This window comes from Syngnathus floridae, chromosome 11 (assembly GCF_059516105.1).
Source record: "Syngnathus floridae isolate MCC-2025c chromosome 11, RoL_Sflo_1.0, whole genome shotgun sequence".
Classification (NCBI taxonomy): Eukaryota; Metazoa; Chordata; class Actinopteri; order Syngnathiformes; family Syngnathidae; genus Syngnathus; species Syngnathus floridae.
The window spans coordinates 11,296,670-11,412,065 of NC_142423.1; the positions used below are offsets into that span (position 1 = coordinate 11,296,670).

The 115,396-nt window shown below is 42.9% G+C and overlaps 3 protein-coding genes and 2 long non-coding RNA genes across 8 annotated transcripts; 4 read left to right on the top strand and 1 right to left on the bottom strand.

The window, feature by feature from the left end:
• Window positions 1–3,338: 3,338 nt before the first annotated feature.
• On the top strand, window positions 3,339–24,106 carry lrig1 (leucine-rich repeats and immunoglobulin-like domains 1). Its single transcript, XM_088389316.1, has 18 exons — window positions 3,339–4,345; window positions 10,119–10,190; window positions 10,739–10,813; window positions 13,056–13,193; window positions 13,397–13,540; window positions 14,003–14,146; window positions 14,254–14,397; window positions 15,196–15,339; window positions 16,648–16,728; window positions 17,598–17,669; window positions 18,173–18,244; window positions 18,334–18,497; window positions 18,592–18,933; window positions 19,411–19,692; window positions 20,710–21,144; window positions 21,308–21,442; window positions 22,088–22,324; window positions 22,629–24,106. The coding sequence occupies exons 1-18, from the start codon at window positions 4,143–4,145 to the stop codon at window positions 22,808–22,810; spliced, it is 3,066 nt and encodes a 1,021-aa protein (XP_088245442.1). The 5' UTR covers window positions 3,339–4,142; the 3' UTR covers window positions 22,811–24,106.
• Window positions 24,107–25,730: 1,624 nt separating this feature from the next.
• On the bottom strand, window positions 25,731–45,455 carry slc25a26 (solute carrier family 25 member 26). Of its 2 annotated transcripts, XR_015861213.1 has the most exons (11): window positions 45,288–45,455; window positions 44,238–44,394; window positions 43,513–43,631; window positions 40,226–40,330; window positions 40,100–40,147; window positions 32,222–32,266; window positions 30,301–30,370; window positions 29,382–29,446; window positions 28,427–28,500; window positions 26,396–26,825; window positions 25,731–26,307 (listed from the first exon to the last, which is right to left on the bottom strand). XR_015861213.1 is itself a non-coding variant. In XM_088389110.1 (10 exons), exons 1-10 carry the CDS (start codon window positions 45,318–45,320, stop codon window positions 26,726–26,728), a joined length of 816 nt encoding a protein of 271 aa, XP_088245236.1. In that variant the 5' UTR covers window positions 45,321–45,455; the 3' UTR covers window positions 25,731–26,725. The 2 variants fall into 2 exon arrangements, 1 of the variants encoding a protein (XP_088245236.1); XM_088389110.1 differs by having other exon boundaries at window positions 25,731–26,825.
• LOC148391082 (uncharacterized) lies at window positions 26,373–43,893 on the top strand. Of its 2 annotated transcripts, XR_015861215.1 has the most exons (9): window positions 26,373–27,495; window positions 27,574–27,714; window positions 28,350–28,429; window positions 28,586–28,675; window positions 31,671–31,848; window positions 32,947–33,064; window positions 37,530–37,670; window positions 37,833–37,989; window positions 43,413–43,893. It is a non-coding gene; the product is annotated as an uncharacterized LOC148391082 (long non-coding RNA). The 2 variants fall into 2 exon arrangements; XR_015861214.1 differs by lacking the exons at window positions 31,671–31,848; window positions 32,947–33,064; window positions 37,530–37,670; window positions 37,833–37,989; window positions 43,413–43,893 and adding an exon at window positions 29,877–30,090 and having other exon boundaries at window positions 26,375–27,495.
• A 5,107-nt stretch (window positions 45,456–50,562) lies between the features above and the next one.
• Window positions 50,563–66,646, top strand: LOC148391083 (uncharacterized). 2 transcript variants are annotated; one of them, XM_088389109.1, is made up of 17 exons: window positions 50,563–50,722; window positions 51,988–52,041; window positions 53,028–53,143; window positions 53,386–54,358; window positions 54,914–55,301; window positions 55,579–55,929; window positions 56,793–57,015; window positions 58,812–59,343; window positions 59,427–59,586; window positions 59,682–59,798; window positions 59,874–60,029; window positions 60,247–60,403; window positions 60,653–61,118; window positions 61,218–61,362; window positions 61,453–61,542; window positions 61,629–61,824; window positions 62,002–66,646. In XM_088389109.1, the coding sequence occupies exons 3-17, from the start codon at window positions 53,062–53,064 to the stop codon at window positions 66,192–66,194; spliced, it is 8,229 nt and encodes a 2,742-aa protein (XP_088245235.1). In that variant the 5' UTR covers window positions 50,563–50,722; window positions 51,988–52,041; window positions 53,028–53,061; the 3' UTR covers window positions 66,195–66,646. The 2 variants fall into 2 exon arrangements, with proteins under 2 accessions (XP_088245235.1, XP_088245234.1); XM_088389108.1 differs by having other exon boundaries at window positions 60,653–61,117; window positions 61,214–61,362.
• A 4,112-nt stretch (window positions 66,647–70,758) lies between these two features.
• LOC148391084 (uncharacterized) lies at window positions 70,759–103,231 on the top strand. Its single transcript, XR_015861365.1, has 4 exons — window positions 70,759–70,920; window positions 71,656–71,739; window positions 100,802–100,966; window positions 103,033–103,231. It is a non-coding gene; the product is annotated as an uncharacterized LOC148391084 (long non-coding RNA).
• The last annotated feature ends 12,165 nt before the right edge of the window (window positions 103,232–115,396 follow it).

The window sequence follows — 115,396 nt, forward strand, 5'->3', positions numbered from 1 at the left end:
CTTCAATTAAATGGAATTTTCCACCACTGGCCTGTGGTGTCTTTGAAGGTCTTAATTGAATTTGAACCAGCGAGCCACTGTGAGTTAGCTGGCTAATTACATCTTCGGTGTGGATGTGCTGGGACTGTGGTGTAAACCAACCGTGTAATTCATCGTAGAAATATTTTGCTGAAGTTAACTGTTGAATACATTCGGAAATAGAGAGGCTGGAAGAACGGGTGAACGATTAGTCATTTTCTCGTCAACGCGACTCCCACGACAAAGACGGTGTGAGATCCTTTGGTGGTTCGAATGCAGTAAAAACAGAGAAACAAAGCGTGCTGGCAGACAAAACGGTGTTTGGCTGCAACAGATGTACAACACAGAGGTCACCTTTCAGAGAGCCAAACGAGCACATTCCTCTCCTTACATGGAACGAAAACAGTTCCAGGCCATCGCTTCTTTTATGAAATATTCTATTCACAAGGCTTATTAAAACAAACACGTTGCCCGTCTGCGTACGGCCTCGCCGCTTCGTCGTTGTCAGCGCGGTGTTGACACAAGTAAACACCTGCTGAAAAGACGTGGAAACCAACCGCCATTTTGCTCATACTTTCAACAATGCATACCTTGGTTGCGGCTTAAACTGTTAGCATAACACACTGGGCGAACACCTCTACCCACGCCCACCACGTGACAGAACAGGTCAGGTTGGGGATGTGGAATGGCGTGTCTCTCATCGCTTGCCACCGGGCCACCGAGATTACGTGTGGAACCAATGACAGAAAGTTGGCACGGGAAAGCGCTCCTCATTAGACAAACACGGAGAAGAAGCTCCTCATGGTTATGAAAGACGGAAAATGACAAAATGATGAGAAAGAGAAACGCCGTGTTTAAACACCTGCAAATGTTGCCGAGGTGTCAAACAGCTGTCATGTCTTCGAGTGCTTTTTTGTGTCCTGATCCTTTTTTGTTTTTCTAGTATCCTTCATTGTACTTTTCGCTTCATCTGTATTGCAGCTTAGCAGCGAGCGCGCTATTGACACACAGCCTTTCTGCTTTCTATTAGCAAAAGCATCTCCACACTCCCGCAACAGCCGTTAGCCATCCAGTCCCAGTATGGCCAGTTGGCGGCCTTTCACGCCTCTCCATTTTATAGCTGATGAATCGCTGCAGCAGATGCTTTGTTATCTTTGAAGATTCCAGAAAGACAAGCATGATGAATCCCCCATAGGCCGCGCACATCCATCAACCATTCGCCAGACATCACGATGGCCCCAAAAATGCGTGCACCTGAGTCGCACGCGGTTTTCTGTGCCAGCTTTCCACTGGAGACTTGCCTGCGTTCAAGAACAGTATGTCCATCCCAGCTATGAAAACAACACTATGGTTGGTGTCAAAAACTGCCATACAGAAAATGGAAATCTGGTGTGGTCGTTAAGTTTTTTTCTCGGGGCATTGTCACGGAAGCCTCACGTGCACTCCACTCATCCGTCACAATTTCACACAGCGGTGCAAAAGCCGGCGGAGTCTTCCAGTGAAAAGGAACCAGTTATGGTAGCAGATGTCGTTAATGCATTCCTTTCCATGTCAATTCTTTGCAGAGCTCATGGAGGTCATAAATCTGCAACAATCACTTCAAGACGGTGCCGTGTCTAAGGTTTAAGGCAAATAAGTCATAAGGTTGTATGACGCTTCTCAATTTTGCAATGAATTTAAAGCCGACGTTAGAAAATGAACACCTTTTGCATCTCGTGTATTTGCGGTATGTCACATTGCAGAGATTTACAGTTGGACTATTGGTCAAATTTTTAACCTAGTGGCCTGTTAGATTAGTCAATAGAGTGCTATTAAAAGCAAATCACACAAATATTTCCTTTAAAATAGATCCCAAAGCACCTGATCCATCTGTTGTAGGCGCGTCAGAATATTGTGGCAAGCATATTTGGGGCAAGCGGGGTTGGCGACCACATCACTTGTTGCGTGCAAAATACAGAAGCAGAAGACAAGCTTTTTTTTTTTTTTAAATCGTTGGTGTTTATTTTAATACTCAAACATGAGAAATGCATAAATCATCACTTGTTTCCACACTGTTTTTAATATCAAGTATGCTTGTGAAATACACTGTAATTCGTTTTGGCTGCAGGCTTTGACGTGTCTGAAAACAGCTGTGACTACAGCCTTAAATTAACTATTTTAGACTGAAAAATAGTTGAGTTTCAAAATACCGTTTAGTGAATTTATTGACACTTTTCATAACATTAAATGAATTTAATTCATGATGTAACCGTGATGTCCCGTTTCACATTGCTGAAATGGCTCCCTGACACTTGTAGAGAGATGGAGGCCTCACCTGCAATGTGAAACCTGCTTTTATTTCTTGGAAAAGAAACAAGAAACCAAACCACTGAAGTGCCTGCAGTGCTGCAGGTGCGAATATCTGCCTGTAAGCATGATTAATAGTAATGAAATGTGGGACTTCTCCCAATACGGAACAATCACCCATTCCTTGACGTCATCAGTCAACAAACGCAACATGTCAATGCCTGGTAAGTTATGTAAAAAATATTCGTAGGTAAGGAGTCTAATGGAAAATTTATTTATTGCCTATGTGCATTACTGAGATGAAATGATGTACGATCGTGACGATTTGAGAATTGAAAATTATGTTTGTTGATCAAATTGAAATCTTAATTGATTTTAGATACTTGCTAAATGACATTTAGCTAGCTGTTGTCTGTTTGGTCAAGCGGCATTCGCTCACTGAGCTGTGATTGGCCAAAGTAACTGTGATGTCATTTTTAATCGACGGCAAGCGGCAAAATGGCCGCCGCCCTGAGACCGATAAAAATGGATGGATTTTGCGGGTTAATTCATCGTCCACGCACGCAATTTAGCCCTGCTGAGGCGCATAGATCAAATTATTATAAAGAAAACGCATTTTAATTGGTTTCATTGATTGGAAAATTAGATTCCCCAAATCTGCTGTGTTAGTGCTCGTTTGAGAACTTATTTCCTTGACGGTCACCTCAAATGAAAACATAATGACATTTTAAACCGGTTTTGTGATTATGGCTTGTTGTAAAGCGATTAGTTGGGCTGTCTCCGGCGCTGGCGGCCCCTTTAAGAAAGAGCGAGAGTTAGCGAGAGGAGGCGGTGTTTGAGGTTTCACACCCCGGAGTGGGAAACTTGGGCGGGTCTTGACACCGCTGACTGACAGCGGCTCACAACGCCGCAAGTCGGCCGTACACGGTGAACGCAAAAGAACCAATCAGGGTAAGGTGTTTGAGCTACGTCATTTACAAACAACCAATTACAGCGAGCCGAAGGTGGCTCTGGAATCACTGTTGTGCTTCCAACGTGGGACTACACTAACCTACCAGAAAAAAAAAAGGAAAAGTAAGCCAGAGGACAAAACTCATGGTGGCGGTGCACGGTCAAAAGGAGCGGGACTCTTCTTTTTCTATTACTCGGACTATTTAGTTTTTGTGATTACAGTCTGCAAATAATAAACCCCCGACCGGGTCTCTATCGGAGTTTGGGGATCTTTTCAAAGTTGGACTGGAAGTTGGATTGAAGCAGTCGGGACTGAGATTTGAACGCTATGCTTCGCTCGGCTTGCTACCAACGCTGGAGTTATTTTACTGTGGAAAAAGTTTGGGGCTCAACTTTACTGTGCAGGGGACAGTAAACTACATGCACATTAAGTTCATTGTTAAAGCGACGTTAACTTTGCAACTTGCGGGCTTGCTATTGGCATGTTTCTAGTGAACCGGGCGCACTGTGCCCTTTAAACGTCTTTTTTTTTTGGTTGGACGTTTGCAAACATGTCACTCAAGTTGATGGGCACGCAGAAAATGTAGCGTTAAATGTTGCATCAATGCGTAGCAATCATGAAATTGAGTGGGAATTGACTTTTTTTTAATGACCAAACTGAATCACATAAGATTCAAAGCGCGCCTCGGACATCGAGGAAAAAGTTAAACCTCTGTCCTCAATGACTTTTTCCTGTTTTATCACCTACCTTTTGGCTATCGCGTACAATTCAGAAGAAACTTTGAACATGATTTAAAGTGCATCAATTTTTTACAAGGCTGCACGAATATTCCAGTTTGCGGGTTCTGGAGAACTCAGCCGCGGCGCTCTTAGTAACTGGATACAAAATGGCGGCGTCCTCGGGACGTTTTGGATCTCCCTCTCTTTGTGTTTTTTATTTATTTTTGTCACTCGAACTTTTGATCAGTCATGGATTGACATCCGAGTTGCAGTGTGCACAGAACTGTACCTGCAATGGAGATTCAGTGGACTGCAGTAACTTGGAGCTGGCAGCTCCGCCTGTTGATGTGCCTGTCAGGACGATTTCCTTGTAAGTGAATCACTTAATTATTACATGAAGCCCCTTAATCACTCTGTAAATATTTGATTATAACTTGAATTGCTACTGTCTGTCTGAGACTTCAAAAGTTTACATTTTGTTCCTCATGGTTTCTGGCTATTTTTGCATAAAGCTGCATGATAAATTGAGGTTTCGCCTGCAGCAAAGCACCTGTCAGCTAAGTCTCACTCATTAACCATCAAGACAAATTTGCAAAGTCTGCTGCAACCTTTTGTTTTGTCAAGATGAATGTATCCTGTTAATTGTGCAAGAGGCCAAGGCTGCCAGGCCCAATGTCGTACCATATTTAGCACTGCTGGATGAATTGTCCATTGCATCATCTCACGATGCTCTTTTATATGTGCTTAAAGTGAACACGCGTCTAATAATGGCTGTAAGAATCGGGATGTACAGTTTTTTTATTGTTGTTCCACTGGGTCAGAACTTGACGTGACTTCACTTGGCAACTGGAGTATTACGATGGTCAGTGGATCTCCACCACCTTTGATTGCTGGCGAATTGTGTTCACGCCCACAACGGCGCAAACAGGTTTTTAACTAACACCAAGCTGAATGCTTCTTCGAAAATACTAAAACCCAGTTCAGCAGACAATACTTACTCGGCACGGACATGTCTTCTCACAAATGGCAATTCTTAAAAAGCACTGCCAGTCAAGTGCAGCACTGCATGTGTTTATTGATCATGTTTGCAAACACCATCCTGGTTGCCCTGGTAGAAGGTGTGTAACTTCTGTTGAGCTAGCGTCGTATCATAACACCTCCAGTTGCGTCATGTAAAATAACTCTACTGATCCAGCATGATCTCTTGAAATTTTGTTATCTCGGGTGAAACAAGCTTTACAACTTTTAAATGATTGTTTTCAACCACGAGGCTACATACTTCTCTGCTTGGGCTCGTCGGTTTTTGGCAGGCAACTCTAAGAGCAACTCTGTTCCTGTAAGGCGTTGACTGCGTCTCGATTACGCTAACTAACCACAAAATGGTCAGGATTTCATGAAAGAAGCCATTTTTATTTACCTAAACATAATTCCTGCAAAATTACGACAGTTTATTTGTAACATAGTTAAAAAGAGCTTTTAATATTATTACAATAATTAAGTCAAATTACTGTTCGAGTTGGCGTTTCAGTAATGAACACGTAAGAGCAAACATGGTACAGTGAGTTACATAAGCAGTCTAGATCATCTTTTGCCATCCTGATTTTAGGTGGTTCTTTACAAGAAAGTGGATATATTATATATAAGAATGATGAAACATGATGGTTCACCCTTTGAATCCATCCGAGTCGTCTTTGTCATTTGAAGTCATCCAAAGAAGCTCTCCTTGCTCTCTCAGTGCCTCATCTTATTTTCAGCCACAGTAATGTGCATAAAAAGCACTTTGCCCACCGGGCACTGGGATTAATGGTATTTTTTAAAGTAAAAAAAGAAAAAGCATGTGCATTATTTGTTTTGACTGTTATTCCATGATGGGCTAGCGGATATACAGTTTCTGTCTCACTCGGACGCATTTCTCACAATAAAATGTGCTTTATTTAGGACACAAACCGCATTTTATTGTACTTTCCCTACGACACACAAGGAAATTCTGGTGCCAAGCCAGCGGAAGCCAACTACTGAATGATCCTCTTTGTACCTCAGCATTTCCCAAGTGGTTTTCCAAGTTCCCTAATATACTTGGCACGCTCTGCTGCTGCTTGTCCCCAAAACTGACAGAGGAGACTTATTGGTAAATAGTCGCCCTCAGGAAACGGATTTGCGTCGGCGGTTTCCCGGTTGACGACTGGCCGATCACACGGCCTCCGGGAATCTGAGGGTGCTAGTCGGGAGGACTGTGGTGGCGTTTTTCTTTTTTTCCAGCCTCCCTCATGCGATTGTTTTGTCAACATTGCGGTTCGCCGCCGATCCCGCCTTCAGGCTGGATCCACTCGCGCCGCCGTGCGCTACTTGACCGCCACTTTGTCCGAAATGGCTTTAGTCCCATCCCATTACGTGCTTATTAGTTATCTCGCCGCATTTGCTGTCAAGATCAACAGACTGGACAACAGCTAAATGGAGACACGCTCGATGAACGTTCGGGCGGCCGCGTAGCAACAACAGCGGCTCTCGGTGGGTTTACAACACTTGTGGTTTCACAGCAATTTCACACTAGGCCGCATTGTAATCCCGCGGGATTGAGAGTGAGTTTGTTTATTGCCATAGTTTTCCCTTGCTGTGTGCCTTGCGTGTTCCCTGGCAGATATTTTCAAGTCACAGTTTGACCATCACGCCGGGTTTTGGCTGATGTTATGTTTGGCCCTGATTTTCATCAGCTGTTCTTCCCTTTGGGTTTTCATCAGAGGTTATTGGCATGAAGTTCGAGGTGTAGAACAAATATGTAGAACATCTCCTTGGTAGAGCTCGCGTTAAAAGATAATAGCTTGGTCATGCTGTGCCTCTGGCTACTGCTGACCCTTTCGCCCAAATTTCTTTTGTTTGCAAAGCGTTGTCTGTGTGCCAAAGCACATGGCCCCAAGATGTGGCTCGACATCCTGCCCGGGAAAACCGAAGAACTCGCCCTCCCAGTCGGAGTGGCCGCAAAGGCTGGAGGAACTCTTTTGCTGCGTTGTGTGTGGGCGAGGAGCATTATGTGTAACAGGTTCCTGCTATGTATTTCAAAACAGGCACCTCATTTTGGCTTCAGGGTCATTATTTTTGCTTGAAAGTGAAGGATCTCCTCATCATTTTGGTCGTGAATGAAATGTTTCTGTGGATTTATGACTCCAATTAACTGTCACCATCATTTGTTACGTCAATGAAGACGAATGAGCCTGTCTGAGAAGAATCTATGCAGGACGACATTACCTTCACTTGCGTGTTAGGGGATCAGAAGCAAATTGTTTCTTTCTTGAAGGAGCAGCCTCACTATCATCCATAAAACCTTGCAAATGAGCTTCAGGTGGAGCTTCTTCTCCTGGTGTGGTCTTTTGTGGTCTTCTTTGCAGTTCTCACAATGTTTCTCTCGTCAACAGCAGCAGTTTTGTTTTTTTTTTCCTTTACTGTACTCGCTCAACAAGTGTTACAGTAAAGGACATTAGAAATAATTGAATTGGCTGCGGCCAATGTGCAAGTGGTTCAAATTGATTTTCCATCTTTGCTTGGCTTCACAATTGCTCCTTTTCCCACTAATAGACCGCACTGTGATTTTCGTGTAGGTCACACAACGACAACTAATGTGGTGAAACCCACGTTAAGTTGAACTTAGCACACAACAGCAAGGTCAAAAAGCGACTTCACGTTTCTCGACTTTTGATAACCTCGCGATATTACAAACATTTACTTCATCGCTTTAACTGACACGTAAAATGGTATCCAGGAGCTGCTGCTAGTTTCTGTGTACACCCAGACGGCAGTTGCCCGGCTATAAAGCAGACCCTGATGACAGTGTGTTTGTGTGCGTGTGTTTGCATGCACGTAGGTGTGTGTGTCTCTCTGACACACAGGTTATTATTTGATGAGTTTTACGATGCTATGAAACCGACCACATTTAAGGGCGTTTGTGTCCCCGTGGGGCTGAAAGAGCCTCGTCACTGACATCACTTAACGCTCTGGATGAGCAAAGTTCATACAGCATTAATGGACAATAGGAACAGGAAAGAATCATGATGATGTATCGCTGTATGTTCTGACTTACATCATGTCATGTTATGACATCATCTTTACGCTCTGGTCCCTCAGCAGCCATACATAGCGCAGCAGTTTTTGAAGAAAAGCTTTTTAATCTGTTTTTGTATGTCAAGGCGCAGCTGATGAACTCCATGTTTCTTCAGTTTCGCTTTGTCAGACCGGCCTTCCTTATTTTACTCCGAGAAAGATTTCTCGGTCGGCAAGTTTGACGCTAATGTCTTCGATTAGCCGCATATCCTTCCGGCGATCGGGCCACTTAAAATGACAAATTCTGACCTACACTCTGAGGTGAAGTGGACTATAACTAACCACCCGCACAAGTTATGAGTCACAAGTAATAACTTCAAGTTGTCGTTTGGCAGACTTATTGGTTTTGACTCCAAAGGTATTGAGTCAAAATCAATAAGCAGTTTTTTTTTTAGTGTCCACAGGAGTTTGTGGATGTGATTACAACAATATGCAGGGCGTTCTCTGTACATCCTTTCCCAGCTGGTTGTAAGGAACAACACGCCATCTTGTTTTGTCCCCCGTCAATCAATCCCAAATGACTTGGAGGCATCTGTTCTGTGCACTGCAAATTCTTTCAGATGCAATTGCTGGGCCACTATCTGGAAAGCATTAACCACTCTTAGTAGTCCCACTTGGATGAGGGAAGGAGGGAGATAAACTCCTGTTATCACCGTATTCTCATACAGTAGGTGTTAAAATGCCACCCATCTTATCTGATCGGCAGGAAAATAAATCGGGCTGAATGAAGCGAAGATAAATACACTTGTTGAGCGTATGCCGCAGTTGGCTGGAAAAAAAAAAGGCCGCATGCGGGCGTGCATGCAAACAAAGGAATGCTTTTGTTTGTTTGCCGCGACCTCTCGCACCCGTGTCGCACTTTTGCCACATTTTGCCTGCGAGGCTGTGTTTTCCCAAAGCATTCCTCGAAGGCAGCGGCAATGAAAGTTGCCGTATCGTTTTTTTGTTTTTCTTTTTACACTCAGCGTTGCCTTAACAAGGTAAATTGCCTCCTGTTGCAGAGGATGACAATTTAGTGATCTAGACCACAAAGGGAGGTGGCCCATTAAACGATCATAAACCAGACACACATGTACAACTCCCTGTCAGGCCTGCGCCCGGAGGGCAGACACATGCTCGGCTATTACCTCGTCACCCTCTCGAAGAAGGAGAAAGACACGTGGAGGGAAGTGGTCATTATCTGCAATCAAGCCCGGGAGACATAAAAGGAAAATGCGTCGAAGGGAAAAAAAAAAAAAAGACTTGCAGTTAAATAGTCGTAAAAAAATAATCGTATTATTGGACATGAACTGTCTTTTGTCGGGGCAATGACTCTTAATTTTGATCCGAAATGAGTCACGAGCGATCATGAATAACGGTAGCTTTGCCGTTTTCCTCGTGAGGCAGGAATGGAGGAATGTGGCGCATCAGGTAAAAGTGTCCGCGAACAAGAACTCATTTCTCAGCAGGCCTGCGAAACATTCCTAGTCGCTCTCTCACGTCTGGACAAACGGATGGAGGTGGGAGGGGGTAGGGGGGGTGTAGACTGGGATCTGCAGATTCCCTTTGTCGGGTAAACGCCAGCAGCAAACACAAACTCTCACTGTCCGATCCTCTGCCAACGGGCGGCGGCGGCGGGCCAGCAAAGTAGGAGGTGTGCGAGACATACCATAAGTTGGCCTTGTTTATGCCTGACGTTAATTTGATGAATTTGGCATGGGACACCGTCTGTGAAATGCAGATGTTTGCCCTTCAATGCTCCCCCCTCCTCCTCCTCCCCCTCCCACGTTGTCTGAGGTAACTCAATTGCTGAACAAGTCTCTCATCCTCTGTAAATCGAGTGCCGGCTATTAAATCTAAGTGCAGATTGATTGTGCAGACGAATGGCCTGTTAGTTTTGTTTGTGGAGCGAGCAAGCAGAGAGAGTTCCTTCATTGATAGTATTGATTCCGTCCTACTTGTAGTCATCCGGATGATTTTACACTTTGTTTTCACTTTGAATTAGCTTGCCGGCCGCACATTATTCACACTGCGAATTCATTATCACCGCCTTTTCTTTTTTTTTTTTCCAGAAATCTTGGCCGCAGCAAGCTGACTGACATCAACACCGAGGTGTTTTCCAACCTATCAAATTTACGAGAGTTGTGAGTATTCATCCACACCAAACATTCACTGTGTATATATTTCGGAAACTGTTTCACCGGCACTTCTTAAAATGTCTGCCAGGTCAGCACAAACAAGGTTCAGGTAACCTGCTTATCGTAGTCCTGCTAAAAAAAATGGGAACATTAGTATTTAGGACGCCATAGCTTTATTTGTTCCCACACACGCAATCGGGACTTCTTTTTGCGGCACGGCCTCGTCAATTTGGTAGCATCGACACTTGGTCGCAACTTCCTCGTAGGTGTTACCTTGAGCCAAGCCCGATTGAGAATAAGTGGTGGTTTGCTATATTAAGCCTCTTCTCCACCACCTGATATTGTAGCCAACACTGGCCTTGTCAATAATTTATACGGCGAGGAAAGGACTTGGCTCGCTTTCACTCAACACAAAACACACAGAAAAGCTTAGCCGCACTCGTGACATCATCAGGCCAACCAATTCTGTTACACTTTTTCTTGTGTCAATTATAATTAGATTTTTAAAGTAGTCTCCATAACCATCTGCTGACTGTGCGTTGGTGACTTTTCAGGCGGCTGGACCACAACGAGCTGACCTCCATACCGGATTTAGGATCGGCGGCTTCAACGATTGTCGCACTCTACCTGTGAGTAGACAGCGCTGCTTGCTGCCAGAATGATCTGCCTCTTGGTATTCTTAGGCTACTGGCCTCTTTGAAATGCTCTTGAAATAGTCTCCTGACATCTGTCAAGGATGCAAATGCTTTTACGTGTCACTTTTAGAACAGTGGCACTAGCGTTACAATGTTACAGTATCATAAAAAATAAAAAATAAATCACTAACTAGATTTCCATTTGAGCTCGTTGGGTATCATTCTAAGATTTAAGAGTATAATCCTATTAGGCAGACATTTGTGTCACGTAAGCTCAACGTTTTCTCCGAGTCGTGAAACCGGGCCTGCGGGGACTGCCCGCATTGGCATCTCACTGGAGATTTATTGCCTTATTTGGGAGGGAGGGAGGTAGGGAGAGCGTACGTATGTGCCAATGCTTGTCCGTGTTAAAAGCAGGAACTCTGCAGACAATATTTCAAATATAAATTTAGTCTATAGAAAGTCAAAGCCTGAAAACTGGACCAACGTTGCCAACTTGATCTAGATTCAATCTAACTCCTACTAGTTCTTGAAATGTTCAGAAAGGTTTATCTCATCCATTTCATTTTCTCGACACCTTGCTGGAGTGCAGGCCGCCCGCCTGAAAACCTGCAGCTGCTGTCATCTTTCGGTTTTAGTGCTGAGGATTGCAAGAGTGGCACCTTAGCCTGGTGTGCTCAGAAGTCATCCCGAAGCCTTTTTGCGGTCAGAGTCTTTCTGCTTTTCCTCACGACAGAAAACCTCTATTCGCTCCAAGCATGGAAGTAACGCCCCTCCAAATAACCAGGGGGGCTTTTTTTGGCCTGACTTGAAGCCTGTTGCCAGGGAAGAGCCCGCGGGGGCTGACAGGAGAAGAGGCGAGAGGGAGGGTCCAGTATTTACAAAGCCACACAGCTGAAGTGAAGGCCCACCGAAGCACTTGCAGCTGCAGCTGTCCGTCACGTAGCTTACAGTAAAACGGGTGACGGCAAGCCGGGGGAGGAAGGGATGGGGGGGGTGACATCACCGTTTGGCGCAAGAGAAATAGTTCACCAATAAAGGACATTGTCCGAGGGTCATGTTAGAAAACAGAAGTTTAAAAAGAGAAATGAAAGTGGACAGTAAGAACATAAGGATGGCGCAACAAAGCATAAAAATGGTGTTGTTGTCACTGACGCAACTGCACTTGTCCACTCCACACATCGCCCTCCATGTCAACTTCAAAGCGAGGTTCGAATACCGTTGGGAGGGAGGAGGTCATGCATACTTTGTCTCTTTTTGAACGGACCTACTAATTGCCTTCATAGCGCTGGAAACGGTCTTACCAGGGTAAATGACCGATGCATCAAAAGAAGTGTCAAAAAGGAACCGGGCTCGTGCTAATCAGATGCTCGATGGACCACGTTATTGAGATTTTGGAATTAAGTACAGTAGATAAATCTCCCGGACTTCAAAAGCCGAGCAGCAGCGATTCATCAACGTTGTCATCAACAGTATGATAAAGATGGCCGCCAGTGTCGAGCAGTCAAGCTTTCATAAACGCCGCCATTGTCCGTCCCAACTTCAAACACGCCGGGCGCTCTGTCTCTCTCGCACAGCTGGATCCTCGAGCGTGGGAGGGAGCGAGTTTGGGTGGGGGCCGGCCGTGGTGGTGGAACTGGAAGGAGCGAGAGAGGTCAATCTCTTCCACCAGTCTGAGGCTGATCTGTTTTTCCCAGCAGAGGTCACCAGCTGTTGACCCTTGCTCACTTCTTAACTATCCCCTATTTTTCTCCTCCCCCATTCTTTTCCCTCAAAGTAGCCACTGTGTGTTACTCTGTTTTGTTGTTTGTGCGCTCGCACGGTTCGGCCTGAAGCATTATGGCCCGTGTTTATTCAGGTGGGCACTGCGGCGTGACCCCCTCATGCCCCCCCCCCCCCAACCAATAAATGAGCATGTGTGTGTCCATTTGCTAGCTGAAGGCTAGAAAGGAAGGAGGCACTGACCGACCTTGTTTTGACAGTGTTAGAACACCTGCTCTCTTTTGCTTTCTTTGGCTCTTTGGACACAAACGACCCTGGGAATGAAACCAGTCGGTCGCAAAATATGGCGGAAGCTTGATTGAGTATGAAGATGGGTTCAATTAGAGTCTCCCCTCTGGCTTTCCTGTGTCGAGGTCAAATGCCAATAAGACAGATTTGAAACACTGCTTATGCAACCAAACGTCAGGCATATTTTTGTTTGTTCAGTAAAATATCTCTTTTTGCTCTTCCTCAGACATCATAACAAAATCCGCAGTATTGACGGCGCACGAATCCGAAACTTGGTTTCCTTGGAAACCTTGGACCTGAGCAATAATGACATCACCGAGCTACGAGGACACTCCTTCCCCGCAGGCCTCCGGATTAGAGATTTGTAAGTATCGGTTCAGACGTTAAACTACTCATTAAATGCAGTTACACAATGAATTCCGTTAAGAGCACTTAATGTTTTTTCAAGCCTTTGATGTCGATAGGAAATTCTCAGTTCTTCCATTTGCACAAGCATAACATCGTGCAACCTCACCCGAAAGAAGAAATGTGTGTAGTGAGTGTGCAGCTGTGTTTGGGCGTCCTCAGGTACCTCAGCAGCAACAAGATCAGCACATTAGAGCCTGGAGCGCTGGACCGTCTCGGCTCCACTCTCCAGGTCCTGAGATTGAGCCGAAACCGTGTCAGTCAGATTCCCGTCAGGGCATTCCAGCTCCCGAGGCTTACCCAGCTGTGAGTACTTTTGAATTTACATCGGGGTGAAAATGTGGGTCAAACGCAACCGAGTTGTATGAACAAAGATTTATTGGCTTCTTCCAAGTTCCCCAAGTGGTTTCTTCATTCTCCGTCCTAGCTTAGCCGAACTTCCTTTTACTTTGTCTCACCGAAGTTGGACGCTGTGTACACAACAAGTATTGATTGTCTACGCCTCTGACTGGAAGAGTAAAAGCGCTTTTGGAATGGAAGTCTAACCTGTTTTGACTTTATCAGGTTCTACAGGTGTTTTTTTTGTCGGCCAGCCAATTGTGTGACGTCAAATTAAACAGAAACAAATAGGCCAGGTTGTTTATTTCCTCCTTTGAGGGCAATTATTTTTCCTTCTTAATTGCTGATGTGATGAAACAGTTTTTATGGGGTTTTATAAATAGTTCATAACCTTTTGGCATGATTTGTGTTCTTCTGTCCAACCCGCAGCGAACTGAACAGGAACCGCATCCGCCAGGTGGAAGGTTTGACTTTCCAGGGTCTTTCCAGCTTGGAGGTGCTGAAGCTCCAAAGAAACAGCATCAACAAGCTGACTGATGGTGCTTTCTGGGATCTTGCCAAGATGAAAGTCCTGTACGTATCTCTGACAATGACTTCTTATTTCTGAAATGTACGATTCGATATTTCATGGCGGCGTTCTGTTGTCATGATTGATATCTGATTGATTGTTTGTAATCCAGACACTTGGAGTACAACAGCCTGAGCGAGGTGAACAGCGGCTCCTTGTATGGTCTGACGTCCCTTCAGCAGCTCTTCCTCAGTAACAACTCAATAACCCGCATCAATCCTGACGGTTGGAAGTTCTGCCAGAAACTGAGGGAATTGTGAGTGCCACCTCCGACTCAAAATTTGTTGATATATAATTATTCCATATCTACATCCATTTTATCTTCAGCAATATGATCTTTCAAGGGTTAAACGCCGCAGAGCTTGTACACTCAATATGCTCTAGGAAGGATAATCCTGTTTATCCCATAATTAGACCTGAGCTCAATAGCTTTAGAACTGTTCCTTTGCTGTTTTGTGTGTCTTTTTCTTCATCCCTTGAGCGTATGCCATCTTGCGCTCGCCGTGTTGTGGTAATTACACCGACGGATCACATTTGCCCGCCATTGTCAAGTGAAGGACAAGGTATTAGCTGAGAGCCTTCCTCCTTTTCTGTTGACATGAGTGTCATTTCACTGCTATAAAATGCTTTACTCAGCTGAGGCGTTACTAACTGCGAGGTGGACCGGCTTTGCGTGTTTGTCCATGTGTAACAGTTAGACAAGATTACCAGTTAGATGTAAGTTTACCGTTCATATCTGAGCGCCATATCCTGTAAACATGTCTATGAATGATAGATTGCCTCCTGGCTGTCCTCGTTTTAGTGGTCCTGTGGCTTTTTTTTTATTTTATTTTTTTATCAGGCGCTCTGCATATATGAGCAAGAGGGGAGCTGTAGGAAGTCACAGGACGAAGACTCACTTTTGATGACTATTAGTCATTTCCATTTGAAATTTACCGTAAATAAGTGTATAGTATCCAAAATCAGTCTTAAAAAAACATGTTTTTCTTCCTCACTGCTATGCCTCGCTTGTCCTAGTCGCTGTGTGTGTCTCACCCGCATTTTCTCTCTCCAGGAATCTGTCGTACAACAACCTGACGCGTCTGGATGAAGGCAGTCTGGCTGTGCTGGGGGATCTCCACACCCTCCGTCTGGGACACAACGCAATAAGCCACATCGCCGAGGGAGCCTTCAGAGGCCTCCGGGCTGTACGCATCCTGTAAGTCTACACCCCCCCCCTCCTCATCTGCCATTAGCAAGTCAAAATCACTCCTGAGATGTGCCGCAGGGGAGTAGTGAAAGCCGAGATGTTGTCATATTTGATTAGCTCTTTGAATATGCCATGCTGATTTGAGGTCTTTGGTGTTTGCATATTCAAAGTTTGATCACATAGGCTTTTATTTTTTTAGGGACAAATTGTTCCGTGTTCAATTTTGTCACAGTTTCTGTGGCAACTTTCTGATCTTTCTTGCTTTGTTCCTTTTGGTTTTGTTTTGCTCCGAAAAGAGTCACTTTGCTACCTTCGAAACTCACGCAACAAGTTCCTTTTTTTTGCAAAATATTCAACCTGTTGGGAAAAAAAAAGAGAACATTAGTACGTAAAAGACGAAAGCCTGGTGAGTGCACTGTGGGTGGCAGAGCCAGGTAGTGTTGTGCCCTCACAGCCTCTCGCTGCACACTTTTTATTTTCATGAACACACACTTTATCTGTTCCCTCATCCTCCCCGTTCATCCCGGCACTCTTGTGTCTTTGAGGCAGACCTAATTTAATCAGCCGAGGGGAGAACAGCCATAGACCGAGCCCGAAAGTTAGCCGGGGGAGCTTTAATTGGTCCCGCTTTGCTGGCTGAGCTGGCACGCCACCCGAGCCTGCGGCGGGGTGTGAAAGCTCCAAACAAGCCTGCATGGTCCCCTTATTCGGACACGGGGGTTGTTGGCCCATCGCGCCGCCCCCACCTTGCTCTTGAACGCCCCAACCCAACACCCACCACCACCACTGGCCTTGCTTTAACAAGCCAACAACCATTCACATCCAGCCAGCCAGAAAGAGTTGGAAATTGGCAGCTCCAGTTTGGCAGCCAGTGGGGGATGAAAAGAACGAGGGTGGGGAGGGGGGGGTTCTGCAAAGCATGGGAAGGAGCAGTATTATGTTATTGTGAAGACCGTGATGGGTGGGTGTGGTTGGCCAGCAACCTCAAAGGTCTTGAGTTTGAAAAATGACTTACTACACTAGTGTTTGTTCCCTTCCTAGACAGCTGGCCTTGACTGTATTGTGTGAAAAAGCAAGTGAAAAACATTCAACAAGTGTTAAGGAACTTTCTTTCAGTAAATCTATTCAATCTTTGCCCGGCCATTGCTAAGCTTGCTCTGTAACCCATGAAGACTTTTGGCCCGAGAGTAGAGCAGCAGAGAGGCTTCTAAGGCCAGGTGCAACCCATGACGAAGACTCGGCTTTGCCAAGACAGCACCGAACCTGTCATCCTTCCGACATTTTCATCCTAACCCTCTTTTCTCTCCTTCTCTGCAGGGAGCTGGACCATAATGACATCTCAGGCACAATAGAAGATACCAACGGGGCCTTCTCGGGATTGGACAGCCTCAGCAAGCTGTGAGTCTCTAATTCTTGTTTTCCCCTTTTAAATTGGGCTCTCCCATTTTCACCATGAACCCCAAATAGTTTTCAAATTGGCACGTAGTTCAATGTGACAAGTCGTCAAGTCTCCCGGGATGGAGAGTTGGTGCTGGCCTTTGAGTAGTAATTCCTAGTAATCAAGCCACAGGATGAAAAGACGATGTCCAGCCAAGATGGTTCTCAGTGTGTGCGCCGCTAAAGGAGAAAGAGGAAGAGAAAGGGTCTTTTCTTCACACTGGCGGGGGTTCGCTCCCCAATAGGCTTAGTTCCATTTCTTCTCCGTGCTTGCGCTCGACCTGCCCCCGCTTTCACGCTCTCTGTTGTTGGGAGCTGAGAGAGGGTGAAATTGAAGGCCGCATTCAGTCATCAAAATCAAACGCCTCACACGCCCCCGAACCCTGACCCCTACGTCTTTTGTCAAGTGTGGGCCCGAGCGGCTCGATGCATCCCAAGCCTGCTTAGCTGAGCCGTGGGAGGGAGAAGATGCAAAAAATAAAAAGAGAGGGAGAAAAATAGTTGGCGGCACATCAAAGTGTACACACAGGCGTGCTTTCAATTATTCTTAACGTAAATTGCATGAATGACAAAGTAGAAGATCCAATGGAGGAAAGGACGTGGAAAGCAGCAGCTGGCTGAGCTTCTCATGTAGTAGCTTAAATATCGTCACAAACTCCGTCGGGTCATTGCTAATATCATTCCACGCAAACACAATTTCACACACTCACTCTTTCACCTTTTGGCTAATCTCTAGACAGTTCAGATTTCCGCATTTTCGATCCCCCGCCGCTTATCAGATTCAGCCTTGCTAATTGTGCTCCACTCTTCTCCACATCCATCATGGTCAGAACGCTTTTTGGAAACAAGATCAAGTCCGTGGCAAAGAAAGCCTTCGCTGGACTTGACACCCTGGAACACCTGTGAGTATTCTACAATGGGGGGGGGGGTCACATTGTCTGAGAAGGGGGTGAAATGAATAGCTGGTGAGGAGATGCTGATTTCAGTATGTAGCAAGGGGGGGGGTGTCAAATTGGTTTCCCCTTAGAGGGCCATCATGACTGTAAAATCACATAATTGTAATATTATTGCCTGATCATGTTATAGATACTAATTTGGAATGTAGAAGCCATTGAAAAAACTTTCAACTTGGTTCACTGGGTTTGCTTTAGTGGTTTGACACCAGTGATGTAAAGGCCGAAGCCACGGCAAGCGCCCAGCTGCCTCTTTCTCGCTAGCCCAGCACAACTTCAACTATGACCTTTTGGCTTCCTGCCGCCGACCAGGAACAAAGCTGTAGAACATGTGTCGCATTCTACCAGAGGATTGCAAATTCCCCTAAGCTTTTTCACAACCAGGCATACACACCTGGATTTGGTTGTATGTATCTGAGGACGTTTGTTGACTTGCTGCCGCACCCCCGCAGGAACTTGGGTGACAATGCAATCCGCTCCATCCAGCCCGATGCCTTAAGCAAGATGAAGAACCTCAAAACTCTGTGAGCACTCACCACATCATCCAACCCACATTTTACCTGGACACGTTACGTCCCAAATTGATTTTCAGGTGTTTGCTTCTTCTCCGCAGTCTCATCCAGAGCGACAGCTTCTTGTGCGACTGCCAGCTCCGCTGGCTGCCTGAGTGGTTGGTGGCCCGCGGAATGCAGAGCGGCGTTAACGCCACGTGTGCCCACCCTGAGGCTCTCAAGGGTACCAGTGTATATCAGGCTCCATCCAGCAGTTTTTTGTGCGGTGAGTAATGTGTGTGTGTGTTTGTTCTTCAATAGCTTTCATTTAAATTCCGTACTTACTTTGACGTTTCCCGTCCCCTTCTGTCATCATTTAGATGATGTTCCCAAACCCCAGATCAGCGTCCACCCAGAAACCACAGTGGCGGTCCTCGGCAGCAACGTGCGCCTCACCTGCACGGCCGCCAGCAGCAGCTCGTCACCCGTGACCTTCACGTGGCGCAAGGACCAGGAGCTGCTTCGACACGCCGAGACGGAGAACTACGCCCACGTGCGCCCTCGCCCTCAAGACGGGACGGGCGGAGGCAGCGGCGTGAAGGAGTACACCACGATCCTCCACCTGCGCCATGTCACCTTTGCGCACGAGGGCCGCTACCAGTGCATCATCGCCAACCATTTTGGCTCCACGTACTCAAGCAAGGCCCGTCTCATCGTCAACGGTAGGCTTTGTTCGTATAAATGGAATTGCCAGAAAATCGATGACACAGCAGTATTTCTTTTTTTTGTATTGCTGTTGAAAAAAACAAAACAGGGCTGTGCAGCGAAATCACGGCCATCAGTTATCTGTTAACATGTGCGTGATTACATCACTTCCGCCAAATAAAACGTCTGTTGACATTGCGCTTATCTGCCTTTCAATTGTTCCACTTGACAGAGGCGCAATTGAGTCCGGTAGCCATGCGGGAGTTTCTCCTCTTTCAGCCGAACAAAAGTCTCCACTCTCTTTTGCCGTTCGTAACAAATTGATTTGACTCCATGACAGAAGCCATTTCTCTACCGCTCTGCCCCTCGGCCTTCTCGTCACGTTTGTGACAGAATTATTCTTCGGTTTGTCATCTTTGGTGTCATGCCTATGAAAGCTTGCAGAAGTATGATTCCGCCTGCGTCCATTTTAATCCAAGTTTTTGGGTCTGCAGTGCTGCCATCTTTTGTGAAGACGCCCAGGGACAGCACCATCAGAACGGGCCACACGGCGAGGCTGGAGTGCGCCGCCGAGGGCCACCCGGCGCCGCAGATCGCCTGGCAGAAGGACGGCGGCACGGATTTCCCCGCCGCCCGGGAGCGGCGGATGCACGTCATGCCCGACGACGACGTGTTCTTCATCATGGACGTCAAGCCCGAAGACATGGGCGTGTACAGCTGCACGGCCAAAAACACGGCGGGAACTGTGTCCGCCAACGCCACGCTCACCGTGCTAGGTAGCGTTCGCTTCTGCTCATTTTGGCCCAGCGTTGATGCTTTTCCCACAACTCCAAAGGAACACGCTTGTAAATAACTCGGCTCTCGTGTGGGAAGCTGTAGAATGGCCAGCTTTATATTTTTCCTTTCCTCAGCAGCTGTGGCCTTGCTGTGCGGGTCGGGGGCCAAAGGTCAGCGTTGAGGGTCAAAGGGGATTGTTGGGGGAGCGAGCGCGACTCACAGAGGGATGTTTGTTAGACATTCCCAAACAACCCCCACCGTTACACCTCCACTCTCTGTGGGAGCGACCGACACACGTTATTGGTCGCTCTGTCTTGTTGGTTCAGACCGAACCGAGCTGACTAAGATCATCTTTGTCTTCTCTTGTCGGGAATGGAAAGAATAAACCGTTTTCATCGGGTTGCCCTTAAACGAGCTCTGGGTGGCGGTACTTGAGACTGGGGCGACTGAGGACTAAGCCACTCGACAAACAGGAAAAATAGAAGCGAGCAGCCTCGTGCTGATCAACTGAATCTGTGAAGGAGCGGCGGGGGTGGGCACGGAGGGGGGTTCGGGCGGCCTTCGAGGGGCCCCTGTCTGGAAAATCCTCTCGGTGAGAAAAATGGAAGCCCGAGACGAGCCTGGAAAGGAGGAGCGTGTTCGTTGGGGGGAGTGGAGAGAGTGAGAGAAGATTGATAGGAGAGAGACGGAACACTGAAGTGGGTTAAGTGAGATCTCTTTATCTGTGTATGTCCTGCTGTGAGGGGAAGTTCTCAGTATGCGAGATGCACACACACACACGCACACTGGTCAATGTGTTGCCGCAGAAACACTTGAATTATTCTTCTCTAGAGGCTTTTGTCCCTGGAGAAATCCTCTAAGTGAAAATGTTTCCTTACCTTAAGATGTTTCATGATGTTCACAGATGTCAAGGAAAACTGTTCGACCGCAGCCAAGACGTATATATTTTTTTAGATACTCTGAATTCTAACCTAGTTTGTGCGATCGCTCAGACGATATTCCCTTTGGCCTTGCAGAAACCCCCCACTTGGCGCAGGACCTCGAAGATCGCAACGTGGTCGTAGGAGACACGGTGGCGCTGCAGTGCAAGGCGCTAGGCAGCCCTCCGCCCCGCATCACGTGGCTGCACGACGACCGGCCTCTCCGCCCCTCCGACCGCCATCACTTCACCCCCGGCAACCAGCTGCTGGTCATCGGCGCGGCGACGCCGGAGGACGCCGGCCGCTACACCTGCCTCATGTCCAACACGCTGGGCACGGAGCGCGCTCACAGCCAGCTGCTGGTCACTCAGCGCCGTGGGCCCTGCGCCGCCGCGCCCGGCATAAGCACGGTCACCATAGGCATCATGGTCATCGCCGTGGTGACGAGTATTGTGGTCACCTCCCTGGTGTGGGTGTGCATCATCTACCAGACGAGGAAGAAGAGCGAGGATTGCAGTGTCACCAACACGGGTTAGTCTTCTTCAGCAACACGTGACTTAGTTCAAAACAATCCTCATGAATGTGGTTTGACCTGTTAACCAGACGTAAACTCGAGGGCAACTGTGTTTTTGTTTTTTGCGGCCGCTTGTCGGAAAACTTTTTTCTCTAATTCTTGCAACTCGCTCACCTCCAGATGAGACTATCGTTCCTCCCGACGTGCCGAGCTACCTGTCCTCTCAGGGAACGTTGTCGGAGCGCCAGGACGTTTGCATCCGCGTTGAGGCCGCCAGCGGACCTCAGCCCAACGGACACCTGGTCGACTCAACAGGTAGCTTCTAACCTCCATCTCAGATTGGCTAATCCCGCTTTTTAGTTTATGTTGCAATCCGACAGCCTGAATTTTCTGCCAGCTGCGGGCACAATTAATTTGCATCTTATTGCAGCAACTGCTGTAAAAATAGAAAGAATTAAAAAGGTAGCATGCAAATGCCTTTGTGTCGCCTCAGCTTTGATTGAGTCCAATTATGTGCACATTTCCTCATACCTGATTATTTCGCCATGTTTATTTTTTTTGGGCTACAATCGGCTTATGCCTTTGAATGTGGTGTTTAGTGCCGAGCCTGAACTTTTGCTGCCTTTTTTCCGTAGTCTAAACAAGGCATTTCATTTGATAGTAGAAAACACTTTTTGTAGATTGTTGTCAGTGGAAACATTAGCTGGCCTATTTAGTATGCTTACGTCATTTCGCTTCTTTCAGTCCCTTGCTGAAAGGGCAACAAACTCACTCTTTCGATCAGAAATATTTGCTAGTTTACTATTTTTGTGATAAAGTCCGATTATATTGGCATTTAAACAAGCAATTTTAGTTATTATTATTTTGAAAATGACCAATATCAAAATGAACCGGTCTATACTGTGTGTATTTGCTACACTCCATCCACAAACATTTGATTTATTTTAAAATGTGCCGCAGGATTCGATGGTCCGGTCCTGTGCACGGATTGCATGGAGAGCAGCGAGCTCTACTCCAAAGACCCGGATTACCAAGTGCACGGCTTTGCCCCGGGTGGGCTCAGCGAGTATCACCAGCAAGCCGCCCCTCCGCCCTATTCGCACTGTTCCTCGGCGGATCGCGTGGCGCCCCTCTGCAACGGGATTCGAAAGGACGCTCAAGGATTTCCAAACAACGTGAATCCGCACGACAGAGAAGGTAAATCAAACATGCCCGCTGGAATTTCAAATTGCATGTGGAGGCAAATACTGCGTCTCGGCTAGTCACTGTTGATTGATTAGCGAAGACCAGCGCTTACAATGTAACAATGTTGCATGCCCCGAGCCATGAGTGTGCGGGCGCTGCTGCCAAGCTCTTAATTACCCGCCTCAACATGTCTGGCTGATTATTGAATTGCTCCAGCGAGACTCAGACGCAGCCCGCAGGCCACGCTTCGCTTAGCGCCGCTGGACGACACCACGCAAGCAAATCTCATATTTGCGTTTCTTGTCTTCCTTCCCAGCGAGCAGATCGGAAGGAACACCGGCCGCATACACGTCGCAGGAAGATACTTTCCACCCTCCGGTAAAACTGGTGAGCCGAGGACATGTTGACAATGACTGTGAGCCTGAGCTCAGACAGACTCTGCTGTCCAACGGGCACGCCGTAAGAGCCTCGCCCCCCCTGAGGAGAAGCATCGATTAGCGGTGGATTCACTCTAGCTGCATGGACCTGTTTTTGTTTTCTTTCTTTGCACTGGGAAATGAACTGCTACCTCATATCGAGGCCAAGCGCTCCCGAGCCGCGTGGATCTTGGAGCGCCGAGGGGGGGAAATCCGGAGTTTGAAGGCGGAGCTTGTGTGGGTGGCGTCCCATCTGAGCGTATGTGCTGTACATAGTTTAAAAACCTTCTGTTGGGAGGTGACCACTAAGAATTTTAGCTCCAAAAAATGTGACTTGCTTTTGAAGCAAACAGTGCAGTGAAAATGGATTTGCCCTCTTCTTGAAATCATTTCCCCATATTATTGTTTGTTGGATGATCTGAAACATTAAAGTGGGGAGACAATGCAAAGTAAGAATTTCAGCGGAGGCCTCGCCAAAACATTTTCACGGCACTGTAAATGTCGGCAACCGTGTACAGTACGTGAACGTGCAGGGACATCAGACTGTACATAAGAGTTTTCTTATATATCTTTTACAAAAGAGTATTTGGATTTATGTGCATGACAAAGGAGTGATAGTATTTTTATTCAAAAGACAGGTAAAAAAAAAAAAAAAGCCCTTTTTAAGCTTTTACCAACAGTCAGCTGTGGTGCCTTATTGCATGGTCAAAGTGTCATAATAGCAAACTGTATGTGAACTTTTCCCGAAAGACACTGGTACACGATTGCAAGCGAAACACTTGATTGCACTTGAATGTTTGCTTTTCTCTCAAGCGATCCCACCGGTCACAGCCAAATGCTTATTACTACTTTCATCATTCGTGGATGTTGTATGAAGGACAAGCGTTTGGTGTCAATGATGTCAGTGGTGGACGGGGTTACCATGCCAACAAAAGCACTTGTTTGCTCCCTTGGTAGAGGCAGCGGCAATGCAGTTTTTTTTTTTCCTCAAACAAAGAAGCTTTGCGTCTTGACTTGAGGTCATCGGCGGCTCCAAAAGCTGAAGTTATAGATTGTCATTCGAACTGACGTTCAGCTGTGTAGCCTATTAATAATAATAATAAAAAAAAAAAAGGTCGAAGGTCGCTGCTGTTGTATTGTTACTGCTGTAAAGTGAATCCGCAAGTGACGGACAGCATCACTGCAGCGTTAAGGCAAATGCAAGTTGCACCCTTTATCTGAACTGTGACCCTGTCGGGGTCAATGAAAAGGGACAAACAACCTGAGGGAGTTCAACTTTTAATTTATTAAAACACATTGAATGTCTGCGTTTAAAAAAAAAAATGCTAAAGGGACTGCCATGGTATTGAGGTGTCTAATAAAATCCCATTTGGCTTTACAGACTCGCTTTTCTAAACAGAATCAAGGTGTGTTTTGTTTTGAGTCACACGGCCGACAGCCGACTTGGCGTTTAGCACAGATCACATGTCCTGCTGGTTATGGAGGAGTCATCAATTCAAATGAAGCGTGCACAGCAGACATGGAACCAAAGACCTTGATCTTCAAAGCGCACACACACATGGAGAGACATGCATACGTAGCTGATTTTCCCAACAGGAATGTCTCCTGAAGCTCCAAAGACAGCAGGCATTTTTGCCCTTATGCGGGCTGTTTAAAATATTAGCCACGGAGTCAGAGCCGACTGAGGGTCACTCAACGTGCGTTCCAGATCGAAGCGGCCCAGACGGCAGCCTTGACCGAACACGCACCGACCATTTTTGTCCAACAACCTGGTGACAAGCGACTTGACAAACAATCCCACCTGTGTGGCATCTGTTTCCCGTATACGCCCCTCAACTGGATTAATCACGTTTTCAACAGACTGGCCAATGGAGAAGATTGCTCAAACAAAACAAGTAAAGGAACAAATCGACCACAGGCTGTCCAGTATTGAATTGCAAGCAGATGTAAAAATTACAAGACATTGTGACCGTTTTGAATGAGCAATATAGAGAACCCCCGGTTGCTCAGTCACTGAATGAGGTATTCAGTGTAAAGCATTTTGATTGGTGGAAAAACCTTACATGTAACCAATTCATATTACAGGTCACAGGTGTCAAGCTCTAGTCCTCTGGGCCGCGTTCCAACATGTTTTCCAAGTGACCCTCGTTAAGCGCACCTGCGTGAAAAGTTTTAGCCACTTTCACGTTCAAAAGGAGCTAAAACTTTTCACGCACCTGCACTTAACGAAGGAATCACTCGGACACTCCATTAGGTACACCGCCACTTTCAATAACAGGCCACTTTATTAGGGAAATATCATGGTCAAAGGTTACAGGAGTCAAGCTCTGGTCCTCTGGGCCGCGTTCCAACATGTTTTCCAAGTGACCCTCGTTAAGCGCACCTGCGTGAAAAGTTTTAGCCACTTTCACGTTCAAAAGGAGCTAAAACTTTTCACGCACCTGCACTTAACGAGGGAATCACTCGGACACTCCATTAGGTACACCGCCATTTTTAAGTGTACCTAATAACAGGCCACTTTATTAGGGAAATATCATGGTTCAAGGTCTCAGGTGTCAAGCTCTAGTCCTCGGGGCCGCATTCCAACATGTTGGGCTCCTGCAGAACGTGAAAATGACCAAAATCTTTTCACGCAGGTGTGTTTAACGAGGGTAACTTGGAAACCATATTGGAACGCGGCCCCTCGAGGACTAGAGGTCGACACCCCTGGTTTAAGTGAAAAGTGCCACACCCACCCTCACTTTCTGATTGGCTGGTTGATCTGTGACGTCACAAGGACACTCCATTAGGTACACCGCCATTTTCAGGCGTACCTATTAACTTTATGCATTTTGTACGTGTCAAGAATGTGTATTTGACTATTTGCTCTTTATTTTGGGGGACACCAACACATATTACACAACATAAAACACATATACATATTGTCATATAAAGCAGATAACCAAATGTCAGATTTTTGCTTTCATGCCCAAAAAAATAAAAACAAGGAATAAAACACCAGACAAGTTTTAACATAAATGTTTATTAAAATAAAAATAATAATAAAAGTACATTTCAATCCAGCAATCTAATGTGAAATTGCAGTAGATATATTGGATAACAATATTTAGGCGTGTATATGCATACACGTTATTTAAAAACTACTGTGTTATAAAATAAAGATTACCCAAAAAGAAGCATAATCTCCCCAGTGTTGCATAACGGCGCATCCTTTCATACAATAAAGTTAGTCGTTACTTTGGAGAAAACGAGCAGAAAAGTGGTGTTTCAGTGTGTGGTTCTTTCTTTCCTTGGCAAATTGTTTATCTATATTCTGGCTCATGTTCATTCACTGAATTGTTCACGCAAGGAGCCTCAACACGTTCACTGACCCGTTGATGCACGGTAAGGCAGTTCAGTCAGGAATCACTCACTCACTGACTCGTTCACTCACAGATCCGTACAGTAAGTGAACGAGAATTACAATCACGACTTGTTCGTGAACGGGAAGTTACGTTATTTTTTTCTTCGTTGTTTTACGGCGAGGTGGCACCAGCTTCAATGGGCATTAGCGACACCTACTGGTTGAAGTCATATGAACTGAAAAAAGAACGAATCACTTTCGGAAGTGGTTCGTTCCCTCTCGTTCACTTAAAAAGTCGTTCTTTTGAACGAATCGTTCACTCACGAGCCAACACCAGTCCACGTCATAGGTAGGCAACTCCGGTTTGCATGTTTTCTGTCTCCCTGGTGTAACACCCCTGATTCAAACGATCAGGAATGTTATGAAGCTTCTGCAAACCTCCCTAAATATCTAACAATGTGAATCAAGTGTGTTGCAATACAGAGGCACAAAAAACATGCACAAGCTCTCGAGGACGAGAGTTGCTTACCCGTGTATTAAAGGAAGGCCTTCAGGATGTAACAGTAAGTAACCACCGATTGTGCGTAACACACGATTTTTTGCTGACAACAGTTCTTTGGAATGAGCCGTCAGCTACGTGACGTTCACTGACGCTTACGACAGCAAAGTCCGGCGAGTTTTCTCGTAGGCTCCCAGGAAAATAAAGCCGCCCATGCTGATGAAGGTCATCCTCGGTATGCTGCCTGCAAACAGCCTGCGGACAAAGGCAATTTTAGACGAGGTGCTGCGACTATTAGCCATAAAATGCTACTCCCTGCTCAAGAGAGAGAGGGAAAGAGAGCGAGAGATTCCGAGCGAGATAGACATAGAGATAGATAGCGACATAGAGTTCGAGCTAGATAGCGACATAGATAGCGAGATAGAAGTCGAAATAGATGGCGAGATAGATAGCGACATAGAGCTAGATAGCGAAGTAGAAATTGAATTTGACAGCGACGTAGAAATAGATAGCGAGGACGAGATAGAGGGCGATCTCGAGCTAGATATAGAGATAGAATTAGAGATAAATGTAGAAATAGAGATAGATATAGAGCTAGATATGGAGACAGAGATGGATTTAGATGTAAATATAGACAGATGTAGACAAAGATATAAATATGGATAGAGTGGCTTACAGCTGTTTTATGGATTAGGGTCCAGCCCCCGCCCTCCAATTCATGACCTTACCCTTCCTTTAAGTTTTGTTGGCCAAACGACCCTACAACTCATTTTGACATAACTCGCAGACTGAGATTTCCCCATCCTTTTCCATGAATTGTCTTTACGACAGTCCAAATCTTCAGTCGGGGATTTGAGGAGATGGCAAATTTCACCCATGCATGGTGATGATTTATTGACCTTCACGTAAAATCCAGAGAATGCAGGTAAACAAGCAAAGAGTGTCAGATTTCACTCATTTGTGATGGCTGGTTTTGGCTAATTTCTTGTTTCATCTCATCTAGCATTACGTTTTGTGTCTGGTACGATGCCCACCCGTGGACTTGAGACGTCAGATCTGAGGCCGGAGCTGAAACATTTCCCTCCGCTCCCCCGCGTACCCTGACTCATGTTGACGTCGCAATCGGACCGGCTGCTATGCTCTGGTATTTCCCCACTGTCAGCCAAATCATCTCTCTTGAGGAAAGAGTCTAAAGATAGCTTTATGCTTTTACCCAAGCATAGAAGAACTGGGGGTATTTTCAAAAAGACAAAATCCCCAATCTGCTCGTGTGGGCGTATTTTTGTGCCAAAATGCAAAGAAAGAATTGTCTTTTGAACTTTTCCTTGTGAACTGTGAAAGCTGCCTAGTCGAAGAAGTTGTCAGTTTGGCTGCGTCACGCCGCTCGCTCCCTCCCCGCCTGAGGTCTGCGGGGCACGCTGCACACATGGAAGCGCTTTGGAGCTCGGCTTCACCGCAATTGGGCCCATTAACGTAATTGGCGCTTTAAAGCCTCAGCAATTTGTACAGGCCATGCCCGAGCGCGAGCGGCAGGCCTTTGGCCCCGCGCTACGACGGCACCCCCTTCATTTTCTCATTATGGCTTGGTTTCCCTCAAAAATAAAACCGCCTTTGCAAAACAATTGCTTTTTTTTTTTTTTTTTTCCAACTACAACTACCGTCATCAATACGACACGTCCAAGACATGGCAGAAAAAACTTTTCCGCATCTCCAGCTGTGGTTGTATATATTTGCCTCCCTCCACATTGTCTGTTTTGTCTTGTAACTTTTTTACATGAGGAATGAGGTCATGCCAGAAAAGGAGCCAGGCTAAAGATGTCGTGGAAGGTCTTCAAGCTCAGCCTCTGCACACTCACCCGGTAAGCCCTTGCCGCTTCCACACATCACAAAGCACCAGTGGGATATTGCCGCTCGCCGTGGTTGAGCCGGCCTAGGACAGACAGACAGCGGGAATGAGACACACAATAGAGGTGTGATGAGGGATAAAAAGGTCTGCTTAACTTCCTGCTTTGCAGAAACAAGAGAAAGAAAGAGAGAGTTTAATCTTCAGATGAGCTTCCTTCAGCCACCGTCCACTTGACCCTTTGCTCCTCATGGACAGCCAGGTGAGAACTCCCGACAAACAGCCAGACAAGCAGTTAGAGTCCTGCTCAGCCATTTGCCCAGCCAAACACACACAGACACACACACAAACCTACAGTCTAGTGCTCCTTATTTACACAATAAGGCTTAGCCGGCCGGAGAGTTTTGCATCCATCTCAGTAAGGTAACGCACACCCGCAGAACGAGGGTCAAGTCAGTGCACATGGCAAAGAGACACAAAGTCAGTGTGTGTGTGTGTGTGGCTGACTGAGCATGAAAGCAACAGTGGGAAGCGTCTGCGGCGAATCCTGTCAAGTAGATCTGCTTGAAGGAAAAGGTAGACTCCCATCCACGTGACATGAACGTTTGCGGCCGTGACAAGGGGCACATCGTGTCAATGCGACAGTGTGTCGCGAGAGTTCCCGCGGGGACATTCATGTGTGTTTCTGATGAGAGGATGTCCCATGAGGAGTTAACATGCAGAACCTTCTGGTTCGCCTCTCGGAGACAAGCGGCCTTGAGATGGAAACTCTCTTGACGCGGTCCGCCCCCGCAAACATGTCTGCCCAGCACGGTGCACGGTCCAGATGGGATGACAGATGTGTGTGTTTCTTCAGTGTCCCGGTTCTACCTCATTCCGTTCGCAGCCTGCGAGGCATCACCTGACAGGCTTGTTTAAAAAGGGCCTTGTGTGCGTATGCAAGAGAGAGCAGAGAGACGTTTGCATACCTTGGCGAGCATAATCCTCGTCTTTGCCACGTCAAGAGGATTGGTCACGAGCGCGGCCACCGCACCTACAGCCAAACACAAATATGAGGTCAGAGCCACATTAAAGGCGAACTGTCAAACCGACATACGTTGGGGTAAAATATAAAAGCAGCCATAAACGGTGAAGCGTCGTCATGGCGTTCATCGGGTGATAATATGATCCATCTGGGAGCTCCTCTGTTAGGCTACAAACACACACACATTTTGAATCCATCTGACTCATTCCTCCCTCGAGCAATACTCGCTGACACCTAATCAGGTGATGACCTGAGATGTGTGAGCGTTGTGCGTAGTAGTTGTAGCGGTGGTCGTACTAGTGATGGTGATTGATTCTATTTTATCTTCGTTGGCTTCCCTGCAACTCCTCTGCCTTCCTCGACAATGGCGCACCTGTCAAATGGGAAATGGTTGAAGGCTGTAATGCCACCTCCAAATGTTTTTCTATCTCTTGGACAGGTTTTGTCTGTTCCATGTCATTGCACCCTGACGGACTCATAGTCTGGTGCTCAGGAGGTCGCACAGCTGCAGGGACCCATTCCCCAGAACCGGCTCCTCTCATCTCCCCTGATACTCATCCAGGCTGAGACGAGACCATAAAGTCTGATGTGGTTGCTGTTCATTGGCTGACATTTTCCCTACTGACAAAAAAAAAAAATCCAATTTAATGCTGTTCAGTCTGGAATTGTTTTTTTCTATTCTCCCTTCATTTGTCTCTCCGCCAACCTCTTCAGTGGATTCGCTGTGTGAGTGAGGCTGAGCTTCACCAGCTGAACGAACCCCCCCCCCCCCCACAAGGCTGGTCTACATTGGCCTTTTCACCTTATCCAACCATGGCTCCCCTTCCACCTTTCCCCAAAACAGCACCCATAATCCGTCGCACCTGCAAAAGCTCCGCACAGCGCAGCTTGCCAAGAGTGGAGCGTGTGACCTCGTCGCTGTGACCACTGAGTCTGCAAGAGAGAGCAAAGTCAAAAGAGTTGATGAGAAAGGATAATAAAAGAGGAGAAGAGACGGGAAATGGGAGGAAAGGGGGAGGGCCAAAGAGGGGAGCATTTTGTTGCTTGCTCCGGTCAATGTAGGATAGTAAGAGAAGCAGGAGCGATTGAGGTCATAGTTCCCAGATGCACCCAGAAAGAGAAGGCCTTTGACAGCGGGAGACAAAGACACAATTGTGGCTACCAAAATGCAACTGTCAGAAATCAGGACACACACCGAGATACGCACACACATCGCCTGTGCAAATTAGCCGAACCATTAGCCCCCCCTTAACATTGACGGAATGTTTGACGGTCCCCTTCCCGTGCCCCCTGAGACATGATGTCACCCCAACAAAACGCAAGAAACCGCTTTTAATGTGTCCGGAGCCATGCAATTAAAGGGGGAGACAGGCCGAAGGCGCGGGCCAGGGAACACATTAAAACATTTAATTCTAAAAGAAAAGCCAAGGCGAGACGGGCACGGGTGGATTTGCAGAACACTTGTTATGAATTGTGAGCAATGATAATGGTGGGTGAAGAACCCATTAAACCGAGATGGGACGATCCATCTTTTCGCTGCCACTAAGGGTTACTCGGCTGTAAATATGTTACTGTGTATTAATCACTGGGCACTATTATTGTAAATGATGATACGAAGAGATAGGACAGATGCAATAATAAAAAAGGGGGTATTTTAAATGGCAATAAAAATTGCTCGCATTATTTCTATTTTAAGTAAAAGACAATTTGTAATTTTAGTGTTGAAGCAAAGTCAATGCACAATTTGACTTTGCGGGCCACATATGATGTTGTAATCCAGGGGTCCCCAACCCCCGGTCCGCGGACCGGTACCGGGCTACCAAGCCGCACAAAAAAAAATAAAAATATATTTCTTTTTAATCGACGATCAATTAATTCAGGTCAAGACGCTCGTCCCAGTCACGTGACATATTTCTCCAGTCGACCCCGCAAAGCTAGCAAAAATGAGTAAGAATTTATTTTGAAAAATATTTTTAAAAATTGGCCATTCTCTCCCAATTACATCCGCCGGTTCAGGTCAAGACGCTCGTCTCGGTCACGTGACATGTGTCACCTCAGTCGAGCCAGGTAAGCCTAGCAAAAATGAGCAAGAAAGAGAGATGTTTGGAAAGCTTCTTCGGAAAGGGAAAAAAGCCCAATGAGGAGACGGAAGAAGAAGAGGCTACGACTTCTAAGAAAAGGAAAGCTGCATTTAAAAGAAAGTCCGACTTCAAATCTGGATTTTTCGCCACAGGTGACTGACCTGTCAAGCAAGCCCACTCTGCAGAATATGTGGCTAACGAGGCAATGAAGCCTTCAAAAGTGCTTGGGCACATGGAAACCAATCATCCTGTATTAAAAGACAAACTCTCCGATTACGCCGGCTCGACTCTGAGAAACAAGCTCAGTGCTCCCACCAATTCAACGTCATGGTGAGTTTTATTTTCATGTCGTTTATACTTGCTTTTATGCCAGTCGTACCATTTTATTTCATCGTATTTATATATTTATTATAAATATATTATTTATTTATATAAATGTATTATGTATTTATATAAATGTATTGTGTATTATATAAATGTATTATATATTTATATAAATGTATTATTTATTTCTATAAATGTATTATGTATTTATATAAATGTATTATTTATTTATATAAATGTATTATGTATTTATATAAATATATTATTAATTTATGTAAAGGCCGGTCCGCAAAAATATTTCTGACACGTAACCGGTCCGTGGCGCAAAAAAAAAGGTTGGGGACCACTGTTGTAGACCAACCAAGTATGTATAACGTACCTTTAAATATTCCCAAAGTGGAAACTGCACCAGAGAAAACGGAATCTGAAAAACACAATATTGGAATCGTTAACTTTGATTTCATGCATGGCGGCGGGGAGGGGGGTCAAGGAAGACCAAGTTAAAATAAAGTGACACTGATCTTTGCTGCTGTTAGTGTTTGATCGCAGCAACTAGGGCATCATTCAACCATCTGCGCTTCTCGTTCCGATCTGTTTCATCACACATCTACACAACTGTGTTTATGACATTTCATGAGCTAATTAAACACTTGGTCCAAAGCGAGTTGACCTCATCTAAACAGTCAATCTGGACATAGTCAAACTCAGCACGTATCTCCAACATCTGCTCTCAGAGCGCGGAGAGAGAAATTGCCAAGCGCTTTGCAAATCATTTACAACTAATTGGAGATTTATTTGGACTTGACAAAGTTTGTTGCTGAATTGGGATTTTACAGGCGTAATTAGTTGCTCCTAATAGGGCTGTTTCTGCACGACGAGAGCCAGACTGAAGTGAGTTCAGGAGCAGGTCGCTAACAGTTTAGTGAGTTTACTGAGCTCTGCAAGAACATCTCCACTCAGTAAAACAAATGTCTGTCGAGAGGAAGAGTTAAGAGAGTTTCGTGTGTTTCTTTACACAGCTCATTTCTATCAACTTTGTGACTGCATAGCAAGAACCATAAAATTTGTAGTGTCTGTGGCTGACTGCTCCTCTGTCCTCTCCAGGCAGACAGAAGAAAATCCAGTCCCTCTGTGGAGATGATCTGCAATCTTATTAAATGTAGGTCCAGCCAGGACAATACGAGGAATGAGAGCTCCCCCCCTGTTTTCCAGCTGTGAGCAGGTGAGAGTGTTCTTTTCCAAAGAATAAAAGCACCCCTGTCTTTTATTAGCAGTCCAAAGAGTTTTGCAACATTCCCAAGCCAAGGAGACAGATAGACTTTGGCGATGACATGCCGAAAGTGGAATTTGAATGCAAAATTGTTTTTGATTATATAGCAGCCTTCTAATACAAATTCTGAGATCAATATTAATGATAAGAACGGACAGATGGCTTCTGCAGTGGATTTGAAAAAAATTATCCGCACCATATGCATGCTGGTAAAAGGCTGAAACAACTCCCATAGTCGTCTTTTGTTTGACCGAGATGAACATTTTAAAATTTCAGACCCCACCGATCCGTAACAGACATGGCTCAAATTCTGGACTGGCTCCAAATCCTCCGTACTGGCTTGGCACAGACTACAATCAAAACAGATAATCTCTTAAAGTAGTGCAATTATATGGAGTTGAGTCTATTCTGGCAAAAATCCTGTCAAAATAAGGCTCTGCATCTTGGCTACATAGTGAAAACTTTGTTCCAGGAGCTCAGCGGCATCTGCTCTCAAAGCCCTCAAACATCTGTGTTATCCGGCTGGCCCGCAGGGAGACGATTGCACGGCTGGGAAACAAAACGATTTCCCCGCATACATACCTGCCATATGGCTAGCTTATATATTTTTTTTGCATGCCAATATCATTGCACTTGATTATTTTTCACCTGTTGCGGGCATGAGACGTTCTCGCCGACACATTTTGCGGCTGATGGATTGTGACAGCGCCACTTGCTCTCCCTGTCAAGTTCTATATACTATTCATACGGAGATGTGGACTGCGTCACTCTGCTAATACAACTCCAGCTTGTGTGTTTGTGTGTACAAAGTATCGTCGCCAAATGTATTAGCGGGGACTTTATTAGTATTCCGAGAGGCTTCGGCCTGTCACAGGTCCTTAGGCGCTCGGCGGAGGGCAGAAAAACACATGTCAAAATATATTCCGCATGAGCCTGATTGGAGGACAAGCCAGTTGGCTGCAATTTGACAAACGACTTTTAATAGGTCAGACTGCCGCTTGTGCATACTGATGAGGTTTTGAAAAGAGAGCAAGGCAAGATGATGGATGTTGAGACAGAAACAAGAAGGCAAATGGATGAGTAGCGGCGGCCATGCCAACCGAGAAATGGTATTAGTCTTCTTTCTGCAAATATCTCATCCTCATATTTTTTTTGAAGCGATAAAACTTCTTCTACTAGTTGCTACCTCCTAAAAATAAATCAACATGCTGTTGGCGTATCGTCACAATTGTATCATATTAAACAATCCGACAGTATCGAGCCAAAAAATCATAGAAAGATGTAATCCCCTAAAAATTTGACAGTGACGATGACCAGTCACCTTGTACCTAAGCAAAGAAAGTCAAACCTTGAAAAGAAATCAGGAACAAGTATGTGCTGAGTCTGTTCCACACTTGCCACCAGATGTGGAGCAAATGATTCATGAGCTGGAGAATGCAGCTGGATCCCATGTTAGTACTTGATACCCAATGACCACTGCAAATCCATCTGTCAAAATGTCCCAAAGCCCTTGGATTTGGAATCCACTGCAAGAGTTATGGAGCATTAAGAATTTCAGATGCAATTTATAAAACGAGCGAATAAAATTGGATTGGAAACAATCTCGGGTTGATCAGGAATTAAGATAACGCTTGTGCTGGTGCAGCACATTTAGGTGCATTAAGTCGTTTTCCAATTGCATCACACTCTACTTTTTCCAAAATCGGAGCCCTTATTTTATCCGATCCAAATTTTTCTTCACAGAGGGATAAACTCCATCTGAGAATTCGGACAAAAATGTTTGTAAAGCAACGTATAATGTCATAATGATTGCTAGTGATTAACATGAACTGAGTGTAACAAAATAATCCTTCTCAAATACTGATGGCTATCTACGAAAAATTTATAATACAAATAAAATTTACAATACTCAAATGTGTAGAAACAAGTTGCGTTAGGATGATTTTTGTTTCCTAATAAAAAATCCAGATGGTAGTCGGATGGGGAAGCGATCAGCAGTGGCCATTGTCATAAAGTCAAATGAAAGTGGGTCAAGAGAAGACCACAAGTCCTCATTTATCTGCTAATATGACATGATCGATTCTCTTAAGGAAGGATGAACTGTCAGACAGATCGACATATAACCAAGAAAAATGTTACAATATTTTCAAGTGAATATAAGTTTCAAAAATTGCATAATGTTAAAACATAGTTATCAGTTGTTGAGTGATTGCTGGCTGTAGGTGACATTGATTGGGCTCTTCGATTCGGATTGTGTGTGTAGACAATTTGTGTTTACTTTCATTTTACAGGAGTGTTAGTCTACTTGAATATTGTGTTATCATTTTGAAAGTAAGAGTGGGAGTGAAATCTCGTCAATGAAACATTGAGTAGATGCAGTAACAATAAAAAGGGCGACTTTGGAAATGTAATTAAGCTTCATCGAATAAAAGAACTCAGGTTAGCCACCTCTCACTTTCCAAATTTGTACAGTGTAAGGAGTGTTCACCCTAGACGAGAGCGATTGGCAATCACTCATCTGAGCCTTTCCAGATCCCCTGTGCTGCACAAACTAGATAGAACGTGTCTGACTGCACTTGCTGAAGAATTCCACCTGACAGTTTTGAATGCCAAATGCTCGACTCCATGCGTGTGCGCGTATTTAACAAACCAAACCGGAGAAATTTAAGCAAGGCATCTCCCACAAGCCAATCAAACAACTGTCCCCTGTCGCCTCAAGCTGCTTCATCCTCGCAAATGTCAGTGTGGGTGCAGTTTTCATAACAAATGAGGACATGTTTTGAGGGAAACGAGGAGACAAGGGAGCTAATTAAAGTCGAGTAAAGCATGTTAAGGAATTTGGAAGGCCGCGTGCATGTGGCGATTTGCTAGACAAGATTTTAGACTCACTAAAAGGAAGTCTAAATTGTGGTACAGGAGGTGTTTTTGGTGGATTTGATGCAGGCGGATAGATTTGGTGCTGCATGTGTGTGTGGGGGGGGCAGAGTTAGACTGCGCTTTGTATTGGACTTGTGTGAGTATGAAATTAGGGCCCAGTGTGTGTGTGCGTGCATGAGTGTGAACTCTGAATGTGTCTGAATAAACATGCCTCTTGATTAATGATTCTTCCTTCACAAATAAGTGAGACGAACACATTAATAACATGGCATCACGCCAATGTAGCCTCGGCCAAGACTCAATCAACAGATGTTAGTGTGTAATTGAGACACCGGCGCTCCTAAAACGACAGGTCGAAACTGACTTGACCAGCAGCATGGATAAGAGAGCCGAAGATGAGCGAGGCGATTCGACGGAGATTCAAATCAGCCCGTTGATTTTTCTTGACTTGATCCTTTTAGCACAGCAGACGAGGGGGCAAATTTAAAAAGCAAAGGTGTCTCCATTCCCAACAGTCCAAAACCAGTAAAACCAGTTGCAGGAACAGTTGTTGGCTGTGGTTTTGGTGTTTATCATCTTAAAGATTTATAATATTTTGAATATTAACTGTCCATGCAAAACTGTGCCCCTGAGAATATTTGCATGCAGTTGGGTGGGCTATTTCTCAAAGTTTCCGGCCTTCATAGGAACACTTGTGTTTGTGTCGTTTCTGATTGTACTGTATTGAGAGGACCAAGAAACAATTATACCGTATTATGATTTTAAAGCTAAAACGATAAATATAGTGATAGCTTTATATTTTGCAGACATATGTAGATTTAAAATTGCAACAAAACTACAGATAATTCCCTATAGTCAAAGTCCAACTGAGCCTGTTCCAGGAAAGGGAAATGAATGGCTTTGAACTGCTAACCTTGGCTGGTGTTGAGACAGATAATGCTCCTGCTGCAACTGACACTTAAGATCACTTTCGTGCATTGGACATTAAGCAGTGACATCACAGCGTGCCCCTTGACTTTCAGGCATTTTGTTCCAGATGCTGCTGGGTCGTTAGCGCCCCTGCGACCAAGATGATGGCTGAGGGAGAGGTAGAAAAAAAAAAAAAAGCGAGAGGGGCCGGGCTTCTGTTAGCAGAGGTGGGGACAAAACAGAGGGACACGTTGGGTTGCCAGGGCAGGTGCAGTTTTTCAGGAGGAATAACACAAAGTGCAGGACAACCCTTCATGTACACACCAAACTAAAATCCTAATTTTATTAATAAATTCATTAAAAGTCTTTCCCTAGCCTTGTGTTGTAAAAAAAACAAAAAACAATCTCTTTAGTCAAATGCTCCACTGCAGTACGTTGTATTAGGTTACTTGTCTGCTAAACTCAAGTAGAACAGGCATACTTTTCAAGCGTTATTTTTGCTGTCGAGGGAATTTTGGATCACCTTCAATCTGCTCGGCTGGCACTAAATTCCAAACGATAAGGGCATATTCCTCAAACTCATTTCCTTTGACATGACATCCAATCCACTCTCGTTTCACTTTCCTCCTAGCCTCCACCTACCACAACTCGACACGATTAAAACCACATGCCAGAGGTTTTTCTGGATGGATTGACGCAAGCAAAGTTGCGGGAAGAAAATCAAGCCACACTTAATGAAAACATGGCCTCAATGTTCATGTCATGTGGACAGGTGGGTGGCAAAAACAACCACAAGTGACCCTCCGCATCAGAAAATGCCAGCTCCTACAACGTGGTAGCAACTCTGAAGACACAGACACCTGCTTTACAAATAATATCCAGAAATGATGAATTGAGCTTGACATAAGTGTGTCTGTATGTGTGTGATCCATAGGCCTCAGGGGCAAAGCCTTCAAATGCCTTATCCAGAAGAGTCATGGGCTCTTCCAGAGTCAAGTCGGCACCATGCAGAGCACACATGTGCAGGCCTGACAGCGCAGCAGCAGATCTCTGTGCATCTGCCAGCAAAAGCAGCCTGACACTGAAAACTGGTAAACTCTTTTTACTTTTTCCCGATGAGTCTCATCTAATGACGTATCTCAATGTGTGTGGACGTGGGAGAATGGCAGATGCATCTTTAGCGTCAGACAACCACATTTGGTCAGGTCACGTCAAGGGCCTTATCACCCAAAAGTCAACAAGTCATTTAAGGCTTCTCTCAAAGAGCAAATACTAGATGAGGCAACACAGTAGCTAATCTGAATTGTCTTGCTGCGTCTAATAACTTGAATAGTGTGCAGTGAGTGCGCTCAATAGTCAATCAACTGGGGCTCAAGGTGCCTCAGACTGTCACTTTCACTTACGGCCACCGTCATTATACCCACGAAACCGATAAAATATCTAATAGCTCATCTCCGACTCATTACGCCGTTTCAAATTGGTGCAGTTTACATCAAATTGAACGTCACCTTACAGAGCTTTAGATGGAACGCTGACGGCGTGGAGTCAGTGTAGTGGCTGATATTCCAAACTCAAGTGTGATGAGGTGATGGAGCGATAAGAGGGGGGGAAGTGGAGCCAAGAGAAAATCTGATCTCCACTTTCGGCAAGAATGAGATTAGCCTGCCACCTTGTGGTACAACAAGGCCATGCAAAACATTTTGTTTTGTTTTTAGCAGTACTATCCCAAAAACAAGTCAATCAATTTTCATAAAAGTCTGTGGTTGTCTCTTGTTTAGGGTTAGGGTTTGTGTTAGGCTTAGGCTTGCTTTTGCTGTGCTGAGGCTTAGGGTTAGGCTTGCTCTTGCTGTGGTTAGGGTTAGGGTTAGGGTTTGTGTTAGGCTTAGGCTTGCTTTTGCTGTGCTGAGGCTTAGGGTTAGGCTTGCTCTTGCTGTGGTTAGGGTTAGGGTTTGTGTTAGGCTTAGGCTTGCTTTTGCTGTGCTGAGGCTTAGGGTTAGGCTTGCTCTTGCTGTGCTTAGGGTTAAGGTTAGGGTTTGTGTTAGGCTTAGGCTTGCTTTTGCTGTGCTGAGGCTTAGGGTTAGGCTTGCTCTTGCTGTGCTTAGGGTTAGGGTTTGTGTTAGGCTTAGGCTTGCTTTTGCTGTGCTGAGGCTTAGGGTTAGGCTTGCTCTTTTTTTTGTGGTTACAAACTCAACCCAGATGTGACAATTTGCCAAAAATGACATATTATGGATTTACGGCTTTTCAACTGTCTTGTATACAAGCAGTTGTTTCTTTTGAACAACCGCATAAATCACAGTCATGCGTCTATTTCTGATAAAGTGCCTGAGAGCGAGATGCTCTGCATAATTGACACGATAACAAACAATCCCATCCCCATCCTCGTGCTCGACCCGCTTGCATCGCCCCCTAATGTGCTATCATGCCCATCAGGAATGTCTTCTGAAGGCTATGAAATGGATACACAGCACAGGTAGGACCCCAATTAGTCGGCGGGCCAGAGAGGAGAGCGGCACGCCACAGCTCATAAACAAACTTATCTTGACAGAGTCGCTTGGCCAAAGCAGGGAGATAGGCGGCTTGTGAAGGGGGCAAAGAGAAAACGGATTACCTTCCCGACAAGCGTCAAAGCCAATCACGGCACGGGATCCTTTGCTGTTGCCGCGCCACGTATCCCCGCTGCCAACGCCGCGATTCATCTGCCCGTGTTAGTATGCACGCAGGTCGTGCGGCGGGCTACAAATGTATTCATTTATTCTGAGTCCCTGCGAGAAATCACAGTGTCTTGTTGTCCTTTTCTCCCCCCCCAGCTGTCCAGATGGAATTTGCGTGAATAACATCAGTTTAGTGAGGCAGAAAATAAGTACAGGCTCGCACGGCGGAGGGGACGAGATTACGCCCTCTCCCACCTCCACACACCCAAAAACAAAAAAAACAAACAAACAAACAAAAGAAGACAGAAGTGTCACCTTCATATACTTCTGTGTGTCTCTGAACCTTCCCGTATTTGCTCCCAGAGTAGAAATCAACTTTGATATTTGACTATCGTTTTTAGACTCAAGAAAATCAAACAACTACGGTTGTCAGATGAAATTATTTTTCATTGTTTTGCTGTTATGATGCAAAGTACTTCATAAAAAGAGTCCTTAGTTTGATAAACATTGGTACTAAACATAACGAATGAGAAAAGAGACTTAATCGTACCTCTCTGAGGACTGTACTGCTAAAGCCTCTGTACAAGCCTCGGACACCCTGACAGGAAAGAATACAAATGTGACAACACTGAATGGCTGACAAAAAAAAAAAAAAGAGGTGCCTCTATCGTTGTACCTCTTCCTTGAGTACGACCACAAGCATTTGGTATGTGCTCAATGACTTCGACACTTGCGTCCTTTGCTTAACCACCTCTGCGGGCACTCGGATCAGACACGCCACCTACAAGATAGGAGAAAAAGAAATTTTAGGGAAACTTTCCCCACTGTGCTCCAGTCAAAGGAGAAGTTACAACTTCTTTACTGCCATAGTTCAAACAATTAACATGGGAGAACAAACAGCAGACATGTCACCTGAATGCCAGGTCAAAAGGTCACCAGGCGTACTGTGTCTGTATCCAAGCTTGCGCTGCCATCAAAATTGGAACACCCACGAAGACGTTACCCTCGGTTCCAACACATCGACCATATGTCGAAAGCAAAAGCTAGACGTGACTATTCCAGCTTCACGAGTCCCATCTCCCCAAAAGGGCTGGCAAAGCTGCCCACCTGGCGACTCGACTTAACCCATCGGTGGCTCCAGCTAGTCCAACAGATGTCAGAGTGCCACTGTCACTCTCGCCACTACACAGAGGAAAGCGTGAGCGAGCAGTTGCAATAAAAAAAGAATTGTGACTCTTCTCACTTCCTTATTTAGCTTCAAGCTCGAACAAAAGTTTGAGGAGATGTCCCCCCCACATTTGCAATCCCTACAGCTGTTAGAGGACTCCAGTCACAGACAAAAGGGTGACTTGGGAACAAGTCTGTGATTATAGGGAAGACGTGACATGATGAGAGTGCAAGCACAATCAACAGCTAAAGCGTGACAAGTGGCTCAAATCGAAATGTAATTCATTTATTGTTTGCTGAGTGCGTCTTTGGATACCATCATGGGAACTTGACTTTAGTGGCAGACTCCCAATCTCTGGTCAGTTGTTGAGTAATTTTAAGCATGGAGCAATAGCACCACCAAGTGGTTAAATACCCACATGCCAGCCCTTATTATGTCAGCCGCGGTCATCTTTATTTTACCCCAAGTAACCGTTTATAATACAGTGCATGACATGTTTTTCCTAAAACGATCTTTCAAAGAATCAAAGTAAGGAGGCTTAATAGAAATAAAGTGTCCCTGACAAGTCATTGCTGATTAAATTGGACTGCAGTTGAGATATCTTTTCTTCTCCTGTCACTGCAAAGGTGAATTCAGAAATTGGATCGATCAATTCAAACAGATTAGGGACACTTTTCATTTGGAAATTGTTTGGGTAGATTATGTAATATACTAAAACCAATCTTAGATCAGTGAAAACGAATGTTAACGTGACAGGCAAACTGCTGCAACAAATGGGAAATTATCAAAACTTTTCCCTCTGTCTGCAAATATGATTAGGATATAAAATTATGCATATTCAATTAAATACAAACAATACATGACAGTTTATGTATATTCAATTAAATACAAACAAGGCAGAATAAACATGTGGAACTTATTTGCGTGAAAACTTAACTAGTTTTCTGCCGTTTAAAAAAATTCATTTGGGCATTATGATGATCTCTCTGAACCTCATCCATTAAAACCTTAAAAGATGAAGTAATGGGGAAAAAAAAGATGGGTGGAGAGGCTGGAGTAAAACAGGTCATGCAGAAAAAAGCAAGTTATGAGGACACGGGATGTCTCCCAACTTTGAAACAACAGCCAATAAATCAACAGAGCGCAGCGCTGCGCTTCGAGGCAGGCATGGATTATTTCTCAGTGCCAACTTCAAGTAGCTGCCAGTTTTACCATCTTTGACTCCCCACTAGATTTTCCCGTACACCCTCCCACGGATGTGAGGTAAGAGAAAGGGTACGGCGGGGCGGGTAGAGCGGCGAAAGAAGGCTGCTGCCGCCCGCCTTTGACAAATGAGCTTTCACACCAGACGTCGAGCGAATGGGAATGAAGATAAATCTGATCTAATGGCTGGATAACAGCCTGCTCGAGCCTGACAGCCACCATCATCTTACACATTCTTTATGGGAGCGTCACCAAGATGCTGCAGCTTGGGTGGTGTGTGTGCAGGTGTGTCGCAATGACTTTTGTTTACATGTCAGCCCTTCCTTCACACAGCCTAATATGGAAATAATTATTACAGTTATGACAAAGATTTCAGACATTAAAGAATTTTGAACGTAATGGTAACCAATTACTTGCTCAAGCCATAAATGAGCAAACAAATGCTCCATTAGATAGTAGTAGAACGTACAATCAACTTGTGTCGCCACCTATTGACAACAAAATAAAAAAATATTTACATAGTATGTCATTTGAATTATATTATAAAAACAAAACGTATTTAACTTACTGTAAAAATAGAACACTAAAACTAATATAAGATTTATCCAGCAGTGTGCTTTAAATATTTTGAATTTAGATTTCAGGATGCATTACTTACTCAAAGAAACTTTAGTCAAACAAAACGGATCATTTGCCTCACACTAAGTTGCTCCACTAACATTTTAATGACTGCTTTCATCACATCCACACCAGCCCAAGCTCACAACAGACCAATAATGAAGACTCAAGAGACAATATGTGCTTGCGATTGCATCATCGCGCCAACATTTAGACCTCGGATACGACTTAGCGCTAAGGTAGCCTTTTCGCGGCCAAGCCCGAAGATTACTCTTTTGAAGCGCACGCATGCGGAAAGCCGACTCAAGCGGGCTACTGAAACTGCTCTGCTCCACATTTCCATCTTTGATGTGCTCAAATCCAGAACAGCGGGAAATGGGTGAACGCTAGTAACAAACTCGGCCTCACCTTTCACACTTATCTGGCTTTAGCCACGAACAAAGAGTTGAAACCAAGTGCAATTTTTTTTTTTAGGGGATCATCCACTCCTGCAGTGATGTCTCTGTTATAATGATCGTTGCGACTGAATTTGCACTAATGTGAAAGTCGACGGCGCGAGACTCCGCAGGGACGCAGACCCGCGGGGAATATAAGCCAGTTTCATAAACATGCAAAACTTGGGGAAATTACATCCATCGAAAAGCCATGAATACAGAAAGCCTCGTGGCGTGGGATCGCAGGGGGGCATCCCCTTTTTCTGTACCCCCTATCCCTCTACTTCTATGCTTTATGCCAATATGAATACCCGTGGCCCACTGAGCATGACTGTGAGAGTATAGGTAGAGGAAATTACACTGCTCTTAGCTTTCAGTCACTGGAGAAACCGGGGCCAGCATGGTGAATTAACTAATGAGATCGTTTTTTTTTTATCCAGCAGGGGAAGTAAATACGGGGATGGCCCGAGAAAGAGCCACCCAGCTGGACCTCGAAGGCAGAGAGGAACGAACTGCATGGACAAATACAGCAGCGCTTACCGTCTCACCCAGGGAGGCCGCCAGCATGTGAGTGACTGAAGCCACCGATGGGTCTTTTAGCATTCCGCTGGAACCAAGGAAGGACTTTGTGTAGTCGTAGGTGACAAAAAAGGCAGCGGCTGAAAGCAAGCAAAGCGGCCAAGTGGTTAAACCTAATATTATTTAATTTGCCTCTCTAGCAGTGACTGAGCTCACCGGTGGTTGTGTGGGTTGCATTTGCAAAATCACAAAACACAGGAACTGCTAGCGGCTATGTTCAGTTAGTTGTATACAGCATCAGGGAATCCTTTTTTGTTTCATATTTAAAATTCCAGAATTTTTTTTCTTTCAATATTTCTATTACTTTGAGGTATTTAGGGGTTTTCAATGCATTTCAATGGGCGTGTCAATTGCATTAGCTAGCTATGAGATAGCAAAAATCCAATTCCTATTGACTCTACTGTTTATCCTTTTATTTTGTGGCTGAGGTATTCACTCTCGTTTTTTTCCCCAACCTCCGTGGATAATAACAGAATGCTAAAAAGACGACTTCACTTAATGACCAGAGGTGGCAAATCAACCACTCGACCGGCAGGTAAACAAGCTCATTTACCTCCTGTTTTAAGTACATGCACCTTTGGCTAAAGCCAAACTTTGGTTTTTACTTTCAGCACCTGGATTTGCCGCCTCCTGCATAAGACAACAGAACAACACAGTGCTCGCTGCAATCACCATCACAGTCTTACCACTCGGAAATGAGCCGAGAGCAGCAGATGGGACCCCTGCATAGATGCCCCTGAAGCCCCCGGCCCTGTAGAAGCCTTGCTGGCTCTGCAGTCTGGTCTTAATGGTGTCCAGTGGGAAAAGGGTGAGGTCCACACACATGCCAGCACACCCTCCAGCCTGGGGAACATAATAAGCACTGTTAAAGCTATAGTGCCTTTTCTATTTTTTATTTATTTAATTTTTTTTTTGCTTAAACAGTTTGCTTGTACGGAGCATCATAAATTTTACCTGTCTCTTCCTCTTCTAATATAAAACACAAAAACTAATAAACAATCTAAGCATGTAAATGTTGTAATACAATGATAATAACTTAAAGACAAACTGCTGTGTTGTGTCTAGAGTTGAGATGTAATACTTTTATTTTATTTTAGCAAGATATGCTTCACCTTGCAACAGGAGGAAAATTTATCACTAACACCGCAAAAATCCTATGAAGATAAAAAAATGATTAAAAAAAAGTTGTTAGTCTGATGACCTGTTAAATAGAGTGTGCAAAAACCGCACTTGCCGTGCAGGGCCGCAGGGTGAGGAGTGTCTTGTTATAATTAGACAGGATCACACCCTCAAAACCCACTTGAAAAATAAACACCTTGATAAGTATTTTTAAAATTCACAATATGTTGCTTTAAGTAACTGATATTTGAGACAAAACACAAAAAGTGCTAACATGGTAATAATAATAATAATAATAATAATAATAATAAGTGCAGTATAAATATTCATTAATTTATTCATCTTCCAAACCACTTATCTCCATTATCTCCATAGTAAGTGTGGCGGACGTGCGCCACCGAGCCGCCCTGTTGTTGTGATAAAAATAATCCCTAAAATGTTCTTTCAATCATAATTGATACAGTTCCTTGAGAGAGATACAGAGCCTGTCGATATGCATGGAAATTAAACCGCTGTAAAATAATTTCTGTCTTCTTCCGGTCATTGAAACTTCCAGTCTCCACTAAGACTCGTTCATTTCAATACTGTAAAAATAAAAAGTACAGTGCAATTCATACCACGAGGGACGCGATGAATTCTCGGCTCTCCATGATACGCTTTCAATGCTTCCGATCGCTCGCCTGACAGGTGCCACTAAACTATGCTTGTGTTTGGCAGGGGACGAATGAAAAACACGCCCGTTCAGGGCGCCGCCATGTTGACTTCCGTGTTGTGGTGACGTCACAGTCACATGACACCAACAACAACGACAGGAGGTCAGTCTCCCCGGATGCAGTACATTCAAGGACCAGTAAGTGTATTTTGAATCCAAGTGTTTATTTTATAATCTTGTAAAATATTCATTTTAAATCATCTAGATGAGCATTATATTTTTGATCGTTACATTATGCAAAATCTTGGGATAAAATATAACGAGTGTATGTTTGCATTCACGTTGAATTTTAACTATACATAAGAATAGTTGCAACATTGTTATCCTACAAGTTTATCAGGATCCACTTGTTCTTGTTTGTGTCTGCATAATTTGTACCTTTCTCTTGCCAATTAGCGGACGTTACTTTTTAATATATACTTACGCACTACATTGTTTTCAATGAGAGGGCAGCTGTGTTGCTTTGTAAGTAACCTTGGCAATTGTTTTCAATGAGAGGTCTGTGTCTCAATTGGTTGGTTGCCTTGTCAAGAAATTGAGATTAACCGTGTCCTCTTTGTGGTCTGATAGCGTGACTCATGAAGGGGCTCTGAGCTGCTTTAAATTGTACCCCAGATTAATGATTAAATAATACTGAGTCCTTGACCAAATAAAAAAATAATAATGTGCTTATATGACTTACTTTAGCTCACTTTTTTTTTTTTTTACCAGTCCAGAAATTCAGGTTTCACATATATTTGTGATGCTGTGGCGTAAATGTTTTGTTTTCCAGTGACATACCAACTCGGTTATTTATGGGCTACTGTCAGTCAGGTAGTGTCTCCTATTAGAGAGGAGCAGGCAAGGGGCCGCCACCTTCTTGTTCAGCCCGGACCCAATGATGTCTGGGATGAGTGCGCCCAGTTTGAAACGCTGTGCCCATCATCTATCTTGTTGAAGCGGGTCTCGGAGGGATCCCTTCGAATGTGAGCCTCAGCTGGACTTGGACTTGGATGCTGTCTCATTCTCCTGATGTATATTAAGCCCGAGGAAGGCTAGACAGCTTCACTTACGTTCTCCTTCTCACCTTTTTGTTTTTATAAAGCAGTGAGTGGGACCTGGTTGGTGTATGGATTAGTTTAGACTTTCTATCCTCAATTATTATTCATTATTATACCAAGTCATAGAATTTGAGAGTGCTTAATAAATAATTAATTGGTTCTACATAGTTTGATTGGTTAATATTTTTTGTAGTTTCTAGATAGGATAAGTATTTGTTTTAGTGCTGTGTTTCCCCTTATATCCACACAATTAGTCAGGTATGGCAATAATAGAGTGGATTATGTTTATTGTCGTGTCATAGTTGAAGATCAGCTCACACTTGAGGACCAATAGAGGTCATCTGGAATGGTCATTGACTTTCAGCTGCAACTGTAACTCTAAAATTGAATTCAAAGGCTGTCTGCCCAATAGAAGGTGTGTTGTGTTACCCTGTGTAAGGTTAATAAGAAGCACTCGGAATTTGTGCAGATTTGCGAAGAGCACCATTGATCTCGACCCAGTCAGAGTATGATCTCTGAGATGAAAAGGGATGAATGAGAGGGGAACTGATTCACTGTCAGCCACAAGTCAGCAAAGGGCAATTCTAGCCCGCAGGCCATCTTTGAAAAACTGAAGGGTAAAGCATGTAGGATTAAGCCACAACGTGGGGAGGGAGAAACCCAAGCAGCCAAAAACTCAAAGCGTCATTGTGGTAACAGAGCGCGGGTTAACAGTTTGCTTCTTCTTTTTTTATTTTTGGCAAACATGGCAGTGTCTGTGAGGATAAACTCTTGAGTCAAAAGTTTAAAAGACTTGCACAGGTGAGAGAGTGCATATAGTGGTCTTTTATTTTCTATGGGAAGAAAAATGATATACCCATGACTAAATACGACGTGCTTGGCCGAAATATATTGTGCCGTTGTGGGAGCTGAAAATGCTCACACACTAACATAGCAAGACTTGAAATCTTTCTCGTTGAGTCTCGAGTTTCTGAAGAAATGCCTGTGAATTATATATTAAAATTAGATCAATTTTTTTATCTTCTTTACATATACCAGCGAGCACCATCTGCGATGACAGTTCAGAAAAGCGCACATCTTGATTCTGACAAAGTGATATTATTCATGAGAGAGTGCGGGCGAGCCGTGTGGCCAACTAAACTGTTACTCATTAGGCAGTCTTAACATTTGCATCATTAGGCCAGCACAACAGCAGGAGTGGTCAGAGATGCAGCGAAGCGCCTTTCAAATAAAATCTTTTGTTTTTTTGCCTTCAGGATGATGCGCTACAAGGCTTCCTGACAAGGAGCGAGACCAGAAGGGAGCAGCGAGAAGATTCTCAAACGGAAGAGAGCGGAAGGTGACAGCGAGAATGGGGTAAAGGAGAAGAGAAAGGTTAGAAAGAAAGATGAGAATAAAACAACATTCATTATAAATTCACTGAATCGACAAGATGTCACACCGCCGTGCTTGTCCGCGGAGCACACAAACCCCCGACACGGAACAACTGTGCCTCCATAACGCCACCCAAAACTTGAATTATTCACCTTTGCTTGCATTTAACCTCTATAGTATATGAGCGACCTATAAAACCTAGCTAACATCCTGTCATAATCCTGTCTTCCCATTCTTTTTTTTCACCCCCCCCCAAAGAATTTAACTGCTAGGCCATCAGTGAAATATGAGCTGCCTGTAGCATATTGATCCTACGCTGCAAAGATGGATTGATCACAGACAAGACAAAGCAATGGTGACGCATTCTTGTTCTGCTGCAGAAGCGGCGCCAGTGGCTCGGGTGCTTGTTATTGATTCCTGAGATGAATTCGGCTGTGATGCAAACACTTGGATTTGGTGCTCTGTGCTATTGCGTTTTCACATCAACCAGGTGAGCTTAGGGAAGGCCTGTCACCCACACCTTTGTCTTCCCATCCATCTAGTCTCTGCGCCACTTTTTAGGGTCGCGAGTGTGCCCGGGGCCTATCTCAGCTGGCTTCGGGCAAGAAGCATGGTACACTTGGTCGTCAGCCAGTCGTAGACCTTTGACTAGCAATATGGATTTTAACGGCCTGGAAATTATTTGTATGTATAATTAAACACGGTTTGTGTTTATCAAATTAGAATTGTGCCCAACCAATTGTCACACCTTTGTCTTCAACAAGGATTAAAAACTCAACTGTCACATGGGACAGCCTGCAAAAAACAAAATTCTCCATAGCCACATTTATTGCGTTTGGACTACACAACCATCACACGCAAAGAAAGCAAGACAAAAGCGACACATCCACTAAACATTCACATATTTATGAATGAAATACACAAATGTGTTTTTTGATAGAATGTTGTGATGATAGGATGAGGAAAAAAAAGCACAAAAGTTTTATGGTCCCCCAGGACATCACTGAGCAAAAACTTAGTCTGTGGCACACCATGTCTAATTTTTGTTACGAGATCAGTGAACAAGTAGTTTCATCTTTGCGGCCAGACATTCTTTTCTGGAGATGGATCAATAGCACTGGTTCCCCGTTTCTCTCAAAATGAGAACTCTTAAGTGGCTTTTGTGAAAAAAAGCGGATTTCTAGGTGGGGGGATCGATTTACGCCATGCACATTTAATAGAAAAGGAGGAGCAGGGTAGGAGTCCCTTGGATGTGTGTTTTTGAGCATGCATGTATATATGTGAACCCTTGGAGGCCGCCCCCCCCCCCTCCCCCAACCTTCTCTGTAGTTCAATGAAGACTGAGAAGCTCCATCACAGTAAAATATGCACAAACATGCTCGGCAATCTTGTCCTATCTGCTCGGAACGTGGCACTTAATAGAAATATGGATCTGTTCTCGTATGGTCTGTGGCACATTGACATTTGATTTCATGAGCCGATACAGTGGCCCCGATCCGTCTGCGTGACACATTGACACTTTGGTGATGCTTTGAGTCACAGGAGAACTCTTGACAAATTGTCAACATGTAAGTGGGAAATGTTTGAACACTGCTGGGAATAAAGTGTTCATAAGATTGACCAGAGCAGGGGAAAAGAACACGCTTCCCTCAATGTTCACCTTTGGTTGAAATCGGAAAACTTTTGAGCGTGACCCAAACTGTGATCGTGATCCACTCCACGCCCTGCGATAGACAATGAATATGAGTCTGAAACACAAATGTTACATCAGATTGTCCTCTGCTTGCGAATGATGACCTTTCAAATAGCAAAGAGTGAGAGCACTGAGGGAGAAGCTAACCTTTAAATTTTAAATAACATCTGGATAACGAAGGCGATTTTGCTGCAGTGTCACAGTGCCACCTTGCGGTGAAATGGTGCAGCACACTAATACGCTATGGAGCAAGGGTTTCCCAACCTTTTTATGTCTTGTATATCCCGAAAAATGGAGCTCCCATCAATAAGTCCCCTTTGCAATGTGCTCGGCGCTCGCAGGTTAGAAAACTAGGTTAGGAAATACTACTATAGCTTAGTGTTGTTAATTTGTATGTTTAAGATAATTCTGTGTAAAAACCAGTTTGTTCACCGGAGGTTAGGAAATACTACTGGAGCGTTATCTTGTATGTTTAAGATAATTCTTTGTAAAAAACAGTTGGTTCACTGGAGCTGAATGTGCATGAGGCATCTTTTTAGAAATCATAATGTACAACTCCATTAGCTCTGCATGCATAATTGATATATTTCACATTTGTGAGCTGTCAGGTCATACATATACTCGCATTCGTATTCAGCATATGGCAATGTTTCCATCAAGTACCTCGTCAAAGAAAGCCTTTTGGGACTGGCGTATTTGACTTGTGTGATAATAACCAATTAATGTGCTAATTTCAGAATTCATCTCTTCAATAATTGCTGCCATCAATATCAGATGAACTGAGAGTGTTGCCCTTGTTTGCAGAAACATAGCTAGGGATTTTGATTATGCTCTGCATGGTTATGAATGATTACATCAGAATTACAACAAATACACAATGCAAGGGAGTGTTTCAGGAAATAAAACGCACACAATAGCCAAAACCTTGCGCAACGCATTCATAACACAAGCAAAATTAAGTCTTTAAGAGTAAAATAAAAAACGTTTTGGTGATCTTAATTTACTAATTAATAAACCACATTCCATCACGCAGAAAAAATACCAAACGCGTGTTTGTGAGCATTTACACTCCCACTCCGGGCCAGTGGGGAGCGGTAGTGAGTTAGGGCAACGCGCGCCCTGTCGATGCTCAGGTCAGCCATCTGGCGCAGTCAGCTAGCTTCAGCAGTATTTGGGAAAATGGAGGCACGACCGAAGAATGAACGAGGACACATTCGTATCTCTGCCGTGTAGGTGGGTAGAAGATTGAGGGTTTTTAGTCGCTTTCTGTGGATATTTGTGGGATGCATCCGATTCTTTAACTGACCCGCTAGTTGTAGTTGCAGGATTTTCTTTAAGTCGACGCCTACTGCAGGAACGGAGGTTGAGGTTAAACGTGCTTGCTTCTTCTTGCCAAACAACTCGCATGTGACCGCTATGTAGGTTTTGGTGACAAACGAGCGTTGTTCTCCACGAAATAAAAAAAAACTTATTTAAGTCGTATATGCCGATCTAAATGGCTCTTAAGGCAATTTATCGAACTCGCTAGCCAGGTAGCCGAGGCTCGCGGTAAGTGGCCGTTTTCGAAAATGATTTGTTGAAATTTAATATTAAATTACATTACTACAATTAAAACTGCAATCAAGTGGAACTAAAAAAATACGGAGATTCGAATTTTGCTTTTACTTTTCGGCGATCTGCCCAGCTCGGTTCGTTTATGCAATAAACAACGCGGTGTCGTGTTAGCTAAGGCGGTTAGCAAATGAGGCTTTGCGGCCATTACATGTTGATGTGCAGCCACACGCATGACCCTGTTGCGCCGATCTCCGCAAAGACTGAATTACATTCGAAAGTGTTTGACATTTTACGTGATCAAACTTGTGCTACGCCATTAATTGATCAGGCCTTGGATTGCATTTGTTCAGGGCCGCGTATTGCCCCGTTCTTGACGTAATAACGTAACGTCATCAGCTAGCATAGCACTGCAGCTAACCACTTTCTCGACATGTTTACACAGTAAAATGTCGCCATTGTCTCTTTTAACGTGTCCATAATTACGATACTTAAATTGTGCATTAGTAGCTACATTTGAGCTTGTCTTTCCAATTTGCGAACATCGCGCCCAGTCACGTGGCACGGTGCTGCGCCACAGGCGCCCTTTCGGTGGTCATCAACCTCACCATCAATTTTTTTTATAGTGGAGGAAATTACTGCACGAGGATACCTTATAACCTGCGCAATATATTTTATGTTGCTAAAGGACTGTTCGACGCTATGCTATTGAATCGATTGTTTGTGGATGACCAAAAATACAGGATTTATTGGAATCAATTAGCACATTGTGTTCAAGTCCACTGTAGTTGGAAAAGGTTGGAAATGCCTTCACATTATTTGAATCTTAACAGTGATTGCTGTGTACAAAAATTTTGTTGATGCCTTTTGACACGTAAGAAACTGAAATGATCATTTATTTGCTCGTGAGGTGCATCCTAAGTTGCATGTTTTTCTTCTTCTGGCAGATCTTCAAATCCTGATTGTAGTTGTGAAGCCTTTGTTTTGTTGAGGAATTGCAGGTACATTTTTCACAATATTAGTTAATTTTCTTTCTTCAGACTTTAAACCTTAACCAAGGCACAATTACATACTTTTGAGTTTAGGAGTGAAATATATTAAAAATGAATTGAACTGTTCAACTTTCATTTGATTTTCTTGCAGTGCAAGCAATATTTTTAGAAACACTTCCCATTTGATTTGTTCTGCAGCTGATGTATTCTTATACATCCTTTTAATTTTTGCATTAGGCAATCTGTTTAAAAGATGAGTAATAAAGGATCCGTGCCACTTATGTTACACTCAAGTGGCCGACATACATTTTCCACAGCTTCTTACATGGTTTTGTATATATTGCAGCTAATAAAATAAAACTGTAGCATTTTACCAATTTCTTTAATTTTCCCATTTTTAACAAATAGAAGTGTAATTCTTTGACATATAGGAATCACCGGGGTTCCTGTGCTTCCATAAAAGTAAATAAGTCCATAAGCCTAAACGCTAGGCCTTAATTGGTATTAAAATCCAATCAACATTTTTTAACACATAATAATTCGGATTCTATTTTTGTAAATAGCATCCAATCTACTAATGAATTATAATTCTTTATTAAAAAAAAAAAACAGAATGACTTGTGGTAACAGCAGGTAACCGCAACACCTTTGAATAACGTGACAATGGGAAGTTGAGCTTGTATTTTGTTTCAACTGAAATTCAAATGTCTTAAATTTATCCTGCCTTAAGCTGTAGGAACCCTGTTATACTTTTCAAGGCTTACAATGGTTTGCATGATGATAACGTTTTTGAAACGAGCCCCCCCATCCCCTATTTTTGTTTTTTTTTTACAAAGTTTTCCATTTAAAATCCTCTGTTGTTGATTTGTATTTTACAAGTTGGACAAACTTGAAGCAAATTCTCAAATTCATTCCCCATTTTCCGATGAGTAGAGAACTGCATTTACCCCCTTTGCACTTCATTAGTGACTCTGTTGTGCTCTTCTCCTAACTAGTGATTCAGTTTCAAAGTAGTGATTGACTCCACCCATGGAGGAGAATGTGAGCCCTGAGCTCTCTCTAGCTCATGAGCCAGAACAGAGCCAAGACCATATGGATAGCTGCTCTCAAGGTACCTTGAATGAGCTTGTTTTTCCCTTAACGAAGGCCGGGCATATCTTCCTTGCATTGGGTAATAGTGTGGTGGGATTTTGTAATAACCCTAAACAGCTTTAAATGGGTGGAAATTAAAAGCACACAAGGAAAAAAAAAATCTAGTTGAGCACTGAACAGTAGATTAAGTATTTTCAAGTTTCTTCTTTAAAACGTTCTGAAGCTTAATTTTCACATTAGCCTTCTGTGATGTGTCTACAGGTGATGGGGAAGAGCGACTCAGCAAGCCAACGCAAACCATCCTGACAGAAAGCGAAGAAGTGACAGAGGAGCCAATAGAGAAAGCGGACAAATCTTCCAAAGCCAACAACGAATTGAAGAAAACGTGGACATTCCGTCGCTCCACTGTTGCTCAAAGAGAGATGCCAGTGGAAGCAGCACCCGACAACCACGAGAGCCGCTATCCTGTTCGCCGAAGCGGCAGACAGTCCAAACGTACCGACAAACTGGAGGAATTTCTCTCCACCACGAAAAGAGTGCTACGAAAGAGCGCGCCGCCGTCCCTGGAAGGCGGGGATCCTCCTTCGCAAACCCCGACCGATGCGGAAACCGCCTCTGAGGCCAGCTTCGACGGGAACGCAGACACCAAGACGGCGGAAGACAAGCCCGAGCCGTCCGAAAGGAGAACCCGAAGTAGGACGAGGGAGCAGACTCGACGGGCGTCTCAGCGCGGCAGGTGGACACGCCAATCCCAAAGCGCCACGGTCAAAGATGAAGAAAGCTCAGAGAATGAAGACAGCGAAGATGGCGCCGAGCCGCAGGACAAAGATGCCGAGCAATCTGGAAAAGGGGCCAAAATAGAAGACACGAATGCTGATAAGGAACACCAGCCTGGCTTGGATATGCAGACAAAGGAAGAGCAAAAGAAGAAAAACGTTAAAGGGGAAGATCAAGAGGAGAATGACGACGACGATGAGGAGACCACAGAAAAAGGCGGCTTGCTGGTAAAGCGCGGGCCAATTCGAACATACGTGAATAAAAAGCGGGCGGCAAGTTCAAATAGTACGTCTGCCAAGGGACAGACTCCCACGCAAGCTGTCGGCAAGACAGGGAAGCCTCGGGAACAGGAGGACAGCGATGACGGTTCCTCTTCCTCATCTTCCAGCACTGATTCTGACGAAGGATACGACCCCAATGCACTGTATTGCATCTGTCGCCAGAAACACAACAAAAGGTTTGTTTTGAACGCTTCACTGGGTGGCACATTTCAAAAATAGCGAAACTTTAACCTTCCCCGGTTGTTTTCAAATCCCCCCTGCTTATTTGTGTGTGTTTTTCCTCCCGATATTGTTCATGGCAGTTGTGAGGAGGTAGTGTCAATTATATGCGGGTTTAGCTATTTGCAGTTGCCATGATCCCCAGTGAGAACATGTTTTAAATCCTACATTCTTTCCTCATTTCCCCAAACTGAACATGCGTAATAATTTGAATAGATGGGCGAGGAAACCTTTTGTTAAATTTAACATCGCTGGTGTCCGGCTAACGCCTTCTATGTCCAAACTTGGGCAATTTAATTTTTGCTCTCAAATCACTTCTTCCACTTATCGGGTGTGTTGCGGAGGATCAGCTCATGTAGGGAAGCCATATTGTCCAGCTTGGCGGCCATCTAGAGGTGTTCCTAGACAACCTGGGAGACATTCATACACGATTTGCTTTTTGACAGTTCGTGAGGATTAATAATGAGGGGATTCCGACTCGGTTGCCATTACAAATGTCCATTCCTCACTAGGTTCATGATCTGCTGTGACCGCTGCGAGGAGTGGTTCCATGGAGACTGTGTGGGCATAACAGAGGCTCGGGGCCGTCTGATGGAGAGAAATGGCGAGGATTACGTTTGCCCCAACTGCACGGCTAAAAAAAGCCATGTGATCAGGCCTGCCACCTCCACGCTGTCCCTGAGCATAGACCTCAAGACCAAAGCTTGTGCTTTACCTCTACCTGCTGCTGGTGGCGCTTTTGGTGACGTGGGTTCCATGACAAGATCGGTGGCGCAGGCACAACTGCCGTCAACATCTGCCGGCAGTGACGAGAAAGGAGTGGAGGACATCGGGATCAAAGGCAGGATCGAGAAAGCCACGAATCCAACAGGGAAAAAGAAGATAAAAATCTTTCAGCCGGTAGGTCATCACTAATAATTTGACTTTTTTTTTTTTTTAATGAGATAATCAAGGCGTTAAAAGTTTACATCTTGGTTCTTATCTGACTTAACAGAATGAAAGTATATAAATATTCGCTGTGTGGTTGCTCACGTTGCATACTTTTAAAAGGCTAATAATTTATGCTATAAATAATGGTTAGGATGGGAATACTGTCCAATTCTGAATGATATTTTCAAGCTGGCCGCATCTCAATCACCTTGCTTATTATTAGCTATTGTGTACTCGTTTGGAGCAGACGGTACAGCAGGCAACGCCACCAAACATGGGCCAGAAGGGGGCGCCTGTGTCAGAAAAGCCAGCGTGCCCCACAGCAGAGCCAAAAGCACCAACAGAGATGGAGCAGGAGAAAGTGGCTTCAAACGTGGAGGTGAAAACGACCGACACGGAAGAGGCCGGAAAGTCAGCGGCAGCGGAGGACGTGTCGCTTCCCAAATGCATCGGTCCCGGCTGCGAGAGCAACGCCCAGCCGGACTCTGTGTACTGCGGAAACGACTGCATCCTGAGACACGCTGCCGCGACTGTGAAGTCGTTCGCCGAAGTCAAAGAGCCTCAGAGCAAAGATCAGAAATCCAGCCCTGCGTCAAAGGTAATTTGGACTATCTTAAGTTGTGAAACGATGTCAAGTACAGTTTCCTGCAATCAAATACATTTAGAACCAAGTTGACTTTGCTCTAGCAAGCAGACACACCGTTGACTTGTCTTCAAAGGATGAATGAATGAATGCCCTTTATTGTCATTTTACAAAGCAATTGTATAATGGAATTCACCAAGATGGCAGCTTCACTTCAAAGTCTATTCTACCGGCACACTTTTCTTATGATTGTGCGTGTGTGTGAACGGCAAAGTTTATCCACGCAGAACGTTGACGTGACATGATTGTACTGGTGTAGTTTTCTTATCTTTGTTGTCTCTGTTTTGGTATTTAAAAACAAATGCCTTGAACGTCAAGACTTTATGATGGAGGATGTGCTTTGATCATAAAAAAAAAAAAAAAACAGTGCGGAATCTTAAAGCAGTTTTGTGTGCATGGTAAACTGTAACGTTTCCACATTGATTATCAACACTGGATCTTCGGGAATGAAATGAAGTTTTGGTCCTTGCTTCGATCATGCGAGCAAAGGAACACACTGCTAGCATAGACTGCATTTTGCAATCAATACAGATCAAACGGATCCCTGTCCGATTGTCTTGCAGTTGCAAGTTGCTAATCAGCGCTACTAAATGGCGACAGGAGTTATTGACGTGCGATTGGATTTCTCGAAATATTTGCAATTTATAGAAGGGCTGGCCTAGTTGATCAATTTATCATGATAATGCAATCAAACCTGAAAATAGTGTTTTGGCAAACTGCCTTGTATTGACTTTATAAATGCACAGTGGCGAACAAGAGCAAGCTGTTGAGGTGCTGTCCTGAACCTGCCTTAATGGGTTTCTCTTTAATCCGTCCAGAGGGAAGCCACCAGACAGACGAGGGCCCAGAAGGACAGCGGCGAGGACTCTGGGAGCGACGGAGGAGATGACGACGACGCTCCGGATGAGGATGATGAAGACGCGCACGCTGTGGAGCAGCCGCCGCCTCCCGCCACTGCGTCATGGTGCAGCGACCATAATTACATTGCAGTACCACCAGAAAAGACTACACCCATATCAACAACAGTTTTAAACACAAAGTGTATGTATCTCTTTGAGGGTCTTCTTGTTAAACTAGTTCCGTGGCTTGCCGATAGTGGTTTCTATCATGCTAGCGTAACCTAAAGCAGGACATTGCTGAAGTTTCTGTTAGATGTAATCATGACTCATTCATAAGTGTGATTTTTCATGACGTGTGCCTCTGGGTGGAGCTGCTGAAAAGGTAAGTGTGTGATCTGCCTTAGTGGTGCATTTCAACAGAAGCGCTGCAAAGATTCTCGCCATCGGAATCGGCGAGACGCTGTCGAGGTGATGTCAGTAGCTTCTAAGGAATGGCCAGCTTTGCAAAATCGACCCCCGCTATTAAGGTCAGGGGATTCCTAATATGGGCGGGTGCATTCATGCATCAAGCAGTGACCGTCGTCGTCCTGCTGAATTGCCTTTTGGCGGATTGGACATCTGTTGATCCGGTTGTTAGCAAAATGAGCCTTTTTTTTTTTTTGCCTATGCTGCAGAATCTTTCAAAAAAAGCAATATGGGGATAGCCCTGTATTGTAACGTCAGACACAAATTTGACATTTTATGGCTCAGGTTGTTTTCGATAGAATAGGTACGTGCGTAGGCTCGTTTTAAGTCTCTGCTACTTTGGGTCATCACTCCAGCAGGTAATTTACCCAGCAGGTACATCTTGTAACGGCATCACCCCCAACGCCCCGCAGACTATTATGATAGTCTGTAATATGATATATTAAACTGGTAACGAACTTGATCTACTGTCCCCCAGGTTAACGTGGCGGTTTTTTGTTTTTTTTAAATTCTCGAGCTCATTCAATATGATGCATCTTTTATAGAGGGAAACTGTCTTAAAATAAAAGATGATGTGACAGACAGATTTTTGAATCCCTTCATTGATTGATTCTCTGAGCAGTGTCAGCTTGCTATCTGGATATGTTAAAGGTCTACGACATAAGCATTTTCGTGTGAAAAGGCACTGGAGGTCGAGATTGTGCAGACCATGGTCCACATGGCGAGCAGGTGAAACAGAAATCTACCAGGTGTTCCTTTCCCGAATGGCGTAACGAAAGAAGAGAGGCCTGAGAGAAGTTCAGAGGTCATACTGGAAGAATGAAGCTGTGATATACCTGCACGCGAGGTTTCAACCAGTGGTCGTCACAGTGAATAATTTGACACAATGGAACTGTTGACACCTAAGTGTGGTTGCTTTCATGTCCTCTGTTGACAACTTTATTGCATGAGCATTTAGACATTGTAAAGTCAACTGTCACATGAGGAAGTTGTGTGTGTTGACCACTGGTTTACTTGGCTTTTGTTTTTCGTGTACTGCAAGCTTGACCATGTTGATCAATTGCATTTATACAATCAGGATTGAACTGAGCTCATCAAAGATTTGATCTTTGTATCGCAAGTTTTTCATTTGAACATTCTGCAGGGGTCTGTCCTTAAACTCTTTGGAACATATTGGATGTAATATAGCTTTAGTTCATTTTAAATAGTAAATGCTGATAGTTATGCCTGAGTACTAATCACAAGGTTACTTTTAAAAAGTCTTTGGATGAACTGATCATGCAAGAACCAATGCTGCCCCCTCTTGAGATTGTTCATTCTGTCAGAATTTCTTTGATAGGATATTTATAGCTGCATGTTTTTATAATTATTTAAATTTACATCACTGTAGCAAAGTCCCATCGGCTGAACTTGTATGTTTTATGAGTGCTCCGAGCTGTGCAAAAATTCAATGACCCCAATTATTTGTCAGTATTGTGATTGGCAGCAAATTTTAAAGTGTTTGGTGTTTTTCTTTTTTCTTTTATTTTGCAGCCCCTCCCAAAGAAGAGAAACAGTCAAAGAAACAGGTCCCGGCTCACGTTAAACCCTCTTCTGATTCCAAGACCTCCAAAGTGAAGAAGACCATGACCACTCGGGCGTCCAAGGTGTCTCCAAAGGGCAAGAGGTCGTCCTCTCAGTCCAGCAGCTCGAAAGCAACCAAGAGGTCCGCGACTCCGCCCAGTAAAGCCGCGTCAAAGTCCAAGAAATCGCGAACGACAAGCACGCCGCCTCAGTCACCGTACCCTCCTGGGCCGATCCACGTCACGGGAGCGCTAAGAGTCACCAAAACCAACTTTACCATTCCAAAGAAGCAGCCTCAACAAAAAGACTCTCCATCCCATCATCAATCATCATCGTCGTCAAGAGTCCCATCATCTTCGGCGTCTTCAGCTCCCTCCAGCCATTCTTCATCCCAAAGGTCTCATCATGCCACCTCATCCTCGTCATCCTCGATCCCACCGCCCGCCAACCACCAGATGAGACAGAACATCCGTCGCTCCCTGACCGACATCCTTTACAAGAGGTGAGTGTCCTTCAAATGATTGTATTCCTACTTAGTAGAGCATGTTTTGAGGGAGAACACCTCCGTTGCACTTTTCCTGCCAGGGTGAGTGACAGCGATGATCTGACAATGACGGAGAGCGAGGTGGCGAGGCTTGCCGTTGCCATCGAGAAGGAGATGTTTAACATCTGCCTCAGCACAGATAGCAAGTACAAAAACAAGTACCGCTCACTCATGTTCAACCTCAAGGACCCCAAAAACAAAGTGAGTCAACAGGATTATCAAACTTATTAAAATATTTTTTTTTATACTCTTTTGACTTTGAATGGAGATCTTAAATGAATGGTGTGTGTGTTCAGGGCTTGTTCTACAAGGTAATTCGAGGTGATCTTAGCCCTTTCCGACTGGTGAGGCTGAGCGCAGAAGATATGGTTTCCAAGGAGATATCGGAGTGGAAGAAGCCTGACCCCTCCCAGGTAAATGTTAGTGAGTGACATGGAGTGGCCTTTTGATGATGAGATGTTTTTAACATTACACGTACTTACCCGCAGAGCCAGTCCTCAAGTGGAAGGGGCCATTCAGGTCATTCCAAAACAAGCAGTAGGCACGACTCTCACAAAGTGGATGCGGAGGATGCCCCGCCCCCTTCCGATGCCGATGTATGTATTCCTGCCACAGCTTCGTCCTCTCGCATGGCTTCTGCTGTCGTAAGTGGTGGCACACTATCTTCCTACTATTTTCACACCTTTACTTCACTTTTGCAAGTTAATACATTAGTTTGGGTAGTAGCGCTCTTCAACTTTTCAGTCGTCTTCTCAACTTCAAAGCCTTCATCTTACTTGCATCTACTTTGCATTTAATTGAGGGAGTCCAAAAGGTTGTCCTGGTGTAGGATTTGACATCCATCTTATTGTATTCCCTCAGGACCAAGATGAGCCCAGCGTCACTGCTTCAGCTGCACCTCAGTCTTCTGCGACTGAGGGCGGTGGTAGTATGCCAGATATTTTCAGTGCCATGCTCAAAGACACAACGTTGGAACACAGGACTCATTTGTTTGACCTCAACTGTAAAATATGCACAGGTAAATGAGACGGGGCCATTTGGATCATCTGTTTTCCTGTGTTCTGTATCTTGAGCAAATAATCTTTGTCTCTATTGATGACTGTACGGTTGGAAAACAGGAAGTAACGAGTTCAATATACTGTAATATATATTATATTTATAATACTTTTTGTTTACATTGTAGTATTATAGCAATCATTGCAGTAAGTTACATCCCTTTTGTAAGACATTACTACCACCATCTAAGGTCTTTCTCCTTTCCACATAGGTCAAAAGACAGAAGATGAGATTGCATCCAAAAAATCCAAATCCACGAGGAAGTCCGACCAACCCAGACAAGAGATGCATTCAGCCAGCGCCGGCGGCCAACCGCAAGCGGCCACGGTCTACCAACAGCTCATCCCACCGCCATACCAGCCCGGCATAGAACCGGCCGTCGTCGTCGAGCCGCAGCCACAACTTTACCAAGAGGACCCTAACAGTATGGCCCCGGCTATGCAGGCCATCGCCCCCGCTGTTTCCTCTGTCAGCATCTCACGAAGAGACCCGCGCATGGCCAGGCATGGCTCCGGCGTTACGGTCACTTACACTCCTTCAGAAAAACCCACAAACACCATGGCAGAGCCACTCCCGGCTCCTGTCATTGCTCCTTTGGATGTTGCCACCAAAGCAACCCTTCCGATGCCCCCTGCTCCTCCACCCTTGTTGGCTTTGTCAAAACCATCCAGAACAAGGTACATACTTTATTGACATGATCTCAGAAAGAGACTTTTTTTTTTTTTTTTTATTAAATACTAACATGGATTTTTTTTCAATTTTCTTTTTCCCTGTAGTTCTGAGCCTCCTCCTGAGGGGGAGACTGCAATCTTCCTCCATGGTCAAGAGAGGATTTGGAAAGGCTTCATCAACATGCAGTCTGTGGCCAAGTTTGTAACCAAAGCTTACTTGGTTTCAGGCTCTTTTGAGTACCTAAAAGAGGTAAGTAAACGTCTCTAGTCATGTTGCGAGTGAATTTGTGTGCAGGTTTTAAAAAATTGCAACTCTTCATGTCTAATCAATATTACGCAGGATTTGCCAGACACCATTCATGTTGGAGGACGCATCTCTCCAAACACAGTGTGGGACTATGTTGGGAAATTGAAAACATCGTTGTCCAAGGTTGGTTTTTAAAAAGGCTTTATTATGATGTTTTTTTTTCTCTCCTTCATTCAGAATATTGATCTTGCCCCTATTTCTGATCACAGGAGCTGTGTTTGATCCGATTCCAGCCAGCCACAGAGGAAGAGGAAGTAGCTTACGTGTCTCTCTTCTGTTACTTCAGCAGCAGGAAAAGATTTGGTGTGGTAGCAAACAGTAACCGGAGGATCAAAGATCTCTATCTGATTCCTTTGGCCTCAAAGGACCCACTCCCCTCCAAACTTTTACCATTTGATGGACCAGGTATGCTTTTTAAGGAAGAATCAACTGGACTCTTGTTTGTGTCTCAGCTGTCTGACATAAATGGAACGGAACAGCTGACTACATAAAATGATTTAGTCTTAAACGACAGTCTAACGTCTTAAACTTCTAGATATTGGAGTCTTACATTTTTTAATTCACTCCTTTGTTATTTTGCAGGACTTGAGCCAGCCCGGCCCAACCTTCTACTGGGCCTCTTGATCTGCCAGAAGGATAGAAAGCGTCCCGGTGTTCCATTGGAAAGTGATGAGAAACGATCTAAGATACAAATCAAAGAGATCGATGAGACTGGTCTTCCAAAGCCACCTCTCTCAGTCAAAGTGGATCGAAGCACACGCCAAAGTTTGGACATTCCTTTCAGTACTACTCCCCCAGGTTCTCCTCCTGTCAGCTCCTCCGGGACCCCAAATGTTGCTGTGGCCACCCCATCTGTCTTTTCTCTTTTGTCAACCGTTAAAGCACCTGCCACGTCCTCTGTCACGGGTGTGGAGTCTCCATCCTCATCCAGCTCTATCCCTGCTCCTGCAGCAACCGCTACTCCTCTCCAGACCATCCTCAACACTCTGTTTGGGAAGAAAAAGCAAGACTCTGAAGCTTCCAACTCACCATCTGATCAGGGTGCAGAATCTTCCATCCCGCACTCTACAATGATAGATCCAATCGTGCAACAGTTTGCACAGACAAAAGACAAACAGGTTGAGGAGGATGAAGATGACCGACCTTATGACCCTGAGGAAGAGTATAACCCAAGTATGGGTTACAGTGTGCCTATTAAACCCATTGAGGTCGTAAATAAACCTGACGTTGTACAGAGCGAAGGTGACGACATTGCATACGACCCTGAAGATGACTCAATATTTGATGAAGTCCAAACTACTGTAGCAGATGAAACTGGAAAGTCTTCATGTGATGATGTAACCGACCCGGAAAAGATCCTGGCAAGCCTTAAACAGAAAGGAAAGCTGACACTCCCAAAACAGGAAGACAAACATGTGCCGGCCACGGACTTGGCCGGGGCTTCACAAGCATCCCCAGCCATTTTGGGCGGTAGTCAGTTAATGCAGCTTGGTAAAAAAGTGGAAGAGCTTGTGAAATCGGCCACACCCACCATCAACCAGAGCAGAGATCCTCGCCAGAGCCGGGAATCTCGCCAGGGGGCGGGCATCACGACAAAAACAACAGATGAGCTGCTTGATAAAGAGGAGTTGTCTTCCAATGACTCTTCTACACCTCAGCAGTCAGTTCAAGAGCCACAGGTGGCTTCTGTTGCTCAGCTTCCCGACTCCTCCCAAGACCCGGAGAAGCCATTACCAATGGAGGAAGAGAAATCTGAGACATTGCCCTTCATGGAGACTTCAAAAGAAGAGGTGTCCATTCCTTTATTAGGAGAGACTTTGGAACCTGATCTGGAGTATGACTATCTTCAAGACAATGAAGAGAAAATGAAAGCAGAGCAAGATGAGAGCGTGCAGGCTGAAACCGAGGTAGACAAGTATAGTATTTGGCCAAATGCTGCAAGTATTTTAAAAGGTAAAGAGGATTCAGAATACAATGACAATAGCCAAGACGCGGCAATTTGTAGCTCCTACAATGAGCCACCAAAGTCCTCGACGATTACTTCGGCGATTCCGGTCCTCGGTGACACTCATTCTCATTATCCGCGACATCACAGGGCAACATCAGACTTTGATGACGATTATAGATCACAAAGTGACATCCCCCGACCATCTACTTATCTCCAATCTCAACCAATGCACGGACAGAATCCCATGATGAGGCCTCCATCAATGTCAGTACCACCACCCATACAAGGCATCTCTTCAATGTCTGCGCCACAGTCTGTGCAAGGACCCCCACCAGCTATCCACGGTCCTCCTCCAGTACTTGGTCCTCCAGTACTCGGTCCTCCAATCCAAGCTGACAGCAGCCATCCATACGGCCTCCCTCCGAGTTTCCCCCCCTATCAAAACCAATGGACACGCCCCCAACTACCACCTCCACAGCAGCCGCTCTCCAGACCACCTCCTCAGAACCTTTTACCACCTAGAGTAACACCACCACTTTACCCACCAATTGGCCAGAGAGGTCCTCCACCTCAAATGTTTGATCCTCTTCTCCGCCCTCAGCATAGTGCACAACAAGGCCCTCCTCCAGGCTTTCCCCTCCCACCTACGTTTGATGGACAGAATCAGCTACCTCCTCCACGATTTGCTGGTCCACCTCCACCATTTAATTTTCCTGGAAACAGAGGTCCTCCTCCACCTTTCACAGCACCACCACCGGGACATTTTGATAACAGGCTTCCTCCCCCTTCCATCTTCTCAGGGCCAAGGGGTCCCCTACCATCTCAATATGGTGATCCAAGTCCAATTCAAATGCAACCTCCAATGGGAGACCAAAGCCGTGGCCCCAGGGACCACTATAGTAAAGATAGTCACTCATTCACACATGCGGACCAACATCTCAGTCATCCTCCCAATATTTTCAAAGACAGCCCGGCGACCGCCTACCGGGGTCTTCCACCTAGTCAGTATGATGACTCACGTGGCCCGCATTCTATTGTGGAGATCAATCCACAAAATAAGTTTGGAGTTCCCAGGCCACACTCGCCACCACATCGAGGAGGTCTTGATGAGCATATAGCTCTTCGTCAGGAGAATAGGAACAAGTTTGGAGGTCCCAGGCCACACTCGCCACCACATCGAGGAGGTCTGGATGAGCACCTAGCTCTTCGTCAGGAGAATAGGAACAAGTTTGGGGTTCACAGGTTACACTCACCCCCACATCGGGGAGCTTTGGATGAGCACACACCTCTTTCTCCTCTTCAGGAGAATAGAAACAAGTTTGGGGTCGCCAGGCTCCATTCGCCACCGCATCGAGGAGCTTTGAATGAGCACATGGCTCTTCCTCCACTTCAGGAAAACCGAGCAATGAGAGATCAGACTCAGCCTTTTGGTGGCTCTGAACGATACCGCTTTGATAGGTTTTCAGATGAGGCAAGAAGGTTTTCTGATGAGACAAGACCTGTTCGCCACAGTGGCCCTCTGCTACCGACCCCCACCGAGGCTCCTATTGCTCCTCCGAGTCACATAGGAGGTCACAGTCCAGATATACGGCGAGAGGACTTCTGGCGCCGACATTCCCCTGATGGCATGAGGAGAACCAACACCAACCGAGAGGGCTCAGAACCGCAAAGCACGGAACCCTTCGGTCACTTTGAAGTGGGGCTCCGAGAACAAGTTTCTGCTCCCGCTCAGTCATTAGAAGAAAGACTTAAGGAGCTCTCTGGTGACTGCAGAAGAGACAGAGACCGCGACAACCCTTCCTCCGCGAGGTCCTTGTGGGAGAGGAATCAGGGCAAGCGGTGGAGCAGAGAACGAGAATGGGAGAGAAGCAGAGAGCGCGACACCGATCGTGAATCCAGCAGAGAACGGGATCGCAGCAAGGGAAAAGAGAGCGAGAAAAATAAAGAGGCAGAGGTGGAGCGACACAAGGATGAAGACACAGACAAGAGGAGAGACCGTGACAGAGAAAGAGAAAAGGACAGAGTCAAGGACAGGGACACAGACAGAAGGGATTATGATCGCGAAAGAGGACGAAATCGCGATAAAGAGCGAGACCGAGACCGTGAGCGAGACAGGAGACGCGACAGGTCCCGAAGTAGAGACCGGGATCGAGGGAAAGACCGAGGGAGAGACAGAGACAAAGAAAAGGACAGTGACAGAGACAAGGACAGGGAGAGGGACAGAGAAAAAGATCGGGACAGAGAAAAAGATCGGGACAGAGGCAGAGACAAAGATAGAGATGGAGAGAAAGAGCGAGACAAAGATCCAGATAGAGAAAGAGAGAAAGACAGAGACGGAGACAAAGATAGAGACAAAGACCGTGACCGGGAAAGAGAGAAGGATAGAAGTCGAGAAAAAGACAGATCCCGTGACAGAGACCGGGAGAAAGACAGAGACCGGGAAAAAGACAGAGACCGGGAAAAAGACAGAGACCGGGAAAAAGACAGAGACCGGGAAAAAGACAGAGACCGGGAAAAAGACAGAGACCGGGACCGGGAGAAGGACCGGGAGAAGGACCGGGACCGGGAGAAAGACCGAGACCGCGAGAAAGACCGAGACCGCGAGAAAGATCGAGACCGGGAGAAAGACCGAGACCGGGAGAAAGACCGAGACCGGGAAAAAGACAGAAGCCGGGAAAAAGACCGAGATAAAGACCGTGAAAGAGACCGTGGCAGGGACCGCCGAGAAACAAGTAGAACCCGGGAAAGGAGAGAAGATAAAAATAGCAAACATGAAAAATCCAAGGAGAAAGAAAAGACTTCGGTAAATGAGAAAAACTCTTCCTAGTGTATTGCAACTCCATGAATTAAGAGACAATTTCTAACCACTGAGAATCCTTGTTGTGAATGACAATGGCAGTGTTTCATTTCTATAGATTCCAGCGTTTGTATTTTCTGTCCTGATTTGTTAGAAATTTACCAAACATAACTGAACAACATTTTAAGTTACTTGTTTTCGCCGTGTGGAAAGTCACTACTCAGTCAACCCCAGTTTAAGTAAGAATTGTGTCAAATACACAACAAATGTAAATATGATTGTATTTGTGTACATAATGATGTTTTTAATACTTTTCTAAGTAGACAAAATAAAAGCCATATACTCTGGATGGATCAGCGGAAAGAAAACTGCTTAGAACCGTGGCTACTAAACAGAATGAGAAATGGTTCCATTTATCTACAGTACAGTACCAGTACCTAATCAATCATTTGTTTCAACTCAATTAAACATTTTTGATCACATGGATTTGCCTTTGTTATTTTTAACTCTGTTAATGTTTGTGATGCTTATGTTTTGATGAGCATGCGTCAACTAATCTATTATCAAATTATGAGTGGCATTAAAGTTAAGATCATGCACACACCTTTTGGTTTGGTTTAGAGTTCCTCTTAACAGATTTTGCTTTGCAAGGAACTTTTCTTTCACGAAGCTGAGGTATTACCACATTTAAATGGTACATTTCAGACCTGTTTAAGCACCTAAGTGCATCACGCACATTAAAATTCCACTCCACAAGGCAACAATGCATTTTGTAAAGCGGAATAAAAGCTCAGCATGCAGCTAGAATGCTGCTCTGATGTGAACCCAATTAGTTGAAAATCCATCTGCGACTGAAAACTTCAGTGAGCCCCCTCGAATAACATGCACAGCCACCATCTTTCAAGTCTCTTGAAATGGAAGTTTTTCAGGTAGGATACAATTATCGATACTATACTAGCCTGATGCATGATGCGTAGTCTTAAATGCAGCACTACAATGCGTAGCTGATGTTCACATATTCTTTTTCAGATATGCACCAGTCACTTGCTATGGCGAGACTTCCATTACCGCTTTTTACCACTAGAGGGCAGCATTGTTGTGGCCAAGATTCGTGCAAGGTGGATGGGGCGCATCAGGATGCTGGTACACAACAGGTGAAACAAACATACTTGTGGATTATTTAACATTATATTATTATGATATACTATGTAAATATATAAAGGAATGTCCATATTTAAAGCCTTTATCCTCAATATGGTCGCATAAATAAAGAAAAAAAAGTATCCATCCATAATGATGCACCACTTGAAATCATAACAACGCATATTCGTATCATATTAAAACCTCCCCGATAGCGTCAATCAAGTCGACACATTTTAGAAACAGAATTTTTATAATAACTAATTAGATTACTACCACAAGGTTTTAATGATCAGTTTTCAGTCCTTGGCCATCAACTATGTTGTTTATGCTATGACCATCCATAAAAATAATTTCATATTATTACAGTAGACTACAAACAGAAAAAAAAATCACATTAATGAGATTGCTTATCTATGAGAAAATGACAATTATGTTGTGTATACCCCTAGACTTCTTCCACTATTATGGAGTGGAGTTTTAATGAATGCAATTGTGCCTGTTTTTCTTCTTTTTGCTTCCTGTTTTGTTGTGACAAAGGTCCTAAAAATGTCAAAACAAGTGCTGACCAAGCATCACACAGTACTTGAGTTGCCAGCCATTAATGCACAGAGTAAAATTGGTCATATACAATCAGCACATAGACTCCCACTGCAATAAGCAATGTCCATTAAATAAGAACTGGGAAAAAAAATGCACAAGAATCTTTAACTGATAACTGCATTTGCAGCATTGCAGCAACCTACATGTTCATTCTCGAATGCGCCGCCATCATGCATGGCTGAGCGGGTGAGTGAATAATTGATTAGTTAGTTAGATATTTCTTTTTGTGAACACATTCAGTCATTACTGTCCACTGCTGAAGGGCCTTTCATGTGCCGTCACACAGCCAGCGCAAATGCAAGATTCAATTAGAAGCAGGCAGTCGGTTCAAACAGAGGCCAACACGTACTTTGGAAAGGCTAACTATCATTGACCTGCCAGTAAAATGGATAAGGAGGCTTGTAATAGAAGCAACGGGAATGCCTAGTCATTTTGTAGTTGACAATTTAAATCAAGCTCGCCTGAAAATTTTATCACCACTTTTTTTTTTTTAATTCAGATGAATCAAACAAGATCGAATCGAGATTTTCTGAACAGCATTGGGAATATGGGACCTAATCAGAAAGGTAATTGCTCATTACTTTTCATTTTCAGCCAGTTTGCTGCAGATTGAAAAGGCTGTTCGCTCTCTGCGCTTGTCCTACTTTGCGTCAGACAAAATGCCCTGCTTGAATAATTGCGCTTTGAGAGTTGGGCGCACTCATTGAACCAGGCGCCGCCACTTTAATGGCGAATGACAATGAGACAATTTGGGATGTTGCTTACTTACAACAAGCCACAAACAAGTCACTTCATATTAGCCGGCTAGCCTCTTCATGCACTCCTAAATCGTGGATGTGAGGTTGACTGAGGACTACAAATGTGGTGTGAAAATGAGTGTGAATGGGTGTCTGTCTGTCACACTTAGTCATGTGACCAAGTTCCACCTTTCTGTGACCCCGAATAGATTTAAAAAAAAAAAATTGATTGGAGATGAATATTCTGCAGACGACGTTTGATCGGATTGATTGAAGACTGACATCGTTGTTACCCATTTCCTCCTCATGATTTTCTCGACAAGATATCTATCCCCTTTTGTACACAGCCTTGAGTGGAAGAAGCGGTGCTGAATCGGAGCAAGGAGTGTCAGAAAGAAAGGTGGAAGAGGTTGCGTTTCCTGTTCTCCTTGGCTCGTATATCTGTGGCCGTGAGGCAAGGCTGTGGCCGGTGGCAGATTAACGACTGTGAAGGTGTCTTCATTGGATGCACGGGCTCCTCTGGTAAACGGCAAGCCGTAAAAAGTGTGACAGTAAGGAGTAAAGTGGGACTGGCAAGGAGGGAAAAAAAAAGAAGCAAGTATTAAATGAATGGTTCACATGAGCAAACGGCAAAAGATGTTAAAGTTGAGGATGAGGCATTATAAAGAACAATGTCACCATGAGATGAGGCTGTCTGTGTTGTACAAAATGTATCATCCCCCACTGGGAGAGCGCTGTTTCACAACGTTGCCTTTGAATACGAATGAATGAGATAAGGCCATGGAGCAAAACACAAACACAAGGCCATCAATTCTCCTGGATGAGAAATCCATCCTAAAAAAAAAATCGTCATATGTACTGTCCAGAAAAAAAAAAAGAAACGGGAACAAATAGTTCCCAGTGGAGAAATGAAACCCAATTTATTCATAGTCCTTCAGCTCAGTACTGTGAAGATTGACAACCGAGTGATTTGCCGCAACTGTTAATCTTCTAAAATGAGCAAGTAGTCAGATCTTTGCTCCAGCACCCACACTAAATAATTCACTACTTTGCGCTTCAGTTTCATTTCATTTACAACTTTGTACCCCCTTGTCAGCTATAAGGATTCCAGTCATTGTCATTGTATCATGTACCACTTTGTTCTGCTCTGCTCAAAGCCTGCACTGCAAAAAACTGAAAGAAAAGAAAAAGAAAGCTCCTCTTGTGCCTTTTAAAGACACTGACAAGTACTGCATGCAACACAACAGGAAAAATAAATGAATATACATATATGTATACACGTATACACTCTTTCATATTGAACAATCGCCTTAATGTTTTCCGCAACACTATTTTCGCCAATAAATATTTATTTATTCATTTATTTATCATTCTTTGATATATATAATAATTTTTCTATTCTGTTGAGTGTCTTTGCTGGTCTGCTGAGCAGGAAGCAGACGTTTCCATCAGCAGAGCGCCGCCTGGTATTCATCATGAAAGGTCTAAGCGAAAGCTTATGCTCATCAGCATCTGCTTGGTATGCCAACGATGCGAACATCCTCTTCATCATGCCCACGCTGTTTTTTTCCTCATTGGCATACGGGCTCGCGACTCACTTGTTAGGTACACAAAAAATAAAACTACTGCGGCGTAATCAGGACTCCCTTCGTTTTAGATAATTACATTCGGATTGTACCCAAAGTGTTTGAATGAGGTGTTTACCCAATCTCAGTTGATTGATACAAATATTGAAATAAAATTCAGCATGAATCTCAGCATTGTTATTATTAGTGATATTGCTGCAACATCACAATTAAAACAACACCTGTATCACAACAATTCAATGGGTGATGTTCTGATTTGCTTCTGAGTTACTATAGTGGCACTTTTGGGGGTAAAAATCTTTCATTCGAGCATGTGCCACAAATGTCTTCACATTTTCTTCACAAGTAATGAATGGTTTGGTTGACATATTTCTGCTTCATGTGCCACATGCACAGATCAGCACCCTGAGTATAATGTAGTGACTTAAAAAAAAAAGTGCCAACTCAGTGATGAATAATTCCGACTGAGAATTGCACTCTGTCGAGCTGTCAAAAGATGTAATACCAATGTTAACCATAGAATGGCAGCGTCTCCAACTCGGAAGTAGTTTGGAAATGTCGCGGCTGGCCACATCAACGCAAATCAGTGCACAAACAAATGCGGTTTTGTATTTGCAAAGTGCATGATGATTAAATAATTTCGTGTCCTCTAAAAACATGGAGATGTTCAGCACAATCCAGTTTGCTCAGGTCAGTGAGTTCTTGCACAAAATGTTGGTTTTATGTTCAGACGTTTTGAGTGATCTTTGAATGGGAGTTTTTTTTTTTTTTTTATGCAACAGAGCCCATGAACCCTACCCCTTGTTTTACAATACATAATTTGTTGCGTAAATTATGCGTAAATTATTACCTGCAAAACTAGTGTCAAGAAAAGTCAAGAACCACCATAAATCTGAGGATAGAGCTCATGCACTCTGCATTTCATACTATATGAAAACACTGCTGAATCAATATTAATTTGTGCTCCAACCTTCAAATACTGCATATATGTTTTTCAACTTTGGTCCAATGCAAAGCACCAAAAGTGTCAAATATACAATCGATCAACATGGCAAAGAAAATACACAAAAAGGAAATATTGCATTCAAATTCAGGAGGGAACTTTTCAGTTTCTGTTGATTATAGCGACGTCATGTGGACAAAGGCGGTAGTGTTTTGCCTAAAGTTGACCACATTTTTGGGAAATCCTGAGCTACTGCTTGCCTGCATTTGAACTGCACCGTGTGTGGGCAACCATTTTGAAGATGATATTTTCTGGGGTATAACACCCGCAATCTTTACTCTGTTTTGTTTCCGTGAGCCTGCTGTCACATGGGAACTGGTGAGCCTACATACATTTCATTCGAGCGTTATTTTTTTTCCTGCATTTCTATGCCTCCTTGCAGAATCCCTAACCCTCAAGGGAATTGTGTTCTTTTTTGACAGCAAACTTGGGAGAATGTCTGATTATAGCTACATACAAGTCAGACGACTTGAGGGCTCAGCCTGCAAATACCCCTGAAAATCCAGGTAAGAACTGAACCTAGTATTTTTACAGACAACCCATAAACACAAAATGTCTGCATATGTGGGAGTAAATTTTTATTTGGAACTGTTATTCTGTGGTTTGAAATTCTGAATTCTATCATCTTGATTTCTTGGAACTAGAGGCGGGTACCGGTGCCAATCCTAGCTTTATTTTAAGGTATCAGGACTTGCGACAGAGGTCGATACCAGTATCAGTTGTCCTCTTATGTCCAGCTGTTTTATCATAAGGAACTATGCAGTAGAAATTAGAAGAGTAGAAAATTACCAAGATTTTCAGAAAATATTGGGATACATCGGTCTTTTTGTAAAATGATCCTTTGGTATCGGTGACTTCTTAATAATCAGTACTTGTACTGATATGGGTCTGGAAAAAAAGTACTCAAACATCCCTGCTTAAAGCCAAACTATAAAACTTCAAATATGGCAGTAGACTTGAGTGAAGTTTTTATTATAAGGCTCCAAGATGCTGCGTGAATGTTTTATCACTTCAATGTGAAGAAAAGCGGCTTTAAGGTTCACCGCGATAGCCAGGGTTAGAATGAGAATTGCAGATTACGTTCTTGAATAATTCAAGAACAGGTATGTGAATGGCACTTCGTGTATTTACCTGAATATGCTCCAGGGACTCAATGAAGCCTTGAATGTCAGGGGGAGAAATCGCATTTGATAAGAGCTCTTTTGGTATTCCGCAATTGCAATATGCCCTTGCAGATATTGTGTAGAGGCGACAAATTCCTTAATTGATAAACATTTGAACGCTTGTAGAAGTCATAAAGAATTGCTTCTAAAGAGACGTAAAGGACCTTGCTCTTGCTTCCTTCAAAAGCTCTCTTTGTGGCTGTGATGGGATTAATTAGCTGCGGGCGAGTATCCAAACATGATTTCACTCAGGGTCAGAGCTGAAGAAGTGATCTAAAGAACAAAATGGAAAATGTGAGTGATGATTAATTTGCAGACACAAGTGAGCGCACAATGTATACCTCGAATAGCCGCAATACATTTCAGAATAACTACTAAAGCTGGAAACTGGAATTGATGGCGGTGAATAGATGAACTCATAGTATTGAACAAATTCTTGGAACTGTTTGTGAAAAGTGTCAAATTTGTGAATATACCAGCAGAGAAAGTAAAACACATTTCCTTATCACACAATAATAATTCAAAATGTAGAAATTGACAAAAAAAACACTGGCTGAAGCAAATATTCATTAATTATATACAGCACTGAAGCCGATTGTACCATTGCAAAAAAGAGATGCACAACACCAAGAGCGAGAAACATGGCGGCTGTTTAAATCAGTGGGCAAAAGGTGATTTTTGTAACTGCAGATTGATGCGTGTGTGTGTGTGTGTGCGAGAATGTGTCCTGCCTGAAGCCAACTTGGCTCCGTGGGGCTATGTATCCCTTGGAGAGGTGATTAAACAAAGAACTAGGAGGCCTACGTCTGTCTCTGTTGGAGTCAAGCTGAATCCGCGTGTTCCTGTGGCGCTTCACGTGACCCCCACGCGACCCCCACGCGGGCCCACACACTCAAATGAAAACGAAGGGACTGACTACAGCACAAAGGAAAACACGGGAAGAAAAAAAAAAGACAAATGCATCAAGTCCACCCCCCCTCTTTCTCCAATTGGAATATATTTATATTCATATTCCGACTTGTGTCTCCTTACTATCAATGGACAATCTTCCAAGGTCTGCTCCTTTGGTTTCCAGTGGAAGGTCATCTGGTCAGTTTTTTTTTCTGCCAGGCTCCAGATTTTGAGCTGATGAAAAACAATAGTTCTTGTGAGGACACGGTCTGTCTCAACCCCCCCTTGAATGAAAACCTCGCTCTCACCTTTTGAAAACAAGTCACGACTCGTGTGAAGGCAGCTCGCTTTTCGTTGCACTTTGAAGTTAGTTGTTCTATCGTTTCACCTCCCGTAATTGTGATGCACTCGATGGCGTCTGCTACCCAAAGATAGTACGGCAATTCTTTTTTTTCTACCCGCAAAGGAATGTTGACAGTCATTACAATAATTAGCTTTTGGTTTTGTTTTTGCAATCAGACGACAAGTGGACGTGTTTCTCCGCTAATTGTTTTTTGATTTCCGAGATGAGGCGTATGTTTGTTTGTTGGTCCAGCTGTCAGATGCAGGCCCTTGAAAACTTGAACTTGATGTGTTCACATTAAAAGCCCCATTAAAGTGAGATTCAAACTTCAAACCGCACACTTTGCACAAAACACATTCTAGACTGTCAATGACGGCTATTTATTTATATGTGTAGATTTTTAATTGGGGGGGATATACTACTGATAAGCATCTTTCCTGAAAAATTGGGGAACAAATAATGTGAAGGCTAACAATGTGTAATTGTGTAAATTCTTGTTAGTGTTCCCAAGGCGAGGCCATTCGCATAAGCCGCATTCATTTTGTCATCGCAATAAAACTTGTTTTAAAGGCAGCAACTAAATGCTGCTTTTGAAGTCTGCAAAATTGATGAGAAAAGACATTTCTAAATCATTTCAAAATGAGTTGAATGAAAAGCTGAAGATCTCGCTCATCAAACAAAGGCAGCTCAAGGCTGACTGAAGTAGGGACTTGTGTTAAGATGATTATTTATATTCTTGTGCACATGACCCCCCAAATATAACACACGTAAACATTTATTTTATTGGCTTCCTTTGAAAATGACAGCACTCGGTTTGAAATTAGATGGATCAAAGTCATAAATTTAACATTATAAAACAGTATGGTTATTGATGTGTTTGGAGAACAACATTGGAAACCACAAAAAAAAAAACATCTGGATTTTGAAACTGGTTGGGGGAGAGATTCTAGTCTCCTTCCTTCGCACAGTCAAGTTGCCCTGGAGCACATTTTGACATCTCTCCCTCCCTGCATGTGATGTGCAAAATGTGTGTGTGTGTGTGTGTGTGTATAATGCATCCAACACAATATACCCAGCAGAGTGAAAAATTAATTTCTCCAAGGACTGAAATAACATAATACATGCAAAACAGTGCTTGCTTGGGGACACTGTATAAAAGGTAAAGAAAAACAGAAAACAGTGATCTGCAAATCCTTTTCAACCTAGATTCAATTGTATACACAATAAAAGACATTCAGGTGAATCTTCATTTATTACTGCTATTATTTTCCATCCAGATTCTTATCAGCAAATCCAAGCCTCTGTAATGCTATGAAAGCTTCTCGTCCCCCGTAGTTGTGCTTTCCAAAAGCTAAATGTCCACAGTCAGCCTTAAATAAAGTGCTGACAATTTCCGAGCAAATACACATAAGCACACACTCACAAAGAAGTGCAAAGTAAGCTCTAATATGAAATAAGAACAGCGGGTCTCATGGTGGCAGCTTCCAAAACATTATTTTGTATTGGACATTCATCTAAAAAAAAAAAACTTCCAATAACAACATGCCTGCAAACAACAGCAGGAGTGTGCATGGCTGTCATCTTTAAATTCCTTGTGGCCACACAAGGATAGATGACTGCTATACGCTCCCCCCCTCCCTTTTTTCTTTTTTTTTTAATATTCTGATGGTAAATAGCCTCAAAAAGAAGCCCCGCTGTGATTTGCTGTTTCTGATGCTGCAATGCAAGTTGCAGAGTGAACAACAACCCCAAAGTGATGATGCCACTCGCATTTATTCCAAAAAGAGCTTCACATTGTCTTTCATTTCGCAAAGCGCTGTTTCACGCAGCGGCCCGCCGAGCGTCGTGCAAAATCATATGGGCTCTTAATTTTCTCTCCTTCTTCCCGGCCGCCGCTTGTCTGGTGATGAAGTGGCTCGGTACGGCTCATTGGACGAACAGGCGCGACACTTGTGAAAACAGTCTCGGAAATTACGAGAAGGAAGTGAGTTTAGGAAATGAACACCAACGTGGCCTCCTAAATGTTCACGTGTGCTACAAACACATTTCAGGATTTTAAGTGACACTTCTAAACATACACACAGTCACCTGAATACATAATTAATATATATATATACACTATGCATATATTTTAGCAAGTTTTTAAGTTTTTTTTTACTGTTCGTCTTCTCTAGCTTCACTTTTGTGAACTCTACAATATATACCATTCGTAGCACCTCCAAAACGTATATCTTGATTTCTGTCAATCAATACAGCAGTAACACGATTTATATAATTGGAATTAAATGAAGAATGACACAATGACCAAATCAATACAAATATAATCCTAAATGGATCCAAACAAAATGAAAGATCCGGTGGTGTCTTCTTGTTGTCATCTCTAATAAAACACTATTGGTTGGTGCAGTCAAATGTTTTTTGGTCATTAAAAGCAACTGTCTCTCAAATATAAAAAAAAAATTAGATTTTTATGAGTGAGCTGCTAAAATTAATTCCCACCAACAAGGGTAACATTTTACGTCCAAAGAATGATGGCTGTAAAAAAAAAAACATGAGACAATTCCTTCAGTGGCAACACCACTTAAAGGCTCCAAAAACTCCAAATTGAAGACTGAGCTCAAGATAACAGGCTGCCGGCGAGGCAAAAAGCTTCCGGCTTTGTTTTTGAACTATTTGCTTTACTCATAGCGGCAGTTAAAGCGAGGTTATGCCCACTTTAATTATGCATGCCGCATTTTAATTAATGCGGTGCTTTGTCTTTGCTGGAATGTTTTTCTATTTTGGCTCCACAGTGCATCCTTATCTACTTGTGTGCAAATGGAGTTATGAAAAAGCGTGTAATGTGTAAACACAAGAGCGCCTATTGAGACAATACTTCTAAATGTGTCCTCTGGGAAACTTGTGCTGCAATATGAAAAGGGAGAATATGAATATAAACATGATGAAAGCTTTAAAGATTATATTTTTTACTGATCTGGTAATGATAAGCTTGAAAGGCCAATGCCACTTTTCGCTTACCTTATATGTCAAAATTAATTATAGGACAAAAGTAAGGCGTTATGGAACTTGCTCCACAATTTCAAAATTGTTTCATGTGCTTAAAGTTGCGCAAATCACTGCACCCGAATCTGCAAATGCATATTGTAAAATCGTATTCGCCTTCTCAATCGGTCTCATTTAGATGATGTCTGACGACACAATTTCACAGTCCACTGATTTATCTCATCACTTTTTTCTTTTTGCACAAATGATATTAAAAGTGCATTATGTCCTCAGATTTTCCAAGCAGAGCATTTGTTTGTACTCTCGTGTTTATCGTTCCGGGAGTACACTGAAGGCGCATCGGTCATTGTCAGACTTTTTCAGTTTAGCCATCAAAATGTTTTCTTTTATCGGCCTCACGAGTTGCAGTTAATCCATCAAATGTATTGCTCTCGCTGCCTCAAATATTTACCGATTTGAGTGAAATTGGGACTCGGTGACAGTCACGGCGGGACAAGAGGGAAAGACCGAGTGCTTCTCCTCGACTCCTTCTCATCTTGGCGCGGCGGTTGAACGTTTGAACGAGGAGTGTCGAGGCCCAAACCTTCGGGGGTATCTTTGAGATTAAAGTGCCCTCGATCGCGTGCTCTCACATCACATTCAATATTATCAAGTGGGGATTTCATTTACTGGCTCGGAAAAACGGGAGGGTCGCGGGGAAGAACTGTCGAGAAGCCTTTGTAGGACCTGAAAGCAGTTGAAGTCTCTGAGGTGGAGAGCCTGCCGTTTGCTGCAAGACGGCATACCAAGATGCACAAAACTGAATATGTGTCGTGGCTTGTATTAATCATTTCCTCTTTTTTGGCAAATACGCATTGCGACGCAGATGGCAGAAAGAAATTGTACCCATGAGCGCGTTCATGCTATTGCACCGCCGTATGGACTTTGAAATATGAATGCGGATTGACTAAGAAAAATGGGCAACCTATTTTCCGACAGCTCAGCAGCAAAGTGGCTTCTTAAAGGAGACGTATTTCTATGTTTAAGGCACCCTCATAGGCACCAAGCAAAAAAAAAATATTTGGGTCCACTCATTCTCACCCAGCTCTCCTTGATTTGACCCCTGCTCAGATATACTTTGCTGTTCAAAGGTTTGGGGTCACCCAGACAATTTAGTGTTGTTCACGAAAACTATCATAATTGCACAAGGATTTTCAAGGTTTTTCTTTCTTTCTTTCGTGCATTCCTGATTACTAAAATGATTAAAAACTGAGATTTTATTTGACAAATTAGGACATTTGTAAGTGACCTCAAACGTCATGGTTTAAGTGCCAGGAACATTTTCGAACGTCCTCTATTCAATGCCAACATTTTGTTGTCTTTTCCTCAACTTTATGTTGTTATGAGTGGAGCTGGCCTCTTGTAGCAACGTTGGGAAAAATTAACTCAATAAACTGTTTGTGGCACCTTTTAATACATTTCAAGTTGATTCTTCAGTTGTGTTGGTGTCGAATATCGCTGGCTCCAACTTCTGTTCTTCTCAGTCACATAAATGAAAAGCTCGCAGCCAAAGGGCCTGCCCACTAATGATACACTCTCTTAATTAGATAAAGCAGCTCTTGCTAATTTGCAGTCTGCCTCACGAGTACAGTAGATTGAGGCGAGCGAATGGATCCTCGGTGCCAAAACGGCAATTTTGTCAGGATGTGGCTTTCTGGACAGGAAATAACACAACTTTGTCGCACACAATAATAATACATTGCAAGAATGAGAAATGCTTGCATGCATGTTGTGTGGAGGACAGTTACATATTAATCACGATCCCTCGTCATAATACCCTTAGAACCATAAATAATTGCCGCTCCTCGTTGGGGCAGTTGCAATGTGGTGCGTTTCATAATTTGGGATGCCTGATGATGATGATGTGTGAGTGCATTTGTGTGTTCGAGTCCTTAGCAGAAAAGTGTCATCATCGTCTGCAATGCACTCTGCCAGCTGAGGATTATGACTAATTTAGGAAACAACCAAAACACTTGTAAGAAAATGTCCCTCTGATGATTTGACGGCTTAAGTTATTAAAATGTAATAAGGCACCGCGTGTACGATTTTCAAGTGTTGGGCCATTGACTTCGTGTCACTGATTATTTAAGGGAATAGAAATGTACCTATTCATTCATCCATTTTCTTAATAGCGTAACGCGGATTTTCTTATGTTAAATCAGTTGGGCAGTAATGGAAAGTGCTTAATGTGCTTTTCAAGGGAAAATGAAACAGAATAGCAAAGCAAACAGCCCCCGACATATGCTGCCGACTCGTTAGAATCAAATTGCATCCTTGCTCTAAATGTCAAGACTTGAAATTTTAAAGTTGTTTCAATTTGAATGAATGAATGAATTTTATTTGTTTCAAACGTGTAAACTATACATCATCAATCAAATGAAGACAAATAAAATAAAAAGCAAAAACAAGGTGAATATATATATAAAGTATAAATACTAGGTATAAACAGAAAATAATCGACTGCACAAAAACTTTAATTACTTTGAGCCCGAAAAATCCAAATTGTATTGTTTAAAAATACAAATTGCATTCTTTTACAGTATATTTCAGTACACAAAAAACCCTCAAAATATCAAGGCAACAACCAATGAGAGAGAATTTATTTTCCAAAGCCACACAAGACGGCCTCATTTCTAAGATGGACAAATCACCGATTATTTGTCCTGCACGAATGAACTGTACACAACGCCCACTCTGTGCTTTGTCCTTTCAAATAGAAATAGCCTGTTCGGAAAGTGCAATTGATAGAAAAGCAACACGTGTTGCGAAAGGTCTTGACCTCAGCACTAGTCCACCTCCAAACAAATGTCACCACGGTTGGTTCTTCCTTGAATGATGATGAAGATAATCACAAGGAAAGGTCTCTCGAGTGACATTTTTGAAACCGCTTGTTATTGCCGCACACGATTGAATTATTGCTGTAAAGATCCGCAAGCAGATGTCGGCAATGTTGACAATGTGTCACACTTGCAGGCGCTAGGTAACACAACAATAAGAAGGAAAGAGCGGGAAGATAATTGGTGACATCGGTAAGGAACCTCGGCGAGCGTTGATGTCGGGCTGTCCGCAAAAGGATCATAAATGTGTTTAGAGTTTGGCGGGAGAACGACTCCTTTAGGATCCATTTGAAGATCGGCGTTAACATACTGCTGCTACTTTAAACAACATCAATCACATTTAGCGAGGCCCCGGAGAGACGTGTCCTTTATGATGCACTTGTGAATTGATTACTCACTCAGGATTTAGTTGCTCTGCTTTTTTAGAAATTCCGTACCCCTCTCTCTCTCTCTCTCTCTCTCTCTCTCTCTCTCTCTCGCTCTCTCCTGTTTAGGATCATGTGTAAACATTCATTTTTGTGTAAATGATAAAATACTAATGACACGTTTCATGCCGGTGGGTGTGATGACTTCTCCAACATTTGGATGATCAGCTGTAATGAGACAGTTCTGCCGTGACTTGGTTTACATCAGTGCGTCCACATGTCCACCTGGACACTGAAGCAAAAACGTCCACATTCATTTTTATTTTGACACTCTTATTTTTTTAATTAAGTATAAATTGATTTTCGTAGGGCCACCATCATCCATGCCTTGTTGGACTATAATGAATTTTTTTTTTAACCTCTCTTTATGACAAATTTTCAATTAATATGATGAGAATGTTAGTATTCTTTATGTGCGTATCAAATCTTCCAATGACATTTATAATTACCCATTTGTCATATTCCACATAACAAAAGGCATGCACAGTACACCGAGACACCTACTAAAATTACGTTCACACTCCCGGCGCTAAATCTGTCCAATGACTGTCATCTTATCAAATTTAGGTTTTATCGCTGAGCTCTGTAGCAGTTTTTCTTGCTGAGGAAGGGAGAGAAAAAATTCTTACTATATCAGCTTCATATCACATTTAAAGTAGACGTGTTTTCATATTCAACAAAATCTAGGCTTGATGAATTCCTAAAACGTTTTCCCTTCTTCAATTCCATATCGTAGACATATTGCAGAATTTTGTCTGGATGAAGTATCCTTTTAGTTAGAACATTGTATTGCAAAAATAATCATAGTCTTACATACCTAATTACCATAATCTTAATCTAATTGTGTCTCAGTAGCTGCTTAGTTATTCATAGCAAAGAGTGGATGTTATGTTTTTAATGTTTTATGTTTAAACACGTGTCTAATCTGCTCGTATAACAATAGCTAATGAAGCTTTACCCTGCTAATAGCAAAAAGGAAGGAAGGAAGGAAGAGTACTCTTTAGGGAAACATCGACTGAGCGGTAAATTTGACATTTTGTTTGATGCAAGTCTTCTAATTATCATCTCTGTTTGGCTTTGAAGCCACATTTCCTTGTGAACAGTTTTGGAATCCCTAGCGAACCGACCGTTTTGTTGCCATATCGCTCCAGCTTTGTTCGCCTCTTATTGGCAATGATGTCAATCCTGCCAGGGAAATATGCAACACAGATTGGAGAGAATAATCAAGTTTACTATTTTAGATTCTAAACTTTCTTGGAGGCGCTAGGGAGGGCGAGCGCTGAGGTTATCAATAGGCCTTGAGAAAGGTTCAGAACCAGAGCGGTGAAATCCAGAACCGAGAAAGCTTGCCAGTGAGGATGAGGTATGAGGTCGCAAAAAAAAAAACCAACAACAAAAAAGTCAAGCTGCAAAATATTCACCTCGGCAGAGCTGAGCAAGAGAAGAAATGTCGAAGGCAGGGGAATGATTGATTGCTGACAGCCGCTGGCCCGACTCCCACACTCCAGACTCGGCTTCTGAAATTAAACCCACACATTGGAAGAGAGCAAGTAAAGGTCCAGACTAGAAGAGTGTAGTAAAAAGTGTAATTACAGGGTTAGCTGAAAAGTAGCGCCATGCGGTTTGCTCTCAAAGGTGGCGCTGATCATAAATCAGAACCTTGTTTGCTTTCCACTCAAATTTGACCGGATCTTTTCGATGTGGCAAATGAGTCTTGGTAGCCAACGTTGACCTCTGCCTCATTCAATAACTGCGATGCATTCGAAGCTGCCCTAATGCACAGGTGGCGGCGCTTGCTTCGTAACACCGATGATCTTAAAGGGCTGTCTGTTTTTCCGAGCGATCACTTATCTAATTGACGTTCAAGGACGCGTCATAGTGCAAACTTCCACGGAGGGCATGTGAACAGCTTCTTCCCCACCGACATCAAGGCGTTCCGTCATACTTTTTGAAGTCAAATAAACAGTCACAAATGAATAATTGATTTTATATATGCATTATTTGGGGTGAAGGACTCTGGAATATGCATGTCTGGAGTTCTTCAAAGACATACTCGATGCATAAGTAATGTTTTACACTTTCAAGTGTAAAGTCCCTATTTTGCCTCAGGTGCTCGATTTTCTCTGTTTGCATCGGCGGACTTTTCTCCACAAACACAATAATTTAAAGCAAACTCGAAGGAGGGGAGGAAAGAATACGGGCTACGCTCACTATTTGTGATTTATTGGTCATTTTATTAGCTACTTCTGTCGACGGTACTTTTCGTGCATGATAATAGTAAGAGCATAGCACTTGCTTTGCTCCGCTGGGGTCATGTGGAGTTATTCCACGCCAGTGGCATCATGTGCTTACGTAATATCTTTCAGGCTGCTAAGGCAGTCACTAGCTATGGGATGGTCATAATGGAAATGTAATTCTGTCGGAGAGATTAGATTCAGACCACTTGACCCTGCGGCAAAGCTTAGCTCTCCTCTTTGCACATCTGTGTGGACATTAATTGGCTCCAGTGGTTCCAGGGGGTCTTTCTTAGAATTGGACTCAGCTGAAGGGAAATGTTGTGAGGTCTCCTATAAATCAATGTCAGGCTTCTGGGGAAATTTGTAGGAGGCTATCAAGTGCATAATGACAGGCACAAGAGTGATTGTACGGTCGGTTTAAAAGGCCAAGCTTTTGAGGCCAATCACAAAACCTGTTATGGGATTAACCAAAAATGTGCCCAGATAAAAATCCACAGTATGGCCTGGGTTCTACAACCAGGGGCTTCGATTGGCCAAAAATCAAATCTGCTCTGTTCACTCCCTCAACGGTGCAAACGCCCCTTTCGAAATTCCAACACTTCACTCTGGGCCCAACGAAGGTCTTCCTACCACCTATCCTGAACATATCCTAGCGTACCGTGGCTGAAAGGCAGACTTTAACCCGGATTAGTCGGCAGTCCATCACAGGGAGCACGTAGAGCGTCAAGCACTTCCATTCACACCTCAGTGGCTGAGTGGGAATCGATATCACACAGGTTTCTCAAAAGTAAGCCATGTGCACTAATACGTTATTAGTGAAGCCATCTGACAAAAAACAACAATACTCTGTTCCTGATGACGTTAGATCATGTTTACATTTTGTGATCTCTTTTCTTAAAAAGTAACCATTGGTCAAAAGTGATTAATAATGCAACCAAATATGAATAAACTGAGGACTGTGCCTAAAAACAACATTTTATTTCATATCAATCTGCTATTTTAATTCTTACTTCAGAGTGTGGTGAGAGTAGGAAGACTATAAACAAACATGAGATGATTATTCTTTTTTTTTTGACATTGCATGATTAGAACGTTATCTCGAGATATGACACGCAGCGCCACTCAAATTACTACTATCTACTTAAAGAAAATATATATCTGATGATATTGGTGTAGGAGAGATAGAATACATTAAAGGCAGAAGTAACAATCTATTTTTACTTGTACTTTTTTTACAGTTGCCATAATGTGCATCAATGATGGAATTGCTCCACCACAACAATCTATTTTTACTTGTACTTTTTTTTACAGTTGCCATAATGTGCATCAATGATGGAATTGCTCCACCACAAAGTGAATCGGTTGTTTTATAGATGTGACATGCGAATGGATAACACATCGTGAGACTGAGTACAGGAGTATATTATGGTATTGATGTTTCCGCTCAACGCTTATATACGCTGTGGATTTATTTTGAGTGCTAAGAGACTTTCCTGCCTTCCTCACCTCCCTTATGCAGTTCGTTGTGTCCTGGGACTGATTTACAAATCAAACACTGAAGGTAAAGAGCAGAGTTATACATGGTAAAAGGCTGGAAAATCAATGCCAAGTACCTAAGAGCACAATGACATGTGAGTGTGTGCGTGCCTGCGTGTGTCTTGGGACTCCTGAACAAATGCTGCTGATTGGCCCGACTTGGGTCACATCCAGTTGGCGCCATTCCGCTGGGAGTAAGTCGTGCGATACACTTAATTATTTTTCTTACAGCGGAGTAGAGATCCGGTCAACCTGAGCCCTGAAGAATATTTAACAGTTGAATGGATGACACAAGCAAGGGGGGGGGGGGGTTAGGGTTAAATATAAAGTTATTAAAATGTACTATGCAGCTCTGAGGTACAAACATTTGTTCATCCTATCTATTGTTTGGATCGCTTCATGAAGTCGGACAGATTCTGATAAACAATGCGATGATGCCCAGATGAGTATTCCCACGATTGCCCTAATGGGGGTCAGGCTGCAAGGCCAATCAGCTCTGATCCCTCTCAGAAAGAACTAGCAAGAGCAGAAGAAGACAACTTATATCCTGCCGTCTTTTGGTGTCGAAATAAGATACTCGGTATGCATCTCGAGGATTCGCTTTGATTTTGTCTTATATCAGCAATTAACGGTGAAGCGGCTGATAGTGATGAAGCCAAAGTTAATTAACACGTTCACACTTGGAGTACGACCGTTACGCAACATCGGTTCAGCTCCGACTGTCGTCTGCTTTGGGCTTGGGTTTCTTTACCCTTCAGTGATAATAGAAGCAGGCAAAAAGCAGAGTAGAAATCAATGAGGAGAGATTTACCATTAAAAGGCCCCTTGTGGCTGAATTGGGGTAACACACACAAAGAGATGAAATTACTGCGCTCAGTACCGCAAGAGCTCCAATTCCACTGCATCGTTTGTTGAGGTCACTTGGAATTAAGTAGGCCAAACGACTAATGAGCGTGTTCAAGTGTAAAATTCGGGAATATGATCAAAGAGAGCAAAAGCGAGATGATGACTCGTGATAATTAATTAACATTTTTCCAGGGACCCTGGGCAATTAATACAAATAAATAAAAGTAAGGGTTATCCCACCATCGCGTTTGTAAAAGTGATTCAAGTCATTAAAAAATATAGCAATGCAATGTTTGGTACTAACTGCAAGGTATGTTTTTTTTTCTACTGGCTTAGTTTGCAATTAGTTTTTGATGACCTTGATTTGACCAACTTTGAAACGTTCCCGCAAATAAAAAGATAATTAAGTCTTTATGTTGTCTGGATTTTGGACCACCGAGGCCCTTGGTGAAAGCTTTAGCTTTTATATTGTCACTTGATCGTGGGGACACCGAAAATGGCAGACGTGAGACAGGACCTGCGGTTTTGCAAAGGAGGGCATCCATTACCCATATGGCTTAGCCTGTACGGGATTGTAGGCGGCTTGTGGAGCCCAGCTGACACTGGATGATCGAGAGGCAGGGCACATCCATGACAGATCAATAAGACCGGGCGGATGGGGGGGTCTGCTCTCCTCATTTTAGAAACTTAATATGACACTAACTCGGTGACATTCACATGGTTACAAGGTTGCAGCTTACTAGCTGAGAGCTGCCTGCAGGCTTTGTTTCCTTTCAGTTTTGGTGCACATACTCAAGGATGACAACATTTTTGGGACAGAAAGATTTCAACATCAGCATTTTTTTAGGTGTTTCCTTCCTCTTAATACAAAACGTATCAAAATTTGCAAATATTAAAAAGATATTTACACTGTTAAATAAAAAGCAAAATAAATAAAAGCTGAGGACATTTCAAGGCAAGTTGGTAGCATTTCAAGTTGGGTAGATCAACTGAATATTTTAAGTTTTGCTCAATGTGGAAATTGGTTTTCCTTTATTTTCAGAGAATAAAAAAAAGTTTTCAGAGCCAATTATCTTTTGTATTGTCCCCCCAAATTAAAACATTTTAGCAAATTATTTTGGAACAAACAAATTCCTCGCTTTGTTGTGCTAACTGACATTGCTGTTTCAATTCAATTGAGTATTTTAGTCCCACAAAAATACAAGTCGTGTTTTTTTTTTGGTTTTTTTTGACTGTATGAATGTTTCATCTGTGGTTCCATTCCAAGGCTGTCTGAGTGATTATTTTCTCACAAGTGTCCTTTACCTAAGACATGGGTGGTAATATCAGGTCTAACAGCAACACATTTTTTAAGTATCATAATCCAAGAGATTCCTGAGCAGCACGAGTAAGGCCAGCGAGAGAACAAAATCGAGAGAGAGTGAATCCTGGAGGAAGGATCTTATAGCCAACAAATCCGGATGTCTCCACTTTAAGTAGGGAACTAAAATGAAAGAAGTGAAGAAGGGAGGATACCCCCTCGGGCCGGGCTCCATCACGCTCTTATCACCACCAGCAGCCCGTGGCCGGAGGGCACCAAACAAATAGCAAATGGGTCGTTTCCAGACAACAACGAGCGGCACAGATGACAAGCGGCGCTTAGCCCTCGGATGCTTAAATCACCCTCGAGCGCTTCTACAAATTGTCTGTGATCCACCAACTAGATTCCATGTTGTATTGTTTTAAGATGTTGTTTGTAATTAGGAGGACACAAAACGGTGGCATTTCGCTGGACTGTAGTTTTCTGTCATAAGAGAAAACACTGTTGAAGAAGAAAGCAACATAATGCCTTTTCAGAGAGCCCCATGTCTTATTTTGATAGTAGACATGATGTGGTTTTCTTTGTATTACGCTCAGTAGCAGCATCTAAGCTTTGTTCCATTGATGTCTTGTGATTGAATCCAAAATCTAAAAATCATTTTCACATAGTCACTGCTTTGTACAAAACACGGCCGAGTAGTTTTATGCCTGCGGGTCACGTATGGAATTGAGCAACAACAGTAAGGCTTGCTTTGAATCGGGATGCAACAGCCGTTTTTCGGAGTCTTGGCCGTTTTGTTGGCGGAGATTATAGGTTTGCAATGAGGATTGGTTGTGAGGGAAACGGGAAGCTTTCACTTTTTTTTGCCGTTGCGCTCTCAGCCACTTCAATCCCCCCTGGGATAGGAGTCCAAACTGATCCTGCTGATCTCAGTCTGAGCCACTTTGTATCCCTCATACAAAGCCTGGACCTTTTTACTGCGTAACATTTGCTTTTAGCCAATGTACTCACCAAATGGACAAGTCTACCCGCCAGAATCAAGACAGTAGGTAGGCTATTGAGGAGCATCAGTAAATACAGCCATTAATACATACAAATATTTCTAACAAATAAATAGTTTGCGCCGTTGTGGGTGTGAATACAGACCATTTGATTGGAAGTAGATTTCTCGGTTCTGTATCATCCACTTCTGTATAGTATTCAGGAATTATTTATCCTAGGCTGGTCAAAATTACGATATAAGGTCGTATTGAGCCTCTGAGGATTTTTAAATCAGGACCTGGCACTCAACTTTGGGAAGGAATATGCTAATGTTTGATTTAAAATATATACGGATTTCTAAGGAAACAAACAGTTTAAGATATTCAAAGGAGAAGCAAAGAGAACAAAAGAATTGTAAAACAATGCACAGGATTTGTTTGTGTTGTGTTGCCATCGTGCATTTAATCAAGTGGGCACTTTCAGAGCCAGGGTCTTGGAACTCAGAGTTTGAGCAGTTTTTATGAATGCATTTAACCTTCATGCATCGGTAAATTCAGTATTGTATGGAAATATCATTGATTTATATAGAAAATGAAATCTATATGGTCACAAAGTAAGCAGTGGACATCACGATTTGGGGTTTATTTTAAGTGTGGGGGGGGGATGGATTATATTTCTTTATGATACCAGCACGAGAGCATTTTCAGCCTGTGTCCTTGCAATGATGACATGACCAATTTGAAACGCATCTGTCCAATTACACCTGACAACCCCGAGATAATTAATTCACTTCCCCCTGGCTTCCGTTGGACCACTATCGATTTCAGCAGTTTAGCAGCCTGTAGAAGTACTTTGTCAGTCCCAGCATATGGACAATAATATATTAACATTCAACACAAGATATATTGTGCAGAATCACATTAGGAACATGCTAGTAACTTTGAAAACTACTGGAATTGTCACATCAATAGACGCCGTTGTTTCAGTGAATAAAAACAATATTTCGTCATTGCTTTCAACAAACCGCAACGCACTTGTACTTGCTGACTGATGAAGACAAAGCAGATCGAGGATTTCATCACTGGAGTGCCCTTCTGCACAGAATAGCTCTCTGCAAGCAACTCCACTGAAAATCAATTTGCATCCCTCATGATGAGCTGTGGACGATTCCCACGGATATGTTTAGTCGTTCTCGTCAAATGAGATTACAAAATACCGTCGCAAATTCATTTCTTGACGCATGTGAAGTGCCGTATGTTGAAGTGGTCAGGGTACACCGAGTTTTTTCTGCGAACGGATGGAAATAAACATTTTCATTGCCCCCGCACGTCATTCAATGATGTATGATGCGTCCTTGAGAAATTGTTCCACTGGCTGCCTTTCCATTCTTGCTAGGAATGAGACATCTTGAGATATTTTACCTTCAAAGCCAACATATGAACGATCAAAAATCACACCCCGTGTCAAGTCAAGTCGCACGTCGTCAAAAGAGTTAAGCCGACTCAACGACCCCTTCTCTGATAAATGCTTTACGGCCATGCAGTTGAGTGATGCTCTACCCGTTTTCTCGACTTGGAAGTAATCCGAAGTCTCATTTTGGTGTAAAACTGCAGCGCTACTGGTCATGCACCCAGTGCATGTTCCTACCCCCCAAGTCAGAAAATGATTTTCTGTTCGTCAAACGACCCCAGCTGTATGCAAACTAAACAGATACCACAAATCCATCAGAGTTGGAGCTCCTCCAGATTATGGCGCAAAACCGCCAGGGAGAACCGGGAGAGGGCCACAGATCAAGTCCTACTTCATTGGACACAAATTTCAAATCACTCCGAGTGATATACTTAGCCGCAGGGCCGGTCCAGAGGCCACTGTAATGAGATTCCTACAGCTTCAACCAGCCAGCTACATCCCCAAACTGACTTACTCATCTCATTTATTTCCCAAATGCCCTGAAGTTCCAATCTTCATGATAGATAATATGAGGAAGGTATAACGTGTTTGTGAACAGTCGAGTGGGCGTCCAAAAAAAAAAATTAGAAAACATTCAGTGCACCACACAAGCTAGAAGTTAGCTGCAGTTTTTTTTCCATATTGATTACAGCATGATGGTTTGTTTTTTTACTGTCTTCATTATTAATTCATTGTTTTAACTGCGTTTTTTGGTATGCTTTATTTTTTGCTCCACTTTGTATGCAGCTGTGGTTGTTTAAAAATGTTTTTTAAATACACGAGTTGAGATATGGTTCTAATAAGAAGCATGGCAAATACATCAAAAAAGCTTAAAGCTTTATTTGTGACAAGTTCAAAAAAATTTTGGTTCATTCAATGTTAAAAAAATAATTGACCAATTGTGTTAAATTCGGACATTGATGAAATAATTGGTTTGGTTCACCTTATATTACTTTACATGAACTAAAAAAAATTCACGTTGCACTAAATGAATTAGTGACCTGAGTCAAAGCGCCTAAATAAATAGTTTTAATTTTTCCAGTGTAGCTGTAAAGATGTCTCATGTATGTAGTGTTGAATTTGATTTGAATGTTGTCAAATACGCGTTTCCGTCTGAATGTGTGTGTGTGTGTTTGCACGCAAGCATGCGGCACGTGTGTGTGATTACCGAGACCTGCTGAGAGCACCCAAATGCACCCAGAGGGGTGGCAGGGGACAGCTGGCAGCGATGGACGAGAGCAGAGGCTGCCAAGCGACGTTAGTCACAGCCATTACTCACGCACTGTGCGCTGGCACACACAAAAGCGACTTCGCCCCTGACGTCCACATCGCACAAAATTCTCATTAACAATTTCATGGAAAGAAAGGATGGGGGAGCAATTAGAGATGGGCTCAAGATGCTTTAGAGAAAGAGATGAAGGATCATCATCATCAGTACCATAATCATCAGTCCTTGGCACAGTTACAGACATTTCGGTGACTTCCCGCGGGTCTTGCCTAAAATAACAAAACGCTAGTAAACTCCTTCTCATCTATTCAGTCTGAGAAGTGTTTCCGAGGTTCCGCCCGGTCTCTTCCACCTTTCTACGCTTGCAAGGACAAACTCGTCCAAAGTAGTGATGATCCCCGCGCACCAAGTTGTGATCTAGGCCAGGCCTTCATCTTCCACTTTTAGAAGGCTGCTAATGAAGTCACAAACAGGCTGACCCTGTGGGACACACACGCCAACTCTGCTACAAAGATGGAGGCAAACTTGAGGACTAATTGGGAGCACCCATATTTCCAGTGTAATTGCACTTATCCGGGGAGTCACCTTCGAGGGTCATTAAAAACCCCGAGATTAATTGACCCCAGTGTTACCCGGTGAAACATAGCGAAGAGCCTCGTTTCATGTTTTGGGGGGATTTTGACGCGCTCGCTTGCGAGAGACACCGTTTGCTTAATCTCGCCTCCGCTCTGACTAACAAATGCCGGCGGTCGTTTTCTTTTTATAGAATTCTCCGTGATCATCATTTTGCAGGCCTACTCCCACCAGCCCACTCTAATGGGTCAGAGGCAGCGTTTTAAGAGTGTGATGCGGTAATGGCAATGCTTTTAGCTTGCTCATGTGCAAGGGAATATGGGAATAACAAGCAGCACAACATGGAAGCAAATATTTGGTGTGGGCTGTAAATTATGACCGTGAGGCAGCTTGTTGCGGTGAGTAACACTGATAAACACCGTGTGACTTTCCCAATATGCCAGAGCGGGGTTGATCATGAAAGTCAATGTACGGGGGTGGGTGAGGTGGGGGGAGCTAGTGGGGGCCATATCATGTGGCTTTGCTGCTTTTAAAGCTCATGTTTGCTTTCAAGGTCATATTGTCACCGCACGAAATGGCCGCGTTTCTACGACCTTGCTGTTCCATGTCTGAGGCGGTATGTGGAAGCTCATAAGTTTGGTTCAAGGCTTCCAGTCTTAAGTCTTTAGTCAATGTCAAAAGTTTGGCAAGATCAGCTATTCAGCCATGATGACTCAGCAGGTCGGCTTGCTCTCCTGAGATGCAGGTTAGCGTGTATATAGTCGACGCTGGAACACACATTAGCCCAAATGTAAGTTAGTGTTCTGACAAAATGGTTCATTTTTGGGGAAGCCCTGTCAGACCTTTACCTCCTAATGAAACCATTGTGTTTATTGTTTTTGAATCATCCAAGTATATTACAACTGGAATTTAAGTCCGACTTGTGATGAAAAATTTTTCCCGCATCACTTGTGGTATTGTTTGACATCGCCATTTGCGGTTCATTAATTTTTCTTTGTAAAACAAAATTGGCTTTGTTGTTTTGTTTGATGACATGCTGAATCGATGAATGCAAGCGGGATAGAATTTTGCAGACACGGTCAATTCGGACGGACCAATCAATTCATGCTTAAAACAAAACAAAAACATGCATACAGAATAGAAACAAAAAGTGATCAATCTTGTTTGTTCATTTTTTATGCAATTACCTGCTGGGTGAATGAATGGAGGACTTCTCTAGTGGTGGAGTTCTTTTTTTTGTGTGTCTCTGCTGTTTGCTTGAGCAAAGAGCAGAATTAGTCTAGTGTCTCTGCACTTGGAGGAAGAGATGGAGTTTGATGGGCTTGACCTTTCATTTGCGTGTGCCTCCATGCATGGCTCACCAGCCTCGGAACAATGTGTGTGCGCAAACAATATGTTCGTGAAGGCACTGTAATCGTTCAAATTGAGTAAGAGGGACGAGGTTAAAAACAAACAAAAAAACAAGTCGAGGAAGGGAAAAAGCTAGAAAGGTCATCATTGTGCTCTTCAGCTGTGTGCGGCAGGTAAAACCTGTTGGCCATACTTTTGAATACTGTTTGACAGTGAGAGTGGAACACTGGCTGAAGCAAAATGTCAACATGATAAAGCTAACCTTTACAAGCAATCTTTGCTTTAAGTGAGCTTGTGTCCCAGAATTAATAATCAGATATATCAAATTGTTTTAGAATAATTAATTGGCAAAGGTTTGTCATATCGTCCCACCGCGGGGGTCTATAAATCCTGAGCTGGTGGCTAATATATTCGCCGAGGCGTGCTCGTGTGAGACGCCTGCAGGGGAGGAGGAGGGCTTTTTATTGGCAGTGAGGATGCTGCTTGTTAAACAAGCCTCATCAAAGCTCGGCGGGTGCCAGGCTCATGTGAAAGAGAGATCAATCTGTCCGACCTGTGTCAAGTCTTTGATAGATGAAGCGAGAGAGAGGGAGGAGCCATCATCATATACCTCGGAGACGAACGAAGCCCTCTGGCTGCCGCTCAGACAGCTCGGATATGCCGCACGAATCTCAGCAAAGCTGTCAGCCACCAGGACTGCCTTGAAGAAAAAAGTTGATTATGTTGGCCAAACTCTGCATCCTTGATTATTGTGACAGTCAGAGGTCATGATGTGGATACAACCGAGTCCCAGAAGGCTTTTGTTTATTTCCCAGTTGTGTTTAGAGAATGGTACCAAAAAAAAACCAACAATGTTATTTTCTATGCAGGCACAAGATTCAATAAGACTCACTGTCCAATGTCCTCTTCCGCATTTTGCTTTACCGATTGATAAATGACTTTCAAAATTAATCTTTATTCATGAAATATTTCATGATTTTCAACGACCCAACGTACCGTTTAATACAATTTCAAGATTTAAAAGAAGCTTTGTCTTAATTGCTTCCTGAGCGGTGAACGTCCCCCCACCCATTGGTTTGTAGTCCAAAATCTATGCATGGCTTAATGAGCGCTCGTAATGCTGCACAGTAGAGGGCAAAGATTGATGGTTTTCATTGAGATAAAGGTAACCTCATCAAATTACTGTTCATAAAACATTATTCATTAGGTCAGTGATAAAGCTCCTACCAGTTTGTCATCCATGGACAAGCTTCTTAGACTCATGCATCCTTTGCTCTTCATTTATTTATTTTTCAGCATTAAAGGAAATTTATAACATTTCAGATTCTTTACAATGTCGATAAATTCCAACTGACAGTTTAAACGCATATTTGTCTTTATTTTTCGCAAAAAAATAATTAAATGCAGGAGCTTTCTGCATTCTCACTGCACAGGTATCGGGTTTGTGAAAATGTGAACACGAAGGTGAAATGAAAAATTCACAAGGGTTCTTACCAATTACTGTATTGCTAGCTCTGGTGAGCAAATAAGTTTTGAAGCATGCCTAGACTGTTCTTGCCGCTGTTGATGACTTGCAAGCATCCTGCTGTGCTCGTGCTTGTGTGCTCATTGAGCTTGCTCCATTGTGTGTCAGATCAAAGTTGGTGCCAGCTTGTCTTTATGGGCTATGTTTGCCAGATAATAGTGTGTTTTTTTGTACTCTGCGGAGCAACCCAACATTTAAAATCAGGATTCTTCAAAGTGTCGCAAGTGTTTCATATACGAGACTTGACTTGTTGATCGGTGAAAGCAGCTTGCTCGGCCAGTGCTGTGTTTAAAGAATTGTCCAATAGTTAACGATTCTGATAGCTTCTGGTAGATTGTGCTTTAAAGGATCTAATCTGATTATGATTTTATATCAGCACAGGCCGCTTTGGGGCTTTCTTGGAGTGTTTCTGAAACTCAAACAAATTGCACGTGAATAATTAATACCATATATGCAGATGTGAAGACCATCTAGAATCATCAGCATTGTATTTGGCAAAAAAATATATACATGTATCATTAAATCATGGCAGAATAATTCAAGGAAAGTGTTGTAGGTTCAACAGTTAATGTGATACAGTTTTGTAAAATTTTCGGTGATTTATTTCACAAAAACCTTGCCGTGAGCAATATTGTTCAAATGAGCCCAGAGAGATACATTTTATTAACTGTGCTTTAAATGTTAACCAAGGCTACATGTAGCCCATAATTTAAGTATAAATGTAAATTTGAAACTTGTTTTTTTGCCTTCACAGAATGTAGTCAAAACACCAGCGAGGGTGGAGATCAGGGTCTAGTAAATCTAAGCATTAGTAGAAACTAATGAAGCTAATTTCTTCCCTCTGTAAAAGTATAAAATTGGGGCATGTTATAGAGCCAGCATGGATGAAGAAGCAAATGCAGGTGTTACATCATCAATGAACTGAATATAACTGAACACTGACCTTCGCCGTTCTTTTGTTGTCTGACTAAGGGCATGTTTGATGGTAAAATTAAAAGGTCACCATCTCAAGGCCAGATCATTTCTTGCAGCTGACAAAGCCATCAATTAATAGAGGTGATGGAGATGACTGTGAGTCAAGTCCAAAAGAGATGAAAAACATCAAATGTGAAAAGATGAACACGTTCACCTTTTATCACACAATTACAGCTTTGAAGAAAGGTATTTTCCTTGAAAGAAAGTCAACGCGGCACGATCACTGAAACCCGCTATATAAAGTTGAATTTCCAAGTGACTGATATGAATTCAAATGGCAAATGGCAAGTAATTTTATGGTTGGCGTGACAATTTCTCAGAGGAGACAGACAGCCTCTTGGGCTATATTGTTGATCTCTCTATCTTTCTATATCTGTATACGTCTATATGTGTGTGTATATTTATGCATATACCGTATTTTCCGCACTATAAGGCGCACCGGATTATAAGGCGCACCTTCATCGAATGGCCCATTTTAAAACTTTGTCCATATATAAGGTGCACCGGATTATAAGGCGCACTGTCGGCTTTTGAGAAAATTGGAGGTTTTTAGGTGTGCTTTATAGTGCGAAAAATACGGTATGTATATATGTATACGTTTGTGTATATATGTGTGTGTGTGTATATAGCTTTTGAGAAGTTACGTGCAACAAAACCCTCCAGTGGATAGGCAATGAATCAATTGTGTTGCTGCTGAATCCCCTGCTGTAACTTGAGTTCCGACAGCTGTAATAAGTTAAAAGCAGACTGTCAAAAACTTATCGCCACCTCTTGGGATGACAATGGGGATATAAATAAAGGCAACAGAGCATCGATAGAAAAAAATAACGATAATGCACCAAACACGGATGCTGGCTCGTCATAGGGAAAATGAATGATCTTATGCTTCTTGACTGTTTGCTTTGTCTTACATCATACATTATCCTAACACAAAAGGCAGGAACCGTGCTTGATATGATCGAAATAAAAAAAAGGATTTGCCTGAAAACTATTAAAGGTTAAAATATAAAATCTCAGCTCTACCCTGGGATCCTCTCTGCACTCAAGTGACACCGGGGATGATGGCTCGGCTGTCATCGGCGCTGGCCGAGCCTTCCCGGCCCCTGCAGGACATTCTGACAGCACTGTGCAGCGACACACTTGTACACACGCACGCTCTGTGAAGGAAAGAGTTGCCTGCTTCTTCCTGTCTGCAGCTGTCAGAAAAGTACAACTCGAACACTTGATAGTTTATGTACGGACACTCGTTTGTGTTTTTATTTGGTGTCATGTGGTTCCTGAACAAATGTCTTCTCAAGATTGCTTGAGAAGTGTGTTTGCAGCTAATGATGACTTTTACGCTATTGAGATTTGTCGGCAGCTAATTCAGTCAGGGGAATTTGCAATATTCTTAATCTTGCCCAGAACGAGCCTCCGTGTTTGGCTCATCCTAGATGCTATGATTCATTGTCTCCTTTGAATAGATTACAAGATAAATCCAAAGCAACGGAGCTACAGGAAGTGATGTCCCGAGCGATAAGACATAGAGCTTCATCATTTGTGGCCATCTTTACAAATGACTTACTTCCATTTTTTTTTTTTGTTTTCGCTTTCTGCTTTCTTTCCTACCGCACCTCTTATCTCGCAAGTATAATTAAAGTCACAAAGGAGTATTTTATGCTGGACATATAAACCTATTCAAAATGGAATTAAAGATGTTATCACATAAACTGAAATAATAAAAACGCTGTGGGGAATTACAATCACAATCAGCAGGCTCCACTCTCAGCTTTTCTCATCCCGAATTAAAATGAGACAAGTCCTTGAAATGTGAATATTACAAAATAAAAACATCTAGCCAAGCAACTTTTTCTTTTCGGAGTGCCGCAGCTGCTGCATTTGCAACTTTCTTTTGTGCTTTCTGTCCTTTTCCTGAACAGTTTATCCGAATCACAGGAAGTGATTTAGTTCACTGAGATGCAAAAGCAAAGCAACCTGTGTAAGTGCATGCCAGGCCCGTGAGGCTCCATTTTATTTAACATCCAGCCTTCCACACAATCAGATCATCCTCCTATTTTTCCTGCTGGGTCGCGGTAACCCCCAAACTTTTTCCATGACCTTATTGCAAGCCTGCAACGACAATAAACTCAAAAAGGGAACGAGTGGGAGGCAGTGTGCTTATCTATGACGCACATCTCATCAAATAAGCCGCATCACTATTTCAGTGAGGCTAAAATTGGACTTGTGTTTGCTGTAAGGAAGTCATGGCTGTATTATCGAAAATTGGATTAGAAATATTCAATGCTAGAATGAGCTTCTAAAATATTAATACCTAAAACATAAAGTAGTCTTCACAGTTAAGTATCTTATTCTGGTAATACTCGCTCCATAATCATCAACTGGGTTGTCACGCTTCAATTTATGGACGACTTGGAGATGCAGCCTAATATGAAATAGAACGTCCACTTAGTTTCCCGGTTGCAGTCTTATCCCTCTTGGCGGCAATCTGCATGCTCTTTGTCTTTGGGCCTGCGTATTTCCTCAACACTAACAGTGTGATTAAAAACTCATTTCAGCAGTAATTCCATCGTTAAGCACCTTGCCTTGTCCCGAGTTAGATTCTCATAATCCTCCCAGTGACGAACGCCTCTGCTTTGCCGAGGCCATTCCAACCTGCCAGTGCAACAAATGTTTTAATTAAAGGAGGAAAAAGTGAGCTCGGGTAGTTAGACATGCTTAATTGAGGTTGAGAGATGGGGCCTTTCAATGTCGGCGGAAAACAAACAGAGACAAAGCTCGGTTCAATATAATGGGGAAAGAGCAAGATGGCTGAGATTTAGTTAGACAAAGAGCTCCCACTTGCATCTGCGGGGGGGACACTCCTAGCGTCAGGGACATCAAATAACGTGCGGCGCTCTGGCAACATTAAATATTCAAGGATACCTCTTTGAGCTTGCACTCAAATATTCTTTGAATATAAGTTTGTCACCTTTGGTTTAATAACAGGAGATTTGTTTACACCGTCGTGTCAGGCTTCTACCACCCGCTTGAGCGTAGAGTCTTAAAAGAAACCTGCATTTGGTTCCGGGATCTCACCTGTCGGATGAAAACAGCTTTAAAGATGGAATAATTGAAGTAATGCGCTACGTTCGTAACGTTATTACGTCATCATTGAAGTGACTTCAAACTCTCCCACTGGAATCGCACTGAATGTGCACAATAGCATCAAAATGAAAGCGACTTGCATCCCTTCCTTGCTGCCTGCTCTCCATTTCTTGTGTTGTTATGATGAAATGATGAAAAAAAGGGGGTTGGTGTCATCAGTCATGGCGATAGCATCAGACTGAACATGAATATGTTTTGGTTCAATGACATATTGATTAAATCTCAGCTACCCAGAGGCAGTGACATGGTTGTCATCAGTTCGTATTGTTTTGTTTATTCATAAAGCAAACGCCCGTGGTCACTGATTAATTATTTTATCGATGACAAGGCTCCGAAGCTAACAGAAATAATGTATGCTAGTCATCGACAATATGAGGAAATATTCAGGCGCTGGAAGTATTGGGCGTGTACTGGATGTATGGATATTGATTGACAAATCATTGGGCGAATTTTTGTTTCAGCACATCTTTTATTCCAACTAGTATTACCTGCCTTCATGAGACTAAACCACAAATGTTCATATTCTGCAATTTGTGTGGTTCTGGTCACAAATGGATTGTGTTGCTTCTGGAATGGAGTCGGCCATTACTCATGAATCCTGTTGACATGGCACTTGACGTGTCCAATTTACCCAAATGCCTACTTTGGATCAGTGCAGAATTCAGTGACCTTTGCTGTATCAAAAAACTTTTAATTTAAGAATACATTCTGGTCACCCACTGACTCCTATGTGAAGTCGGGATGTGGAAGCAAACTGCTGAGCTCAGCCTCTTGAAATGCAATATCGAACGTGTACATAACCTCAGTCAGGAGAGTAAAAGGGCTCAGGTTCAACGTGGTAACGACGCTTCGAGACACACGGCAACGGCAGACATTATACGCCGAGTAATTGGCATACAGAGGTTCCGTTTGTGGAATGCTGACGTGGAGGAATCAGACCACGGTCAATATTATCTCAAGAGCTGGATGTCTCGATAGCACCAGAGTGAATATGGAGCTTCATTCACTACTTACACGTCTTTGTCTTATCCGTTATGAAGGTTTTTTTTACTTGCTGGAGCTTTTTGGATTATATTTTGAACATCTATTAAAAGGGGGGAATTTTATCAGAATTTCTCTTCTTGAGAAAATTTTTTCAACAAAATGGTTTGCCACATCACTGTAGCCTGCTTGCTTTCCATGACTACGAATACAACGTTGTAGCATGAAAAATAGCCTGGTAGCAGGAAATGGAATCCGCCTTGTTAAATTACCCCTTTCGAAAGTATACTGCAATAAATCAGTGTGCCTCAGAAAACTGGAGCAGTTGACTAAACTCGAATCTGTGAGGTCCAGCTTAGACAAAATATGGTAAGCTATACTCAATGCTGAATAAGGGCAATAAATCAAAGGAGATGGATGCTGCTTTTTGTTTGTACCGTACACAGTGAAAGACTAAATACCTCCAAATATAATTCTTCTTGCTCCCTGTTACATTCTAGATACGCATACACATGAGTTGAGTGCCTTTAACAACGGCGAGGCTGACGGATGGTCAAAACTGTTTCTGCCGCAACGGGGACGCATCCATCAACACAAATGCTGAGTTAGGGTGTTTACATACCGAAAACAAGGCGCCTGCCAACCCGCAGAGAAGGGGGGAAAAAAACCTTTCCATCAGTGATAATGATCCATAGCTATTCAGAGAGGCAGGAAGCAGACAAGTCTAGCTTTAACAGTAAGTGAATGAATTTTCTTCAAGCTCCAGAGAGTCATTCACTGGCAGGACAAGTTGACCTCCTCCAAGATAAATGTGCGTGTGTGCATAATGCTGTGCAACATTAGACGGTGTTTTTTTTTTTGTTATTATTTTTTGTAGGAAGGACTTTTAAATTACTAGATGGTTTATGAACTTGCTGTGTTTGCCCTTGGTTTAATTCCATCGATGCATTATTGGTCAGTGTAAATATGAAGGTTTACTCACTCACTCACTCACTCACTCACTCACTCACTCACTCACTCACTCACTCACTCACTCACTCACTCACTCACTCACTCACTCACTCACTCACTCACTCACTCAGAGTCATTAGTAAATCCAGACAGCATATTTTCAGACTGTGCCATCTTGCTGCTTTATGACAGGTCGCAACTGAAATACATTTTTAGGCATTCATAGGGGAAGTCAAGTCAAATTTTAAAAACATATTTTATGCACCTCCGTTTGTTTCAACATGACATTCTGATTTTTGCAATATGAATTAAGCAGCAGGAGCCACTTGCTTTCATCCATCTGAGAGGGTGGCCATCTTGCCACTTGTTGACTGAAAATAACATCACAACCGTGCAGATAATGCCAGTCACAGCTCGCCCGCTTAAAGTCACCATTACCAACTGAGTGACCAAAATTGGCTGTAAAAGATCCATATAATCCTCACTCAACCTAATTTCATAACCCACCATGAAGCCCACATGCACACATTGGATGTCAGAGCTTGCTGGGAGCGCCCGGTAAGGTGAGGAGCTGTCAGTGCGACAAATAATAGCAGCCCGTTGGACCATTAGTCTTGCCCATTAGGCCTGTTATGATTGTTGTCTATCTGGGCCACACATCTCCAGTCACAGTCGCAGTTTGACCCAGGGCGCTCCCACCCAAACAGGGACAGGGCCGACTGACACTTAATGACTTTTCACATGCCCACCTGGGACTCCCACATTCCCCTTGTGTGCCGTTTGATCTGTAATGGTCACCATCCAGACTGAGAATTGAAGTGTTCACCTAAGGCTAAAAAGAAAAAAAAAAAAAAATGAAGGATTGTAAAAAGTCATTTCAGCAAAGAGAATATTAAGTGAATGCATGAGCGCCCTCAGAGACAAAATGTAATACATAAGCAATGGGAGTCAAAATATGTAAAATCGTCATCTGTTATTGCAAACCGTTGGCAAATGGAATCATGTGACAATATATTTGAAATAAAAACAGTCACGTTTTGAACTTCCTGCCAGAGGAAGAAATCAGTAACAAAATAGTTTCAAGACAAAAGTCACATTGTCGTGGATGCACTTTGTACTGTCCTGATTTTTTATATATATATATATATATATATATATATATATATATATATATATATATATATATATATATATATATATATATATATATATATATATATATATATATATGTTTATCACGGTTTACCTCCTCGCCTCTGTCAAAACAAAATCATCTTTAGCATGACACCTAAAAACCCAATTTCAGCTAAATCCTGTTCACAGATCCACTAACACACCAATCCTCTCATCTGCTTTGAGGGTGACACATACTCAATACACTCTTGGCTGGAGAAACAAATGGCGAATTTGGACGGGGTCCACGAGGCCTACAACCTGACAATTATTCCGATTAAGACTAATCGGAACAAGGGAACAAGGGAGCTCACGATCAAAATATTGAAAGTTTCATGCACTGCAAGCTCTTTTGCATCTGTTTTCTGCAATTGATTATTTTCATACTCATGTAATTTTATCTCCGCATCTTTAATATTGTTAATGACTCTTAAAAACTGACAAATGAATACAAAGGTTTTCAATTGAATAAAATGAAAAACACAATAATGAACTAATGTTTTGCGGGTGACTTTTTGAAACCGCAGCAAGGTTAGAATCATTTTGACTTAAATCTGACTATTCATGTTACAAATGCTGACATTTTTCAGGTCTGATCATTTGTACCATTCCTTCCAGGATGAACATAGTGCCCAGGGGCAACAGTTGTTTGGATGTGGGCCATCCCCGTGTTTACTTGACTGCCCTGAAGGGAACCGATCCATTGAGGGCATGCGGGCGCCTGTTGGGCCGCAAGTGCACTGAAACATATCACCCAAACTCACTCCCTGCAGACAAAAACCGGTAGGTTGCCATTTCTTGCTTTATATTAGGGGCGGGGCAATTGGCATATCTTCCATGAAAAATGGTGTCTTGGCAATCGTCCACTACTAACATACCAGCATCGACAAGACAATCCTTCTGTTTGTTAGCTCCATCTGTCTACTCATTAACGTTATAAAAATGTATCTGCCTCTCATCTGACATATTCACATAACCTAAATGTCAGTCTGAGTTAGTTAATCAGTAATCACCATCCTGCTTTTGATGCTAAAAATGCCTCATTCATGTCAGATCGCAGTGTTGACCGACCTCGTACCTATTTCAAAGGCGTGCAAAAAATAGCAGTGACGCACACACACACTGCCCACTGCTGTCAGGCTTGATACCATACTAATATTTATTTCAGTTGAAAGGTCACAAATGGCGTACAGTATATTTTATTGTCAATCGCAAGACGATGCTTCATGCACGTTGGCAGTAAGACAGTGATCTACTGAAACTACGGCCTATAATGTTCTTAAAGTGAGTGATAATTGGTGGTGAGGCAGTTATTGTTGTTTTCGCCCATCTTGGTGCGAAGCGTTAATTGGAGTGAAGGTAACTATAATTATAGAACGTTATCACAAACACTTCAAATGTAAGTAACAAATTACATGAGAGTCTGACATATTTATCCTGTATAATTCTATATCCGGTGAATACTGCATGGCATAATTTCAAAACTTTTGTTTTCCCCCCAGGGCTTCTTTTTAATTATGGCTCAAAGGTCTCTTAACATATTTTGAAAAGAGCACAGTGCTTCGGTTTTCCCAAAGCCTTCACAAGTTTGCAGATGGTTGTGGATCATTTCGTCTGTTTTAAGTTTGCAAAACTTTGTTCCACCCACTCTCTGCTTCCCCAGCTGGAAAGGATAAAAACAAACAAACAAACAAAAAACATATTCAAGCATTTATTTGAAAGCGTCACCATGGTGTTAATTGTATGCCTTCTGCCACCTGATGCTCACTAATCTTTCTGAACACTGTTTATTTATTTTACTCATCTTGCTCTTCCTAAATTTCTCTTTCTCTCAGAAATCATCAAAATAGGCAAGGTTCACCCTACTAAAAGAAAACTGCAATTGCTTTTCTGGAGTTTTTCAAGTGGTTCAAATTTTCTTTATTCTTTCAAAGGCAGAGAATTGTCACCTTTAAACATTGCAGCCATGTTGGCAGTCCATTTTTTTTATCGTGACATATTACCTGTGCATCATTAAAAAGTCTTTCTCGGCCTGGTAGATCTTCAAATGGGTGTGGAAATGCAATTGATAAGTAATTAAGACGATCAAAGATGATGAAAAGAAAGTGTTTACAAAGAGATTCAAGGACTCATATTGGCGCTTTCAAATCATATGACAAAGCTCAACCTTTAACACTTGCTTCCCTTTCATGTGTGAAGAGCTGACCGTTGGAAGGAAATGATGGACGACTGCTTAATATGTAAACACATCTGAGTGTTGCAAGTTCTTTCTTTTATTCAATCGCATGAATATTTAAAAGCTTCTTTCCACACCAGTCCCAAATACTGTTTGGAGAAACAAATAAATGAATAACCAGTGCCTGCATTTAAATTTATCTGTCATTGAAAGGAGTATGAAGAGGCTTCATTTTCTCCCACATCAATGATAGCGATCCATCTTAACTTGAATTTCCAATGCGAGGACAATTTCTACTTCTTGAAGGGATCTCTTTGTTATGGAGAAACATTTTAAAAGACAGTATGCTAAAAATGTTTTTGTTTCCGCAGTCCATTTATAAATGGAAACATTCACCAGTACGTTATATCCGATGTGGCAGCTGTCAGTCGAATTAAGATGACATATTATCTCCTTAAAGGGGCCCTGAGGTCTTTGCTTGTAAACAATTTATTTCACACTAGTTTACCTTGACTGTCACTTTGCAAAATGCACATCTTGTATTTCCTCCACGATGGAAAATACTTTCTCTCTTTTTTTGCCTTGCTTGTTTTTGATTCATAATCAGTGACTTTTTCTGTACTGGCAAATAGCAATTATCATCATCGTAATTGCGGACTTGGTATGGTTACAGGAATCATCTATCAGCCAGGAGACTTTTGCATACCGCTTCTGGCCGGCTAAAGATGCGTTTAGATTATTAATCGGATTACGGGGAAGCGGTGCCCCCAGCTGACTTGACCTTCACGCCAGCGACGATAAATAAAACGGCCTCAAGGCCCCGACTCCATTGTGTTGTTGATTACCAGGTAGCTTCCTGTTAGCCTCCAGTATACCAGGCAGAACCTGAACCCCACTCATTGCGCTGGCTCCTCGCTCGCTGAGATATTTTATCTTCAGATCCTACTTTTTTAGTCCACCAAAACACTTTGACACTAACGCCATACTAGACAGGCTTTTCGGAGCCCTGTTAAAGAGACATTTACACTTCAAAAAAGGAGGAAGTTGTCATTACAGAATCTCTCAACATTATAGGAACAGGGGTTTATCTACTAAATAAACTTTGACACTCTGACAAACGTCCTAGACAGGCTCTTCGGAGCCTTGTTAAAGAGACGTTTACAATTCAAAAAAGAGGAAGTTGTCATTACAAAATCGCTCAACATTATAGTATCAGGGGTTTATCTACTGTTGCATGTTGTTTGAGATGTCCGTTGTTGAGCCAGGAAAGATGTGGAGTAAAAGTTGGTTCTTTAATGGCAAGATCTTGGGTTGTTAAAAAATGTTAGTGTACATATGTTTTTGCTAGTGTACAGATGTTCTTGTTTTTGGCCATATGTTGTTGTTATTGTGCATATGTTGTTTTGTGTTATTCACTAAGAAATGTAATTGATATACAGACACATTGTCATTTAACCACAACCACCCCCGCCTTCCTCCAAAAAAAAAAAAAAAAAAATCCCCCCCCCCGGCGTCCTCGAAATTACGAGAAGGTATCCTCTTTTTCAGCAAACCAAATCTGGTCACCCTAAATAATGTGCTTAGTTCCAGTGTGCAATTAGCATACGGCAAATGAATGTGGCTGTATTTCACTTATTTGCTAATTCTATGCCAAAAAATAAAAATAAAAAAATCACTCCTGTTATTTTCAGTCTTGTTTCTCAGCTCAGCCTGTGATTGACCTTTCTATGTATTTTCGTAGAGTTAAAAAAGGGAAAAAATGTGGGTGTCTTGTTAGAGTTACAGTAAGCATAGGGCACCAATTGAGTTGCATTTCTCATATATTACGTGCCTTGTGAGCAGCCTGTTTAAGTTCCGTCCCCAACTGCTTGACGATGTGTCATATTTTGGAGGAATACATTTATTTTAATGCAGTCTGCCGGTCACACTCAGTGCCTCTTTGTGCACAGTTAAACATCAAGTGACACATCATACCGCAGAGTCAGAGCGAGAGAGTCGCTCTATTTTGCTGATATTGGATTTCATTTTGTGATCTTGATTTTAACAAGGTCAATAACAAAATCTGAATGAAAGAAACAGTCATGTTTTTCATTTCCATATGTTGGCTTCCACATCAGCTGCAGCTTCGAAGTAAACTTTGCAGAAGGATTCACTGTGTGGGTGGCAAGACATTCCAAGGCTACAGCTTTGTTTACCTGAAAGGATGTTTCCTGAAAGATGTTTATTTGATTACAGCATATCTCGTTAATGTGGGCCATATGCTCCTATTTGCTATTATGATTTAATGATTCATATCAATAGATACACTATTGATTTTTCTTCTTTGCCTGCTCCTGGACAAGGGGGAATTTCTCGAGCTGTGACAAGGGGGGATTCGGTTGCACTGAATTTAATTAGGTAGTTTCACGTCAGCATAGATATCCTGAAATTCAGACCAGCTTGATATCCTTGTGTGGCCTCCTTTTCTTCTCTGATTTCTTCTCTTCAGAGACAGATGCATTACTGCGGAGAATCTCTGATCTTGCTTCCTAGCTCTGGCAAACAGATATTAGCACATTGTAAAAAACAACAACAATATAAATAACAAAAACTTTTATGTTCAAACTCTAAACCAGTCATTTAGGTTAGAACTATTTTTAAATATAAATTATTGCCATTTGCTGAGTTGTTTGCAGTTATATTATGATGATGGAGGACAACACAAGGAACAATTATTTCTGTAAACTCATATTTTTATTTTATGGAAAATGCGGGAAAGGCAATATTCACCTCAGCAAAATTTAAAATGATTTGTTAGATTGCCCAATACAAAATTATCTTGGTTGAGTGCCTTGACATTTTGAGTTTGAGATTGAAAAGCTCCACACTTACATTTGTATAGCGAAAAAAAAATCGCTTCCTCAAATACTTATTTTGTCGATATAATTAACTTGATGCATGCATCCTTTTTTATATAAATAATTGATTTCAATAAGGCAGTAAATCTATGACCTCAACAAAGGCTGTTGCTCACTCAACTTAGGTCAATGCATACAGAAACCTTCAATTATAGCCTCTATATCGGGAGTACGCATGAATCATTACTCAATTGGCAGTTGATTGAATTTACGTCCATATTTGATTGAATTTGTGTTCTTTTTAGAAGGAAGCGTGGTTATTATTACCATAAGTCATCGCTGATTAGCAATTTTTGCAACGTGAAAGAGTCCATAATCACATGACCATAACATATTTCTCTTGTGTGATTGATTAGATCAGTTCCATAGACAGATATGCATAAGGTAGAGCGGGTATCACATTTTGAAACATATTTCCATATACACAATAGGTGCACAACAACCTGATTGGACATCATTAATCATGTAGGAAATGGCCCCGTTGCAGAATACAATATGAATGCTCACGAGCCGGAAAGTATTTTTGTGTCTGGTTTCCAAACAATATTTTTGCAACTCTTCCTGCAAATGATCACACTCCTAATTGACGGTTTCATATGACAAAACATTCCGTTATTGGTGCTAATGAACAGACGTTCATGTTTACAGCGGGGAGTAGATGTTGGAAGTGCAGATATAAACATCTCGCCGGAATGTGTTCTCTGCCTGCTGAATTGAGACATTCACCTCTCGTGTTCTGCCTGCGTGATGAGAAGTGACACGTGAACTTCCTTCCTGTCAAGTGTGTTGGATGTATTCGTCTGACAGGTCCTGAGCTTTACTTTGCACTCGAAATCCCCTCCCCTTTCACACCACACAGGTCAGGGATTCATGCGTGTGCATGTACCAGGCGGGGGGGCTGGGAAGGCGCTGGAGCGAGTATCGAGAGAGAAGCTGTCTTCCCTTTCAGTCAAGCTGTTGTCAGGTCTTCTGGGGATAAGAACTCCGACAGTGTGTCCCCTACCTCACCTTGCACTGATCTGGGCCTGATATCCACTTTCATTCATAGTACAAATGTGTGGAGTGAGTGTGAGTGGCCACTCGAGTGGAGCAACTTTGTCCTTTTCCACCAAGTGCTTCTGCGAGGAGAGCACGAGTGTCTATGTGTATACTCCCCCCCTTTCCCCTACTCTATGTTGCCCTGTTTAATATGATCTCCAGCACACAAGGCTGACTTGAGAATTAATGCTGTCAGAATACAACATGTCAGAATTTCACACTTTCTTTCCTCTAGTGACCAGAATTGCTTTTTCTAACAGAGGGGAGATTCTTGAACCTCACCCGCGAAAAGCACAAGTGAATTCTAACACGGTGGTAGCAATGTGATGGTCTGGGGCTGCTTTGTTACTTCGGAACCTGGACTACTTGCTGTGATCAATGGAGCGATTAATTCTGCTTTCTACAAACTGCCATCGGTTTTTGCCGTCAAGCTCAAGCAGGACAAAAGCACCAAACATAATAGCTGGTCCACCTCTGAATGACTAGAATGGCAAAGTGTCAGTTTAGAGCAAAAATAAATACATTTTCATCACTGCTCCAATGTGATAGGAGACTATTTGTCACCTTTCAGAAAGCTAATTGTTAGCTTTCTGATTATTGCAGTGTCACGGCTTTTTCTGCTCAGCACTTAACCAGCTGAAGTTTCCCGCAGATCTATTACAACAGTTCAAATATTATTATTATACCGTCAAGCAAAAACCCTTTTCATTTATATTGACACACAAGAGTGCTGAGACTGCGAGAGCCAAAAGACTGATGAAGAAAATTATTCGTACCCTTTCATTAAAGGCTAAAAAAAAAAATAACCCCAACAACAGTCAACACTTGTCAAATAACTTGAGAGTGGCGAAAATGGAACTTTACAAATTGTATATTGACAAGCCGCAAAACTTTGGACAACTGTGAGGGGCTTTTTTTGACATCTCTGAAGCTTACAGCTAAAAGAACATTGCACTTTCTGTGAAATATGGAGACGATCCATTATGTTCAGGGAACTGAACATTTGTTCATTTGACATATTGTTGCTTTGTATGACGTATTGAGTATTTTTTTATTTTGCTACTGTACTTCCGTGATACTCTTTGTGGTTATCTTAGGCAAAATACTTGATGTAGATCTTGGATAGAATTAGATTTTACAATCAATCGTAACATAGTGGCTGCAGGCCAATGTATTTCACGTTTTTTATCCCAAATGTTCACATTCCATCCATCAAAAGAACCTGACTGCGCAGTTGATGATTTACAGAATCCACTACACCGTCGTTTGCATAATCAAGGTTAATCGCACTTTTCAATGACACAAACATAAAATTTGTCATCTCTTGCCAGAAGATTCTTTGTGTTCATCAAAGCTCAGAACACTTTAAGCCACAACTTTGGCATGAAGCCAACAACATACTGTCCGCCAAACCTGATGCTTTCAAAGTCCGTATCATCTGCTTTGCGTGTTTTCTGGAAACACACTTCAAGAAGCAAGCAGCCTCATTTTGACCTGGAATAGATTTGCACATACGAGTTCAGCTGTCATGTAACAGCCTGTCCATGTATGAGGCCCCGCCTACCTGTCCCATCCTAAGCTTCTGCATGACAGGCAGCAAACCAGTCCTGACAGGGTCCCCGGCAGTGTCACGGGCTGACCGTGCAGACCACTCACTACCTGTCTTCATTCATTTCCTCTTTTCTGCTCTCGCGACCTGATCCAAAGAGCTTGCAACCTCGCATGTCTGCACCTTCCGCTCTCCTGAAGAATCACAGACACTGCTCAAACATGCCATTCTGATTTTTTCTTCAGTGTACACAATGGCTTGGTGAGGGAGGTGTATCAACATTCATCCTTGAGAAACTACTCGGCTATTTATTTACACACATGTAGTGTAGTCCTTTCGTTGAAATCCAGGATGGGGCCTCACCAACTAATCTCCGGCCGTCTCAACTCCAGTTAAAAAAATGGTTGCTGTGTGTAAACACAAACAAATCATGCGTGTGACTCGCTGATTGGGCAACCCGAAAATTCCATTTCCAAATGTTGTTTGGATTTTCAGTGTTGATATACGTTTTACCCGCAAGGTTATCTTACATGCTTCTTCTGGTTTTGTTTGTACAAGCAAACAAACAAACAAAACAAACATTTATGTGAGGCACTGCCGCATAATCTGAAAGCCTAAATGAAATCAAGTCCCCACAAGGATAGAAATGCCCGCTAGGCACAAAATGTATATGCCATGTATACTTCATTAACATTGACTTGGGTCATCATAATCACGAGTGAAAAAGAGAAATGATGGTGTATTTTCAGAGCAGATAAGAAATCCCAGTTGCCTCATTTGTTTCGGTGAGTGACGGTTAAATGGCGCTAAATCAGCCCTAATATGATGTTTGATCTTCCTAACCCGTAGCGCATAATGGTCTCCTTGAATATGTGAGCTTGTCCATTGAGGCAGCATGATGAAAGTATCGTAACATCTCTCGGCAGCTGAAAGGAACATGCGTGGCCCTGAGCGTGATGGATTTGCAGCAGTTTCTCAAGAGAGGCACAGTATTCACTTGAGCCCCCAAAGCACTGCCCAGAGGAGTCCCTCGTGAGTACAAATTTTGTGTCCATGTTTCAGGAATATTTTGAAAGCGTTGCTCCCTTGCTCACACTTCAAAACTTCGAAGGACCCTGGGGAGGCAATTTTTGTACGGCATCCTCCAAAATCAAAATTGTTGCTTTGCAGAATTTTGCCTGAGAAATGGTTCTCAAGAGTGAGGCCTTGAGGAAATGAAGATGACCCGGCTAATGGAAGAACTCATTTGATTCTTTCTGGGTAATTAGTCGAATTAGTCAATCCCCTCTTCTCTGAAGTGACCCCGTGTCGGGGTGAGCGTTTGATGTGCAGAGAATCTCTGAAGCAATTATTAACCACCAGGGTCGTACCTGTTGACGTTAATGTTGTGTTTATCCCAAACTCATGGGATGGAACGGACCAATTTAAAGCTTAAGTTAAAGCTTAAAGAATAGCTATCGCCGGCTGGGAATATACAGTCGACAATATAATTTTTATGTGCAAATTTTAAGCAGGCAGGAGGGCCTGAGCAGAGATTTGAAAATGGAACCTCAGAAGTGCGAGTCAGATGTGTAATGAAGAGGCTACTTTCTGCCAACCTAGTCATTTTTATTCTTATTTACATTTTATGAAGTCAAAAGTAGCAATAACGTTTTATCAAAGACAGACAACCACGTGTTGATACAAGCTCAAACTTTCGAGCCATATTTTTGTGTTTAATTAGAACTGCTGCAATTGATTCCACCTCATGGCGTACTGCAAAGGGAATAAACGAACCTCTATGAATGTGAAAACTCCAGGCAGCAGTTTGTGGTTATCCCGATAGTATCATTCCAAAAGCTTGTAAAACTTGCCCATTCGTCACATTTTTGAATTTCCCCTCCGGGGATCAATAAAGGCTTGCTTTATGTCCTTTTGCCGTTTACTCTGTATACTGTATATCTCCAATGGAGTGTCCGTTAACGCGAAGCTTTCCAAGTCATGAATCCGATGATAACCTTCAACATCTTTCCATATGATGTGTGATCGTGCATGCTCTGTTCACTTAACCTACTTTGTCCCCTTAATATCTAAATCCCGATTTCACCCTTGGCTGCCTAGCAGCAGGTTAGACCAGCACGGACGGACGCCTCTGCCTTTTTGCGCTTGACTGGACATTAAAATCAGCACTATAGCCGATTTCCCCTCTGCTTTCTTCTTTCCTCTTAGTCTTGAGCTTGCTTGTTTTTGTGTGTGCTCGTAGGCCATTAACAAGGTGTGTGTTACGGCTGCCTGGAGCGTGCTGTTGCTTAAACATGAACGTTATTATCGTTGTTAATTATGTCACCCCACCTTTTAATAATAATGGTCTTGAATCTCCACAGTCAGCTAGTGCTTATTTATTTTTGCACAAACAAATGCGCAATTACGCTTTTTAACACTGTGTAGTGGACCTGTATGATTTATTTTTTTTAATCAAATCAGTTGGTTATTATTAATATGATACAAAAGCTTTCCTTTCACAGTTGTTCATACACATCACTGCTTCTCTCGCTCCATCTTTCCAAGTGGATATTTAACCTTGGCGAGGCTCAGGGAGCAGATGGTTGGCCCTCATGTGTGTCTGGCGTCATCCACAGATAATGAAGTGATGTTTCTATAAACACCTGACAATGGGTCAAACCGGACTCAATTTGGACAGGACCAGTTGTGGCTGTAGGAGTGTTCGTTGTGGGGACAGTTGCAATGAACGAAATGAAATCAAGTCAGTTTTCAAAGAGAGGTTGCGCAATGCCGTTGGGCGGAGGGTTAAAGCCGTCATATGCTTCTCCCGGCACAAAATAAATGCTCGGGGCTGGGCAAACGTTAAAATAGACTCTGCTCTTTTGTCAAGGTCTTGCATGCCCCCGTCTCATGGTGACGAGAGTCACTCTGATATTTTAAGCAACTACTGCCACTCTATGAATGCCCTCCATTTATCACAGTTATTCGGTTGATTAAAATGCAGATCGATCTTTCAATTTGTTGAAAGAAAAGAAACACAAAAAGCCGGACCGTTCTTTCTATTTAATACTGTTTTGTAAGATGCTCGGTAAAACTCCAGTTCTGGTTCTTTGTCTTACATTTTCAACATGATTGAAGAGATCTTTGTGCGTGTGTGGAGCCTGCGTAATCTTGGCTCTTGAAGTGGCAATTATTAACCTTAGATTATAAAGCAGTGCATCACTTTATCCTGCAATATACATTTGACAGGCAGACCTAATTCAAAGCCTCACTTTTTATAAATCCCATTAGTATTTCTTCCAATGTGAATACCGCCTACATCAAGTAGTCTGTCTCCTTTTGAGTGAGTTTCTTTTTATCAACCTGATGAGAATTTCTGGCTTTTTCCTCTCTTTGTGCACAGTGCTACACTTTTGGACCTTCATGTACTTTTAAACAGAAAAAAGCTAGAGACCTCACCCCCTCCCGTACCACACTGAGAACATTTATAGAGGCACTAAGCGCACTTTTTTTCTAGGATGACTGTTTCAGATTTACTCCTTCTTGAGTCAAGGGGGATGCACGATTGGCAAGTGTGCTGCAAAACGGCAATTTGTCACTCAGCAGTTGATCGCAGACAACAGGGCACATTTGCGACTTTCTGCACATTCAGCTTGCTTTTATTTATCAATTTATATATCTATATCTATATATATATATTTTTTTTTAGGAAGAGCATGTCCATCAATACTGTCTCATATTTCCTCAGACTTGATTTAATAGCGCCCCACAAGACTTGTGCTAGGTGCATTTGTGACGCCCCCCCATCCGTCGCTGCATTGTGTATATTTCCTCATACATGCTTTTATTGTCTGTTAAATCCTCGGCCATTGTATATCTGCCTGCTTCCGCTCTTCAGTTTGCTGTGCCAGCACTTTGATAGCAGAGTATAACAGCAGGAGCGAGGCTTAATGGGGGTTGCGGGTTGCTGCCCAATATGAGAACAGTCAATATTTCATATCTGTACCTGGAAGGAGACATAGAGGGCAGAGCCCATTTAAATAGGGCAAGCTGTATGACAAGCATACAGCATCCCAAGCATTTTGTCAACTGGGGCGTGCTACATGGGGCCACGCAGCAGACAGCTCCTGAATTCTATTACATTTAACATTTGCAAGCAGATTCTGGTTTGGAAAAAGACTGGCGGAGGCGCTATAGAAACGAGAAGATTGAGCCGATAGAGGACAATAGAAGGGAAACTACATTAGCGACGACTGCATTGTCCAACTTATATGAATCTTTGACATCACGATATAGTTTGAATACATTGCGAGTGTCATTTCTCAGGTGTGATTATGCATTGTCGTTTTCAACGCGGTGTTAAAATGATGGAGGAATATGGAAAAAGAGGGATGTTGCCAAGACCCATTCCGCCGACGAAGCACAATCAACCATTCGGCCGGTGTCGTCTGAGCTTTGGCTCCTCGTGTTTGTGCCCATTGCCCAGAGAAGCATCACTTCACATTTCTCCCAATATGGCTACATTTGCTCTCATCGGCCCCGCCCCGATGAATGACTTCAAACAGTTGCCATCAACGGTGGTTTGATAAGGTGTAGCCAAGAAATCATGATACGTTCATATTACTGATGTCTCCCATCTCATGAATACTTATTTGAATGCTAATATAATTATTCAAGAGCCATTTTGAATATTTGCCTTCAGCAAATCAATAAAAGCCCAAAAGTGCTGCCTCGCAAAGAATCTCAAGATGGGAAACCATGTATCCATCCATATTCATGGTGACAGACATTGAATTTGAAATTCTCCATTTTTTTTCAGGCTCCATTGTCAGCTACACAGATTTGGTTTTGTATCAAAGTAAAACAAATCTCACCTGATGTGTGCCCATGTGAATAGAGATCAGTGTGAGGCTGTGTTATAAGGCAAACGGTTCAGTGATCTTTTTGTGAAATTGGTGCCCTGAGAGACAACCATTGAAACAATGGAGTCGGTTTTATGGTAGTTGTGCTTTTGCCCGTGCGGCAGCTTACGTCTGAGCTTCGCACTGGACTGATTTGGCTCCATGCAAAGGACTTGCCATGCGGGTTCTGAACTCTTCTTCCCAGTTGCACTTCTCTTTGTTTGTTTAATGACAAGCACTGCTTCCACACAGACAAAATTAAATCAAGTCTAATCCACTATTTATGCTTCCTCCTACTGAATTATTCACACAACAGTTTTATGTGTTATTGCTTTTCTTTTACACTGATGGGCTTGTGCCATTATATGATGGAGCTTCATCCTTCTACATACACATATTTTTTTCTGTGCAGTTAATTAAGCCATGTAGTAAATAATACCCAAAGCAAACTGCATCTAAAAGCAATATTTGCAATAGCACATTTGCATAATGTTCCTTTAGTAGGAAGTACCCAGAAGATGTGTTTAAACACCAAACACACAAAATAGATTTGGTTCACTTTTATCATCACAAAGTGAATTAATGTTCTTTCTTTCTTATTTTACTTGTTTATTTTAACATGGTCTCAGTGGAAGATTTTGATGATGGTGTTTTAGCGCTTTTCGACTACCTGCACAAGCATTTCAGAAGGCTGAGGTTTGGCATGGATTTCCAAGTGAGAAGACTTATGAGTCATTCTGTGCGGCACAATTAAAAAAAAAAAAAAAACCAACACCTCCAGCAGGATTTCATAACGACTTTTGCAGACATCACATACTGTTTGACGAACCAGGGTCAAAAAAGTAGCAGGCACAGTGTGGGCTGATTGTTATACCGCCTCAGGTCAGTGATAATGGCCCTTTCGACACAGTTGATAATAGCATATGTGCTATGAATCTGCATGTGTTGAAAAAACATGAGTTTCCATTTCAAAAGGTTGAAAATGGTATGATATTTAATTTTAAAAAAAAAAAAATTTAACTAATAGCCAGGGATGCTCAATAGATGGTTCCCGGGCCACTTGCCTATTTCTGGCGAAGCCGTTACAACCCTTTTCATTTTGCGCATCAGCATCCACCATAAGAGTGTTGTAAGTGATGTTTATTAATTCAAGATATTTATTACTTCCTCTTCCTGAATTGGCGTGTTTTGTCTTTCAAAATAAGATACAGAAAGTGCTACATTGTGTAAATTTAACCACATAGATATCATTAAGCGTACTTATTTGATTATTTTCATTATTCATCCTGATTTGGTTCACCTCCTGATTCGAAAGGAATCCGATGAGGTGGTTCGGACATTTTTAGGATGCACCTCATCAGGGCACGTTCCACTGGGAGGAGGCCCCGGGAAGACTCGGGACATGTTGAATAGACTGTGCCTCGCGGCTGTTCTAAGAATGCCTCAGGATTACCTTGGAAATATCTACAATGTTATGGCAATATTTGTGTGATGGGGTGTGAACCCTTACCCAGGCTGAAACAATTCATCTTTGGAGCTAAACTCAAAAAGTTACATTCCATACAGTGAAAATACGAAATACACTCTTACCCCCATCGTCCACAATTAACATTTATCTTCAGTATTCATATTGTCTATTGACTTTAGAGCCAGAAAACAAAATTAACACATGGATATTTTACAAAGACAAGGCTCATGCTTTGGGGCTGTTTTTCTGTAGCTGCAACCTGGCAGATGAATTCTGAACAGTTCCAAATACTATTCAGCATTTCCATAAACCTTCAGACTTCTCTTAGAAAGAAAAACAAAAGACTCAAAAGAAACTACAACAACAACTTTATCAAATGCACTTTAAATGCGAAAGTTGTGTGTTTATTTTGGTTCCTCTCCTTTATATTACAAAAAAACTTTTGAAGAGGAGTGACTTGTTCTATACAATGTCTCTCCTTCAGTAGCAATGGCTCGTCTTTTGAGTTATTCATGATGGGGTGTGTAGATTTTTTATAATGCACTGGAAATGCTCTGGTTCAGTGATTGACACTGCAATACTGTCCTATTCCTTTTGATGGGATTAAATTGTCATGACCTCTCAGATATGGAAATCGAGGCACGGATCAGAGGCTTCGGAAATGTCAACATTATTAAATTGTGAGACCAGTTAAAGGCGTAGTTCACACAGTTGCCAGGCAATTATTTCAGGGGAGGCCTGGTAGAACAACTGTTACCTGACCCACTATAGAAAGTCTCATTATTCTTGATGCCTGTACAAAATAGACACCAAGACAGGGGCATTATCCCACATAAATAGAAATAAGGTAGTTAATGGCATTAATTGATCATTTGTTAATTTCTCATATCAGTCCATGTCCATCGACACAGATTCTTTTCTTTTGTTTTAGCGTGAAAGAAATAATAATGTTATTGGCATATACATTTAACTTGAATTGAACTACTGAACAAGGTTTTCCAATAAGTTAACCTTTCTATGATATTCGATTTTAAAGACCGGGAGATGATGCTCAGCATTGATTGACGGCTGATTTATTTGTGTTAACTATTTGTGGTTGTGATTTACAGTGGTGTAGAAATTCATAACATTGACTGTATTTTGGCTGCTTTATTGAGCTACATACAAAGATGCACTAATAGTCCTGTTTTGGCTTTTTTTTT

Excerpts from the sequence above, each read along its gene's own strand:
- slc25a26 (XM_088389110.1), bottom strand. The coding sequence starts at position 45,320 with ATGGAGAGCCGAGAATTCATCGCGTCCCTCGTG. Across the intron at positions 44,395-45,287 it reads AATTCATCGCGTCCCTCGTG|GCTGGAGGGTGTGCTGGCAT; the intron begins GTATGAATTGCA and ends TATGTTCCCCAG. Across the intron at positions 30,371-32,221 it reads CACTTTGGGAATATTTAAAG|ACTCAGTGGTCACAGCGACG; the intron begins GTACGTTATACA and ends TCTCTCTTGCAG.
- LOC148391083 (XM_088389108.1), top strand. The coding sequence starts at position 53,062 with ATGGAGGAGAATGTGAGCCCTGAGCTCTCTCTAGCTCATGAGCCAGAA. Across the intron at positions 54,359-54,913 it reads CGCCAGAAACACAACAAAAG|GTTCATGATCTGCTGTGACC; the intron begins GTTTGTTTTGAA and ends ATTCCTCACTAG. Across the intron at positions 61,825-62,001 it reads TTTACCATTTGATGGACCAG|GACTTGAGCCAGCCCGGCCC; the intron begins GTATGCTTTTTA and ends GTTATTTTGCAG.
- lrig1 (XM_088389316.1), top strand. The coding sequence starts at position 4,143 with ATGGCGGCGTCCTCGGGACGTTTTGGATCTCCCTCTCTTTGTGTTTTT. Across the intron at positions 18,934-19,410 it reads GGCCCGTCTCATCGTCAACG|TGCTGCCATCTTTTGTGAAG; the intron begins GTAGGCTTTGTT and ends TTGGGTCTGCAG. Across the intron at positions 19,693-20,709 it reads CGCCACGCTCACCGTGCTAG|AAACCCCCCACTTGGCGCAG; the intron begins GTAGCGTTCGCT and ends TTGGCCTTGCAG.